Source organism: Poeciliopsis prolifica, unplaced genomic scaffold, assembly GCF_027474105.1.
Source record: "Poeciliopsis prolifica strain line A6 unplaced genomic scaffold, Auburn_PproV2 SCAFFOLD013, whole genome shotgun sequence".
Classification (NCBI taxonomy): domain Eukaryota; kingdom Metazoa; phylum Chordata; class Actinopteri; order Cyprinodontiformes; family Poeciliidae; genus Poeciliopsis; species Poeciliopsis prolifica.
Window position 1 is genome coordinate 13,032,761 of NW_026562388.1, and position 144,179 is coordinate 13,176,939.

At 39.0% G+C, this 144,179-nt stretch overlaps 4 protein-coding genes across 7 annotated transcripts; 3 read left to right on the forward strand and 1 right to left on the reverse strand.

Moving 5' to 3' along the window:
• Positions 1 to 42,169: 42,169 nt before the first annotated feature.
• On the forward strand, positions 42,170 to 43,852 carry LOC129365630 (retinol dehydrogenase 14-like). The gene is made up of 2 exons (XM_055038965.1): positions 42,170 to 42,520; positions 42,987 to 43,852. The coding sequence occupies exons 1-2, from the start codon at positions 42,278 to 42,280 to the stop codon at positions 43,602 to 43,604; spliced, it is 861 nt and encodes a 286-aa protein (XP_054894940.1). The 5' UTR covers positions 42,170 to 42,277; the 3' UTR covers positions 43,605 to 43,852.
• A 4,673-nt stretch (positions 43,853 to 48,525) lies between these two features.
• LOC129365632 (protein YIPF7-like) lies at positions 48,526 to 54,182 on the reverse strand. Its single transcript, XM_055038967.1, has 6 exons — positions 53,987 to 54,182; positions 53,672 to 53,784; positions 53,219 to 53,343; positions 52,445 to 52,590; positions 52,184 to 52,365; positions 48,526 to 52,081 (listed from the first exon to the last, which is right to left on the reverse strand). The coding sequence occupies exons 2-6, from the start codon at positions 53,761 to 53,763 to the stop codon at positions 51,919 to 51,921; spliced, it is 708 nt and encodes a 235-aa protein (XP_054894942.1). The 5' UTR covers positions 53,764 to 53,784; positions 53,987 to 54,182; the 3' UTR covers positions 48,526 to 51,918.
• Positions 54,183 to 54,785: 603 nt separating this feature from the next.
• On the forward strand, positions 54,786 to 68,738 carry setd3 (SET domain containing 3, actin histidine methyltransferase). 4 transcript variants are annotated; one of them, XM_055038961.1, is made up of 14 exons: positions 54,906 to 54,944; positions 56,743 to 56,950; positions 57,822 to 57,960; positions 58,042 to 58,134; positions 58,216 to 58,364; positions 58,467 to 58,539; positions 59,019 to 59,275; positions 62,651 to 62,709; positions 62,826 to 62,940; positions 63,762 to 63,836; positions 64,059 to 64,225; positions 65,376 to 65,461; positions 66,238 to 66,398; positions 67,431 to 68,738. In XM_055038961.1, the coding sequence occupies exons 3-14, from the start codon at positions 57,858 to 57,860 to the stop codon at positions 67,857 to 67,859; spliced, it is 1,767 nt and encodes a 588-aa protein (XP_054894936.1). In that variant the 5' UTR covers positions 54,906 to 54,944; positions 56,743 to 56,950; positions 57,822 to 57,857; the 3' UTR covers positions 67,860 to 68,738. The 4 variants fall into 4 exon arrangements, with proteins under 4 accessions (XP_054894935.1, XP_054894936.1, XP_054894937.1 ...); XM_055038960.1 differs by lacking the exon at positions 56,743 to 56,950 and having other exon boundaries at positions 54,786 to 54,944; XM_055038962.1 differs by lacking the exons at positions 54,906 to 54,944; positions 56,743 to 56,950 and adding an exon at positions 54,953 to 55,237.
• An 11,680-nt stretch (positions 68,739 to 80,418) lies between these two features.
• bcl11ba (BCL11 transcription factor B a) lies at positions 80,419 to 119,498 on the forward strand. The gene is made up of 3 exons (XM_055038959.1): positions 80,419 to 81,347; positions 87,322 to 87,810; positions 114,556 to 119,498. The coding sequence occupies exons 1-3, from the start codon at positions 81,293 to 81,295 to the stop codon at positions 116,556 to 116,558; spliced, it is 2,547 nt and encodes an 848-aa protein (XP_054894934.1). The 5' UTR covers positions 80,419 to 81,292; the 3' UTR covers positions 116,559 to 119,498.
• The last annotated feature ends 24,681 nt before the right edge of the window (positions 119,499 to 144,179 follow it).

Sequence of the window (144,179 nt, forward strand, 5' to 3'; positions counted from 1 at the left end):
CTGAAGTGGTCCCACAATTCAGCTATTCAACTATTTGGGGATTTTTCTATGGAATGTGACTCCAAATTGTTCATGGAAAATTTGAGTAATCATTGATTATTTCATAGAACATATTTAGAATTTGCAAAAGAAAATGCAGATTGAGAAGTTGAAAGCTACTTGACATGTTACTGACTGGTATTTGTAAAGCAACCAATCCAGGAGAGCCACTTATTTTGCTTGGTGCTGACTGGTTGTATTCCCAACAGCTGAGATAAAGAAAACCACAGATTGTATATTTTACAGGGCTAAGATGTTACACTTTATGTAATAATCCATGTTAAAATATGTTATATGTTTGAGCTTTTTAAATATGCTGCCTTAAGTATTTTTAGAACAGGTCTCAAGTATTCAAGAGGATATTGGCTATTGGAAACTTGCAATGGGCCGTAACCATGAAGACCAAAGACTCATTGCAAAAAACCCCTCTTCCGTTCAGTTGTATTTTTCTGCAGTTTGCTATTAATGTTCGGCTCTCTAAAAGTTTGTGTCTCAACATCTTCTATTTGTCACTGTTTATAAATCATGAAGCTTTCTTAACCATTGTTGGAAGAAATTAGGTGTGGCCCCCAAGCTAATGATGTTGGACAGAATCATAACGTAATGGTGAGCACTGTTCATGGCTTCTGATGCCAGTTAAACTCTCAGCACATTTCTCAGGAATCAAAGTTTGCTTTAATTGGTCTGTGAGTCACTTTTTAGGATTAAATCGAACCTGCAACCAAAAGGAGTCGAATGACTGATTGCATAAACCCGTGACTAATGATATGACATCATGTTTATGGTTATTGTAGCTGACTGATGTTTGGCAGATGTTTCTTCAGGATTATGTTGTGCTCATGCAGACCTGTTTTCATGGCCTGTGGGTGTCAACAGAAACACATGGACTTTTATGTGCCCAATTTGTGTCCGTACCCGCTGTTTAAGGCTTAAAATTGAGCTGCACGCCACGGGACTTTATTTGCAGAGTTTGCCTCAGTGCACTGGCAAATAATCATATGGCTTTGTGGGCAACAAAACCCCAAAAAACTATAGTGGATGAAGCAGCTGCTCATAAATTTTACCTCACAAATTTAAGATTATGATGTTTGAGTTGGTCGCCCTATTTTTGTCCACCAATTGTAAACTTTTAGTATGAAAAGCTTTTCGTAATATACACATCATTTTGAACATATGTACATATATAGTCATGTTGCAACTATATGCAGAGAGCTTTGCCATTAAGCAGGTAAAGTCAGGTGGATCACACTGGAAACATCTGGATTTGCAGAGAAGAGAAAGATGGCATTGGTTTGAGCTGACTCAGTAAAACAGGTTTTGCTCCTGTAGTCGAGAATACATGAGTCTAGAAGTTGGCAGGTAAATGAAACCTGGACTGATTATTTTAAGCTGCAGGTAGCTAAAGGGAAGTTTGAATCCCTGGACCTCCGTGGGATGATGAGCTGAGTTTTTGGACCGACTCTTGGCCCTGAACGATCAGTAAATATCCACCTTTAGCTACACTCTCTGCAGCATTCTGGGTCAGCCAGCTCAGTCATTGCTGGGGCTTCCAGATGTCTACAGATGACTGATGTTTTTTTTTCATTCAGACATTTTGGTACAATTTATTTTTTCCCATGGTAGTTATGAGACACAATAATCAAGGAATATGCTGAGCAATTCCAAAATATGAACATCCATGTTCAAGCAATCCCGTATCCGAATTGGTCAACTTCTTAGAATGTGGTCTGTTAATCTAATTGTGCAGATCTTTACCTACTATTCTGCCTCACTGTTGTACATTCCTACAACTGCTGAATGCCACTTTGTCTGCCCTCTACTGGCCACTGTCATTTTTACTGTTCTACATGCAGATGAAGTCCAATTTGGACCATTTAAACAGCCTTCGGTCACTAAATTTAGTTCAAAGCAAACTCTTCTTTTCCAAAGAAGGAAAAATCAAAGTACAAAATGTGTTGTTTAAAGTCAGTAAAGCATTCATAATCTGCTTTCTGAGGAAGAATCAGCTCTCAACTGTCCCTAGTTGAATTTTAATCAAGCTGTTTCTTAAAGGAAAATCAACCCCAGCATCTGGCAGGCTGACCAGATTGTTTTCTTTACAACTGTTACGGAGATAGTGTAACAAAGAGCCATTTGGAGATTTTTAGCATTCCCTCGCTCTGTTAGAGCACATGAACAAGCCCCGCTCACAACACTGAGCCTATTATAAAGTATCCTATCCGTTTTTCTTGGATGCTGTCCAGCTGGCAGCTCATCCAGCCACATTTTTCCTTTGTGTCTACATCCATCTGTTTAGATGTGTTTACTACTGCCTTCTCTTGGTTTTCTGTGGCAACTTTCTGTGTGGTTAGTTTGTTGTCAACATGCAGTAAAAGAAATAAATGTGGAATGTTAAAATCAATTGAAAAAAGCAGTGTTGATTTTTAATTGGAAAGATTAAAATCCAAGAGACATGTCTCACACTTTATATTTTTGTAAATACTTTTTACTTATTATTTCTATTTTAAACTACGGACCAAACTGTTTAACAAAACTTGAGGTTCTCATGGTATCTGTCCTGTCCCTTTGGTCCCTTGAAGATAGAAAGTCAATTTATTTTATTTCTTAAGAAAGAAAATGTAAATATATATAGCTTTGTATCAACTCTAGGTTATTGTTTCAGTCTAGGGATAGTCAGGGAAATCTTTCTGGAACTCTCTATTCCAGTCAGAGACATGTTATGTTTAAAAAACAGATTCTCTAAGGTCATTGGTCAATGTCTCTCAGTCTTTGTCTTGTTCTAAAACACACTTTCAAGCTCTTGTGAAGAAACTTGATAAAATCCCTGCTTCTAGAGGGGTGGTCAAACAGATGATAATCAGTTAATGAGCAAAATGGACCAGCGGCACCTGGTTACTTTCTCTCTTAAATTCTGTAGGACCAGCAAAAGAAAACTGTGCCAAAATTCTTTTCCAACAATGTCAGAGACAGATAAAGTTGTACAGAAGCCTACTAAGAGTTATTACTGTTAAAAGTGGCTCTATAAGCAGTTGGATGGGTCAGACCTTTGGCTTCATCTTTACTTGGTAAGTAATGACAGTGTGAAATCTGTTGTGTGTCATTGTAAATGTGTACACTTTATTAATTTTACAACCTGGTAAAGACCAGATGCTTTTTTCTTTATCTTGATCAGTTAAAATGTCTGCTTTCTTTTTAAATATAGTTGTAAATCCTTCTCTTTCTATTGCAGGTTTAGTGCAGCTTGAATCCTCGTAGGATGTGAATATCTAAGGGTTGCAGGGTAAAAATAAAACGAAAAGCTTTGCATCTGACCAACCTGAGTCCATAAACATGTAGACAACTATTGACAATGTTGATCAAGTTTGAGGATTACAAAAAACAGGCATGACAAGATACAGAAGGAAGTGAGACATATAAAGCTGGCTCTAGAAATATGATCATAAATCAGCAGATTAGAAATCTGCTGATTTATTTCCTCTTCCTGATCAGGGAATGCACCTCACCAACCGTGCTGGCATCATAAATCTTCCGTATGAAGCTTGACAGTCAGTAGAAAAACTATATATATAAATTCCCTTCTCACCCACCGCGGGTGGTTCTTATCCTCTGAGCTCGGGTCCTCTACCAGAGGCCTGGGAGCTTGAGGGTCCTGCAGTATCTTGGCTGTGCCAAGGACTGCACATTTCTGGACTGAGATGTCTGATGTTGTTCCTGGGATCTGTTGTAGCCACTGCTCCAGTTTGGGGGTTACTGCCCCGAGGGCCCCGATGACCACAGGCACCACTGTGGTCTTCACCTTCCAGGCCCTCTCCAGTTCTTCCCTGAGGCCCTGGTATTTCTCCAGTTTCTCGTGCTCCTTTTTCCTGATGTTGCAATCACTTGGTATTGCTACATCTACCACAACGGCTTTCCTCTGTTGTTTATCCACTACGACAATGTCTGGTTGGTTCGCCATTCCCATTCTGTCTGTCTGGATCTGGAAGTCCCACAGGATCTTAGCTCTGGCGTTCTCCACCACCTTTGGGGGTGTTTCCCACTTTGATCTCGGGGTTTCCAGTCCATATTCTGCACAGATGTTTCTGTACACTATGCCTGCCACTTGGTTATGTCGTTCCATGTACGCTTTCCCTGCCAGTATCTTGCACCTGCTGTGATGTGCTGGACTGTCTCAGGGGCCTCCTTACACAACCTACACCTTGGGTCTTGTCTGGTGTGGTAGATCTGGGCCTCTATTGCTCTGGTGTTTAGGGCCTGTTCCTGGGCGGCCAGGATGAGGGCCTCTGTGCTGTCCTTGAGTCCAGCTTTTTCCAGCCATTGGTAGGATTTACTGATATCAGCCACTTGGGTTATTTGCTGGTGGTACATCCCATGTAGAGGCTTGTCCTCCCATGATGGACAAGCCCCTACATGGAGCTTGTCCATGTATATATATATATATATATATATATATATATATATATATATATATATATATATATATATATATATATATATATATATATATATATATATATATATCTATATATATATATATATATATATATATATATTTATATAGATATATATATATATATATACGTACAATTACCCAAATTAGATGTTTATAGTTTAAGTCAGAGGAAGTATGAAAAGTTTGAAGAGTTTCAGGGTACGCACATCAGCTGTTCATTCAGACTGCAAAAACGAAATGTCAGACAGTGAAAGGTGTTTCACCACTTTGACAATCCCATTTCTATTTGTCTTAAAATGTTCTGGATTATAGAATGTTGGGAGTCTTTTGGACATTTAAGTAAAGGGTTTACTAACTCACCAACACTGATCCTTTGAGTTTTGCCCTTGTGTTTTTATGATGTTGAAATGCTGATCGACTCACTCTTGGTCACTCTATGAGATCACATTTTTCTTTAGTATACGAATAACATTAATCACATTCAAGTTTGTGTTGCCAAAGTGGACAGCACAACCAGTCCTCAGCAGTTCAAGGTAGTAACTGCTTTTTTATATCAGGCCGGGTAAGTTTGAGCGTTTCCCCACTTAACAAATTAAATCATCATTTTAAATTTGGATATCTTTCCTTTTTGTTTGTTTCTAAATGAGCTAAAGTATGTGCAGCTCAATCGCTCCAGATTTGAACGTTTCACAGAATCAAAGCCACGTTGTGAAGCTGATAGTCACACTGGCAGCCCCAGCAGTAATCATGTAGGAGATGAAATCTCGCCAGGCTAAACAAAAAGACTCAATCCAGCTTTATTAAACACACTTGTTACTCTACACATCTGCCTGTTCGGCTCTGAAAGCTTTGAGAATGAAGACTAAGTTATTTTATAAACCCCTCTGCATGTTTTCATCTGTGAAGAGCTGTCATCATCAGAAAGCTGCAATGAGTCGCAGGCCATTTTTCAGGTGCTCACCTCAAACACAAAACCTCTTCATTTTCCTGTGACATCTTTCTCCTCCCTATGGAAAGGTTCTGAGCTCCAGCTCATGTCATCTTACAGGCTCTCAGTGATAAATGAGAGAGATAATGTGTATTAAGAATATCCAGTTCCTCAGAAAGCTCTCCGCGAGGAACTTTATGGGATAAAACAAAGTTCTGCTCTTCATCAAAGTTATTCCCCTTAGCCCTGTCAGAGAGGCCTTTGCATACTGTCTCTGTCCGACTGCTCCTTCCTTCTTTTCAACATCTAAAATGCATTTTCTTTCAGCAACATGCCAAAATGGAGGATTTGCTTGAATCGGATTAAGTTACTAAATTTGTTGACGGGGAATAAATGTGATCCAGGCATGTCTTTTGGGAGCATTTATCTCTTTAATTCTTAAATTCAAAGATCAATGTAATTACACATGGAAAAAAGGGACCAAATCCTGGATTGCCAAAAAGACTTTGTTTCATCCAGCAGTGCATTATATTTCTCCGCCCTTCTGGGAAAGGTTACTTTCGAGTTTCAGAAAGGAGACTTCAATCAACTGAGGCACCTTAAATTCAGCAACAGCAGTGTCTTTTTTGTCAGCAGAAGAGTGAACTCATCTTTACCATGACAGAGTTGCTATAAAGGAGTTCAAGGGGATTTGATTATCCAGTGCACGTGCTTGGTGAATTTAGAGAAGGCTTATAAATATGTCTTTGGAGGCTTTCTTTGGTGGGTGCTGCAGGAATACAGCACTTACTGGGTTGCACTTATTGGCTCTCTCGTCTCAACAAAGCAAGAGCAGTATTGCCCTTCATGATCTCATTTTTGCTTCTTGGAGACGATGTGGTTTTATTGGTGTTTTGTAGCCATGAACTTCAGTGTGGACTGCAGTTGTTGACAGCCAGGATGAAAGTCAGCCCCTTTAAGTCTGAGGTTATGGTTCTTCATGGAAAAAAAAAAAGAATTGCTTCTTCAGATTAGAAATGAGACACTGACTCAAGAGGAGGAGTTCAACTTAATGTTTGGCAGGATGGTGTTGGGGACAGATAGACAAATCAGAGCTTTATCTGCAGAAAATTAGGCTGCTGCTATGGGAACTGGTGTCGGACAAAGAGCTGAACAGAAAGCCGGAGCTATGGATTTATTGATTTGTCGTCTTTACAACTGTCACCTATTTTTCTGATACATGGGAACAAAATCTTGGATACAACAGCTAATCTTTATGTGTAGAACTGCTGAGTTTTGTGTTTCTAAAATAAGGAAAGAGGTGCCATAATCCAGGGAAAGAGATGCTGTTATTCTGCATTGTAGGAGCCAGGTAAGGTGGTTCATCTCATCAGGATTTTTCCATTTGAATGTTCTCCATTTATTGAGAAGAAGCATCAGCAAATAGGGTAGGAAAGTACATATTAAAGTATTACAAATAACCCTCTTCTAAACAAGAAAAATTGAGGGAGACATTTACTACTGCAGGATTCAGTTGAAATAACTGGTTTAAGGTGAAGGTTAAAGAACAGGCAGAGACATGGTGATCCAGGGACAAGGTAACTGAGGAGATTCGAAGAATATGATGAGAAACAGAAAAAATGAACAGAATATTAATATAAACAGAAACTAAAACTTGATTATAAAGTCAAAAACAAAATTTTAGCTAAACAAAAAAACTGAATCAGAACTTCGGCGAGTGAAAATACATAAATATAAAAACTATGACATGTTTCCAGCTTAATGGATGTTTTTAAACTGTATCAGTGTACAAGTAGAATCATTTTCTTCTAATCAAAGTAAACATTGGATAGAGAAACTGTGTTTCCTTATGCAGCAAGTATGTGCACTAAAAAAATCCTTTAATCTATCCTAATTTGTTGGCTGAGTATTCCAGAATGAACACAGCTGGAATCTGTCTGAAAGAAAAGTCACCAACATGGAATGTAAAAGTCCTTCCAGGCTACAAAAAGCCCTAAATTTTAATAAAACATTGATGACATGATGTCAGAGCTCCTCCTGAGCTTGTTCTCTCCAGGTCCAAACGGGATCTTAAGACCTCCCCACCTAAAGGTCACACAGCGGAAACTTAGCACAATTTTAGTCTTTATGGGCAGAGTGTGTGGACAAGAAAACAGAATTAATGACAAGTCTGGTAAAACAGAAAAGCTTGAGTTTGAGTAGAGATCTCCGCACAGTGAGGACGGTTTACTAGTTTAGTAAGGTGATTTCAATTTCAAAAAGTTGCTTGAAGTTTCATTGCATTTTTACTGTTTGTTTTCGATAAACAGCCTGCATAAGTCAAGGTCATCTTGGCAAAACTGTAGGCTGAGAATGGAGAGCAGCTTCCATGTTTCTTTCCCAGCTACGATATTTTACAGACTTGGTCACGGATGATTGTGAAGTTGTTTCGTAAGTTCATCTGCGTAGTTTTAACAGACATAATATAAGAGAGGAAGCAGTGCACTGTTTATTAGCGCACAGAGATTTTAGTCGGAACAATAGCACTGTGGTAAAACAGCCGATGCATAGCTTGCACAACTATGTAATCTAAAGACACATTGTGATGCATAAAGGTGACAGAGTATTCCATATAGATTTAATAACATGGAAGCCACAGTGGGTTCATTATATAAATAAAATTGTAAAAATTTATTTATATCCGACAGAAAAATGCCTCTTCCAAATAGTATCGTCATTTCAGGTGATCATAAAATCCGGGTAGGTAAAAGTTGGCCAGGTGCTGCTTAAAGGGGGAGTCAGGTCAGGTCACTGGGTGGTCCCTGAGTCCCAGGACAGATATCTCTCAGACTTCAAACTAATGTGGACACAGGCGTCCCGGACCATCTCTGAATGTCATGTTCACAAACGTCTCCTACAAAGCGTGGGCCAGCTTCCTTTGTACTTTTAATTAAAAGCACACATCACCTCTGCATGAAGGTCAACTTTGGAGTGAAGCTTGCAGTGAGAGAGTAGTTGTGGGCAGTCAGAATTAAGACACTGTGACCGTTGTTGCCGATATCCATTTACTTTTAAGCAACAAGTGGAAAATATGTTTTGGCTCAGTGAGTTGCATATTCAGTTATGCTTGGTTTTCTTTTAAGAGACTAATACTGTTGATTAGGAGCATATCTAACAAAGGAAGGTGCCCTGGGATGCCTTGAGGTACAATGTGTTCCCTGAGCTCTTAACTGTTCTCACATGCACAACCTACTCCTCACATCAACTGTGTGAAAGCAACAGTCATTCTAATACAGAGGACTCAAAATGCAATCCTCCAGGTCCGGAGTCCTGCCACTTTTAGATGTCCCTTGTCCTTTGAATTACATGGTGAAACTGCCTCACTAGCATGCAGTCAAGCTCTACAAAGCTCTGCTAATGAGTTCATATTGGACCCAGGTGTGTTGAAACAGAGAGACATTTAAAAGTTGCAGGACTCTGACCCTTCAGGAATGCAGTTTGACACCACTGTTCTAATAAAAATAAAAAAAAACATTGATGAAGACAAAGACATAATTTTGGACAGAAGGACACAACAATAACACTAACTAAGAAGAGTTTACATTATTATACAGGCGAACTGCCTCAGTGTGCAGTACTGAGGCAGCACCTCCAAAGTCCAAAAGTATGTTCAGAGGGTGTTTTCAAAAATGGTGTAGATACTTTCTGAATTTGGAGTGTAAAGGGAGTGTGTAACTATTTAATCAGGAATGGAATATAAAATAATGTGATTTTACAAAAGAGTAACCTTCATTCCCAACAATTAACACTGACCAAAAGTCAACTTGCAGTCACAAGTTAAAAAATAAATCTAAATCCTAATTCTCATTACAGAAGAGTGAACATTTGAAACACTTCCCATTTATTAAAAATGGTGCATTAAAGGTATTTAATGCACTGATTACATGTCTAGGGCCAACATAAGGCTATTATAAAGCTGCTAATTGGAGTGATGCAAAAGAGACAATATATTGGAAATGTTTTCACTAACATACAATGTATTTTATGAACCATGTTCATCCTGCCATGCCAGCAGGAAGTGTATTCCTATGGATGGTTTTGTGTAGCCTTAATTCCACAAAAAAATTATTCTTTGCTGAAAATTTTAACATTTTTAAATCATGTATCCAAGTCACAAAAGTGTGTGCACTTTGAAGGTGAAGAAAGAAAACAGATGGGTTTGAAAAATAATTGCTGAAAACACTTTATATTTTCTTTAGGGAACAAACAGAAAATGTCATCTGTCAAAGTTGAAGCATTGCTCATTAAAGCCCAGCTCCTTAAAACAAACCATGAACACCCCTTGCAGATTTAAAATGTTTTTCAGTGTGTTTCATCAAAGAAATTCCAGTGCATGCTTCAGTCAGAAATTAAACTAACAGAAAATTAATTTTCTTCTCTCTTCACTGTTCTGAGAAACATCCAGAATATGCATCTAGTCTTTTCTTGTTTGTGTTCTTCATGGAGGTGTTACACCACAAGTGTTTCCATTAAAGCAGTTTGCATTTTTTTTTTTTTTGTCCAAGGGAAAGAAGATGAAATCATAAAAGTTGTGATCAACAACGACTACCTAACTTGAGGTGTGGGCCTAAACGTGATGTTCTGCTTCTCACAGATAAAAAGAGCCAGATTTCCCAGATGGAGACCTCCTATTACTGGATTTATTAGAAGAGCATGTGTGTTGCTAACGTTGTTAATGTTGCTAATTAGCAAATCAAATCTACACACACACATCTTCAGTTCAGATAAACGGGTTGCCTTCGTGTATTACGTATAACAGGAGAATATGTTGACAGAGAGCAATTTTGTTTTTGGTGGGAAGAAAAAAGAAAAACTTCTGGAGCTTCTTCAGGTGACGTAAAACGGGCGCGGTCCTGATGCTGCGACATGTTTGGACTTCTTCCTGCCAATCACGTGTTCAGAAGAAGCTTACTTGAGGTGATTAAACAAAAGGAAAATTAATGTGCTATGCTGGAGATCTTCCAGCACACCTGTGTTTTCATGGGACCTAAATGTACTCCCTGTGAGCACATCACTGTAGATTGAGCTGCTCTTTAAATACACAAAACCATTGTTTCATTAATCTAAGATAATATCGTCGGCCATATCTGTGAATGGTTGTACAGATTAGCTCAGTGTAGATTTTGTCACCTAATTTATAAACCGCTTCTCTCATGTTTTAGTTGAGTTTATGGTGACTGCAAAGATATCCAATAAAGATTCTGAAATATTAAAACTTTCCATTATGGTACGTTGTGAAAACATACAAATTTGATAATGACTTAAACAGTTTACCAGTGGATACCAACATTAGACCCTGGCTTCAGCCATTAGATGGCCAGAGGATAATTACATGTCTACATGTCTGGATGTTTTCTAGGAGCTTTGAGACATGATGTTAAGAAAATTCTGAAATATCATATTCTGTCGTATCATATTTTAGTCACTCAGACTGAAGTACGAATTCAACACAGAAACTGTTTCCATAAAGACAGAGTCTCCTTAATGTTTGCACAAACAGAACCTGGTCCACAGAAGTCTGTGTTGCTCAGTGAGCTGTACTTTTCCACAGGTTTGATAAGAAAACCTCCAGGAACGGTTTGTTGATTTCTCTAATTTAACTTGTTTGCACCTTCAAAAGGGAGCACAATTGCTCTACATGAATTAAAACTGCATGTTTGATATGCAAACAGAATAAAAATGTGTCATTAATTTAGTTTGAAAGCTCTGAAGAGCTTCAGAGCATTCCAGTTAATCAGTAATAAGATCTGAAGAGATAAGAAACCTTTTAGGCAGCTTCAGTCTGAGTAAATGTTTGGTTTCTCACCTTTATTGTTAGCCACTTTTACACATGTTGATCAGGTGACTCCATAGAAAGTGCGTTTTATACAGGTGAAAGTTCGGCAACAAGTCAAATAAGTATAACATGCTATTGGAGAACAAAATGTGGAACCAGAATTCAAAAGATAACATACTTGAAGCCAAATTTTATAGCAGACTGAACCACTTGAGAGTGTAGGCAACAAAGGTGAGAGGTACCATGACACAAAATCAAAAAGATCTCTCTTGAAACTGATGAAACCATGTAGACAGAATACTGGAAGGAGTCACTGCAAACTAGACACAAGTGGGAAAATTTAGGATGTACATAAATGTTTTGATCCAGATGATCAAAGGGAAATAATCAATAAATTAGTTCATCCATCCATCCTTTCAAAGCCACTCCTCCTTGCAGGCTCACTGGGAGTCTAGTAAGATAATTATTTAGTTAATTAATGTATCAATTAATCTGTAATTGATTTAACTGAACCTACCCATGTTTTATTTAATGTCAGCATAAATAAATAAAAATAAATAAATAAATAATAAATAAAAAATAAAATAGTATTTTTTTAATATTTAAATATTTTTCTAAGAACTATTACATTGTATATACATAAGTTGTGAGTAAAATAGTTTCGAAAATGCCAAATGCTCAAACCACAAGCGAGAGGTTTCCAAATGAGCAAACCCCTGATTAGTTCCAGTAGGTTATATAACCAGATCTTGGTGAAAAATGTTCTTGTTCGAGCAAAATAATTTGGCACAACTAAAGACTGGGGGCAGGAATGTGGCCTTGTACAAAGCCTTGGCTTTAGAAAGCATCTGGATTGATTTCTCAGCAGGAATAAGTCATTGAGGATACATTTTAGAAGAGAACGCAGATCGATTACAATATGTTTGGACAAAATGCATTCTCAGTACTCAGCGCAGCTCGTCTGGAAACCACCGTCACGTCACGCTCAAACGTTATGAGATCATATTCTGTTGCCATTCAGATGTTTAATATGAACTTGAACTGAAGCTCCTGAACCATATCTGCATGATTTCATGCATTGCACATGATCGGCTGATTGGATAATTGCATGGATAAGTCGAGCTGCAGGTGTTCCTAATAAAATCTCTGGTTTGTGTGAGAAAGATTATTAACCTTCCCATCACAGGGTTGTTTAGAGGACCCCTGAGGAGTAAATATCACCTGGAGGTGATTGAGGGTTAATACCTCTATAAGTAAACACAGGTTAAAGTCGTTGCTGTTGCTGGGGTTAAGCCAGCCTGTGAGGCCTTATCTCTGCTGCGGACCGTCACCCCGACCCACGAGCTCGGCCCAACATTTCAACATGTGCTCCATCACTGTCTCTATGTTTGCTTTCCTGAGAAGAACGGCCGACCAGAGATGATGACATGGCTTATTTGTGTCCACAGTGGTGTGGCTTGGCTGACACGCAGAGGTACGCTGATGGATTTTGAATACTGTGAATTTTTAACCGTCCTTAAGACCCACTTGGAAGATCTGCAGTTTAAGACTTCAATTACCGTCTGTGGATTCTCGAGGATCGATGTTTTTTATGGTTCAAATCTCCACTCAAATAGTTGGATGTAAGTCAGTTGCCGGGAGGAAACAAGCACAAAGCCATTCAGGACACTGATTAAAGCAATGTTTTCTTCAGTTTTAAACTCACCGACAAGGCTTTGCTTTCCCATCCCAGTCACATTTTCTAAAAAATGCCAGTTTCTTTGCCATTTTGTTGTAATTTAGCTGGATAAAACATCATATCGCCACAAATCAGCTTTCACACACGTGTGCCACTCAGACATTGTGTTAGTATGTGTTAGCAATAATGAGATCTGTAGCAAACTGTAAAAGAATAACGCCCTTGAAGTATGGCCTTGTGTTTTGCTTTGTGTTTTTATTAATAGTTGTTCAGCTTTAATCATGTGCACTGCATGGGCTGACTAGAACACTGCACAGGTTTCCAGATAATGTGGCAACAAGAAACACGCGGATGGGGTTCAAAAAGAGGAGTGGGGTAGAGTGGGATAGTCAGTTATTGTATTGCCATTTGCTTTAAATAAATCAACTAGGTTGAGACCTAAAGATGTTAGTTAAGTTATTTGTTACTTTACTCCTTGAAGTTACATGTGAAATACACTCATTGGGAAAAATGCTTTGATTTGGTTGTAATTTGGTCCACATGCAGACCTACAATGGGTAAGAGTCCTTTTTTATTTCTTCACTGATCTGGAGTAAAATCACCTTATTTTGTTCTGGGATTCTGTAGAGATGAGTTCATTCAAACAGTGGGATCTTTAGAAAACTTCTTAAAATGTTCAAGAAGCAGCTGCCATTAAGGCATGACCTCAGGAAACATCCAGATAAATGCTATTTGACCACATGTTTCCTGGCAGCAAACTACAGAATAATAAAGTTATCCATGTCACTGAATGTTTGGTAAGAACGATCATCCATGTCTCAACGCTGAGTTTAAGACTGAAATTTGTCTCCCACAGGGGACATTACGGCTTATTTCCTGTTTATGACCAATGTTTCCATTGTTATTATTGGTTTGGTTTTCGTAATTTAATAGTTTATTATATAAAATTATCACATTGTTTAGCAAGATTAAAACAGATTGGTTTCTGAGTTTCAAACATAAAGAACATATTTTTTAAAAATAGCTATCTTATGTGCTAAAAAAAATACCCCAACAATCTACAGGGATAGATTTTCTCTGCAGTATTTTTCAACAATAGTGATGTTATAAGTAACCAATAAATGGGAGCAGGAACTACTTGGTGATTTTGCTTCAGTTTAAATCCTGAAAAACCCGATGAAGGATTTGGTTTATTTACTCAGTCGATCCAGGTCAAAAGTCTGTGGAAGACCAATCACCTTAAGTGTTAATGTCACAAGAATCATGCCCAAATCTGCACACAAGTGGACAAGAAAGCAACGGCTCAGTGACTAATGACAGCTCTGTGGGACTATTGGAAGTTCAGTCCTGCAGCTACCACTCCCAAATGGGACTGCTGGATTTCTGTGCACACACGGCAAAGCTTATCGTATCCAACATATACTGACTTCTGCCCGGGGACACAGCTTTTCACATCAACAAGGTGAATAATTTCTCTCATTTAGACCACAGTAACTATGAGTCAAATGATAAGAAGTAGTTTATTTTCTCTTATCAGTACATCACTCTTTCAGATAATAACTGTTAAAACATAGGATTTTTTTTTTTGTCTTCTGAACAAGGAATAATCAAAAACTCCCAGAGACATGAGCAATTTTAAGAACACTATTAATTTGTGGAATTCTTTTTGAGATCCAGTAAAAGACAAATTGAACAAAGAACACAAATAAATCTGTACTTAAAAATAAATATAGGAAGTACAAACCAAGGGGAAAATGAACAACACTTAAAACAAAATGCACTGAAGAAAGAACCTGGGCAATAACTAAAAATCTCAACCCAAAGGAATAATATGGAAATGAGAATAACAAGCCAGTGAATTGTGACAACTTTTGTGCCGATGATCACATTACAGTTATTTAACAATATTTAAACATTTCTCTCTGCATTAGTTAAGTAATGTTTTTATGGTACAGTCAGAACTAAACTGATATTTAAAAAAACAAAAATAGTTCCAACCAGAATGATGGAAAATGGTGCATTGCTTGTACTACTTCACAAAAGTCACAAGTTATTATTGCAATTTAAACAAATCAAATTGTCAGATGCCGAACGGAACATGAGGCCTACTGAGCAACAGAGCGAAGTTAGTTCGCCAAATGCTCTTCGCACATCACATTAAAGCAATATAAACTAAATACATATAAATTTGCACATCCACATATCATTCTCCTGAGAGTTAGATCCCATTTCTTATCTTATAAAAGGACAAATGTAAGAGAAGAAATGATCACAAGATTAAATCAGTGCGCTTTCACTTATTCTTGTATTGAGTGTAGAGAAGAGCCCACTAGTCCCCCTGGTGGACTCTATTGATTATGGCGCCAACCCACCCCTCTTCCAGACAAAGGACCCAACTACATTCCTTGCACACCCCAAACCAAACTAAATTAATGCAGATAATCAAAACAATTAGATCTGATATCTCACTCTCTTGTACTTTTGAAGATATGTGCCTACATCTTTTAAATTACTTTGTTTTAGATGGGTTTCTGAAAAACTTGATAAGGTGAGAAATTAGTCCAAGACCACTTTAAAGGACTTCAAAAAATGCTTGATCAAAAAAATTCCAAAAGGACCAGAATATTATAATTACTTATTCATAAAAGGATACATGTGAATAACCTTTAGAGAATCAAAATTCTGTTTCTCTCTGAGAGCCATATCTATGGGAGCATTCAATTGTTGCTGGGGTAATTCTAATTAAATTAAATGTCCAGCTCCCATTTTTCAATAACATTGGTCTCTGCACTTTTAAAATCAAGGATTTCATCTTTGTAATTGTTTTTGAAATTCTAAGCTTTTCATTTTGCCTAAGAAACTTTTGTTACTTCATTCGTAACTTACACTAGGGCTTTTAGGGTCCAAGTTTGAAATCATTTAACTTTTGCATCTTAATGTAAGGAGGGAGCCACACCGCTTTCACATACACCATTCAGTTTTATTGTCATAAACTGAATGGATTGTCAATTTTTGAAAATTTTTGCTTTAAGTTTCAAACGAGAAGCCCTCCAAATAAGTTAAATTGTTCATACTGATCACCTAAAGATACAACCAGGGAGTGTGGATTTTAATTTGTGTTTTTCAAAACTAAGCATTTATATTTACCTGAAGCTCTGCTCAAATTACCCAGAATCTGCTGGAAACAGATTGTTGTTTTCTTGCAGGCAGCCTCTGGAGGTGTTTAATGGTCTTATGATGACCTCCTGACCAGGCTAATTGTGTGCGGCAAAGGTTTGGTCTAAGACAAACATCATCCCCTGAGGAGTTTCCAGCTTTGACAAGCACAACTGGCCACATGTGCGGTATTTATTTCAATTTTCACTTATTGTTAATTCAGCCAAGAAATGTGAACAATTTGAAGAGCAACATTCCCAAGCTCCGATTTGGCAGAGACCTTGAAAGTGTGGAAATCAGCCTCCCTGAACATGTGGGATCAGACTCACCAGAAAAGTGTTTTTGTAACAATTTCTTCACTTAGCAACGTCTCGGACTTGGCCAGTCCATCTTGAAGCACACTCACAGATGCAGAAAGAGAAGCTTCTTGCTCCATCATCAATCATGCTGCTCTACAAAAACAATTATGAGCAAGCGTGCATGGTTCAAACATGAAACAACAGTGAGAAGAACATATGCATTGACCGTTGGCCCTGTGGATGTTATCAGATCCTTTCACAAGAAACTAAAACAAAAGATGACAAGTCAGGGATCAAAAAGAACTTGTTTAAAGATCAAACACAATTACTGATAATTACTGACTTTTTTCAGATTTTTCCAGTTCCATTACCTTCCTGTGCCATTAGTAATGCAAACATTCGTCTCTGAGGAATCACCGACATTTAAGCTAAATTAAACATGCAAAAGTGAACAACGTTTGTAGAAAAAGAAAATACATCACCAGTAAAACACCGTTTTCCCAAAGTTTGAGGCATTATATGTGCATCAGCTAACCAGAAATCTATTAACTCTTGCAATAATCACTACTGGATTATTGCAAAGAGACTGCACATGTCTCTTTGTGGACATGTGCAGTACTTGTTGAGAATATTCAGCATTGGAGAATCAAAACTGTGACATTTGGTTTAGACTGTGAAGAATCCAAGGTAGGGTCTGTTTAATCTGTCTGTATAATGGGGAAAAACTTTGCAACTAAACTTGTCACAGCCTGTGTTGATCAAATGGGAAAAACATCTGAAGATAAACATCAAACTTGCAACTTGAACAGCAATAAATGGAATGCCAATCAGGACACCAAAGAGAACAATGCACACTTTCATTTCCATTTCAGATATAAATCACATCATATCGACATTCTCTTTCCTTCTTTGGAAAATACACAGCAGGAAATTTTATTAGTGACTTATTTGTTTGTATATTGTGTGGTAAGAATGAGTATTTGTCTTACTGGTAAAAAGTAATGAGTACAGGTTTGAAATTCTGACATGAGAATGTTGTCACACCCAAAGATTAATGCATTCATTAATCTGTGAGTAGGCCAACTGCTCTTACCAAAAACTATATTTTCTGTTTTTCTTTATTTGCAGTCAAACATTGTAACACTGTTTTCCGGTGTTTACAGTACTTTGTGCGTAAACACATTGAATAAACTTTTTGTTTATTTAATGAAACAAGAAGTCAGAAATCCTAATAAATAGACTTTGACTGCAGCTACCTTTACATGTACATAAAAAGCAGCCATATCATATTTCAAAGTCGAAGTTGGTGAGATAAACATTTTCAAAACTACATCAAATGGGAACTTACAATTGGAATTAGGAGTACAGTGTGGTACAATATTTCAAGCTGATGGTAGTCCCGATTCAACTGCAGTAGGTCTCCACTTGTATGAGCAAATGAAGGCTACTGTGGTCTGTATACAGGTTCTGATGAGAAGCTCACATTACATTCCCTCATCATGGGCATGAATCCGTAACCATGCTTTGAACTGACTACATTTCGTTGCTTTGTACATGTGACAGTGCAATGAAAATAAAGTTTAATTCTATTTTATTCTATTCTATTCTATTCTATTCTATTCTATTCTATTCTATCTGAACCTTTTTTTTAGGATGGAATGATACAACAGACAACTGCAACATGTTTCCAACAATTGAACAAGTTACTCTGGATTTTATTTTAATGGCTCAAACAAATGCTCCTCCATAAATGTTTGGGTAAATGCCCCTTAGCAATTTTAGCACCCATCAGCAATCTGAATATAATTCAGGCTGGATATTTGAACACTTGTTGTCAGGATTGGAAACAATTCCAATTGGTTGATTTTCTTGCAATAATCCCCAGATGAAAAGGAACTGGAAAGATGCTCACCCAGAATAAGAAACTGTTTTAAAAAAATCTAAATATTAACACGTTTGAGTTTTTTTTTATCAAAATGCTCTTTCAATTCCATGATAATGGTTTTCCTGGGAGTGCTCATAATCTCCTCAGGACTAAACCTCTAAAAGATTTGCAGGATCAACTGCTTCTGGTTTTCTTCTTGCTGGCATGTTGAAAAGTCCAGCATTGATCTTTGTTCACATCTTGTGACCTACGTGTCAGCTTACTAAAGAATAACTGAAACAATATTTGCAACAACAGACAAAAAATTATACAGGGTACAACAGCAGTCAACCATCTGTGTCTGCTATCTTATAAAATTTTATGGAGTGAAGCTTATATGCCCTTAAAACTTCAGGACATCATCGTAATCTTTCCCACATCCATTCTGAATGCATAATTTAAAGAAAACTTAACTCTAACTAAAATCTAAATCTTACATGATTTGAATATTTGTCACAGTCAACACATAATTATTGTCTCATTATGTGAATAAACTTATCAGAGAGAGATATTTACAATTTACTAAACATGTATGGAACATGTCTCCATTTAAGCATCAAAATGTGAACACACAACTTATGGAGTCCTTCTTCTATTTGGGCGTTGTAACATGGCAATTCTTTCAATAAGACAATGGAGAATGTCTTTTAGAATAACATAAAATGCCTCAAAGCAGGTTTGAGGCAATGTAGTGGCTGGCCAGCTACAAAAAAATGTGTACGTGTGCGTGTGCGTGTGTGTGTGTGTGTGTGTGTGTGTGTGTGTGTGTGTGTGTGTGTGTGTGTAAAGAGCTTGGCACCAGTACATAAATAGTGATGGTAATGAGACAAAACATGCTGTTTATATTACCTATGCAGTGTCTGATTCTAGTTTCCATACCTATTCCACCATCTAAAGAAATTCCCCCGCCCCACCCAGGCTCAAACGCTCTGGTTCTGTCGCACGTAGGAGGTGGGAGGGTGGATGATGCAGAGCTCACATCCCATCTACGACTGTAATAAATCACAGACTACAAACTTTCTAAGTATCCCGAATCATGTTGGGGCGTGTCCAGTTTGGATTCTTCTCTACTGGCTCTGGCACTTTTTATTGATAAGTTACAAACTACAACCCAGACGTGCACATCTAAATGAAACCAAGCTGTCACCTTCCTTCCTCGATTATCCAGCGTGAGGGAAATATTTTGAGGGGGCTTCCATTTGTGTCCCCCAGGAGATGCTACCAGCCTAATAGATCACAGCATCTTGCAATCCTGGCCTGTAACTCACTGTTTGACAGTTTTTACTAATTCCGTACATGTGGGAAGTACAAAGAAAACAAGATGTCATTGATGTTGCCTGCCTTTCATTAGAAATCTGTTCCAGCAGCAGAAGCAAACGGTTCTGCTCTAAAGAAAACCGTCTAAATTACAAACATCCGTCAAAGTGTCATTTACGCCGTTAATGTCAGCTAATGACGGGAGCTGTGTGCTAAGAAAAGCTCTCCTTGTCTGCTCAGCTAAGACTCTGCTGAGTAATGACAAGTTATGCAGCCGTGCTCCAGTGTGTGTGCTCAACAAGCTCAACGAGCTCAACGACGAATAAAACGCTCGACAATTAGGGGGACTGATTGCAGCCGCAGACCTTGCCAAGCAGTAATTTCCATTGTTAATAACCAAAAGAAAACATTTATGTCTGATGCTGAAAATTGTTTTGCTTTTAGCTGCAGTGGCTGTCAGCCCATGTGAGGCATTTCATCATAATTAGCTGGAAAAACATCATATTTACAGAGCAGAGGTATGCACAACTGCAGTGACATATTTTTTCAATTAGGTAGCGTTTTATGACCCCCTTAGAAAAATAAAAATCCTTGTAGCAAACCCAAACACATTCCACGTCAAACTGCAAACATATAGAACCAAATTCCAACTGTTGACATATTAGTGCACATAGAGCCAGTCACACAGAACACCAGAACACTGAACCTCATCGTTTCTTAATGTTTTTGAGAAACTACAGACGTTGTGGTGTTTTTGTTTAATTAGTCTTAGTCCGAATCTTTTCCATCCAAGCGCTGGTTCCCAGAGTTTCAAAGATTTACAGTTAAGCCCAAAAGTATTCATATGTTCATTAAAGCAAGACATTTGTCTATGATAAGAAGTGATACCAGTACAAGTTTGAAATCATTTAACTTTTGCATCTTAATTTAAGAAGGGAGCTGCAGCGCTTTTACAAAGATTCTCAGAAGAAAGTAGGGTACCTGGTCCATGCAAGAATGATTTTACTTGTCATTGGAGACATGGAAACTTGCAAGCATGGAAGGATCTGCAAGGACAATAACAAACTTTGGGGTTAACTGTGAGACACATAAATTCTTCAGTCATACTATGAAATGGTGGATGAGTTTGGGAGCCTGTGGGCAAAAGAAAGAGGTGAGCAATTCACAAGACAGAATACAAAGAGGATGTAGGTGCAGGCAGTGGGAAGAGGGGATATCTCACTGAAAGGCAAGATGTATTTTACAAGAGGGAAAAGATGGGTTTCCAAGTAAGATCAGCTACTACTAAATTGGAATGATGGTATCTCACTAAATAAATTGTGACGAGTCTCTGAAAACCTCACTGAAACCAGGCAGGTCAATTTATGTTTTAGGTAATTTTCATTTTCCTTTCACGTTTACATAACTTATGCTAAGGCCCCCTCTGAAAGACTGACTCTGGTTAGTCTTTAAGTTTTAGTCTTTGATTCTGGTTCCTAACAGTCATAGTATTATTAAGAAGGACTTAGCATGTAAATGTGGTGGGGTGAGCCTTTGGGAAAGTATGTGAACAGGCTGATAGAGACGTCCTCCAGATCTTTCCTTGCTAATTCAGGTGCAGTTTTACTTTTCATGCTGAACTCTGACTTTTCCATTTTCAGATAGCTCAAAACTCAGTGTAGTCAACTGAACTAATTTTAATGTGGCACCAAATGACAGAAGTGCTAAGAGGTTAAGCTTGCACGTGACCGACAAATTACACTGACCTAATCTGCCACCTTTGAACTTTGTTCAAATAGTTACAGGTTCAGGAAGTCAGGGCCCAGTCGAGGTTCCCCACCTGTACACAAGGACAGGATATCCATTAGCTGCGGCAGCCATCATCACACGACCAACATGACAGATGGTTTACTGAAACATTATAAGTACCAATAACACAGAGTTTTGGGCTACAAAACTTACACTGGTATGTTATTTTCCATGTACTGGTATTCTTTCTTATCTTAACCTCTTCAGAAGCTTAATTTGAAGCCTGATAAGGCTTTTGCAACCTGGAGTGAAATGACTTCAATAACTTGTGCAAACAACTTGTAAAGAATTGTATCCTTCTTTTTCACTTACTTGAATAATCTGCTTTAATGGGAAAAATACATCTTCAATGTCACCTAACAGCTATAGCTTCCCACCAAAAAGCAGCTCTGTACATTATAATGACTATCAGGATGTGTTGAGAGCAACTGTTTTTTATGATGATGAATACTTGGAAATAAATATCACTGGAGGTGTTTTTTTCCATATGAAAATAAATAAACAGTACATTTTGTATAGGCTTTTGAATGTCATTCATTTTTCCTGATCATTACCTTTGAATATGACATTTCTCCTTAACCCGTTTATAAATAATCAGTCTATTTTTACTTATATTAACTTCCACAATTTTAATTAACAGAAATTCAGTCTTTAATTCTCCAAACTTCTTCTTTGTCCCTCCTGCACCACACCTTCAACAAACGAAATAAATAAAAATTGTGTTAAGCGAGAGGAAAACACGCCACTGATGTGGTTCCATTTGAAGTTGCTTTTTATCCTTCTTCTGAGTCGCTCAGAACATTCCTGATGCTAAGTCTTTTTGGCCTCAATTACTAGCAGCTGCCTTCTCCCTGTATCTCCCACAGGATCTGCAGCTTTCTTATTTCTATGAAATCATTCCAACAGGGTAGCTTTTAAAATATGTCATTTCACATTTTCCCTGTCGTCTGGGGGCAGATTGCACTCAGATGTTGATAATGGGTAAAAGAAGAGGGGATGTTAATATGCTGCCCCCTGCTGTTTGAGTTTAAAACTATTCAGTAGATAAAACTTGTTAAACCACACAGAACTGGTAGCAAAGCTGTCTAGTTGTTGATGCTGACATTTTCTGATAAAGATGATCAGCTAAAATGAGACTTTAGTGGTTTTTCTCTTAAATTCCTATTTCTTAAGAATTTGATGGTAAAGAAAGTCAAAGATTGAAGGTGTGGGTGAAGCTTTAACATTTTACTCAAGAAGTGCACAGTAGAAACATTGAGTTTGGTCTCTGAAGTTCTTCAATCTTTCCACCATGATAGCCTTCAGTCTGTGGTAAAGGCTGCCCTCAGCTGTTGAATTTGCACTTTCTGGATTTTCCTCAGTCATTTATCATCTATCTGCAAAAATAGATGATAGAAGGGTGTATTTTTAGAGTAACTTTAATAGAATCAGTCAATAATTTTGTGTGTACATAAGATATAATAAATGTATTACAAATAAACATCTTCCTTTTTACCTTGACGTCGCCCTGATCAAAGCCATTTTCATTCTCATCACATCAAAAATGGAGTTTCTTTCCATCACTGATGAAAATGTTAGATTTTGATAGTTTGACAATAGAACCTAAAATTTGTTGCAAACCAAATTAAAGCTTTTTATGGAAATAACATAAAGCTCTTTATGTTATTTCCAGAGGTAGAGGACTCTTTCAGCAGCTACTCCCTTCCATACTTCAGAAATGACCTTAAGTCTACTTTCCTTGGACCTCAATCATCTCTAGCATCTGTGGAAAACTGGGAAAATAGCTAAAATAACAGAAATAATGTAAAGACGACAATTCAGCATGGGAAATAACTGGCTCACTTGTCGAATTTGGGGGGAAAAATAAGACAGCATAATGATGGACACCTTAAGAGTTTAATTTTCCATTTTAACTTTTTGAAAGTACGTATAGGATTAATGCCAGAGGCCCAAGGGTTTTTATAAAATAGAACATGAATAATTTTGACTTATTTAAAGACAATGCTGCATTTTAAAAATAAGATTTCTTGGATGCCAGCAGCATTAACGCTCTTCAAATTACACAGTTTTTTCATTTAAACATAAATCTTAATGCACTGACAACAAACTGTAGCAGTGAATGAAGCATAAACGTCTAGGCTCTCAGCAGCTTGTACGTGTATATACAGTGCAACATAGCATCTGAGGAGAGATGTTGGTTACTGAAACCTCTCCATGGAGCCTTCAGGAACAAACAGAGTTAAAACACAGCTGTGGATGTTCACCCCTTCGACAGGCCACATCTCCACGACAGAGGCTGCAGCATCCGTCTGCCTGAGGGGTCCAAACCCCGCGCCGTGTCCCCGCCACATGCCGTGCACTTTATTTACTCTCTGGTCACATGTTCCCTGCGCAGACGGAGGCTCTGGCAGAAGCAGTTGGCTTCCCTCCGCGTCCTCTCTATCCATGTGCAGATGTTGCAGATGTTTATTTGTATTTAGAGGGCCTTTGTTTTCCTCAGTTGCATCAGTAAGCTGCTCCTTGACCAGCAGGGTCACATGCCTTTGTGCCGGTCTCTTTCCAGCAGTCAGACAGCTGAGGCTTCATATGCTCAGTCTCTGAACTCATCAGCAAACTTTTTTATATGTCTACTCTATGTCTTTCTGAAATGAAGTTGAACCATTGCATGACTTTAAATGCTTTAATACCTGTGTTCTTTTCTAACATGTTATTTGACTTAAGTCTTTGGTTACCATAGTATAAACCAGGACTTTTCATAATAAGCTTGACAGAATGACCTATACTGTTATTTACTATTTAATTCTCATCTCTTGATAAGAGAGACAATATAGTTAAAACATATGTGGAAGCTTCAAAATATTGTAACTGGCCTAATTTTGTGAAAATATTTCCTACAAACACAACTTGATGTCCCTCGTGGGTTTTCTAGACAAGCTGAATAAAAAACAGAAACATGGCAAAGATAACCATGCACTGATGAGATAATTAAGATTAAGGCTCCGAATGTGAAATGAGAAAAAACGTAGACCTTGAGTCCTGAAGAGGGTAATTACTGAGTGTGAACAGGTGTTTTGATCGGAGATGAGAGACATGTTTGGAAAGGTAAAAGTTGACTACATAAGGAGATGGCTAACTTTATGACTGAAAATGCTTAAAATACACAGAAAAGAAGCTGAAATTTTAAAATGAATGTATTAATCAAAATGTCAATTTTTTCCCAGCTGAACAAAAGTCACAAACCAGCTGCAATCTAATATCGGCAACATAGCCTGTAGAATAAATGATAGAAGTGTTGCTGTGGATTTTAGAGTAATGTCTTGTACCTTATTCAAATTATTGAGATGGACTAAATATGTTACATTTCAATGCTTCTTAAAAGTAGAAATATACAAGATCATTGTCTAATTCACAGAATATGATATTCCAACTCAGTAAGTTTGTGGTTTCTCACCAATTCCACCTAAAAAATATCCAATATGCCTCAAGCATAACATAGATTCAGAAATAAACCTTACTGTCCTCTGAGTGTTTGAGAGGACACTCAGTCCTCTCAATAACCATCAATAATAAGAAAAACATGCTACTCTAGTCTGTAAATGCATGAAGACATACATGCATCAGTTTGTGATGCCACAGTAGTTAGCCTCTCTGCACAACATCCAGTTATTTTTTCTATTTTCAGGCCTGATATTGGTGCCAATAATGTTAATTACTGACCCCAAATGAAGAACTGTTAAATGCAAGATACGTTTTTATTTTTAGACTGTTCAAAATCTGCTAGGGTGGTATCTTGAGCTTTTCATTTGGAACCGCATCGCCTCTCACTGGTTTGGAATGGTCCTTGCGGAATTTCTTCGTGCTGTTAAAGCCAGCGTTGTTTTTCCTTCTGTGACTCTTCAGAAAAAATGCCTGTTTTAAAACTTTAGATTTATTGTGAGGTTTGATATTTACTGTGTTGTTTGTGCATATGCTGGTTTTCCTTAAAGAAAAATTATAATGAAGTTGAAATTTCTACTTTCAGAGTCAAAGAAAATTCCATGAGTTGCTTTCTCTCACCCTGCTTTCTGTTTTCAGCAGCTTAAAAATTATTTTTGTAAAAACTTGACAACTCAGAAAATCTCTCAGTGACTATAGAATGTACTAGAGACATTTTTATACCTCATCAAAGACCCAAGAGACCATAAGCATTGTATCTAACAGGGAACATACACAAATACTGAGGTCTCCCTTCCCCCATACCTCTGTGGGGTACCATGTCACTTCCTCCTGGGAGCTGGAAATCGTTGAATCTGTATAAGTTATTCCACCTGCTCCTCTGCCTCTGGTGTAAAGACGGCCGCAGCACACCGACGGGAGTCAAAAGCCTGCTTGTTGTTTCAGCTTCCTCTCATCCAAAGCATTCCCGATGGAGCAGATCCTGTGAGAGACAGGAGGTGGGAGGGGTGGACGTGTCCTGGAGTGATCCACATGACGTGGAAGATATGGTTAAGAAAAAGGTTGAGAGGAAATCGTTCAGGAAAACACACACAAACTTTGAAGTCTGCAATTTCCTGGGCTATAAACAACCATTTACAAATTAAGAAAATAAAAAACATACTAACTAAATCTTCAGAATCCTAAAATCTGTCGGTGGTGTGGTATTAGGCAACTTTAGTCACGTAATTAGTAAAAATCACAGACCATGTCTCTCAAATCTGAGCCAATTCTTTAAGCGTTCCACACTGTAAGCAGACTCCAGATTTTTGTGCATTTTCCACTTGGCAGAGAAATGATTGTGCAAAAAATTGTGTGAAATAGTTTAAAAAAATAATGCAGACAATTGTATCTGTCTTTTTCTAAGATAATATAACTATAAAGGACGCTGGGTGGTTAAGTCAAAATGCTGAAGTCAGTTCTTACGGTTACCGTCTCATGACGAAAATTGTGTTATTTTCTTTGCAGCCTCATGTCTACCACCCAGTCTTGTTGCAGTCCCACTGGTGGATTTTTTGACCTTCAGCATCTCAACTCTCTGCACCCCCAGCTGTCTCCTATGTCCCCATTAACTCACCTGTGTGGCACTTCAGTGAAAACTGTGACCGGTGTAAATACTCCTTGGTTTTTCCTGACTCATCCAGAGTCAGATCATCCCTTTACTCCTACCAGCCTGGTGGAAATATTTGTGACCTTATTTTGTTCAATTTTGAATTCCACTTTTTGTAAGTAAAATTGTTTATTTTCCTTTGCCTGTCTCTTCCCTGCATGGGGGTCCTGTTCTTTGCCATTTCAGGACACCCAGAGAGTGCTGCAGTGTTAAAGGAGACACTTTTTATTTTGCCAACTGCTTTTGGAAGACAGAAAAGCAAAAGTCCTTGGAAGTGTCTATCTGCCTGCAATCATATGTATATCACTTCAGTGTGTGGAAATCTGATTGCTTTAACAAAGTCAGTATGTGATTTTGGAAAAGAAAAAGCCTTTAAGAAGAAGCATGTTGTGACCTGGAGGTCATATGCTGAAGGTGATATGTTGACAAATTACCTGCTCCTCTGCTGAAGATGAGCAAAAGTCCTATTCTTGAGACTGGCTATAGAAAATATTGGTTTTATCTGTTGTGTGTGCATTTGTTTTTATAAATTCTTGTTTATGACCTGGAGTCCAGGTAAACATTCACCTCATTGGGCATTAAGGATATCAGTTGAGAACTTGCCTCATCCATATGAAAGCATTCATATTAGAAATATATGCCTTGGTGCCTCCATCTGAAACCAAACCCGACTCAGCATGTAGTGCCTCTCATATATTAAGCCCCCTCTCTCATCTCACTGATGTTGACTCAAAGCTACTGAGTTCTCATGTTTGGACAGTCACCAACGGATCACATTAAAGCTGCAAAAGGAAATCAGTCACCCAGCAGGCTTGCATGAGCTTCATTTCGTCTTACCCCCTCTCATCTGACTGGTTTCAATAATCCACGGTGGATCTAAGGGGGGTCTTTAACAAGCCAAACTCTGAATATCTAATAGCATCCACTGCATGAAGCAGCAACAGCCTCTCAGCTAAGTGTTACACATCAGATTCTCTGAACGCTCACTCTGCAGATTGCAAATTAAATTCAGCTGCTGCATCTTTTTTCCCCTTTTTCCTCTGGATTCTTGGATTGCTCTCTTGAAAGCAAGACCCCTCAGATCAGATGATTGTGTTCTTCTGATGATGATGTCAGCTCGTGTCATGATATTCTTATAACTGCACACAGAGTGCCAATTTGGGATGCTCTAAAAGCATGAGAACACGGACATTAAAATCAGGCTGAAGTGCTTGCCTGTCAGCTCGTTTCAGTGAGCTCTGACATTTTCTTTTTTTTTTTTTTTGCAAAAATGAAAAACAGCCTGTCATGTGTCACTGGAATTCAGACAGGTACATTTGTCCACCAAATTTAATGTTTTTATAAGAAAGATGACTAAATACATAAATTTCTGGTGTCAGATAACAATGTTGTCTTTTTGTCATGCACTTCTCAGCATTATCATGAAAGGTTCTTGCATTCTAATTTTAGAAATTTTTCAGAGGTGAAGCAAAAACATCTGGACATGTGTAGCCTGTTGGCTAAGCTCAAATCTTGCGCAAGGGAAAAGCCGAATAAATAAGGTTCAATAAGATAAATTGGAAAAATAATAGTTTTGCAGATTTACTTTTCATTATAGTTAAAGGAACAGAGTGCAACAGAAGCCTCAAGTCTGGAAACATGAATTTCAAAATATGACATTGGATGTAGGAAAAAACTAAATTGTTTCACCAATAGTTTGAAACTTGATAATCTAACCCTGCTTTAAACCGCTCTGAAAATTTATTCTGAACATAACTGCTGCATTATTTTAGTCTTTATTATGTTGTTTGTTCACTAATGGTTGCTAATAAACCTCTAAATCTTTCAGAGAACAGTTTATGTTTTCCTGAAATTTGATTACACACAGGTGGACTCTCATAAGTTGATTTGTTTGCAATGGATGCCATTTAGTTGATTTAGAGTAAATGAATAGCCTGCTTTTCTGAGTTTATTTGGAAAAACTTTGAAAATCAGATGTCATTTTCCATTCAATTCACAATTATGCAGTACTTTGTGTTGTTCTACCACATAAAATCTAAGTAAAATACATGGGTATTTGTAGTTGAAATGTGACCAAATGTAGAAATGTCAATGGCAATAAAATATTTTGCAAGGCACTGTAGTTTCTCTGGAGAAAGCTGTGTTTCTCTTTGCAGCATGAAGGCATTTGCTGAATAATGAAAGTATATAAAATTTTATATAAGTATATAACTTAAAATAACAATTCAATGGATTATTATGTCAAGCCTCTAGAACTTGAGAAATATTTTCAGAAACTTTCTTTGGTTCATAATTCCAGCTGTTCCTGTTCTTCACTCGCTTCTCCTTATCTTGAACAAAACATTTAATTAACAAGGAGGACAGCCAAGGCCATCAGTTTCACAAGAAAATATCAGGCAACAGTTTATGTTAGCGCTTTGCTTCTCTCATAAATCTCCTACTATATTTTTGGGGTTGCTCCACACTCCATATCAGGCTGCCATTTTGTCATCCTCCACTTGTTTTTACATCAGATATGTAAGTGCAAATGCCTGGCACGGTAACATGGGAAACAAGAACACTGCGAAATGGTGCGTTCCAGTTCTTTTAGGCTGAAGGAGACCTCCATCTTAGAATCTGATAGGACTTATCTGTCAGAAATTATTTAACTGGTTCATTTTGAAGGGTTGTTTTCGTTATGAATGCTTTTCTGAAAAGTGGACAGTGTTCTGAAGGTTTTTAGGAAATTAACTCAAAATGTCTAGATGGTGAAATCAGCAGAATCTAAACTCAGTATATGTGAAGAACCACAAAGTTTACATCACTAATTATATTCCGTTTCCCTCCTATGAGGTTTTTTTCTGGTTTTGCTTTTTTTCTCACACTTAAATGTTTCAGGTCAACAACTTGAGTGAAAACAAAAAAGCTGCTTTAAAAACCATGCTGTGCCAAGTTGAAAAAAAACAACCAATTACCCTCTTAACTTAAAACTGATTGTGCCACTCTTGGTGACAAAATCTGCCTTTAAGCATTTGCAATAACTAAAATTGCCTTTAAAATTAAAATGAATTTACTCCACTCAATGAAATTCATTGTAATTCATCCACCTTGGAGGTCTTCAGAGCATGAATGGCCAGTTTAAGGTCACGTCACACCATCCAAGTAGGATTTAAGTTCAGACATTGATTAGGCTTATACAAATTCTTGCAATGCAAATTCTTCACTTGATGGGATGATGTACATTTTGGATCATTGTGCTGCTGCTTTGAATTGAAGGACACAAATTGATGCTCACATCACCTCAAACTAATCACAATGTCCTTACTATATTCCAGTTAACCTACTTACCAGGTCTGAATCTAGTAAACACCTCTGGGGAATGGAGAAAAAGGGAATGTTACAGTGTTAACGTGCAGCAAAAGGATTAACATAGTAGGATAGTAGGATAGCATAGTACTATTAACAGGTTAGATCAACACATCAGCAGAAAACCAAAAAATTCCAATTAAAAATAGATATTTTTTCTTTTAATCTGTTTTACAGGATCTATGAAGAAACAGGTCCACCCCATGGCTTTGTCAGGTTGTTCTTGTTATCTCTTCTGAAACCAGTGAAGAAAAACAGGAGGGCTTACTTCTATGAAACATGATCATCCGCTCTGTGTGCATCATTTATCATTTATCAAAGTTGCAAAAACACACATTGTTGATGTTGGAATTTAAGCCAACAGTGAAATTTCAGGTTCACCATGATGTCATTGTGACGTGTTGAAAGCTGGTGAGGAGGCGTTATGGTAACAATAATCTATACAGCGGCATGGCCACATACTGGTTGGATTGGTTTTCCCCAACAGGTCATGGTTTGGTTTCTAGTGACTGAGGCTTTATTGGCCCACAGCTCTGAATGAGCATCATATATCTGCTCAGGCCAATAGGGTTGTAAATCAGTAATGATGACTCACTGATTTTTTGGCTCTCCATCGCTCCCTAGCCACTGGAATTTCAACACACTCCCATTCCCCACGACCTCGTGGTATTTTCAGCTGGAAGGCCGTGGAGGACGGCGCGCTGAGTGAAGCAGCTGAATTGCACCACTTTTAAAGCTGGAAATGCCTTTTTCTTCAGCCAAAGAATGGTGCTCTGTTTCATGCATACATCTTGCTATGAAAGCTATGTGCTTAAATATTTTAGCGTCTTTTTATGAAATATGACCCCTGCCCTTAAATCTTAATTGTTTGAGGTGTTTTACAATTGTTTGCAACTTTTATTTAATAATAATGCATTTCTCACTCTACAAAGTTGACTAATCTAGAAAATAGTTTTTACTATAAAAAAATATTCTTTATATATTTTTTTATTTGTTTGTTTTGTCTTTATATCCAACATTTAAGAAATATTCACTTTAGTTAACTCAGTTCTCTCATTTGCAATGTAGAGCTGGGTTTGGTGAAGCTGAGTCACATATTTTCTCCACTTTTTATATCTGACAGGTTCTTAAATCTAAAATAGCAAATACTTAGTTAGTAATGTACTTGTAACCTTGCTATAGGGCAAACTTGTCATTAATCTTGGGAGCAACAATAAACTAGAGATCCTCTTGAGCTTGGAATGTCATCACCAGGGTCGTCTCACATTTGACAGAAATTATTTGGTATGCAGAAGGGGTTGGTCCACTTAGACATTGCATGGTACTCAGGTAAAAAAATCCCAAAGCAAAATGATTCCCTCTCTGTGTTTGAGAGTTCAAATCAATGGTATGAGCTAATACAGCATGTTAGGTTTTATTATTTAGATGCAGCTTTGCCAAAAGTAAGTCTCCCTTCCATACTTTTTTCATTAAAAGCAGCTTTCCCATACAATGCTTTGATTACTGTGAGCAGTCAATGGTAAAAACTGCTGGTGGATTTGATTGGATGTCGACACATATGCTCCAAGTCTGCTTTAATCTGCCAAATATGTCCTGCTTTTATAGAGGTTTCCAGACTGATGATGATTACCAAATAAATTCTTTGTGATGATAACAAAACCAGGATGAAATCAAATTTGACTCAGTCTCTAACCAGGATTTTGTCAATGTAAAACTACAACAAATTCATAATTTCATATTCAAATCAGGAATACAAATAAAAAAACAAAGATGGCAACAAATATGGCAAAGTGAGTCTGGCTGCTGCTTTCCCTGTTTAATCCTGTGGCAGATTAAAGACGCACTTCTGGCTTCTTTGTTTCCTTTTTGAGTAATGATGAGGATATGTAAAACCTTTGAATAGAAAACTTTGAGTAATTCCTTCTCACACAACAATAACCTCGACAGATGACATCAGACGTTATCTCTCCTCCTCAAGCTAGAAGGAGCTTCAGTCTTGGTGGAGGAGCAGTTGCAACCTGGTTGCCATTTCTCTTCCAACAGATGTGGAATGTCAGAGTTTGACAGCCACAAAGTGCACTGATTACATGACACAGTTTAAAATGGAGTGAGTGAGGTCCAGAGAGAAAATGTAGAAACCTATAATTCATGGCGTGTGAGGCTCTGGCTGTGCCAAAACAACCAAGCTTTGAGGGGTTATAAACAGAGCTGGTTAGAGCAGCGCCAAGGGAGTCAATACACAGTTCAGGGGAGTCAGCCAGTATTACGATATTTCATCCTTCAATGCCTCATCTAACCACAGAGTTGTGAATCATGATGAAATCTTCTTTCTAAGTGGCTGAGTAGACCTCCATGAAGTACTGTGGAGTCTGGACTTCTACAAGGAGAAGCTGTTTACCTCCTTCCCCAGTCGTCTCTGCGGCTTGTAAACCTGATTAACATCAGAACCAACAGTGAGCGTGGGGGTCAGAGTGTTAATGCGGAAAATGGCTACCACACTTTGCAGTGTGCTGATCACAGGTTCCACCGGAGCAGGAGGGAGCTGCAAGCGGACCGTGGCTCTGTGCGATGCATGGAACTCAGCCGAGCACAATCAGTCATCCCTCGCCGTACAGGAACATGCCTGCTGTTAAGCTGTTTACATATCCCCAAAATGACTCTGGAGTGGGTAATAAGTGCAAATCAATGAGCAGAGAAGGAGGGATGTGGGTGAATGGAGCTGCCCCTGACGTAGCACAGGCTGACAGTACAGACTCATATGATGGATTAGCACAGCTGGCAAATTACATCCTTCTAATTGTACTTTGCAAAGTGCATTGCAATGTATCACTCCTGCTTTAATCTTAGCTAAACACAGAGCTTACAGGAGGGAAATAAGTTCTGAAGAAATTATGGGTTGAAAACCTCCTTTTTTACAAACATGAGAATTAGAATTACTTCCTGTTATGTCACATCTCAGGCATCATCATTAGGGTGAATGAAATGGGAATCAATGCGGCAAACATGGTGCAACAGACAGTTAGAGACCTCATAATGTAAACAATGTGTTTTTTAGTTATTTTGCACGAACTATCAATACACTGTGTGCCATATTATTATGCAAATTGGATTTAAGTGTCATAAAGATTACATTTCTTGTGCTATTAAATTTATAGGTGGTATTGTGTGTCAGGGCTCTTTGAATCACTATAATTAATTTCAGAGCACTGGGTTGATTAGTTTGTCTGGTGAGCTCAATGAAAGTAAATCAACTTAAGAAGGATGTTCCACATTAAGCAGGCCACAGGTTTCAAGCAATATGGGAAAACGAAAATCATCAGATAGTGTAGTGCCATATGACAAAGTATGAAAACATTAGATAATTAATGAAAACTTCAGCGTTATTGTACTGTGAAGAGATTTGTGGCTGATTCAGAACAAAGATGGGTTTGTACAGATAAAGGCATAATGAGGAAAGTTTCTGTTAGACAAATTCATTGGATTAAGAGAGCGGCTGTTAAAATGCCCCTACAAAGCAGCAAACACTTATTTGAAGCTGCTGGTGCCTCTGGGACCTCATGGTGGAGGATCCTCCAGAGGCTTGCAGTGCATGAACCTACTATTGGGCCACCCCTAACCAGAGCTCACAAGCAGAAACGGTCGCAGTTCGCCCAAACGTACAAAAATATTAATTTTCAAACAGACTTGTTTACTGATGACTGCTGTGAAACCCTGGATGGTCCAGATGGACACAGTAGTGGATTGCTGTGGTGGATGGCCACCACATCCAAACACAACTGTGACGTCAGGAAGGAGGTGGTAGTCATTTCTTTTGGGCTAAATCATGGGGAGAGATCTGGTCGGCCCCTTCAGAGTCCCCGAAGGTGTAAAAATGACCTCAGCAAAGTATATGGACTTTCTGACTGATCACTTTCTTTCATGGCTCAAAAAGAAGAGCCGTACCTTCTGTAGCAAAATCATCTTCATGCATGACATTACACCATCTCATGCTGCAAGGAATAACACTGTGTCACTGGCTGCTATGGGCATAAAAGGGAAGAAACTCATGGTGTGGTCACCATCCTCCTCTGACCTCTGACCCTATTGAGAACCTTTGGAGTTTCCTCAAGCAGAAGCTCTGAGGGTGAAATGCAGTTTGTATCAAAACAGCAACTCTGGGAAGGTATTCTCTCATCCCGCATTTACATTTCTATATAATCCATAAAATGTTTAGAAAATCTGCTGTACATAATGATTTGGAACAGTGCATTTTGAGTTTTTTTATTTTTTAAATAAATGCTGTTCCCATGGGGAGCTTTGTTCAGTAAAATTAGATGTCTAATAGTTCATGACTTGAAAATTATACTGACCATCATTTCCATTGAATATTTAAGAAAATCTGAGAAAATATCACTTGCAAAATAATTTGAAACATGGTGTACTATCACAGAATTGCCTGTTCTTTTATGTCACTTTAATTGTTCAATTGTGCAATTGTTCAATGTCTTGTTCACACAAATAGTGAATCACTCAATCACAAGGAGACAACTGATTGCATTTAGCCGTTTAGATGTGGTGAAGATGACTTTGAAATTTTAACCAAGAATCAATGTGATTTTAATACATGAGTTTACTAGCAGTACCAGACAGGCCGGTCTGTGTATTAATTTGGCAGGACTTTGAAACATATAAAGGTTTACGGAGGTGGGGCAAAAAAAAAAAAGATCCAGTTGTGTGGCAAAATATCTCCTTTTGTTGTCCCAGGTCAGAGGAGAATGTGCAGACTGGTTTGGTTGATAGAAAGGCAATAGTAGCTCAAATTACCACTTGCTACAGGCAAGGTCATGTATGTCAAATCTTGCTGAGTGTTGATTTCAGATGAAAGGGTCAGAATTTGGCATAAGTAACATAAATCCATCAAGAGCATCAACAATTTAGGATAGTGAGTAGGTAACGGTGTAGATATTGGTTAGTTCATCTATAAACAAAAAAACTGGGTTGTTTTCACCAACAATTTATATTTTCATTCTCAAAACCTTTTGGTATTTTGAAATGTATTCAGTTTGGTTGCAACGCATAACTTGAACCACTGGATTCCAGACAGTGAAACAGCAAGGAGCTAAAAGTTAAAATAATGTGACTGTAAAACTTAATTGCTGACAGTAGACTGACCTCAGAGTTTCATATAGGAACTTTCAAAACAAAGTTTAAAAACTGTTATTCTTTTTTCCCCCCAGTTGATCCAGACAGACCACAATAAAGTGCAATGAATAAAGGCGTGATTAACGTTAAGCTCCACTTCAGAGCAAGAGAGAAATTGAATTTTTTCCCCCCGCTGATGGTTTACTCTGAGGACTTATCTTTCTCTGTCTTGTTCTGTTCAATTGAAATAAATCAAAACACATGTTGCATTCAACAAATCCAAATGCTGATCTTTTTTGTTGTTGTTCCTGTTATGGTTATCCATAAGATAGGGTCAACTCTGAGGTCTGTGAGGCCTCATCCTACTGGATGGTAATCACCAGCAGGGGTAGCTGAGGTCAGGCCTGTCAGTGCGTATCCCTGGAGAAACTCTGATGGCTAAAAATCTGAACTATTTTTTAACTCTTCTAAAGGGCCGGGGTCAAACTGGGAATGAGTGTAACACAGGAAACTAATCAGCAAAATGCATGTAGGTGGAGTTGGTGCTTTCTCAGAAGTGGCTGTAAGTGCCTCACATTGAGAGGTTTACCTGACATTAAAGAAGTGTGTACCTCTGATGTGGGGAAGTGAAGACAAACAGGGCTGGAAAAGTGTGTCGGGGTGTCGGAAAACCGCTGGTGCCTGCAGGTGAACTGTGCATACAAATGTCTGTATATGTTCAGCAGGAACTGGCTGCAGTGCAGATTTTAATCTCCTTACAGCTGCTGTGAGCTCTTCTGAGTTCACACACAGAGACAGGAAAAAAGTCTTTGCTTCAAAGAGGAATGATAATAAAAGAGCTTTCTGACATTTCGTGAAACATTTCTTTGGCTACAGAAGGAGTTTTTTTTTTGTTTTTTTGCTGATTTCCATGTTCCCATGGCGCTGACTGCAGACCAGATGTGGAGGAGTGTTGTTGTTTATGAATGAAACAGTGATACTGAAATATAAGCCCCATGATATTACATGATAATCATTTGCCCATTTTCTTAAAGGCAATTCATTTTGCAATAATGAAGAATGCAGAGCAGCTCTCAATAACATCACAGCAGACATAACAACTTTGAGCAATCATCTGGGAAACTCTGCCTGTTTCACACGAGACGATCAGCCTGCAACTGAAAGATACTTTTGACACAGGAATTCTTCCGTGCCTCTCAAACTTTAGAAGTGTGCAGATGCTAAATTTTTTGAAGCACAAATAGATTATTTTTCTTTTGAGAACCTGATTCACTATTTTTCTGCTAAAGGTGGTGTTGGCTTGAATTTTGGGGAGCTGGAGGCTTCAGTTGTCCGCTATGTGCTTCATCCTAATATTTAATTCACAAAGCACAACTTATATACTGTATTGGCACAAACACAAACATAAAGTTCAGAAGAAGCTCTCCTCACTTATTGATATAAATATGACTTTTTGCCACAAACAAGAAGGTTCTTTCCAAGAAATTATTTAAAATGTAAATCTTAGTCACCAAAATGTCACTAGTTTTCAGAAGATGGTGAATATTTGGTATTACAAACAGAACTGGACTTTTCTAATAAGGCATATTTTTCCTTAATAGGAATTTACATGATTTTACATAACTGTAAAATCGTGTAAATGATTTTACAATCTTGACATGTCAAGGATGGTTTTCTAATCCATCCTTAACAATTTATTGATATGTGAGCAAACTTATCCAGCTCTTTATGGTGTCCAAGTGAAGGTGAGCTGCAGTTGTAAATATGCAATGTACATACATGAATGTATATTTCCATGTAATGAATGGAGAAGCAGTCCTATAGTCAATCAGTTCCTCTGGGTGAAAATTAAGATTTATTCACTTCTGTCTTTCATGCGCTACTTCAGATATCCTGAACATAAAAAACACACCCTTTTCAAAATAAAAATGAGAAATTACTAACAAATATTGGGTGTATCTATGCTTAGAGCAATTTTCTGATGCTCAGATATGTTTATCCAAAAAGTCAACTCAGTAAATCAGAGCAGAGCAAGTCTGATGTCATAAAAATGTGTCTGATGTAAATTTTGTACTTATAAATTTAGAAAAGAGGCAGTATGCTTAGTCAGAGATCTTCTATAGATCTTCTCCAGCTCTAATGCGATTAATTTTTTTCATTTCCAGAGAGGTGATAAAACAAACTGGTTGATACATTTGTTACTTCTAAACCTGACTGCTGTAATTCTTTAATATAGGCAAGGACATAAATTCAATGAAATAACTTTTGATAATCAAAAATACAGATACTGATAAGGAAGTGGATGCAGGAAAATAAATACAAATGTGAGATTAAAATGTCTAATTTTAGCTCCTCTTCACAAGGTCCCTGTCACATAATATATTATAAAATGACTTTTGCTTAGATATAAATTTCTGAATAAATAAGCTCCATCTCAAATCGAAGAACTGATTGTTCCCCATGATCCCAACAGAACACTTGGCTCTCAGAGTAAAAATGTGCTGGTTGTTTATAGGTATCAGGCTCCTCTCCAGTGGAACCAGCGCCAAGAATTTGTCCATCGACTAGGCTTTAAACTTTTCTTTTTAGTAGCGCTTAAAGTTATAGTGGCTCAGTTTTTCTTTTGCTATCCTATAGTTAAGCTTCCTGGAATGCTGGAGGATATGCAGGCCAACTCTGGAATTTTCTCAAATTAAATAAAAGTTTTCTTTTGTGAAGATCTGTGTTTTTCAAAGTAAGTTAAACAGTGAAGAAAACTTTCACCAAGTGATATTCCTACTCCGGGATCCTTTTGTTTACTTGTGTAAGTCATCAAGCATAGCCAAATATTAGCTGCAGTGTCTCATGCTGAACTTCAACAAGGCTTTAAAGAAACATGACAGCTGAGATTTTGTAGCTTACAATAACAATGGAAATATGTAATTTTGACACATTTCTGTCTCTGACACCTTGGAGACGTGTGTCGGACACCTGAAGGGGCACAGCGGGTTCAGAGTTGCCTGCAGATGGAGGTATATAGGGAGCACTGGGCTGTATATGTTGAGCTTCACCACTGAGTTGGACCTGGCCCCGTTTCTTCACCTCCACATTGAGCACCAGCCTCCATTTATCAAAGCATAGTCTTGGCTTAGCCGAGTGACACACTGGGACTGCTGCTGTCGTCCAGGCTATACATTATATCAGTTAAAGCTGTTTTTTATTAGCTGGATGATAGATAGTTCTTTAATTGTTTAGTTATTTTTTTCTCCTTGTGTGAAAACATGGATTTGAACGTGGGAATGTGAGGACTCGGCTGTTGCTGTTTGGAAAGAAAAAAAGGGTTTTGACGGCGGGAGAATGAGACTTGTTGCTGATGTGCTGGAAGCTCAAGAGCATTGTTTCTGATAAATAAACATGTTAACCTGAGCGAGGAGGTAAATGAGTCACTGCTGAAGAGCTTCATGTGATGACGAAACTCAAAATATAAAGATTTATTTAAAATGTCATCTTCTGGCCTGAAATCTCCAGTTATCATTATGACAATCTGCTCATTTGTCAAGAAAAGATAATAAACACTGCCTGCCGTATTCTTCAACTTAATGTTAGAACAACCCATTCTGAAAGCTCTTACATGAGTTCATCTCTTTTTTTCTTGCTGGTGAAATTGAAAATAAAGACAGAGTAAAACATACTCTGGACAGATAGTTGCGTCACATTTTCAAGTAGAAAATGTTAGTTGGACAGAGCTTTAACTGTCAGCTGGGATAAAGACTTCTTCGAGCCACACAGAAATCTTACTTTGAAAACAAATTTAGTGCAAATTAATTATATTTATATAAGACTGCTGTTTCAGTTTTTGGTGAGGGTTTGGTGTTTAAGATAAAATATACCTTCATCAGAACAGCAAAACTAGGACCCTGTATCATAACCACGTGAACACCAGCAGGACCTTGTATGGAACATCCTGAAATTTAATTTGACTGTCCTCCAGTAGACTGACCTTTTCCAGAAGTCATTAGGGACAATAGTCAGAGGTGGCCATGTTGTCAGACCAGTACTTTGTTGCTGAAAATCGTATTAATGTGTTAAAAACGTTTACAAAAACTCTATTTGGCTTTGTAAAACTTTAAAAGAGAGGGAAAAAAACTGTCTTTTTTGGGAAAAAATGTGCATTATAAGTCTGATCATTTTTTTAAATTATACAAAGTAATCGATAACCACACCATGGACCAACAGTTTTAGTGTGAACAGAGTTCTGAATTAAAAATGTGAAGCTTTCAGTGAATCAGTCTACATTCAACCCTCTCTTATGGTCAGGAGCTGGAGATCTTGCCATTAGCAATTGCTATCTGGAAATAGCAGAGTATGGATAGACAGAAAAGTAAAATTAGCCTACTTAGCCTCAAAATTGCCACTAATAACCTCCTGTACAGTTAATCAGAATTAATTAGCATGCCATATGGTTGCAGAATAAAGCAAATAAAGCATAGGAAGACTCATTGAGGGATGGAATGCTTTCTCTTCAGCACCTGTAAAGGACTGCTTTGATCAGAGGCATTAAGACTGGGCTAAAATGGGATTTTACCAGATCATCTCAGATTTGTTCAGGAAATGGTAGAGAATCGGTGTAAACAGACCACTTACTGTTAATGCTGGAGGCTGAACTTAAACTGTTCTATTTATTAACAACTAAGACATATTCTTATCCTATTTGTTAAGTGTAACTATACCCTTTAAACCATTTCCCTTAATAAGATCCCCCTTTGCACTGTTGTTTTGTTTAGTTCCTCTGTGCACTCATGAATATGCTCATTTTCTCCCAATAGTTTGTCCAAGCATCCAGCAGTTATTTTTCTCCATAGGCAGCTGTGCAGCAGCTACTGGAGTGATGGGAATCTGCAGAGCAGAGCTGCTTTCCCTCTCAGCTGCTGGAACCAGGCTCATTTGTCTGCTACAAGCTCGGCTTTTGCTCCAATGCTTTCCAGATGTTACAGATGTTATTACCACATTATTGCTGCTGGTGGAGCCCCAACTGTGAAACCAACCACGACAGGCTCGGTCTCGGTACCAGCGGTGGAAGTGGAGGGGTTTGAATCCATGTTTTTCTTGGCATGAGGCCACTGGGGTCTCTAAAGGTTTTCATTGATTTATTTAGGAAATCTGAGAATCCAGTGAGAATAATATGAGGTTTTTCAGTAGCATGTCAATGTGGTGAGTCTCTCATATTCTGTGAATATGGATCCTCAGTGCAGCATAAATGTGGGGCATTCAACATGGTTTGTAGACAGACAGTAATCTTTAACCCAACATACTCATATTCTCATCTGTCTAGGAACATCACCACGTCTTAGACTTCCTCATCTAAGTTCATTTATAAGGAGCCAACTCATAACACAGGTCACCATAGTGCTTTTTAAGGTCTGTCAGTACAACAATCAATAATGTGAGACACTAGAGACCATCTGACCAGAGTCAGACTGATTCACACCCTCTTACAGCTTGTAAATGAAACTATGTATTCATGACACATAGTGACAACTGAACAGTTTGATGACAGAATTTATGAGATTAAGTTAAAAGTTCACAAAAAGCTGTTCGAAGCTGCATACAGCTTTCATTTTATATGTAATGGGGTTTGGTTGCTATTTGAGATGGTCAAGCATAAACATTTAGCCACAAAGGAAATGAAACTACATTTAAAAATAACTATGAGGATCAATACTAATTTCTTAACAGTTCATACCCTTTAAGGACATGCAATTTACATGAATTCCAAAAAAAGCCTGCTTAAAACCTTAAGTCATTACATTTTTTGTTTTCATTTTAATTTTGTTATCCTCTTTAGTTCACTTTCCAAAGAAATATGGATAAAACTTCTCCACTGACCTGGACTGTTGGTGACATGACTGCATAAAAGAAAACATTCAAACTGGTTCTTGTTTTTGGGAGAATATCTCCTGGTTTGGAGAAGATTCAGCACCACAGTCTGATTAAAGGAGTCTAAAACTATATTCAAAGAAATTAACATATCTTAAAAAAATGTATTGTTTCTGCTAAATCAGTTCAGGCCATCTGTAACTCACAGATGTATGTCTAATGTCAAATGTCTAATGTCTATGTATGTCACTGTCATGCTCTTAAATTATGAAAGGGACAGTATTGCATTTTCAAGGCACATTTAGTACAAATTTAAAGCCAAATTGAGTAACTATATCACCTTCACTTGTTGTAAAAACGCTGTATATATCAAACATAACTCTAAGAAATCTGACTCCACAATTTGGCGCCTCTCTCTCTTTAAGGAGATCCTGATTTTCCTGACACTCTGCCTTCAGCACATCATCACAACCATGCCTTTTCATCATGCCATTTACAAGTGTTTTTACACAGGTATATATGTCAAGCTCAGAAGACTTGCAGTTATCCCAGATGCTTGCTAATTACTCCTACCACTAGTCTGGAGGAACTGAGTGGGGAAGGTGTTGTGGAGGGAGGTTCTGTGAGGCAGAAGCTCAGCTGGAGATGGCAGCTCCAAAGAGGAACTTTGTGGAAATAGGTAGTGTTTAAAATGAGCGAGTGCTTAGGCACCCCTAAATGACTGCCATGGAAGCTTCAAGAATTTCTCAAACATGCATGAATTAATCTAATAAACACTACAGGTAAGTTTTAATGAGGGATTACAATGTGATATAACACTCCCCACCATAAGATTATTGTTTCTATTCCAAAACATTAAGTGGTCTGGGACAGGAAATAAAATAAAGTTACTTACCAATACTGTGCACCTGTGCCAGAGTAACCACTTAATGCTGATTGCTCCAACAAATAAATAAAAATAACAAATGACAGTAGGATTAATGTTTTTATCTGACAGGTTTATATATGAAGGGAGAAATATAAGCAGGCATCTTAGTTATTGTCATTAACCTTATAAATATATTTTCCTTGCCATTTCTTGGATCTGGATCTGGTCAGTGGATCTGACTACTTCAGATCCAAGTTTAAGTCTTTGCAGTAATTAGCAACATGTGCAGTTATACGTCATTGCACTTTTTCAATAGTTTTGTGTCTGTTTGTCTAGAAGAAATACAAATAGTTTAAACTGATTTTGAATAATGATTGTAAAACGGCTGTATTAAATATCACGTCCAAGTGATTTAAATGTTATCTTCAAAAACAAACAGATTTTATTCCCGGCTTCTTAATGGCCAACTGTCCATCATTACGTAGCCTCCAGGGGACATGAGAATTGTTTTTTTCTTTTGCGAGAGGACGCAAAAGAAATGTTTTTCCACATGTCCCCTAGGGGGCTCCATACATCCTGAGAATTCTGGGTAGTGAAGTCTTTCTTCCTTGTTATTGTCACGTGATGCTAGCTGTGGCAGCAGGTCTGTAAACAGGCTGTACCAGCTAACATGATGCGGGGAAAGACTGTGATAGTGACGGGAGCGAACAGCGGAATCGGGAAAGCTACAGCAGCGGCGATTGTGAAGCTCCAGGGCCGGGTGATAATGGCCTGTCGGGACCAAACCAGAGCCGAGGAGGCTGCCCAGGCCATCCGCCAGGAGACCGGCGCAGACTGCACACAGGTCATGGTCAAACAGCTGGACCTGGCCTCCTTGAGGTCTGTGCGCTCCTTCTGTGAAGACATTATAAAGGTAAACAGATTGTTGATCTTTAAACTGGTTTCATCACGCACATCTTTATACGTTTCTGTGCAGGATAATAGTTTAGGTTGCACTAAAAACGGAGGTTTAATTTTTAAATTTGTTGAATACATGTTTCAAATGTCCACAGTCCACAAAACATGAGTCTAAAATAAATTGCAATTCAACAAGTAATTTATTCTACCCAAAGGCAATATTAAAAATAAACTTGCATTGCATAGTTACACACCAGATTCTCATCATGTATTCATATATTCATGCATTGATATAGCTATTTGTCTTCAGGATTTACTGAAGCTGTAAGGTAAATCTTAAAACAAATCAATTGCTGTAGTTCTCAAAACACCTGATATTCATTCTGTGGAACCTCACTGAGCTTTGAGGCTCTATGTTTGTGGAGTTCATTAGTTTTGGAAAGCATGGATGTGCTGAGTTTCTCCTTTGCGCTTTTAAACAGGAGGAACCTCGGTTACATGTTCTGATCAACAACGCTGGAGTCTACCAGTGTCCTTACACCAAAACAGAGGATGGCTTCGAGATGCAGTTTGGGGTCAACCACCTTGGTCACTTCCTACTTACCCACCTGTTAATGGACCTTCTGAAACAGTCAGCGCCCAGCCGCATCGTGGTGGTCTCCTCCAAGCTTTACAAACATGGTGACATTAACTTCGAAGACCTGAACAGTGAGCAGTTCTACGACAAGGCCTTTGCCTACAGTCGCAGCAAACTGGCCAACCTGTTGTTCACCTGCGAGCTGGCCCGCCGCCTGGAGGGCAGTGGAGTAACAGTGAATGCTCTAACTCCAGGCATCGTGAGGACTAACCTGGGGCGGCATGTGCACATTCCGGTTTTAGCAAAGCCCCTTTTCAACCTGATCTCCCGGGGCTTGTTTAAAAGCCCGGAGGAAGGAGCTCAGACTTCAGTGTATTTGGCCTCCAGCCCGGATGTTGACGGTGTGCTGGGAAGGTGCTTTGCAGATTGTAAGCCTCTGGAACTTCTGGATAAGGCCACAGATCAGGAAGTGGCATCGAAACTGTGGGACATCAGTGAAGTCATGGTGGGCATAACGACTTGAGAACTGTCTGAGACGTGCAGGTTTTTCTTTGCAGGGTAATGACTGAAGCTGAAGGATATGCAATGCCTTGGTTACATTTCCTTAACTTTTAGTTGTGGTGTTGAAATATCAAAATGCTTTCTGTTTATGGAAATGTTTGGATCCATTTACATGGTGATTTGTTTGCAGCATCTTGTTTCAGGTGCAAGAATCTTTGTTTAAGTTTGTTTTTAATAAATTCCTAAGTCAAATACTTCTAATGTAACCTTTCTAACAGAGCTGTAGTAATGAGTGCCTGGAGTTTCACTAGAAGTTGGAGTTCTGTAGATTTTTTAAAATACTTTTTCTGCATTTTATGTGTAAATCTTGAGATAACATTGCTGGGATGTCCATTCCTGAGAAGACTGACAGTTTTCTTGAATATTTTAAAATCTGTCTTTCTGTAAAAAATCTACTTCAAGGTCATATCCAATACTTCTCTTATCAATCAACAGCAACAGCTGATTCTCTGTTCAAATTCCTCTTTTGTAGAGATGGCCACATAGATGATGGATGGCCAATCAATATATTTGATCAGGAGCACCTGGCTGGTTTGCAATCTCTTAAATCCTCGAGAAGCAGTCAGGGTGGATTGGCCTATGATTTTTATGCAGGTGCACAGAGCATAATAATTCTTATTTTCTTGCTTCATTAGCAGCATCCCTCATTTATACACACCTCTAGAGGTTTGGAGAGGTTTTGCCTGTGGAGGGTCGCATTTCAGATATCACTTTTCCCCCAGCAGGTTAGTTGGGCTTCATTCACCCATACTGGTTGCTCTAAAAAACGGTCATTAGCTGGGAATGTTTGCTCTCCAAGTCACCCGAAAACAGCAGTTTTCCTTTTTCACCAAATGGTAGCGGGACCTCCAGGATTCATGACTTTCCCACCTGTATTGTTCATTAGGGCATTTTCTGGATCATTTATGGTGAGCTGGAAAACGAAGTAGAAACACAAAGGCAGCCACTTTATCAACTTCATCTCACACACAATGCTCCTGGGCCACTTTTTAAGCAGCTCCAGTCTATTTGTTTTACAAATGACTCCAATTAGTGTAATTACAGAATCTGATGTTCTTAATGGTCACTGTAATATTGATAGGACCTTGAATGCTACTTTAGATCTGAGTATTTCAGTCAGGCTCCTTATCCAACACATAATGGATCAGTTAAAGGAGCGCTATGTCCTTTAATTGATCCATTCTGAGCTTCTGTTGGAAGGCCTTGCTCATTAATTCATACACTTAGTTTTATGAAAAAAAAAAAGTTTTTTGCATATTTTGGATTTTGCCAATTTTGTCTCGTGTCAAATCTGACCAAGAACTCAGTCCTATTATTATTCTATTAAATGCTAAGTTAACTGGAAAACATGAAATAGTCCCTTCAGCTTTAAGGCAAATCTCTTCCTCAGTTAGATGAATTTAAGTATATTGAAAATAGCAGACGGATCAACAGTTTGTCTGCAGTAAAGAGGGAGTTGCTCAAAAGAATGACAGATGAAAGGAGGGGTTCTGAATTATTGTTCCAGATCTAGTTCTTCGATGTCAATGCCAAAAAATAGCTTCCTCTGGAATACAAGTATGAAACTCCACTCCTGTAACTTTTAGGTCATGAGCACGACTCCGGAACTTGAGTACATGATGGTGAGGTGATTGTCATTTCAGTCAAGAGTGTTGGACTTACGATACATCCTAAAGTGACTGAACACTGTCCCTCGAGGATTTGTGTTTGCCACTCCTTGGCCAAGGTCTCAGATATATTGAAGACCGCTCTCTTCTGCGGGGACAACGGCGAAAAGCTCCTGATTTTCCAAGGTGAAAGCCGACCAGTGAGATGAAATGTGACTTCCAGACCTACATTCTTGCATGTAAACAACAACTTATTGTGGAGCAAATCCTGATAACAATATACGTGAAAATTAACTTTTATATTTCAAAATGGATAAAAATATCACGGTTGTACCTTCTTTCGTTGTCTGGGATTTTTAACAGTAGACTGATTAAATATATCAACCTTACTAAAAGCATCTGAGATATATCAGTACTGACAGTAATAAGGCTTGTAGTCAGATGTAGTTACAACCTCATTCACCTCAAAGAAGATGTAAGGTCAAGGTGCCTTGTCAGCACCTATAGGGCATGCATTACCAGGCCTGGGTTTTGACGCCATTATGCAGACAACTGTCTGCTCAGGTGTGGAAGGAGCAGCACTATCTCAGATATGTTCAAGTTCATTTGCGAAGCGGAGCCGCAATATGACAAAAATCTAATTTGTCAATAATATTCTTTTGTAAGCTTTGAAGCCTGCAGTCAATTGATTCCACATGTACTTTAGAAATTGTAATGCAGAGGTCATTCATTTTTAATAGACCACATAAAGTAGACTTAAATGTATGTATTTATTGAGTAAATATGCAATATTTATGTGTGGCACTTGGAATGGTCAGGTATACTTCATAGATATACTTCATCTTGGCTTTAATAAACTAAAGGGATTTCAGGTGAGCTTGAGACAATAGAGTACAAGGGCTTAAGGGGCTGTTTTCTATTTTATGTTGAGAATGCGATCAAGGATAGAAATCCTGGGACATCATGAATTACGGTGTACATGTTCAAGAGACCTGCTGAAGTCATCCATACATTTGAGCTCAATTGTCGGCACTGCTGGATACTTAGAACCCTGGTCATACAGGATTTGAATACTGTCAATGTTTTCTAATGTTCAAGTTCAAGTTGCATTACTGATGAGTAAATTGCATTCTTGTGGAGATTTTTGATCAATCAATCAAATTTTATTTGTATAGCACATTTCAGCAGCAAGGCATTTCAAAGTGCTTTACATCATAAACAAGCAAAGTCTGACTTTCAGCGCTGTTCAAAATGTCAACTGAACCAGTTTTCTCATTGTTATTTTAGAGATTTTAAATATAGGAATCTTCAAAGTGAATTTAGACTCACTGTACTGCTCTAAATGGAGGAATTCTGCATACAAATGAGAATAGGTAATAAAAATTTTGGAAGAATGTCAGGGAAGATCATAGTTTTAAATCAAGATGTCAGGGTTGAGTGTCTGGAAGAAATAGGCCTCAGGCGAGTAGTTGTTTGTGATTTAAGGAGTTTTATGTTTCTGCAGTCTTGTCTCTTTGAAACATGTAATACTCCCTCTTACTTATTGGAGCTCCAAGCCAGAACAATTTGCAAGATTATCCGGGGAAGAAATGGTTTAAATTTCTTTATCCTTATGCTCCACGTTGCTGCTGCTGCACATTTTCATGACCTCTCATGTTTGGATCTAGACACATTAAACCAAAAAAGATTTTTGGACCCTGGAAGTAAAATCATCTGAGTCGGCAGCCTTATTTTAAACTTTCTCCAGCTGCATTTTCACCTGACAGCCTGAGATTTACAGGAGACAGAGGAGGTTTCAATGTTTCTGTGTCCAGGCTTCCGCCAGTATGATCCCCTAAATCTCAAACTTTCACTGAATGATTTGAAGCACTAATAGGTCTTGATTCTGACACTTTCAGCAGCAGCATGCCAGGTTTTTCCTTTTTTATCAGTTTCTTTCATCTTCTTTCCTAACACCAGCTGGACCATGACCAATGCTGCAGCAAGAGGGAGGAAAACAACCGAGGTGTTTAGTTTGGCTCCTCAGTTCACCAAAATGAACTTTTCAACCTTCCCTCGAAGTCTACCTTTTTATGATGTACCTAGGTTTGTTTTCCTAGCACCTCTAAAATTAGCTTCATAACTCTCTAACAAGTGATGTGGAAATGTGTTTTTCTTTTCTTTTTGCCTCATGCCATAATTCACTTTACAGCTGACAGCCATCAGCCAACATACATCAGTTTGACAACCAAAGTCAGATTCCATCATCTCCAAAACTAAAGAAAATGAATGTTATCCATTTTCAGGCTTGTTGTCAAAATATGCTCCACTACATTTAGAAAATTCAAACCATATATGCCACATGAAATTCTTTACAGATGTGTTTTGCTAGGGTTTAATTGTTTTAATTATACCTTAGCAAGAAGTTTTGAGAAAAACTGATACAAAAAATTCATTGTCTATGTACCCAAGTGTCTGTAAAGGTTTACGATGGCTGTAGATTCTGGTAGGGAGGAGAGGTACATAGTTTTCCAGTCTGTTACAGGACAACACAGAGACAAACAACCACACACACTCATACCTAAGGGCAATTTAGAAATTTCAATTAACCTAACAGTGATGTTTTTGGACTGTGGGAGGAAGCTGGGGTCCCTGGAGAAAACCCACAAATGCAAAGGCAAAGGGAGAACAGATAAACTCTAAGACCACAAGCTGAGATTTGAACCAATACCTTTTTGCTGCAAGATAATTGTTATATACACTAGACACTTATATTATAATTATTTTATATTTTATCTTTTAAAAGAACTAGACTGACCAATGTGTTGAAACTAAACTCTGTAGTTCCTGACAATTTATCTGGTTTTGGAACCCACAGTACAATGTTGAAAAGCGTTGATAAAACTTAGTTATGAAGAAAGAAGATGACTACTTAGCAACAGTTTGGCTTTATGTAAGAAAATATTGCTAGAGTTGGTGGATCTGAAGAAGGTAACTGCACTGAAGACACCACTAAAAGAAACAGAAAAGAGATACAAGATGAAGAGAACTTAACCACAGCTCTAAAGTGAGGCTGAGGCTGAGACTGATCTCAGGGCCAGCCAGGCAGTTAATAATCCTTCACTAGCAAGGACCAAGACACAATAAAACAATTTTGAAGGTTTATTGAAGAAAGGGGTCGAGTGGATGGGTCATACAGGGAGGCTTATTGATGAAGACTTGGGAGAGGAATCTCAGTGTCGGGATGGTGTCTTCAGGAAGTAGCTTTTACTTCAGACTGCAGACGGAATCTTGAACAAGGAGGAATGGATGAAGAATGAAAATATGAAGTAGGGATGAGCAAGATGGGATGAATAGGGATAAGGGAGAGTTGGTTTGAACGAACATAATGGAAAGTGAAGGATGGTTGAACTTAGTACGGGTAGATTGCTAATTAGAAATGTGGTTAAGGTGTGGCCCTTTTCCCAAAACTATGTTCAAACTACATGTGGTTCAAACCATGCTATGGCTTTCCTCTTCTATAGCATCATGTGAATTGTGGTCCCGGGTTCGTGTTAAAATGTGTCCTTGATTCAGCCCAGCAGATTCAAATGAATGAATTCCCTACTCAGCTGGTCAGTTGTCAGCAAGTTCTGCAAAGGTCTTGTAGCAACCCATCCACTTAAATCAGTTATACCAGAGTTACAATAAAGAAATATTTAAGAAAAAAGAAAAAAAATGATCAATGTTTGAGGACTGGCTTTGGACAGCACTGATGCGGAGAGTCGAGTTCATCATCTCATCCAGAGACACCTCTTTTCTTTGTAGACATATAGATCATTTTACAGTGGCACACCAAAAAAATTGCACCTTCCAATAATTTATTTCAGTAATTAAACTTATTATCTAGGGTGGTAGTAAAACAGGCTTAGGAAATTGGATCTCTAGTGTGACAGCATAAATGTAGTGAATGTCTGTCAGGAATAAGCAAAGAAATTGAAACAGGTTAGTAATCCTTATGATGATAATGGAATATGGGGATCCAACAAAGACAGGACTAATGAGAACAAAACACAAAAAAGTAACATCACAGAGGTAGTACAGTGCAAATCTTCTCTAACTTGATAATTCACCTTAAAATAAAGATAATGTCTGCGTTCAAACAGTGAAGTAAAAATCCTTATAAATAAAGGACATGGCTTTTGGTTGCATCTGTGATCATTCATGGACCTGAATGTGTGGCCATTCACAGGGAAACACAAGACCGATGAAACTTCTTATGAAACCTTCAAGTTTCATCTCAACCTACAGACAACAGACTGTACAAGCAGGAAGTACAGCAAACATTGCTAATCCATATTACATCCTTAAACACTATAAAGTGCTGCAGGGAGGACGCGAGTTAAAACAGATCTCCCTGGTTAATGACGGCTTCCAGCGCGCCAAGTAAACTTACAGATCCCCGTCAGCCGAGCTTTGCCGAATGAAAGGTGAGCAGCAAAGAGCCTCTAAGAAGAGAGAGCTCATAAATCATCTGGAAGAGTTTAGTGTAAAGTAGCGAGAGGACTGTGCGGGGCCCGGGGAGTGCTTGTCTTGAGCCTACCGCTTGGCCGGAGGGATTTGTTTGCTTTAACCAATCCAAACAGTTAGGAGAAGAAAGAGCGGGCTTGCTCCTCACAGTCCCACCGTGGGATTGTCCTCTCTTTTCCCTCTGTTTTCTGTCAAACATGCACACATGTTCCCTCACATATATCGCCTCCGTAAGGAAGGGAGGTTGTTCTCACTAATATAAACACAATCCGTGGCTGTTGTTTATGCCATCACTTCAGCTAACTGTGTGCTTTTCCTCAGTTCAGATTGAGGATATAGAATCAAGTATTTTGACAACAGGTCAGCAGAGGAATTCATCAATTGAAGGGTTGAGTTAGGGCTCAGGTTAAAACCACACTTTAGGTCATGGCGCACGGGAGGAAACTCTCTTAATAATCCAATGGAATAGCCTGATGGAAATAAGATTTACCTTTAAAGCCCCCTCTAAGTAAATTTAAGTCAAGAATACACAGGCTTAAAACATCTAAACATCCTAACTTATCCCAGGCAAATCCCAACCTGGGGTGTTCATACATTATCCCTATGCATACATTGGTTATCTCTGGGTAGTCTGGCCTCCTCCCACATCCAAAAACATGACTGTTAGGAGTGACTCAGTCTAAATTGCCATTAGGAATGAGAGTGTGCTAGCATCATCGTTTATCTGTCAGCTCCATGACATGGTCATGTAAGTATAAGTGTTCATAAATAGGAACAAATTGTTCGATCTTTGGTTGTGGCTGAAAAGGACAGCAGCTGAAGTTCAGAGTTTATTGTCAATGCTGATTTTGTTTCATTTGTTTGTGTTGTGGACTCAGGCCTCTCAAGCTGCAGAATTGACTTTAATGCAAACATTTCTCTCTGTTCTCCCACCCAACCCATTTGGTTGACCTTGTGCATGGATAGAGAGCTGCCTGACTGGGGACCCTTTAGAAGTTAGTCACTGTTAATATCACAGCAAACTATATGAAGCTCCACATCTTGCCTCCCCTTGTTTCTCTCTATTCCCTCTAACCCTCAACTGAGTTGTCTGCAGAATATCACAGAGTCTGAAGCCATCAGAGTCAAATTATGTCTCCATACAACTTTGATATGATGTGAGAATGATTTATTTTAATAGTTCAGTAAATGTCTAATTTTTGATGGTTTTCCAGAAAATATGGGAACTTTTAGTTTAAACCTATAAGATGAATTCATACTTTACAGCAGATTTGATAAACTTGCAGCATTTTAAGTCACATTTCTACTTTTTTCAACTGTTGTCCAGTCAATGGCACTTTTAAGCGATTTGGTAACTGGTGATACTCACTGTTGCATTTATTTTTTGAATCTCATATTTTAAGAAACTCAATAGTCAATGTTTGTGATCAATACATTTTCTTGTTGATCATACCAGGTTTTCTTTACACACCTCAATATCAGTGGTATCTTCATCCAGCTGTATGTCAACAACAGATACTCTTGCTCTATCACCAACAACAGCATGGGTAGTATTTTTCATCTTTTGTGCCATTTTGTCCCAAAGAAAGCTAAAGTATTTCTCATTTTTGACTGATTCACACCTGTAAGATCATGCAACACATACACTTGCGCAACAAAGTGAATGCGACAAGAAGAGTATTCTAATTAGAGATATTTCTGAAGCAAACTTGATTAAGCTGGAACGTCTTCACAAAAAACAACGGAAAACCTTAAATTCGACCTGTTTCCATACACTTTCTAAACACTGCTGCACATGATAAGGGCGAAGAAAAAGCACGTTCTCTGTACACTCAACAGCATAACTTCATCAATATGTGGAAGCTTAGCGCCCCCTGCTGCAACAAAGAAGAATGACTGCTTTGGTGCTTGCTGAATGTTTGTACTGGGATTAATAGATTCTCGTATTTGTATTGCCCTTTAATAGCCTCTCTCTTAACTGTGCAGACATTTTGAAAAAAAAATACTGACTTTCTTGTTTTGGGGCAAAAACAAAACAAAAATCTCCACATTCATTTACTCCTGTATTTGAGGGCAAATATCTAATGGCATTCACACTTCCAAAGATATTTGTAAAATGCAGGAATCACAGACAGTAGACCTCTGTATGGAAATTAGAAGTTGGATTTGATCAACTGGATGTTAAAAGATAGTGAGCAGTGTGAAAAGTCCATACAACAGAGCACAAGGGTAAAACACCAACAGTTGCTGCTCCTGCATTGCCAGGGTGGAGATAAAGATCTTGGAGGCTGAGAAACTGCACCAACAAATGGCCATCAGAGCCAGGACTGTTCCCACAATACCTCTGTGAAAACAAAAAATATGAAAGTTAAAATACAAAAGTTCAGCTTTCATTCTCAAATACCTAAATAAATGAAGTCTAAACAAAATTACTAGACTGCCTTACTGCAAGGAGTAGAAAACAGCAAACGCAGAGAGGGCCACAATGGGTAGGAGGCAATATCCCAGGACACTAGCCACACAACCATAAGAAACTCCCAGGGGGCTCATCAGACTCAGCAGGGTGTACATGCCAATGCAGGCAATGGCACTGATCCCATACACATAACCAAAGTGAACTTTACCTGCCTATGTTAAAAATAGTTTAGATGTTAGAACTACAACTCTCCAAGTGCAGAGACCTTTGCATCACAAGAATCACACTCACCATCATTAAAGTGATGCCCAGAGCGATGGAGAAGAGGATGGGACCTGTCAGATCTGTCTCATTCATAATGCTGCCATCTGCAGGCTTCAAGGGGTTTAGAACTGTGAGGGTCTTCTGCCACATATGATCAAAATCAATTCCCAGTTCTGGAGAAATGCACACCGATTTCAGAAAATGTTGACCATAACACAGATATGGTTATAGTTATTTAGCAATTTGTCACTAGTTCCTGCCATAACATAGGATTTATTTAGAGAATTAGGAATATTGTTTTAAGTTGGGGTCACTCTCATCCAAATGAACCATTTTGAACTGTCTTTACAACTATCCATCCATCCATCCATCCATCCATTTTCTTACACCCTTGTTCCTAGTGGAATCTGGAGGTGCTGGTGACCATCTCCAGCTAACATTCTGGGCAAGATACCCTGTACAGGTCACCAGTCTGTTGCAGGGCAACACAAAGACAGACAGGACAAACAACCATGCACACACACCTAGGGAGAGTTTTATGTTTTTGGACTGTGGGAGGGAGCTGTAGTACCCAGAGAGAACCCATGCATGCACAGGGAGAAAATGCAAACTCTGTGCAGAAAGACCCCGGGCCAGGAATCGAACCCAGGACCTTCTTGCTGTAAGGCAACAGTACTACCCACTGCACCACTCTTTACAACTATTACAACAACAATATATACAACAATTTACTATAAATAAATCTGTTCAATCAACTAGATTTTTGTTCATATAATCTAGATGCAAAACAATGCCTATTACCAACAAGAAGTGGAGGTTCCTCCTCTAGATACTCAGTTCCAGTGGAATGCATGGTGGGCTGGTAGATCTCTCCAGGATACTGCTGCTCCATGTAAAGATCCATACTGTTTGCATTTTGTGCACTACTGGATAGTCATCATCATAAAAACATCAGTTATTATATTTAAAGTATGTTTTGAAGTAGAACAAAAATCCAAAATTGATGTAACCTCTTTGAGTGTTGCACAAGGTTTCTTTTTTCAGGTTATTTTGGTCCAATAAATTATGTTGTTTTTTACATATTTAACTAGACTATATACATTTTAACAATGTGAGGCCAAAATTTATAAAGCTGTTAGTATTAAGTATCGAAGAACGTGACTGAAGCATTAACCTATGAATATCTTGGTTCTTATGTGACTTTGGGTTAGATTAGCTCCAATAACCACCCAGATCGCCAACTGATGCACTTACTCAGTGTCGTAATAAGCCACAGCACGGCCCTGGTCATCTATGTAATATCCCGTTTGGTAGAAGTCCTGCTCAACCTGCTGGAAGTCATCCATGCTGCAAAAGGCTGAGATAAACTACAAAAGAAATAAATATTAGGCATTAATTGATTTTGTTATTGTTTCTCTTTCCTCAATATGTTTACAATTCTCAGTAAACAAATAGTCTCTTAAGTTCAACTCTGTCAGATCTTATTGTGGCTGCATTAAGGTTGCTAAATATCAGAAAAGGTTAATGTCCTCAGAACACAATTATTTTCTTTTCCTGTGAAAAACTCACCTAGAGGTCTATAAACAATCAAGTCCAGCACTCGTTCTCCTCTCAGCTTCTCTGCAGAGATTCAGGGCAGAAAACATGAAGGCCTGTGAGGTTAGACTATTAATAGCAGACTATATTTGGACAGTGTAACAACAGACAACTGGTCAGTTTGCTCCCAGAACCATTTTGTAAAAGCTTGATTGGAGTGTTTGTAGAATAAAATATGCATCATTTGAATATAAATCAGTAAAAAAAAATACATTCCATATATTTGCATTCAGCAAGTCTCAATACTGGCCCCTATGGACTGCACAAAAATGACTAAGCATTCTAACTGAAAACCATACAATTTTTATTATTATTATTATTATATGTATGTGTACTTTCTTTTACTTTTTCCACACAGTAATAATATATATCTTCGTTGCAGTAAACACATCTTTTTTAGCTTGTTTGCCATTTAGCCAATCACATTAGTAGACAAATTACCATTTATGGTGCAGTTTATTCTACTAAAAGCGAGCATCCAATAGGAACGAGTAACAGGCGGGACTTTTAAAACCTTCATGCACTGTTGCGTTTCATGTATTTTGGGAACGGGTATGTAGAAATAATTATATTCAGTTTCTTTCCGTTGAGTTTAGTTTATTGCTCTACAAAGACTAGTGAGCGAAGGAACACATATATAAACGCAAGAAAAGTTTTTTTTTTTTTTTTTTTTTTGAGTTGTTAGTCTGAGGAAAGGGGAAATATTCGAGTTTGTGCTCCAGCAAATGCATCTTTCCAAGCTAGTTCAGCGTAGTTGCTTTACTAACCAATCAGAAAGCTAGCAGCCCATTCTGTTTGACGTCGACCGTCTCAGTTGCTCCAATCAGAAGCTCAGCTTACTTTGGGCCCGAAACGCTGGTCCAATCAGAAGCTTGGCTCGTTCAACGTTGGATCCGGATCAGAAAAGGAGCTGCTGCTGTCACTTCCACAGGTAGGACCGAGCAGAGTTAGCCATAACGGTTGGTGTCACGAAGTATGTTTTCAGCTGTGCAGGACTGCTCCATGTGCGAGTTTGAAGGCGTCCTGTGGGTTGTATGGGCCACAATAAATCATTTAAAGCTACGTTTGAGCGGCTCCTAACATTTGGAAGCTAAGAGCTAGCTGGCTAACGGTCAGTGGATGAATGAGCTGCGGGCGTTTCCCCTGACCTGCTGCGGGTTAGGACTCTCCTCCGACGGCGCTAATGTTGCCATGGTGGCTGTACAAATCTGAAATCAACTGGAGGTTAGTTGGGGATTCCTTGTTGGCAGAAAACTGAAAACAATCAGCTAACAGCGCCATTAGCTTCTTGCCTCCATGCTGGAAACTTCCTGCAGCTTTAAACACTCACCCATACTCCATTTATTAGGGTTTACAATCAAATAATGGACTTTTGAAGAAAAAAGTCATTTTGAAATAGAGATCAGAAACTCAATTGATTTGCATTTTGCAAAATTACGAGGTGGTTTAAGGTTTTTGCACAGCTTTGAGACATAAGATCTCTTGCATAAGATTGCACAACTATTTCCAGTCAAGTTTTCTTGCAAGGCATTTTGTGTCAAGAAATTTACATAAGTTTACAATCGGTCAGAGTTCCAGAATGTTCCCCTAATTCACTTAGTTTACACACTAGAGGAATTTGAAGTAGTGTGAAAAAGTAGAAATTAAGAAATTAAACACAAGATGTTTCATGTATTTTATTAATAACTATCAATTGGATGATTCATTTCATTTGAGTTTATTTTCTCTCAACGTCTTCCTACTTAACAATGTTTTCATTCTTGCTCCAAAATCTTAAACTGACTATATCAATCCACACAAAGTTCCAGATACAATTTTCATTCAGATTCGCCAACTTTTTCTATTAGTGACTGAATCGCCCAATGACAGAAACCTCCTCATTATCAACAATCCTTTAGGAACTTGTGTAGGAAAGATGCTGAGTTTTCACAAGGGTGATGCAACCCAATATGTTCAGACAACCTGGCTGAAAGGACTTGTTGCTGTCAGTGGCGGAGCCAGAGGGGTGGCAACAGAACCCTGGCCACCCCTAGTGCCACCCCACTGGAAATGGTCATTTTAAAATATAATACTTATGAGATCGGCAAAGATTTGCCAGGAAAACTGTAATTTCCGACTGTCCCTGAAGGCAGCTCGATGCCCGACGCTGTTCATTGGTTAAACTGACATGTTGGTTCCTGCTTGTTCAAAAACACATCAACGGCTTTAGAGTTACACCGTGGAGGAGTTTTGCAGGTATTTACAACATTTTACCGCTCAGCGGTAACCGCTGTTACCTTCCTAATGAGAGGCGGCACTTGTCATACATTTCTAAAAAGAAAAAAAAAAAAATGGTTGTGTACCGCTGCTTGGTGCCTCGTTTATTATATTAGCCATGCTAGTGCTGGTAGGTCGTGTTTTAGACAGATTCTTTTAACATATGTTTTAGTGCACATGCTGCCCTGTAATGTTTTATATCTCCCAGCTCTTGCTTGAAATGTGTGTGGTAAGAATATGTGAAAAACCATTAAGTTTTATAATAACTGAAATGTAAGTAGGCTATGTCATATGAAAGCTTTGAATTATAACCTAACTAGTTATATTGATTAATTTTAATTAATGCATTTTTAATTTAGTATTTTAGCTAGCTACAGGAAACTAAAAACTATAGTTCAAATAATAGTTAAAATAGTGTTGTCTCTGCAAAACAGTCATGGAGTGTAAATACCAGGCTGTCTTATTTTGTGTAGAGCCCAAATGAAGAGAAAAGGGAATATCTCCCAGTTCTTCTTAAAGAGGCAAAAACCAGGACCAGACCAGGACCAGACAGAACCCTGCAGCAGTGACCAACCTGGAGAATCCAGCCAGGAGACTCCAGGCCCAAGTGTATCACCAGCGGGTTAGAGGCTGTGACAGAGAGTTATTAAGTATTACAATCCAATAAGCCTAATTCTAAAGGTTAGCATGATGCTTTTTGCATTTTTTTATTGTGTCTGTTTATGCATTTCCAATTAAGTTCCAGAGAGAGATGAGGGTGATACAGATTCAGAGTCAGACTCTGGGGAGGAAGACAGTGAAGCAGAAGGAAATGGCACTGAACTGCCCCCACCAGCACAACCTATTGCACACCAGAAGCACCAGTTTATTTATTTATTTTTGAGAATTTGTTTTTGGTCATATTCTGTATTTTTTTTCTATTTGTTTCCTTTCGTTCATCATTTGTATATGGACCCCTCTGATAAAGCCTTGCTCACCCTTTGGCCACCCCTTGAAAAAAAGTCTAGCTCTGCCACTGGTTGCTGTAACAGATCAGATGCACCTTTTCTGCTTTGCTCCTGGTTTTCCAACAAAGATCTGTAATGGGATTGCAGTGATGATTATTTTAGGTGCTGTGCTGTCTGAGGAAACGGATGTTATGGATATTCATCTTAGGCTTACTGTCTGAATGTTCTGCACCGTACAGGGTTGGATATAATATATCAATTGCCCTGAGTTGCCCTTTTCCTTACTTCTTATGACTGCATCATAGCTCGAAATTCAATTAATTTCAAAAATACTTTATTTATCCTAAAATGAAATTAAATATTGTTACTCTTATCATCCAAGCATCATCAAAGAATTGTTATGCATGGTGACACTGGGCAGGAAGATCTGTGGTAGCAGTCAGTCTTGCAAAGAATCTGAAGAAACCCTGTCTCCTTCCCCTTTTTTCAGTTATACAATAATTACTGGTTTAACTGTCCTTACTTTTTATTCTCTCAACAGTTTTTCTTGAACATAGTCTAAGATTTAAACAGACCTGTTAATGTGATCTTCTGCTGTGTGGCAGCGCCGTGTCCGGTTGTCCAGTTGTATATCCAGCACCATGGGAAAGAAGAGTCGGGTGAAGACTCAGAAGTCAGGCTCTGGAGCCAACACTGTAGTTTCCCCGAAGGAGTTGATGAACCTCATCTCTGAACTGCTGCAGAGTATGTTAACCCTTTGACCTTTCACTCCTTTGCTCATTAACAAACTGTTTAATCATAACAGTTTGAAACTTGTTTTCCCAGAATGCAGTAGTGCAGCAACCTCTGCTGGTAAAGAGTGGGAGGAGTACATCCAGATCAGAGGTTTGGTGGAGAAGATCAGAAAGAAACAGAAGGGTCAGACTGGACTCAACATCTCCTAAACACATTTCTTTCCAGGTGATAAATGTGACTCATTTTCTGTTTTTGTGTGTTCAGGTTTGTCAACGGTATTTGATGGCAACAGGGAGGACTACTTCCCTGATCTGATGTGCTGGGCTCAGGAGAACGGGGCATCCTGTGACGGCTTCACAGTGACAAATTTTGGTTCTGAAGGGTACGGCCTGCGAGCCACCAGAGACATTAAGGTGTGAATTCAAAATCAATTTGTCAGCTAAATGTTTAATCAATAAAATAAAGGCAGAAGTTTCCTTTTTTACTCTTTCTGGTGTGTTTGTGTGTGTCTAAAGGCAGAAGAGCTGTTCCTCTGGATTCCAAGGAAGATGTTGATGACGGTGGAATCAGCCCAAAACTCTCTGCTTGGTAAGAGTTAGAAGTACAGTAGAGTAAACCTGCCTCAATATGCAATTCATCAATTAATTTAATAATTAGTGAGCTTGATCTTCTTTACACACATCAGGGATCATTTATGAAATGCAGTTACAAAGATGTTTCACTGCATTTTATAATCAACTGATTACAAAATGCAGTGAAACATCTTTGTTATTAAAATGACTGCACTGCAGTTATTTTCAATGTGCAGTGCATAGCTGGGATAAAACATTACTTGAGGCCTGGGGGAATCTGCTCTTTTGTTTCCTTTTTTTGCAAATAGGAAATATTCTGCATTTATCTATTTCAATATGAACACTGCAGACATTAAAAAATGTCCATTGTAGCTGAGTTCAACAATTGAATTGTTTGTTCATGTTTTAAAAAATAAAAAACCTGATTCTGCTAGCATTTCCTAAATGTTTACCCCAGGCTGTTGATCTTATTGTTGACCTTACTGTGTGTCTCAGGTCCTCTGTATGGTCAGGACCGGATCATGCAGGCCATGGGCAACGTGACGCTGGCCCTGCACCTGCTGTGCGAGCGTGCCAGCCCCTCTTCGTTCTGGCTGCCATACATCCGCAGTCTGCCCCAGGAGTATGACACGCCGCTGTACTACCAGCAGGATGATGTTCAACTGCTGCTGGGAACGCAGGCGGTGCAGGATGTCCTGAGCCAGTACAAGAACACTGCACGGCAGTATGCCTACTTCTACAAACTAGTGCAGGTATCCAGACAGCATTGCTTCATCTATACACAGCTGAAGATTTATTTTGCTTTTCTTGTTTAGAACTGGTTGTTTTAAATTTGGCTGTATGAAACACATTCAGTTGATTTATCAGAAAACAAATAACATCATCCTGAAAGAAGGAAAACTATAAGCCATTTGTTAGAGACTCAGTAAACAACTGCTGAATTAAACTGATTTGAATGACTTGGAAATGTAGTTGGACAAAAAACAAAACAAAAGCATTGGTTTTTTTTTTACATAGTTTGTGTTAGGAAACAAAACTAGTCAATAATGTTGGACATGAATAAAGCGATGGGCTGGTGTGAAGACTGAGACCAAGAACTTGGTCTCAAATACCTTTGGTCTGAGGATGACATTTATTTTATTCCTATAATACTCAACAGCCAGCAGGGGGAACCATAGGGCTTGTATTGAGCCACACACTTCATATTGAGGCGACTACGTTCGACTGATCTGTCGACAGGGTTGAAGATAAATTATGTTGGAATATTTTTAATTTGTGTCTAAACTCCTCATAATCATCCTCTTTAACATCCTGAAACTGAGCTCATCTTATTCTTTCATGCAGCCTTAAGACACATATGCGGTGAATTTCTGATGAAATATCAGTTCACAGGCCATGATAACAGATAGTGGAATATTAATAGAAAATTATGCTGTTGTTTTTTTTTTTTTTTTTTCATTAATCTAAATTGGCTTTCATCAGAATTCTCCACAGCTTCTCTCTTTGAAGCTGTCCGCTTTGTCTTGTCGCAACAAAAAGAGTTTCTGGCGTTTTCTGTCTGCTGAAAACTAAAACTTAAGTGGCAGCTATAAGATTTGTTTTTGAATACATTGTTCCTGATTTCAGGTAGAGAATTTGCTTCCTGGTCTTTGTCTTCAGAATGTTTTTTTTTTTTTTTTTTTTTTTTTTTTTTTTTTTTTTCAGGAAAGTTAGCTGCTTCTATCATTTTTCTTTCCACCAGAGGGCAGTATTATGTTCTGAACTAGTCTTGATGTTTACCTACATTGAATCCACAATGATTTGTGTTCAAGCCACCACCTTTATGGAACCATCTTCTCTAATCTCATCTCTATGATAACAAAGTGATAAGAGTTGTATTCAGTTCAATAAAATTACTTCCAATTTTATTGAAAGTAATAAAATGAAATCAAATAACTTTAAATCAAAATGTTGATTTAAAGAGTTATTCAGCTCCTTTTATCTGAACTTAGTTGTTGCATGTTTAGCTGCCCATACATCCTCCAGTCTTTTTGAGGACACTTGAGGAGCAGTACATCTGAACGTTCTTTTGCCCCATGTTCTTTGCGGGACATCCTGAGCTCAGTCGAAATGGATGGGGATTGCTGAAGGATAGTCATTTTCAGATCACTTTAGAGAAATTCAGTACGGTTTAAGTTGAGGATCTTTCTCAGGCTTGGAAAAAACACCCCCAGAGCATCTAACCACCATACTTCTCTGTCAGGAATGTAATTAGCTGAGGATGAGTGTTGTGCATTGTTCTCCATGCATTTGAAATTGCTAATCATTTTAACTTTGGCGTCAGACTTAGCAAGTTTCCACTCTCGCACAAGATGTATGAATTCGGTTGCACTTCTCTCTCAAGAGTTTTCTTTTAAGGGAAACATTTATATATACAATATTAGACTAGGAAGAAGATTAGGTTGAATTAGTGCAAATGTGTATGGTGTTTATTGCAAGCTCAGTATCTGGGCACTTTGACCGTTAAAGTCCTTTGGAAAAAACCTGCTTATGTTGCAGCATGGTTTTGAAAATAGTATTCTGTGGTAATGACTTGAAGACAAAGGTCAGAACTGTTTGTATCCAGGATGTGTGGGGTCTGCAGAGATTTTTGGCTGGCCATTTCCTAATCCTAGACTTGTACAGAGATGGCCCTGTCCTGTTTTATGGCTGAGCCAAACCACACAGTGCTGGATGAACACAGGACAGACTGAATCATGGTCTCGTAGAAAATTTCCAGCTGCCCATGTGGTGCTGAGTTTTGACTTTGTTTGAGTATTTAGACGATCAAAGCCACATGTTTCTGCAGTTAGTGGGATATCAGCGATGGTCGTTCTGTCTGCACATTAACATGCATCAGTTTGTTCAGCCAGTCATTCACAGATCCACAACGGTGGGCAGATACAGAGCAAGGAGAAGGTGGGGTGGGGGAGCAAAAGAACGAGGTACATTCAGGTCAGTTCAATTCAAAGCCAAAGTGACAAGCTAATTTTCCAGCCCGGTCATCTGAGGAGGAGGAGGAAGAAGGGGATGAGAAAGGAGGAGCTGGGGACAAAACGGGGAGGGCAGAAACTGGAGACTGTGTGTAAGAGTATGTGTGATGTTCATGTTAACAGTAAAGTGTAGAAATACACTTTACAAAGCAATTAAAGGAGACCTTACTAATTCAAACAAATAACAAGAAATTCTCAGTTATATGACAAAAGTTTTCACTAAATATGTCAGAGAATACATATTTAGAAAATATGTATTAGAAAACCAATTCACAAAGCACTTTGACTTGAATTAAAATCCAGTTTTTCTCCCACATTTACTGTCAATTATCCTTAAGGAAAGATTGAAAGCAACTTGCATATGTCTACCCAGCCAGTGCAGAATATTACTGAACTGTTCTAGAATGGTAGAGGAATTTAAGGGAGCAACACTAAGATAGACACCCGTCATTCTCAAATTCCCTAGTTTATATCTGGAGTTCTAAAAGGTTCCACTTTTGGCCCTATTATATTTTCTTTACATCCTTTAGGTTCCACCTCATGGAGATATGATGTATATCACTTCCACTGCTCTGCTACTGGACCATTCTGCATGCAGTCCTGACCTCTTTGCTGAAGAGAATTTTACAGCTTTAAGAAAACACCTTATTGGATGCTTTTCACTTTTATCCTGACCTTTATAAAAATCAAAACCATTTAGCAGCAGAATCTACATTTTCATTTTCTGCATCAAACTAGGACAGTGTAAGTGTGTCTGTTGGCCGGTGGTGCCTGTGGCTTTAAACGGAGAAACCAGTGACATTGGTGGACACACACTCTCTTCCAAAAACACGCACACACATATTCATCCCCAAATTGATGAGGCAGATTTATGACGGCTGCTGGCCACAACAAATTAAGTTGACAGTGATGTATGTGGGGGGTCGAGTGTCACGCTGCACCAACAGACCACACACACACTTTCACACACACACCAGTGGTGGCCCCCTACTCCCAGTTCTTCTTGTTAGGCTTCCCTGTCAGGCAGCCCCCCTCCAGCATGCCTGCATAATGAAATTCCTTGGACTGATTTGTGTTTTTTTTTTTTTTCCCCTTTTTCCTTTTCTGCATCCCCAGACTCATCCCGCCGCCAGCAAGCTGCCCCTGAAGGACAGCTTCACATTTGATGACTACAGGTCAGTGTGTGTTGTTAATGTAAACTGGAGCAAAGCCACTTTTTAGATTCCTCACTGATCACTTCCTACTCTAAATGAGCAACATTTAATTCTTCCACATCTGTGTTATACCACAGGTGGGCGGTGTCGTCGGTGATGACACGCCAGAACCAGATCCCCACCGAGGACGGAAGCCGGGTCACCCTGGCACTTATCCCCCTGTGGGACATGTGTAACCACACAAATGGACTGGTATTTAAAACACACTTATATTATTTTAACTGTAAAAAAATATTACAAATCCTTTTAATCCTTTTATACTTACTGTGTGCCACTTTTTTGCCTGTGAGCTGCTGGTAACTTTAATTTCCTGAGGGAGTCTTCCCAAGGGATCAATAAAGTACAAGTCTAAGTCTAGTCTAAGTCTAAGTCTAATAGCACCGCAAAAAAAACCCCCCACAAAATCCTACAAATTTTTTTGGTCTAGTTCTTGGTCTTGATCTTGATCTTAATCTCATTTTAGTCTGTCAATTGCCACAAGTTAATATTTTCCCCAGTTATTTCTAGGATTGGATGGATGGACAGACAAACGGATGCATGGTGGATAAATAGATTTACAACATGAAGAAGACATGGACCAGTGAATAGATCAATGTATTTGTAGATAGATCGATTTAGCCAATTCACAAAGCAAATCTAATCAAGTTATATTTAGAAATGAGGATAGGATCCAGTTCTTGCACTTCTTTGCTCGTGTAAAGTCTTGAATCAACATTAAAGCGAAAAAACATTTGTATTTTATACTTAAGGAAACAACTGACTGTAATAAGTCAAACACTGAACTCAGTAGAAGCCTTGGGCTTAGATACTTCTTATTCACATCAAAACATCCAAGTTCTAGCTCCATGGATTAAATCCAGCTGGAGATGCAGGCTAAAATTACTAGTTCAGAGATACTGCTATTCCCATAACAGTACAAATACATTAGAGGAATGGGGAATTTGTGTGTCAGTTGAATTTAGTAAATGCTGAATTGACTGGATGGATAAGTGGAAGTTGTTGTTCTCTTCTAGATTACTACAGGCTACAACCTGGAGGATGATCGCTGTGAATGTGTGGCTCTGCAAGACTACAAGGAGAATGAGCAGGTAAGGAGACTCATGCCAGCCTTCGGTTTCTGTCCTGGTAATGAATCTAGAAAAATACACCATAATGACAAAGCTGGACGTTGAAGAAATTGACATTTTTTCCCAGCAATTTCTCAGACATTTTTCTCTTTAATTATTAATGCAATTCAAGGATCCTTTGGATTGGGATGAAAGTGGCTGATGGATGTCGCTGAATCTGAATCTTCCCTTCTCTTCTTGTAGATTTATATCTTCTACGGCACGCGGTCCAATGCGGAGTTCGTCATCCACAACGGCTTCTTCTTCCAAGACAATGCTCACGATAGAGTGAAGATCAAACTAGGCGTCAGCAAGAGTGAACGTCTGTACGCCATGAAAGCTGAAGTCCTGGCACGAGCCGGCATCCCAGCGTAAGTTCTCCCCTTCTAGACCTGGAAAACCTGGAATATGGGTCACAGAGGGCTTCAGGCTCCCCGCCAACTTCTTGTCAAACGGTTGATATTTCATCCAATTAGACCCCACTTTGCCATAACTTAAATGTTGCAGCAGATCCACTTTATTTCTCTCCTCCCACCCCAACGAGTGAAAAATTAGTCATCCGCCCCGATACTTTCATCACTGAGAAGCTTAATCATTTTATCATTAGCTCCATAATTTTATGCAGCATTCTCTACTCTGCATTTTTAATCAGAAGCCTTTAATCTCTTATTGATGACGCTCTTAATCTGAACAGTAGAAATTAAGTGAAACAATTCCCCTTGTTGCACCAGCACTTTATTAAGCTGGTAGATTTGCTCGCAGATCATTTTTAAATTCAGTGTTGAGTAGCTGCTATCATCAGACTCCTCTTTCAACAAATCCTCCCTCGTAGGATATTGTGGGAAGAAAAATAAGGTGCTTTGGTGAGCTGGAGGATGGAGCTGAGGGATCATTTTAAAAAAAATAGTGGGAATTGGCCAGGATCTGTTTGGTCTGTGTATAATCATTTAACTCTACCCTTTTCCTACTCAAGTCAAGACCATTGTCTCGAACTTGGAGATGGAGGCAACCCTACATTTTAAAATTATTTCACCCACTGTTGCTTTTCTGTGTTCTCAGAGCAATCTGTCCACTAGATTGTCAGAGCAGTCGCTCCAACTAACCATGATAGCCGCTTCTTCACCTCTTAAGGCTCACTTTGAACTTCATTCACTTATCTTTACCCTGTTTAGATGTTTTAAACCTTTGAGCTGGCATGTCATTTTCTGCCATGTGAGGGTGGTGTTCTACTAAACTGATATCTCTAATGAAGTGGCCACTCAGTAATGTTTTTAGACATATCAAAGTAACCCAACATGTTTTAAGCATTAGTTAGAGGAAGCAAAAAGTTTGATCCACCGTAATCCTTCGGGATTATTGTTGACAGACCTTCTGAGCTGCAGGCAGTTGAAGGAGAGGACGACTCCGGACGTTCTGTTCATAATCACTGGTGTGAAGTGAAATCTTTCTCCTTTAGGGCCCTGGTGCTGTTTTGTGCTCATCCCAGGCTTATGTTTTTGACTGATGTCATTTTATTTTCAGCTCCTGTGTCTTTGCTCTACACTGTAACGAGCCCCCCATATCAGCTCAGCTCCTGGCCTTCCTGAGAGTCTTCTGTATGACAGAAGGTAAGAAAAACAGACACGTGCACAAACATGTGGTGAAATAACAGCTGCAGGCCGTCACCCATCTAACTGACTGCCGCAAATCTGCTCGCAACCAATAAAACGTGCCTCATATTCAGCTGTTTCCTGGAGATCGTCTCCGAGCGACCGTTTCCTCTTCGAGAGACAGAGACGGGGCTGAAGAACAGTCGCAGGGGACGAGCAGCGGCAGTCCGTTCCCGGGTTGGTTAATTGATCAAGGCAGGCCACCAGATGTGTGGCAGGAGCAATCCACTGTGGGGTTTGCAATATTCATTGGCATGTATGCAGAAAGGCAGAGATGTCATAAATCCCCTGTCGCACAAGGCCGCAGCCGCCTCCTTCATTGCAGAACTCATACTCCAGACCCTGGATGATATATTATTCACATTTCTGCTTCATGTTAATTTAAAAAAAAAAAAAAAGTTCTGCGTTTGGAGCTGTCTGTGAGAGAGTATCATCCTCTGCATGGATATAAGCGTGCCAACACATCTTAGCAGATGTGACGTGACAAAGAAGTGTGTTCGCACAACTGGGACACTGCTGTTTTCGTCTTTCATCTTCCACCAGCAGTTACCCAGCATTCAGGTCCAGAGGAATGAGCCCAGTGAGACAGATTTAAACTGGGATTAGGAAGGAGTCAGTTTGCAAGATAGATTTATTGTATCTTGCAATACAATATCTTGCTGCCTTCTGAGTTAGAGTGGATTGGGTTGTTTTCTTGAATTAACAGGAAGTTGTGTCTTTTCTCCTACTTCCAGAGGAACTAAAGGACTACCTGCTTGGAGACGGAGCTATAAACAAGATCTTCACCCTGGGAAACAGTGAGTTCCCTGTCAGCTGGGAGAATGAGATCAAACTGTGGACTTTCCTGGAAAACAGAGCTGCTCTCCTGTTGAAAACCTACAAGTCCACATCAGAGGTCAGTCAGCATGAGCTATTCACCAGTATAAAAATTTTAGATCCATAAATAGTGATGCATACAAATTGGGTGAAATGTAGGCCAAAAGCTAAGTTCTGAGAATTAGGAGGTTTTAAAGGATGAAAGAGAACAGATATAGTTAATCAGTACAGAAGCTCAGACAATAGCTTTGTTTAAGAGAGAGATGGGATTAAACACTGAAAGACAGGGCCAAGTATATTTCTTTGGAAGAACAATGTTAAGTTGTTAGCAGCAGGAGCTCAGCCTCTGGGAAGGTGTCACATCTAAACAGGCCAGACTAGGTGAATGACATAAACTTAAAAGTTGAAATAACAGCAAATAATGCAAAATTGGGGAGAAGGATAAGAATGCAGCAGAGCAAGGAGAAGCACTCAGTCTGACCTCCACAAGCCTAAAATGCTGGCAGCATAACTAGAGACAACTCACTATGGACATGGTGTCTACAGTCATGGTTTTCCAAATAGTGTTTTGCAGACAAGCCAAAAAATGTCATTATGTAACCTTCAATAGAAAGTAACTGCAACTCTTACATACAACAAAGTCAAATGTCTCACAAGTAAAGTGAATTACATCTTTGCATATTGTTCTTTTTCCTCTGTGTGACCTGAGAGACAAGTTGTAAATTAACTTAGACAATTCTGTCACCACCTGCTGCGTTTGGCCTTAAGCTCGCCCGCCTGCAGCTCTTTAAAACTTTGCAGTAGAGCATACTGCCTGCAGGTTCTAAAGAAGTCTTAAAGAAGTTAAAACTTTACTTCAGTTATACAGAAACAAACCAAAACTAAATTCTACTTCAGCCTTAGCCAGGAACTCAAAGTGTTGGAACAAATGATGAGTTCATCCAGTCAGGTTTACTTGTTGATTTACCCATAAAGTTCAGAAGTTCTCCTCTGAAGTTCCTAAAGTTCTCCTCATGTGGAGAAGGTTGGTCATTCAGATCAGTTTTCATGAGTTGAATATGTGAAGTTGAATTGATGATTGAGTTAATCCTGTTCCTATTCGGTCTTCCAGGATGACCGGTCTTTTTTGGAGAAACCAGATCTCTCTCTCCACTCCCGTTTGGCTGTCCAGCTCCGCCTGACTGAGAAGGAGATCCTGGAGAAAGTGTCAGCAAGCGGTCGGGACAAACGACTCAACTTCCAAAAGAAGCTGGAGGAAGGCGCTCCATTGCCACACTTTGAGGAGAGCGACATCGCTCTGTTGGAAAACAGTGACACCGATGCAAAGCTTCCCATTATCCTGCGCAAGTTGGAGGAGGTGGAGGAAGGAGATGGGCTCCAGGAGGGGGAGCCCCTTCTTAATGGGGAAAAAGTGAGCTTTGGAACGGAGAAGATTCAGCAGGTCAACAGAGATGTTGCTTCAGAGCGGATGGGTCAGACACAAGCACCTGAACTGAGTGCCAATCGAACTGAAGACATCCCCAAAGAGAACAGTGAATAACTCGGTCCCTTCACTGCCATAGCTCATCCCATTTATTTATTTTGAGCCTCTAAATGGATAAGAAATGTAGAAGCTGTCAAGAAAAACAAAAAAGAACTTTATGTTCATCCAGCGTGACTTCCTGCTGAACTCTCTCGGCCTTGTTTCAGGAGAGGTTCGGATTGAAATCCACTTTGATTTCAGTTTGAAACATTAAGAAAGTCATGAAAAGACTGTTAGAGATGAAAAAAAACAGGTGGCTTGTTATCTTATGTGGATGTTATTTTTACAGAACAAGAACCTCTCCTGTTTAGCGATTTAGCTGCTTTATCACAGCGGTTTGGCTCTGTGTGTATGTGTTTTTTGTTTTCAGTTGACAATCATTGCCTGGTTGTTTATGAGCAACCACCATCACTGCCCTTCCTAGTTTTGGTTTAACCAACTCATTTGTTGACAGTTGTTTCGGACTGAAATGGAAGATATACTTCATGTGACATCTGTTATAAAGCTTTTTGAATGTATCAAGTGTAAAGTTGCAGTGGTGATCCAGTAGGAATTATCACTGTATTATCTTTTTCATGAAGCCATAAACAGCACTGAGGATTCAGTGAGAAACAAAAATGTGTTGTTTTCCCTGTTGGAAGTTTCCTTTTTTTCATTTCAGCATGATGGTTAAAAAACCCAAGGAAACACTTGTTCTGTTTATCTTACGCTTTGTGTTCATTGTTAAAGTGAGCAAGATATTCCTCTGTTTGAAGACCTGATAGGCCACAATAATAATCTGAAGGAAAAGGTAAAGAGACTGAGGTGGTTTACCATGTTCTTAAAATTGTGTGGATTTATACACAGCGGGGTCTGTTCGACACATTACACTATTAAAGAGCAAAAATGCCAAAGATACTGTATACTTGTGGTAAATAGTGTATAAAAAAAATCTAACCTCAAATTTCCTGCAACATCAGAAAAAAGGAGCATGAGAAATACCAGGGCCTCAGGGAGGAACTGGAGAGGGCCTGGAAGGTGAAGACCACAGTGGTGCCTGTGGTCATCGGGGCCCTCGGGGCAGTAACCCCCAAACTGGAGCAGTGGCTACAACAGATCCCAGGAACAACATCAGACATCTCAGTCCAGATACTGCGCAGGACCCTCAAGCTCCCAGGCCTCTGGTAGAGGACCCGAGCTCAGAGGATAAGAACCACCCGCGGTTGTTTGAAATACTCGGAAAGACCGAGAAAAAGTAGTGCAGTGCTTTGCCTCACCTAAAGGGGCGCAGTATCACACGTGAATGAAGCAGGCAATTAGCGCATGCCCAGTGCTGTGTCTTTATGTTGTCAATGTACTTATTTAATTACACATTTTCTATGTGTGTTCGCGTTCCACGGTCTGCTTTATATATTAAATGAATGAGTGTAACATATTTAGTCTTTCTGATCACCATTATGCGCATGATAAGGAAAGTACCGTGCCTCACTGACAGGAGGCAGTGCTGAGCCCCATAGACAAAACGAGCAACAGGTGTTCCATGCATTGAAAAAGTTTGAAAACAGTCGGGGGGGATACATAAGGAACAGAATCTTTTTAGGCCATTCTGGCAGATTTTATGTAAATGAAGAAAACTAGAAACAAACTTTTTTTTTTTTAAACAGAATGACAAGACATTCGTGTAGAAGGTGATTGGACGTCGTATGAAATAAAGGTAAGATACTCGACTTTCAATTTTAATCTGGAAAAGGAGGTCACCCAAAGAAAACATCCATATGATTTAAAAAAAAGAGTGACTTTGTTAAATATTCTTTTATATTTCTTGGTGTTTGGTGTTAAGCTTTATGTGAGGGTTCTTATGTTTTATGACAATGCCCAGAGCACTTCAACAATAAATCAACACTCTTTTTCATTCAATTTTAAAACTTATTTAGAGGGCTATGAAATTTTCGTGTAACGTAATTTCAGCGGATGATGCTATTATTATTTTTTTTTTTAATCAGATCCTATCTCTCTTTATTATTCCAAAAGAGCAATACCAGTCCAGAAATCAAAAGATTTAACAGTCATATTTTTTTATTCCTCAAGTGTTGTTTTTACCTTTTCTTCTATGATACAAAGTCTTCATCCATCTATTGTTCTTTTTCACCTTCTGCTGGGCAAAAAAAATGGTTTGAGTGTATTTTCCCATCTCCTGCCCTCTGGCCCTATTAGAAATTTATAAAAGAAACATTATCTTGAATCATTTAATTCAGAGCAATTAAATTTTGAAGTGCATTATTTATAATTCATGGCTGCCAAAGATAAAAGCCCTTTAATCCTTGAATATATTATTATAATGGGCACTATGATGGGCAGCAGAGAGCAAGGCTTGTCCACTATTGTTAGTGCTCACTGTGTCAGTGGAACGAACAGACCTGGGAACAGCAATCCCAACAAATCCTTGGGTATGAATTATAAACTGCCAATCAGCAGCCTCAGCCAGGTCGGTCCAGCTCGCTGTGGGAGCACACTGCAGGGATGGTGGGTATTTACAGGTCAAATTATGGACAGAGCTGTGTTCCCATCTTTGTTTTTGTGTTATTTTGCCTCCTAAGCTTCATTTCTAAGCTGGTTCCTGTTTGTTGGTAGAAAATCAGGGTGACCATGAGTTTTTTGATAAAATACGGTTTGGTCATCTGGACACAATTGGTAATTTCTTTGCCTCCTAAGTACCTCAAACTAATAGATATGTTGTGGATTTACATATAAGTTTTTAAAATGATTTATCACTACCCAGATAGATAAGCATTTTTGCTCCCCATGCTTATAAAAAAATGTCCCAGATCTTCCTCTCCTCTGTGGAAAATGACTGACTGTGATGTAACGCTACAGGGGTCTCATAATGGAAACATCTTTTTATTATTCAGAAGGTGAATGGATGGGAGAGCTGGCCTGGCTTAAGGGATGGAGAGTGTGACAAATGAAGACTTAAAGACAACTGACAGATAAAGTTTCCATGTCAGAATGATGGTGATGAAGTGGGTTGGCTTCTCAGTGCCATGTAAGAATGGTGGTCTTTTACCTCATTTACTAAAACCTGTGGTGCAATGTTTTTTTTGTCCTTTGGGACAATCATACCATGTAAATTAGACAATGTCCCCATTTGATCCATCCATCCATGGAAGCTCATCCAAGTTAATGTATTTTCAACCTTATTTGTTCAGTCGTAACCTAAAGCTCATGATCCACGACTTTATCTTTACTAAAATAAGGAAATGTTACATTTTACCATTTCTGTTTCTGCCCTTTTCTATTGATCCATCAGTCTATCCTACTATATGCCTTAACTGCCCCACTTTAGAGTGCAAGTCATTTATACCTTCAGGTGGAAATGACACTTTTCTGTTAAAAATTATTTATTTACCTGCTTTTCGCTTTTCTCAGAACTACCTGCTGGAGAATCTCGTTCTATGAGGCTTATTGTTTACATATACCTTAATTTTACCCAGCTTCAACTGTTCTGTAAAGGTTCTCAGGGTTGAGGATTGTTTCTGGGAATGTTTGCTTATTTAATATTTGCTTTGGTTTGCTTAAAATCAGATTCAGGTAGGCTGCCATTTCACAAAACTTTGCGACAGAGTTCATTCTTCAACAAAGAGTCCATATAAATGGAGCTTTTACTTTCACAAGGTTCCATTTAAGACACAAACATTCTACATACTTTGAAATCCTTCTGATTTAAATTTGGATAACCTCTTTGCAGCTCCAACTTTATTTTTTGAACTACCTGTATCATAGATGATGTCTGAAGAGGCTAAATGTCGCTGGTACTTTGAAAAATGAGACACTGCCCGAAAGGGAATAAAATGGGTTATTTACCGTTTTTTTTGTTTGTTTTGTTTTGTTTTTTTCAGTCAGCTGGATTAAAGTTAATGTAAAGTTACTAAATATTGAGCTATAACTGGACAGTACAAACAGAATGAAGACGAGGACATGCAATGACGGAAAGAACATAAGGAAAAGGGAAACTGGACGATGACAGCCATAAATCCTGCATGCATAAGTATGTTCTTCTGATGCGACCTAGAAACAGAAAAATGAAGACTGACCATGATTTTTTTTTCTTTCTTGCATTTTTCTTTCCTTCTTTCTTTCTCCTCTCATGGAGCAGAAACATCACTCTCTATTCTGCAGGTCAGAGAGGGAACAATTAAGTGTGGAGGGCGCTGGGAGTCGCTGACAGGTGATGAATGGCCAGGCCGGCTGCAAGTGACAATATGCAGACAAGCCGGATCATTTGCAAATGGATGTGGGGAGATGGAGGATGGGTGGGGTGGATTGGGGTGGTGGATGGAGGCGAGGAAAGTCAGGGGCAGGCGGAGGGGGAGAGAGAGCTGGAAGGGGGAGAGGGGGTTAACCCTTCCAGAATCATTTCTCAGCAGCAGCAGGAGGAGGTGGTGGAGGCGCAGCCACCTGCCCAGCAGAGAGGCTCATTTGTTAGAGCTGATGGAGGCCTGAGGACAACTGGCGGCCATGGGGAATACACTGCAGGTAGCATCAGCACATCACTATGTTGACCAACAGCCACAAAATCAGCTCAGCTTGATTGAAAACAGCTTCCCTGTGAACCAGAGATTTCTATGTCTTATTACCAGTTCTCATAGTAAGGCGTCATTAGGGTTTCATTTATATATAAACAAACTAGCACAAATGTTTGCACTTCTACAGTTTTGACTAGTGGAAATAAACCAATAGCTCAACTGGTATCTTTGCTCCTGCTACCCAATTTACACCTTCATTTAGCCTCTTTCTTTCAGTCTCACGCAGTTGAACTAAGATGTGGGCAGAGGCCTTATTTAGTCACCTGACATGTAGATCAATCACTTACTTGATCCCTAATGCCCTCAGCAAGATCAGTCTGCAGTAGAGGACATACGAGTTACTCATAAATGTGCTGTCCTTGATATATCTATTGGCACTTGTAGTAAAACCTCAGGTAGCTTCAGTTTAAAGGTTTTACATATTAGAGAACAAATGATCTTCTGATTATTTGTATTTTTGTAAGAACAAAAAGTCAAATCTGATCTGTCTCTCACCTGATTGTGGAGGAATTTATGATCACTCTCCATTTACATTTTTGCTTCAGCTTCAACTAATCATAAAACATTTTCCAGATTGATGATGAAAATGTTATTTTAAGGTCCTCGTGGATGTCTTTCAGTGTTGTGCTATACTGTCATTCAGATGAAACTTTGCAAAGCCCAGTCCTAAGCATCTGAACTTATATTGACATGACTTCACGAAAGTCTATGATGACTTTTGGTAGAGGCAAACATTTTACACAGTGGGAAATTATTTGAGGTTGTTATTGGCATGTCCAATCAAAAGAGTGACAAGCATTGTGTAAATCTCTGGCTTTTATGTTACTCATATATTATTGTCAAGGTCCCTTGTTCTGCACCTTCTTGCATATGGACTGACCATCTGCAACAACACACAGCAAAAAAAACCCAAAAACCCCCGATATGCTAAGTTGACTCACTCTCCACACATCTTTACTATCACATCTGCAAACAGTTTGTACTCTTTTATTAGGTTTGAACCTTTGGTGATGCATCTATATTCAGCACAAAGTGTGGGCCAATCATGTAAGGATGTAAAGAGAACACTCTGAGGAGGCTTCAATCAAACTCAAACATTTACCGACTCTAATGCTGCTTATTTTACACCCCAGAGTTGGGAGTAGAGCTCAGAGGTGCACGCAGTGGCTTCCTCTCTGGTGTTTGTCCTGGTTATGGTGTGACGGCGTGTCGGGAGACGCAGCTGAGAGGACAGAGTCGACTAAATCAACTCAGATCAGACCTGATCTCCTCACACACAACCGGCCGGGCATGACGGTGTGCTGACCAGCGAGCGGCGAAGAGGCCCAGAGTCGGTGTCCCACCTAATCTTCATCAGGCCTCAGCAGCTCTGACCCAGAATCCCCCTTCTCCCCCACGACCTGCCATCCACCGCTCTCTCTGACCACAGCTCGGTCGCTCAGGTGGACACACACTCTGTGACATGATGGCTTTGGCACCATGGGCTCCTGTGCCCAGTAGCCTGACTGTCAGCCCAAATATATGAAAAGAGGAAAAGAAGCAAGGGACGGGGAGGATGATAGATGGATGAGGAAGAGAGGAAAAATCATCCTTAAACAATTCACTGAATAAAAAAATTCTGTCATCGTGGTGCAGGTTTGGAAAAGACTAATGAGTTAAGCTGAGATCAAATCTCCAACCTGAATTTATCCGCCAGGAGAGGGCAGTGGAAGACAGTAAACCGCATTTCAACAACACCAGAGTAAAAACTGGAATCTGACCTCAGACCAGCTGACTATGAACTTCAGGATCTCAATCAGAGCTGCTAAACACTCAGGCTAGTAATCACCATGACAACTTACATTTTATGCCCTGCACCACTCTATAAAACCTGCTGTTTTCATTTTCTGCTGGTCGACAGAAGACGACACAATATGGTGGTAGTGTGCCCAAGGCGGCTTGATAAATAAAAAAGAGCTAATGTCGCTGCCTCTTCTGTCTCAGTGAAGGCCACGAGAGCAAAGCATTACGTTCACATTGGTGGGTCCTCAGGAAGTACTTGTGACAAACTGTAAAGCACTGTGAAATATTGTATCCAGACAATGGAGAGCTGAGGCAGCTGTATTCATGTTAATCATGTCTCTGTTGTCCAGCAGCTTCAGGAAAGTTATTTTTACATGCTTTTTTCTTATGTCAGGCTTCAAACAGGATTGACATCTACATAGGAAGCCAAGGACAGCTTTGAGCTTTTTCAACAGATGTTCCACATGGATTGAAAAACATGATTTGTCATTGATCCATGTGCTTAAATATTTGTAAGCTCAGGATCACAGCACAGCCCATCAAGCATGTAGACGTGAAGACAACATACAGAAGTTGAACCTGAGTATCAGAACCAGGAAAAAAAGGAAATTTGAATAATGTAGAACATGGCAGCATGGTTCTTGTTGGTTGACAAGAAGATTTGAATTTTTCAGAGGCTTAAAGAGTTCTGAAAAGCAGAAAATATGAAATGAGCAGCAGCTGTGTGTTCTATTGATGTCGGAGGATAATGGTCAGAGTGGTACAAAATGAAAAGAGGCAACAGAAATTCAAACAAAAAAAATATGGTGGAGATTTTGATGGTCTCTGCCACTTGATGTTCACTATTCAGCATCCTAATGAATGAGTTATTAGTGAGTTGGACCCAAAATCTCCATGCTTGTGTACAGAATGTTTGACATTGTTCAACATTTCTCTCTGAATACCATAAAACAACAAAGTTAAAACAAAAAATATGGACTCTTATATGTAATTGATAATTTAGGAAGTTGATCCAATTTCCCCTCTGGACAGGAATCTTGGTGTGCTGCTCTTTTCCAGGTTTTGTGCCTGTTTGAGAGTTTTATGTGGAACAAGACATTGTTATACATAACTCCTCCATTCAGTCTAAAATTGTTAGTTTCCTTCAAACTGAGATTTCAGCTTTCAGGACAAACAGATGTCAGATAAACATACTGGCTACTACAAAAGAAGTGGTTCAAATCTCCAGACTTCAGATTCTTATCCTGATCGGTGCTGTACTAGATCAGCCATCTTCTCCTAATTAACCTCACTGCTGCTCCTGTTTAACTGAAGCCGCTGTAGATTTGTGACTTGGCTACCATGTTTGTGTGTTTTCTTGATTTTTATTTCTTTTCCCTGCCCACAGCAAGTGAAAGAGGCAGGTTACGGAGCCAAAAGTCGTGTCAGTGCTGGAGGATGAAAAAGACACAAGAGGTCCTTTAACACAAAAGCAAGGATTTGGCTCTGCAGCGTTTGGGACGAGTGTCAAAGGATGGAGCTAATTGTGGTGAATGCAAAGCTTTGGCAGTGCCTCGTTCTCCTATCAGATGCCAACATTATTCTGTGTGTGGATGTCTGTGTGCGTGTGTGTGTAGTCAAGCATTCCCTCACTCTTTTGTTTGTGTATTTCTCTGCTTCCTCCAGAGGCTCTGGTGGAAAATGGTCTGCAGTCGGACTGCCAAAAAGGAGCTGATTTAGTTGCTTTCCTTCTGCTGAGGTCAGTTAGCTTCAGATCGTCATTAAATCCTTGATTTGTTATTCACATGCAGGACTCCTTCACCTGTGAGAGAAGTGTTTAAAGTTTAGCACTTAATCAGCTGAGTGTGTGTCGATTTTGTTCTGCCAAGATCTTTGAATACTGATCCATTGGTATTTAAAACCAATTGTTCTGTCAATACCTCAGGTTGTGACAAGCAGGTAAACATTAAGGATTCTGACCCACAAATAACAGTGACAGAGAATTATGACCCTACAAAGTCATGATCACCTGCTAACCTTGGTTGATTGAAAAGAAAAAATAAACCAAATGCTAAATTTCTTTTTCTGTTTCAGCCTGAAATAAAAGTATTTGATTGGTCAATTTAAACTAAATGAGACACAGGATGTATGGTCAATATTGGTAATAAAATCCATGGTCAGTAAATGCTTTTTTTTAATTATTATTAAATTTTCCACAACTTTTCCAAAAACTTTTTCACTTCCTTTTATCTGGGTATTTTCCAAAGTAGCCACTACACCACCCATCACCCTCAAAACTCAAGTTTGAAAACCAAATATTTTTTTAATATTGTGAACGTTTGAAGCCCTGGAGATCTGACTTGCTCATTTATAGCCTCTAATTGAAGGCAAACCTAATTAGGACGCTACGTATCCCTTTTTCTCATTTCCTCTCTCGGCATCATTATATGAAAATTAATACCGACCAACACATGCATTACCCGCTGCTTTAATTCTGCTGGAATTAATGAAGGTGAAAATAATTCTCTTTGAAAACAGAGGAGGGGAGGATAAAAGGTCCTGAAGTGGGAGCGCACACTTGTTTGTGTCATGAGACTTCTGCTAACTTGCTCTAAATAAATCAGTGATTAGCATTTTTCCCTTTAAACGGAATAATTCCAACTTTGATATCTGTAATTGTGCTTAAGGGCTTCTGCGCTCCTCCGCTGGCCCTCAAACGCTCTCTGCTCAGTGCAGAGATGATCACAGCTGCTTTTTATTCACTTCACACTCATTCACAGGCCCTTCGCTGCTTCCACAAGGGTTGAGAGGTAAAGTTAGCCAGGTGCTGTAAAAATGAGAATATCATAGAGCAGTAAGTGCTGAAAACGGTTGGTTAAAAGTTGATTTGGAAAATGGGTTGACTCTCAATGTTCAGAGTGAGTCTTAGAGAATAACACATGGCGTTCCACAAGGTTTAATACCGGGAGCCAAACTTTTAAGATATTTGAACTGGATTTAGTGATGTGTGAGCAGTTATAAAAAACGTTTAATATTAACTTGTCGAGTGGCAGTGAGGTGCTGCTAATTAAATGCAAATTTTAAGTGATTATAAGAGTGAACACCTCAATAAAAGCAAACATTTAAGTAATGTGCTAGATGTTGGAGCTGCTTATTCTGTAATAGGCCATTCTAACTTGTTTTTTTTTTTCTCTGGAAGGAAAATATTACTCAAAAATGAAAAAAAAAAAAAAACACTGAGACAACTGCCTGTCATTGTAGGTTTGAAGGTTCCCCAAAAATCAAATTGGGGTATACTCAGAAATTACAAACATCTTACACGCTATCTCAGACTCCACAGTGTTCAGTTAGCATAATGCTAAAGTTGATGACCGAACACAAAGACTGAACTAATGTTTTTTGTTACAAAGCACTGCCGGAGAAACCATTTTCTCCTGAAAAATAGTATGGCAGCATGATTTAGGTTTGCAAGGCTTGAGCTTTAGTCAAGCCTTGCAGTCATCGAGCAAACGATGAACTTTGATGGATACTGACACGATTTAGAGTCAAATATGAGGTAATGTGTCTGTACAGATGAAGCTTGTCCCCAACTGGACCATCATCCCAAACCCTATGTATAATAGGATGGCTCTATAAGAAAAAAAAAAAAAACTGTTTCAATGATCCAGACTTGTGATAAAGGCGATGCAGAAACAACTGAATCAATTGTTAAAATATTACAATGCTTCATGGCCCCAAAATCCTCTACAACAAAATAAGGGCCTTGTAAAGTCAAGAAGAAGACAACTGAGACTATAACATGTTAGATGAACGTGAGTTGGACATGGTTTTCACATATTGCTTGATTCAATTTAAGAAGTTTTGTGAAGGTAATCAGAGTGTTCAGTTATTAATGCGGCGTACATAGAAACACTCCAGCTGAATCAGAGGGACTCAGTGTCTGTTTATGGCAGCAGATCACCAACAGAGGGGGGTGTTGCACCGCTGGTCGGAGCTCCAAGGGTCATCATTCGGAGCTCATCACTTCACCTCTGCCTTTTCTTTTCTGCTTTTCATCACAGGAGACAGGATCAGAGAAGCGAATCGTCCCTTTAATGGACGAAGCTGACACTAAGACTTGATGGCTGCTGTTAAGAAGGACGCCTTCTTACAGAATGTGTCGTTTTTAAAATATAATTTAAGTTTCTAGCTACATTAAATTATTATAAATTATATTTTTGTGTGATTTTATGTGTTTAATATTTTAGCGGAAAAATACACTAATCACTTATTTTTATATCAGTTTCCTTATGAAAAGAAAGCGAACACATATAAAGGATGTTTATTAGGCTATTGTTCAGATGGATCTTTGTAATAAACAAAGAGCTGCTGATTGGCTGGAAAAGTGGAAGAAGAAGAAAGAGTGAAGGCACACATCAAACATTCCTCTCACAGCTCAGATCCTCTTAAAGTGCACATTTGTTTCTCCCCGCATCAAGTTTAATCTGCCAGCCTGCATCTCCACTCGTAAACATCAATATTAGCAGTTTAGCGGTGAACAGTTGCCGGCGAAGTGATCTTAAAACTCCAAAGGACACCTCCACGTCCCTCTAATTAAAATTTAACCGCGCCAAACGATGCGATGGAGTAAAACAAAAAAAAAGAAGAGGAAGAAAAGAAGCGGAGGAAGGAATTATTTAGAATTAACATAAAAACAAACACGCACATACATATATATGCAAATGAAGGGACGGATGGAAGCAGGACGCCATAACTCACACTGATGGCCTTTAAGTGAGAAATCACCTCTGGAAAAACGTCCAGTAAGGAAGCGGAATGATGCACCTGTCGCCCATCTGACTAATGAGCCAATCAGGTTGCAAGGACATGAAGCCCATGATGCTGATGCTGATGCTGGCCGCAGTGAAGAAAGACTCATTCTCTGCTCCAAAAAGTTGATTGCAATTTGTTTTTTAAATCGCAGAGAAGACAGATCTATTAATTCAATTTAATTGCTAAAAGACGTTGAATGTTTTAAGTCTTCTGTGTGGCCTGATGGTGGGGAGACGGGGCTGCAGGGATTCTTTCACCCGTTAAAATGGCTGATCTGCAGGATACACCTGCCATCGCCCCAACTAAGTACGGAAATCAGGAATCAAGACGATAAGCGCAGGTTTGTCTGGGTTGGAGGCTGTGATGGATGAGAAGAAACCTCGGGCCTGCTGCAACCTCCACGCTCTGCAGAGAGGAAGCTAAACGAAAAGTGAGAGGAGCGATTTCATTTCTCTGGTCAGTTTGAACCACCTCAGCTTCAAAAAAAAAAAAATCCGCTCCCTCTGACACTGGCGCGTTCCCATCAAATGCAAAAGAAAAAAAAAACATCCTAAATGTTCCTTTGGGTTTGGCGTCTCCCCTGGAGGGAGGTGTGTGAGGATGGGAGCCAGAGTGAAGGTGGTGCCAGGGAGGAGTGCGGAAATGCAGTTTCCAGCCGCCTTTAAAGCCCTCAATGCTATCCAAACCCCATTTAAATAAAAAAGTAAAATTAAATTAATCCAGTTCAACGTGTGAATAACAGGGTCTCACTCTTAAATTCACACCTCTAGATGTTCATTTCTCTCCGAAGCTGATTTGACATTATGAGGTCACAAAGCTGCCACGTTAACGCACATCGCCACCTAAATTATTTTTTTAACTCTTCGACGCCCGTATGTTCTTATTACAATCGAATAAACAATAATTAAATTAAGAAACTGTTTTTTTCCCTTTTATTATTAGAATCTGATTGAGATCAATACTTGCGTGTGATCAGTGTCTGTGTGCGTGTAGCAAGGGCCACAACTGAAGAGCAAGACATGGTGTCTCCATCTCAAATGTATCAATTATACAGTTGATAAAAGAATTAAGGATCAATTCTAATTTTTGTAAAATACTCGCTTCGAGGGTGAATTTGTTTTCTCTCTGTGCACGTGGAACACAAAAAGGTCATTTTTGTAAAGTCCGAATAAATCTAACAATCAGTTACATTTAAAGCTTTACAGAGAATTTAAACGGCGGATAATTACAGAAAAAAAAGAACAGAAAATGGGAAAAAAGACTGCCCTGCAAATGTAATGCAAACCGAGTGCTCGTGCACACTGTCCGAGGAGGTGTGCACGCGCTTCGGGTCACATCTCCAACAGAAAACACCAATCCCGCTTACGCAGCGACGCTTCCGCGGCGCGGAGATGACTTGAGCGACTGTGGCCACTGCTGCCGTGCGCGACACATGCCCGAGTGTGAGTGTGAGTGTGTGAGAGTGTGTGTGAAAGCTACCACTAGTCGCCCCCAGTGCTCTTCAGTCTCCACTCTCCCTTCTCACCGCAGACTGAACGTCACGTCCGCACTTGAACTTGAGTTTTCTCCCACCGTAGAAGCCAGAGAGCCGCACAGAGCCACGCGCGCGCGCCGTGGGGATGCGAGACTTTTCCGCGAGCACAAAGAGAAAAAGAGGGTGACAGACCGTCCTCGGACCAGTGCCGGGCTCTGACTGCAAGAGTTAAAGTCTGAGAGGCCGGCGCTGAGAGCAGCGCTGGAGGTGCCCACCACTTGGCGAGAAGAAATCTGGATTCCTGTTTTACAAGCGTCAACTTACGTCCAGCCACCCGCGCCACTCCTCCACACAGGACCGGACAGTGTCCAGTGTCCGGAGAGTGGACACAGAGACGGACAGACCATCAGGAGGTGACCCCACCGCCTCTCCGCTCCGCTCTTTTTTCCCTCCGCGCTCCTTTGAGGGGATGGTGTGAAAGCGACGGAGGAACGAGCCCGGCTGTCCCCCCCCTCCCTCCGCGCTCCAAGAAGGGAGGCGCGCAACCACTTTGGCACCGAGCTCCAAGCGAGCGCCCCGGCGCCCAGCGCTGCGCCACGGCCGGTGACCGCAGAGCGCAGCACCCGCTGCCCACCGAGGACAGATCCGCCGCGCAGGGGCCAGTCCGCGGGCCGCACCTGGGGCCGGTGCGAAGCGGTCAGCTGGGGGTGACCAGTGAATTCTGGGGCCAGTTTGGCCGCGTGCAGGAGCAGCAGCCACAGGAGGAGAAGAGGGAGAAGGAGGAGGAGAGCCGACCTTTCCTGCGCAGCTCTCCGGGCGATGCCAGTGTAAATGCCAGGGCGATGTCCCGACGAAAGCAGGGGAACCCGCAGCACCTGTCCCAGAGAGAAATCACGCGTAAGTTTCCCTGCATCACTTCTCTCACGCTCACAATCCGATGTTGTTTTTTCTTCTTTTTTTTCCCTCGTCTTTTCTGAGTTCATAGAAAGAAAAATCTACATTTTCAGATTTGGCACGGAAAGTTTTGTGGCATGTCCCCCGAGGGATTGTTCTCTAATTTTTCATAATTAATTGGTAGGAATTAGTCGAATTCTTTAAAGCGCTTCTCTGATCTGCTCCGTGCAAAGTAACACGATGTCACTGGAGCTCAGTATTTACAGTCCGAACTCAGGAGGGAGAGGAACTGTGCGCAGCTGAAGGAGCCGCGCACGGAGGAGCCGGAGGTCCGTCCCGAGACGAGATCGGTGCTCCCCTGAAGCTGCGATTTATTCAACAGAGAAATTGATATTTAAGATTAAGAAAGGGAGTTTTAAGTGCCAGATTCCTGACTTATTTTTCTACACAAAACCACACTTTTGTACAATTTATCCATGCTTAATTTCTGAGACTGAATGTTTGTTTTTATTTTATTTAAAAAATAAATGACCAACATAACTTTTCAATAAAACTGTTAAAGAAAAATGGCTTCAATTAAACAGACGCCTTTACGTAAATATGGGATTTTTCCCATCACTTTGTTTGTCCCGTTCAGGCTGTTATGAAGCTCATTTTCCACCATGTAACCTGTTCACAACGTTTGGATTATTTGACAACAAACTAAAATGGGCTTCCTTAATAAGTGACAAACACAATCTATAGGTCAAAAGTTATCTTCTAAATCAGAAATGATCTATTAAATTTGATTAATGTACTTTTTCTTCAAAAGAAAAGACAAACAAACATCGTTGACATTTAATCTTGTGTGACATTTGACTCCCTCATATTAATCCTTAGACTTCAAAGAGTTTTCATCTGTGAAGCTTTTAGGTTTCTTTTTTGGCACTTTTTACTCTCAAACATCTAGGCATGAAGATATTTATTTTGCTTATGGCCTCGGATCACTTTTCGGGCTGATTTGTCCTGGCAGCAGGGAGTCAACACGCACTGAATTACCTTAAATGTTTTTTTACAAACTTTTTTACTCCGGATGTGATTTTAATTCCACAGCCTGGTTGTGCACAAATTCCGCCTTGCAGTAAGGCCGACCTGCATGCACGGAAAAAAGGAATGCTTGATCTTAAACTCACTCTCTTTCTCCTTCTCTGTCTCTCTCTCCCTCTACCTCTCACTCTCTCTCTCTCTCTTTCTCTCGCTAAAGAAAAGTGCCGCAACTTTGCGCAGCAGCTCCCCGGGAGGCCTGCCGAGTGTCACTTGGTGCGCTCTGCAAGTTTATCAGAAAGCTGAAAATGGGGATGTAGGAAGTCAGTTGGAACGAAAGATTGCAAGTTAATAAGCGAGCTTCCTGTTTGCGTAGTTGTTCTGTGTGCAGGTCGGTCGGACGCGTCTGAATTATCCGCGTTCAGGCTCCTTGTACATTACCACGTTCTGTAATTTATGTGCAAGCGAAGGTCTTGGATTTACTCTGCTTGACAACTCGCACGTGCACACACAGATGCACATATTTATGTGAGAAGTAAAACATGTAAATGTACACACCTCCCCCAACATCTACATAATTCCTCTTGCGCTGCCATGCGCTAAAAATCCATCAGATTTAGGTTTGAATGCGCAGGTTTTTATTTATTTATTTTTTTGCGAAACACTCAAAGAAATTGCACTCTAAAATCTCAATTCTACATTAACAGAGAGTGTGGAGATGGTGAAGCGAAACTTTTTAAATAAAGTTTGGCCATGAAGCGCTCAGATGTTTTTTTTTTTGTTTTGCTCTTTTTTTTAGGGGATTCTCTGTTTATGGATACTTTTTCCATCTGAAAGTGTGACAGCCTTTTCTTTCTAGATTCAGTAATGAATTGGTCCTGGAACCAACTGGTGAATGAATCTGAGGAATGATCTGCATGTTTATCGTCTCCAGTAGCCTAAACCAAGCTCTGCACATTTTTCGCATCAAGCACTTAAAAGAGGAGGAAGAAAAAAAAAAAAGAAGAAGAAGAAATCAATCCAGAGTGAGAAATCTCCTGATCATGTGCAGAGTTTGTCCCTCAGACAATAAGAATCAAGACAGTTTCGGGTTTTGTCTGATTTGATGCACGGTGAATTAAAAAAGAAAAGAAAAAGAAAGAAAGAGAAAGCCCGACTCTCCTCCAAGGAGGGTGATGGAGTGTGAAGAGACACAAACAGGACTAGAGCTTTCATTACGCACGCGCGCGCGCACGTGCTCCGTGTAAATTGCAGTCGCCCACTTGAGATGCATGTTTCCCTTCGGCTTGTCAAATAGCCGTGCACCCCGCTGGGGTTGAAGTCTTTGTTAGAGGCGGAGAGGAGCCTTTAAAATGCCACAAATGAAACTGCTCTCCTGCTCAGCGGATTCTGATAAACGCACCGGTTCAGTTTAGGGTCACTAAAACAGCAGCTGATCGCGTGAGATGTGCGTGCTGATTTACTTAAACCAGAACGTGAAGGGATATTTGTTGCCCTCCTCCCCCGCGAATTTTTGTAAACCGGTGCAGTTTCCTATTGCCTTTGTAGCATTTAAATCCTGCATGGAAGTCCACGAATGCGCAAGAGCATGTCTGAACTCATGGCTGCACACACGCTTACACACACTTCTGCATACCAGAGTACTAGCGTGCTCAGCTGAGGTTTACTGTTTGCTTGCACTTCAGCACCTCCTCCTGTTGGTGTTCACGCTGCTTAAGCTAGGGGGAGCTAGCAGGCTGGGAGCGCTGCAGCAGTGTGTGTGGTGTGCGTGAGTGTGTGTTTAATCAGATGACATCAGTGCTGGAAGACCACATTCACCTCTTTAACTGTCAGCAACTGCACACTGTGTACTTCTGGGTCTTATTTACAGTGACAACTTCACAGGGACTCACTCACTGTGCATTTAGTGCACGAATTTAAGCAAATTTTCTGAACTTTTTCTTTAGTTTAAAACACTGAATAATTCTGGTAACAACCCTATAGGATCAGTCTTTCATCTCCACACATTTTTCAGGGTGGTAATGATTAGTTTGGGGTAATTTATGCTGAACCAAATATTTTGTAGTAGATATGGGTTGGCTAATGGTATCAAAAAAGTATTTAAAAAAAAGACATTTAAAACTTGGTAAAATTTTCCACCACAGCGTTCCTGAAAAATGCAGGAACACTGCTTTTTTTTCTGACTACATAAAGCACAGTGCTCCAAACCTATGGCTGTGAACTGCCAGTCAGCTGTTTGACAAATACTTTCTTCCTGCTTACAAAATCAACACACTTTGATTTGTGAAAATATTTCTTGTCGCAAAAATGAAGACATTCATTGTGTCATAATGCATCATCCAACACTGGTTGAGGTAATGCTGTTTCAAAACTACTAGCTCTCTTTTCACTCGAGTCTGTTTATCAAAATCAAAATAACTCTAAATGTTACAGATTTTTGTGTAACTAAAACAATATGCTTCATTCATTTAGCAAACTTAACAACGAAAGAGAAAGAAGCAAAAATAAAAATGTCATATTGTGTGGATTAAAATTAGTGTAATTCAGAACAAGGAGGATTTGTCCATAGAATAAGGGAACAGATATCCCATTCCTGTTGTTGTCCTGGAATCATTTGCTACTCAATATGAGTGCTTTTGCATGTATTTCTTGCTCTGGTTTTGATGGTTGACAGCAGACAGGAAACGACAGAAGAGCGAGAAGGTGATGGTTTGATCCTGAAACACCTGCAAACTGAAAAACACATCGTACACTCTGCAGAAACACAGTCAGATTCATCTCCAGTTGCTCTGTCAAAACAAGTTGCAAAGTAAAAATAGTTGATGCACAGTAAGTTTGTGTCTGCAGAGCTTCTGTATCCAGCTGCAGCTGCATGCAGCAGCAAAATGAGCTTAGAGGAAATTGACTTAAATCAAATTTTGATATCTCAATGCCATCCTGGATGAAAGTGTGTGTTTGTGTGTGATAGTGCGTAACCTGACTAAAATTTTTATCTTGATGTCAGAGCTCACTGCTCACCAAAAAAAAGAAAACACACATTGGCATTTTAATTTTTTTTTTTGTCAGCTTAAGTCGCTCAAAATAAAAGGAAACATTTTATGGCATTTGCTGGTATCTCAAGATGCCCACCAAATGAAGCCAAACCACAGGTACGGTAGGCGGGTTGGGCCAAATTTGCAAATAGAATATTTTTAACTCTGCATTTCATCGGAGCTCCGCATCTCTATTGACTTTTAAAAATTCTGCCCATTTCTGTTTTTTTCCCCTTCTTCATCCTATTAGCGCTATCAGCTGGCTCACATAAACCTTATTAGGTAAATCAGGCTTTAGTGTCGCTTCCTCCTCCACGCCATCATTTGCATACAAACTGTCGGCCGTGCCGGCGTGCAAAAAAGAAGAGAAAATACTCAAAACCAAATCTACGGTTTTGTTTTCATGCAGAGCGTCTCCTCAGACAGACTGAATGTAACGTTACACAGCGATTTATCAGGACGACTAACAAACATCTGAGTAAATTTGATAATTTTTTTGTGGTTGTAAGAGAATCATTCTGTTCCAGTTGATCAACCCACAGGAAGGCAGCTGCCTATTTCACATCTGTCGGTGTTTATCGCATTACTACAATAACTGACATGTCAAATGAAATCGAGTCTGCGGTGTGTGTGCATGCTTTGGTTTTGTTCCAGGTCAGCTAACTGGCTTTATTCTCTCAAATGTTTATTAGGAAACACACTCCGTACTGTACATGGCTGATCATTTCAGAGGACAGATGGCTGCAGCCTGCAGGCCACAAACACAATAACGCATGCATGTGTGCGTGTGAGTATGGGTGTGTGTGCTGCACACAAACATGTTATGATGCAAAAGAAGCAGGGTTGTGGGCTGATGGAGCTCTGATGCTGTACACCTGCTCTCACACACACACACACACACGCACACACACACCCCCCACACACACACCTCCCCCCCCCACACACACATACACACACACCCACACACACACGCACACACACACTCTCACACACTTCCTGCAGCCGTAGAAAACAGATAAGCATGCCTGCATCTGACTTCAGTCTGTCTACTGATATTCTGAGGATCAAATCTAGAATATATCTCTAATTGAAAGTTGATCAGCTCTGTTAAAAAGCAGCAGGTCTATCGAGTTTGACAACTGCAGCTAAATTCTTCGTCCGTTAGAAACGGAAGATCAGGAAAAACATTTATAGTCTGGTTGGACACCAATTTCATGAACTGGAGAATCAGGAATCACAGACATGATCCTGTAAGAAAAATGAAGTTTTTCTCTCTTAGAAGGTTGTTTATGTCCTCATCAAAGTTTTTCTTAGAAAAACTAAACGAATCTTACAGGCATGATGAGGAATCAAACCCAGATTTTTATCTGGTGCCACTGAGCCTCTTCTTTTTCATATACCAACAACAAATTTGCAGAGTAAACCGAGTGCAGAATTTGAGATAAAAGTGTCGTCGGCTTATATTAACCCTTTGTGATCAAAACAGACATCAATAAGCTTAAAGAGGCCATGTCAGTAAAAATAAGAGGAAGTGGAAGCCTGCTTGATTTGATTTTGTGTTTGGATTTGAAAATGTGTTACTCTGGCTTCCTTACCATCAGATTTCACAGACAGCTGCTATGTCTGAAGCCTTTGTGAGTTTATGATAAAATCCTGCTGAGTTCATCAGAGTTTGCAGAGTGGATGAATGGAGAGCAAAGGTCACGATTCAAGGTCAATAATAACCTCCACTGTTTGGATCTGTGTCATTCGTCCGCTTCTTCCTGCTCTTGGCATTTCTCTCTTCTTTCTGACTCTGTTCTTTGAGGAGAAGACTCAAAGATGTGTGTCTGTGAAAAAAGACACTTCTTTTCACATCTCCTGCTGATGTTAATCCAGACTGATGTTGACTCGTATTGCCTGTTTTCTTCTCTTAACTGTAGCGGAAGTTGAGCATCCAGATGGCGCTCTGCTCTCTGGCCCGTCGCCCCCCCACCCGCTCGGCCTTCCTGGCCACGCTGTGGAGCCCAGCTTGGCCCACACACTGCCGCCCGGCCTCCACGTCGATCACGACCTGCTGACCTGTGGCCAGTGCCAACTCACCTTCCCGCTGGGCGACATCCTCCTCTTCATCGAGCACAAGAAGAAGCAGTGCCAAACGCCACTGCTGCCCAACGGTTGCTACGACAAGTTGAATGACCGAGGAGGAGGAGCAGGAGCGGGAGCAGGAGCAGGAGGGGGTCTGCAAAGTCTTCATCATTACGCCCAGCGGGGGGAGCTGAGGAAGGTGGTGGAGCCGGTGGAGATCGGCATCCAGGTGACACCAGAGGAGGAGGAGGCAGTGGGAGGGAGAGGACGAGGAGAAGGAGTGGAGAGAGGAGAGAAGACGCCCACCAAAGGAATTTGCCCGAAGCAGGAGAGCACTCCAGCAGGTAGGCAGGACAGAGACACACTATCACTTTCAGGAAGCTCACATTTTCTCTGACACGCATGCAAAAAACCCCACCAAAAAAACACACCTTTATACAGATAAAATCTGAAAAACAAAATTAATTTAAGTGAAATTTGTAGAATTTAATCGAAATCATTTTAGTTAGCAAGTGTATTTTCTCAACATTGCATAACTTTCCCACTATTCTAAACTGGGAATTTTCCTAACTTTTAGAGTTGGAGACAGAATCCGATAGGTCTGCTTAGGCTCAGTTTTAATTTTTTTTATTAAATCAAACTCTCTAAATGAGCAGTACAATATTGAACAGGGCTGATTTTTTTCACATTTTTTCCACCTGAAAACTGCTAATTTTTATGTAGTCACAATTTTAATTGATAGAACAAACCGAATGTTAAGAAGTATTATAATACATTGATGTTATGCCTTTTTTTTTGCAAACAAATCATGCATTTATTTTCAACCCATATAACTTCTTTTGAAATCAAAATGCTTTCAAAAACCACCTTATTAGTTAATTTGCTTCAATCTTGTATAAACCCAGATTTTTCTGGGACCGCCTTGGAGGTTTATTGGTAAATAATCAGCATCATGGAGACTAAGGAACAAGGCAGATCAGTGATGAAGTCATGGAGAAGCTTAAAGCAGGGTTAGGCCTTGAAAAAATATCCCAAGCTTTGAACTTCTCAGAGATCTTTTTGTAGTTCATTGGTAGAAAATGGAAAAAGTAGCGGTAAATCTATAAAAATGTGGTTTTCCAGCTAATGAGAGAGGTCTGGCAATGAACGCAATTATCAGGGAAGCAGCCTAGAAGGCTCATTGTTTCTCTGGAGGAGCTAAAGCGGTCTGCAGCTCAGGAGGGATATTATGTTACCATGGTAACTGTTAGTCATATTTTACACCAATATTGCTTCAATAGCAGAGTGGTTAAATTTCTGAATTGTTGAAAGAAAACCAAAATAATTTCTTTCAGCGACTTGCTGACAAGCCATGTAGGAGGCACAACAAACATGTGGAAACAGGTGCTCTGCTCAGTTGAGGAATAGTTTCTGGCATTCCATTAGAATAATGTGTGGCATGCAGTACAATTTTCAGCTTTTTATTTGCAGGTAAATTTTGAAAATTATATTTCATATTAGATATTCTTCCACTTTCTAGATAGACAGACAGCAGGGGGGAAAAAAGCTCAGCTGCTTTTGTGCAGAAGATTATGTACAGAACATGCAACTGCTTCAAATCAGCTCTTATTTTCAGATGCAACAGTTAGACTGGATGCAATTTGCTTGCAAAAGCTCCATTATACTAATATACTTTGCATTTGGAAAAGAGGTGCATCTGTACTCAGAAGCAGCTGAAAATGTCAGTTTGTGCAAAATGAGATGATAACCAGAAACGATTGAGTTTTGATCCAAATTGCAAACCTAATATTACCACAAGGAAATTAGAATGCAAAATGACTGGAAGACATGCCAGAACACCTTCACCTTAATCATGAGATCCTTGAGGGTTTAACCGATCTGGAAAACACCATTTTCAGATTCTGACCTCCAACTCTCAGGTCTGTCTGCTACAAAGAGAGTGTTTGGGTTTGCATATCTTTGAGCACACATGTTTTCAGTTTTTGTGGATCAGACCCATCATGTTGCTGCTGCAGAAAGAAAGAGAGAGAAGTTCATTTCATTAGAGAGGGAGGACAACAGAGAGAGGACAGACGCCTTCCACACTCGGCGCTCTAAACCCCCTCAAGGACTCGGCTCGTTGAAACAAACTGTGCAAAAACATGACAGAGAGGCTCACCCCGACTCGCGTGGAGAAATCCAGCCTAAGCCATCTGCTTAAAAAGGTGAAAAGCTCATTAAAATTCAAATAAGCAAAGCCAGGAAAAGAAAGAAAGGGGAAAAACACAGTGGAAGGAGAAGGCATAGAGGGGGATTAAAAGGAGGCAAGTTTCTTCCATTTTTTTTCAGTTATCTCTCAAACCAGTCAATATAATTACTCCACAGGAGAAAGGATGAATATTCCCAGAGAACTTTGGAAGTCAGAAATCCACAGGAATTCACCAAAATCCAGATTTAGCTAACAATCACCAACAAACCAGCGGTTAAGCAAGGGTCAGGACTCAGAAAGCATTCACGTATGTCTTAAAGATAAAAGTTTCCAAATGTGTCTGGTTAACTATGTGAGTATGGCCTTGCTTAAATTTTGACCAGTTCAGATTTGTATTCATACCAGCAACAAAACATTTTCTCTAAGTTGACTTTGTATTTTTTTTTAATGATATAAAACACTTTGAAATGCAATGTTGCTGAAAGGTGCTATGCAAATAAAATTTGATTGATTGATTGATTGTTTAATAGAGACACCTACTTTGGATGAAAGCATTTGTCCCTAACCTTAATCAGATTTTTGTTAAGTTTGAAAACAGTCCTCCAAAGTCTTGTTGTGTTTATAGATGATGATTGGTGTTTTTTTTATTATGACTTTTATTAAATACCAAAAGGGAATACTGTTCGATTCCAAACTGTAGTTAACTGATCAGTGAATCTCAAATGAAAGTAGATATTCTGTTTAGTTTGAGGCCTTAGTGGTCAACATGAAAAATGTCGCTACACTTTTCTGTTTCCTGTTCTGATTTAGATACAGTCGCAAACGCTTGTTCAAAGCCACCTGGAGGTAACACCTGAGACTTCGTTTTAAAGATCTCATGAGAAAATGTCAGTCTGCGGTCTGACCTCTGGTGGAAATGGTGTTTGGACCTGAACTTCATTATTATTTCATCAGGCCCTAACATCTCTGCAAGGCGGAGTTTCACTGCTGTGGACACGACAGAAAAAAAACAAGAAAAAAAAAGCTCTCTGGCTCAGTGCTAATTGAGTTCATGTCATTAGTTTTTCATATTTATGCGCAGAAATATATTTTCCCTTTGCTTCAAATGCTTGCAATATATCCGACTGCAATTCTCCAGTGGAATCAGCCCCACATGCTGGAAACCGTAATTGCACAATATTTCTTTATAACAGAAAGCGTAATAATAATTTTCATATTAAAAGCAAAAACATTAGTGGCTCAATTGGACGTGCACTGCGGCGGCAGCTGTAAACTATATTGCTCCAATAAGATTTTATGTTGCAAAATTACCCTCGGTATTTCACAGTTTCCACATGATGCATACGTCCAAGCTGTACCTTATTAACACAAGCAAAGGACAGAGCGCTTTGTTAATCAACACGGGCTTTAATTTGCAGAAAACGCACGACTCACAGCCACTGGGGGGAAGGGTAGCGACAAGCTGGGAAATAAGTTTTCTTTCTGACTTAGATGGAGTTTTTCCCTTCACACCTTTTATTACCTGGTGTTGTAGGTGGGGACAGAGATGGAGCAGAGGGAAAACTGATCAGGATGGTGTAATTGGCACCCTGCAGGTTGATACAGTCCTCTGTTTTATTTCAAACTTTTAAATTAGAAAAGGTGTTCCTGCTCTGGAACTGATACCTTGTTTTTAACCAGTTATGTTACATGAGACATGAGAGAGAAATATGGAGCATGAAGTGTCCCCCCTCCTGAGCAGGAAAAACATGTTTCTCTATCAGAGTGAGACTTTCTGTGACCAATTTTAGCAGTAATGGTTCACCTTCAGAATGATTTACGATCCCTAAGGCAAGAATAGATATATTAGACATTTGATTTGAAAAGATTTAAAGAGATAATTATTGTATGCAATGAAACTAAATTTTTAAGCAGTTGAAGAAGAAAACAAGTTTCAGTAGGTGTAATCTCACTTCTCAGACAAATTTCCTTGTTGTAGTATTTTTTTTTTCATTTTAATTATAAATGTGAAACATATACATTAATGTCATTTATAATAAAAAAACATATATGTGCATTATTATAAGTTATCCACAATGTGAAGGTCCTTCTAGTTCATTTCTTATCTTCAACATATTAAGCATGTTTAAAATGATATCCTTTTTAAGAAACTTTTTTCTTTTTGTGGGAGGATTTATATTTTTTACAACAAAGATGAATCACATTTAAATGAAGAAAATCTACTGATAATATGAAGTTTCCAAAACAAAATGAAGCAATGAGATTGAAAAATAATAAACGTGTGGTATAGTGATAAGGTATAGTGAGAAGCAATATATAATACTTTCGGGTGCTCACAGGATACAATGTTATTAGTTTGTATAAAAAGTTATGTTAATTTATATTTTATAAATGTTAAAATGCCTTTGATAAATATTGTATTTTTTCATTGAATAGATAAAAATAGGTAGAAACAGAATGGTTTATTGTGATTTAAACCATGAGAGGCATTTCAGTTGTAGTGGGGCCATAATGAATGCTGCTTGCATCAACTTTTATCTCAATACTTTGTGAAGAAAGTGCAGGTTGATGCGATTGGTTGTGAAGTTGTACGGATGTTGAGGAGATCAACAGGATGAGGCAAGGCAAATTTAACCTTCTAAAGTTAGCTGTAACTTTAAAAAAAAATCAATATGACAAACAGGAAACCAAAGAAGATGTAGAAAAAAAAACTGGTGAGAAAACCTCAAAAATTACAAAATTGCATTGAATAAAATAGAAATGGCCTATATTGTCCGACTCGGGGAAAATCCATGTATAGCAGCAGCTTAAAAGTTCATGAAGCTGCTAAAACAGGCCGGAAGCAGTCGAAGCCCAGGTATGAAATATTTGACCGACTAATAGCATACAGCAATTCCTACTCAGACTCAAGGTTGTGTTGGTCACAAAGCCTCTGAATTAGTCAAAATAAATGATAAAGCAGACAATGACTATTTCTTATCAGTGCCGACAACACAGATAACCAAACATCATTGGAGGCAGTTTGAAGAAACATATTGCAGCCAATCTGCTGAAGTTTTACTGGCGACAGTCAGGTCAAACACCGTCATAGTCTCAGGTGAGCATTGGCATGGTTAGCAGGCACCCCACAGTGACAGCAGATTAAAATAAAGAAACGTCAGTTTTTCTTTAAGACTTGCACACTGTGAGTGCTTCTTACTGAGGAATGTTTAACAGTACCTGACACGATGCTGTGCAGCCCTTAAAGCCCCGTCAGCCAGGGTTTAATTCAGACGTTTAACCAAGTCCACTTACACACACACACACACACACACACACACAGAAGAGCAGCAGAGGGGTAAGTTCTGACAAACTCTGAGACGATGACACCTTTCTTCAATCTGACGGGTTGTACGTGTGCTGCGTTCACAACCTTTTTGCTTCTGTTTGTTGTACTTCATTTATTCTTACACCACCAGCGGTAATTCCAATATTAAAACGCGGCAATGACGAAAACGCTTCAAACATTCACACACGTTTTTCATAAATAATGACAGAACTCAGTGGTGGGTCGTGAAAATATTTACCATATGCTTATTTATCTTCCAAATTAAACTCCACAAAGAGCTTCAACCTAGAGTGTGTGTGTGTGTGTGTGTGTGTTTGATATAGCAGTCTGTACTTTAGAGGCATTATGGAGCCCCACTGCTCTTGTTTTTTTTTGTGCGTGTGTGTGTGTGCGTTGTTTCAATAAAGCTGGTAGGCCTCTCGGATGGAGCGATGGCCTGTTTGAAGTGGTAATTACTCTGGTTTGTATCGCTCTCTCTCTCCCTCTGCAAGTATTGGTTTGCCTCTCTCACCCCAGCCTGGGTGTTTGTATCTTTAGACAGTACAGCCGTGAATCATTTTATAGGTTCTGAAAGCTGCATGCACATATCAGGTCAAGATTTAACCACAAAGTTTGCTTAAAAAAGGACTTCCTGTTTACTCAGACAAGAACTTACAGAAATGTCATCTGGGTCTGGAAAACTGGATTCCTTATTTATTTATTTTTTATTCTGAACTTGTTTAAGTGGGAAGGTAGAGCAGCGATCCCTGAAGTCTGCTACCTGGAGGATTACCAATCAAACACCCATGCCATTTCATACGTCACTCCTGTCGCCATAATGATAGGGTTGTGAGAACTGTTGTGTGGTTCTGCAGGAAATTTTCCAGTTTTGAGTGCAGAATTTGATCAGATTTTATGTTGATGGTCTTGTATAAACAGGACTATACAAGACCATTTTTCTCTCCATTGTTAAATCATATTTGTAATAAAAATGCCGTAACAGAATTAATGTGTTTAATGTTAGCTAATTTTACAAATACATCAAGAGTTTGTAAAAAGAGTTAAGATCACCTTATGTAAAACACTGTGCACAATAAATCTATTTTATATTTCACATCAGTGTTTTAATTAACAAAACACTTCTGTTACATACACTGGCTTTACTTAATTTTACCTATAAAAAGAGTGTTTTGGAAGTATTTTTGAGGTTATTGGTTCACCACTCAACCACAGCTAATTTAAATTACAGCATGATAATAAATATGTAATTTTTAAAATTAAGGGGTTCATAAAATGCAAAACAAACATGAACCAGTTGGAATTGCATGTCTTTAAATTCAGACAACTTCCCTACTAATTTAGCACCAGACTGAAAATGATGAAGCAGCCCTTTATCAACAAAAAGGATTATTGACTCAGAGACCACTGTGCAAAAATATGTATATTTACTCAGAATTGAACAGTAACACTGCCTTTATGCATTAGCCTGTTGATGGTGATCTTGTTGATGGTTGATGTTCCCTATTTGGTCTATAAATCATGACAGGAATGAACAGGGCTAGTAGAAAATTTTGGGATCATTGTGAATATTCCTATGTGTCGTTCATTCTTCACTATGAAGAGAACCATCAAATATGTTGGAATTCAATTGTTTGCACATTCCAGGCACTCAATAAATAACTTGTCTAATCAGGTTGGTTTCTTCTTACAAAGAATATTTTTTGTTATTGGTTAAAATGATCGTGTTTAACCGTTGGCTCTTTCCGTGTATTCCTCGTCAAGCCTTAGAAATGCATCACAGGATGAGATGTTGCGTGTCCGTGTGAGCATACTTTTCCCCCTCTTGTCTTCCCTCCATCCTCCTCTTCCATCTTTCTTCTGTAAAATCCAACATCCTGGACACAAACCAGGCACCCAGAGCGAAATGAGACACATGACGGCAGAGAAAGACGGTGACTGATTGAGACAGAGAGGAAACACAGAGGCTGGAGGTGGGTAGGGGGTTGGGGGGAAATTTCACCATCAGTACAACATCTCATGTGCTTCTTTGCATTTTCTAAATCCCTTTTTGCCATTTTTGCCCTGTCTTCTCCCTCTCTGTCTCTGCAGCGGTAATCACTTTGCATGCACTCATTTAAATATTAAAATTTTCTTTAATCATCAAAGCCAGCGAGCATCATGCATATTCATATCATCTCACCCCCCAAATGCCTCCATCCCCTGCATCTCAGGTTCATTACTCTGCCACACACCCATTAGCCACTTTCCTAATCACACAGTTTACACGCACAGACTGGCCACGTATGCACGGACATGCACACGCACGCACACACAGCTAGCCAGCAGCAATAGCCGGTGCTAATCCACTAACTAGACTAAAATACACAGGCATCCCTCCAGTCCGAAGTGAGTGAGCAGACTTGTCATCCATCTCGATGGCTGGAGCTGCGAGTATTTGTCAAGAGGCTCGGCGAAGCCCTCATTTGCATAATGACTTTGTAGTTCTGCATTAATAAAATTTGCATATGAAGCCGTGTTAATTACTCCTGATCAGCCTTTTTTGCATTCATGCATGGTAATTTTCGGCGACTTGCAAAATTGATGTCCTGGCTTCAGTGATGAGATTGGTGGAGGAGGCAGTGGTGTGTGTGTGTGTGTGTGTGCGCCTGGGAGCGTGTGTGTGAGGGAGGATGAAGGTGAGGCCTGGAGGAGGAAGAAGAGGAGGTGAAAGGAATGTTGGACCTTTATCAAAGATGACAGATCTACTCTCTTTTTGCCCGTAACTTTCTTGAAATCTGCTTTATTTGTCGAGAAACTGAAGGCTTTTCAGTAAATTCCCATCCTAAATTTATCTCACCCCCCCCCCTCCCCCCCCCCCACACACACACACACACCACACACACACACACACACAAACACCCCTACACACGCGCAAGCACATGCACACACTGAGTCGAGCACTGGCTGGCAGCCATTTGTAAATCTATTGTTTACTCACAGTTCTTCATTTCAAAATAGAAAAGACTTCGCAGACAGTGCCGGGTTTAATGAAGATGAAAACATTCACAGAATTTTGGAGATTACAACTTAATTTCAGTGATGTAGATGCCTGCGATTTCATACATGTGATACTTCTAATAATCATGAAAAAAGTGAATAGACACTGATTTTAAAAGATGTGCCTTTATTTTAAATTGTCTTCTGCGAGAAGAAGGTTATTTTAATTTCTTGGGGGGTAGTTTGATCCACAGAGCATTTCTGTGCTATTTTGCGTTAGTGGAGTTCAATTTATATCAAAAGGGAATGAAGACAAAGAAGGAAAGCTATGTTATTTTGTGGTTTGATTTATTAAAACACAGTCAGAGGTTGTTGGGACCATGGAGAGTCTCCAGCTGCGGCCAATAAAACCATCAACAGGATGGGAATAAATCACAGGGCAGCTTTGGATAATACCGAGGAATCGTGGTTTCATTCTTCAACACTTAGAGTTCATGTTTGTGTGTTTTTGCACCAAAACAGATGGTTTGATATAGTGATTTTAGGTGACACTGTAATAATTTATTTAGCAAATAGTTAGTGTGAATAACTTATTTTCTATGAGAGATATATGTGAAGATGACCTGGATCATATGCTTCTTTTCAGATAATCAAGAAATATTAATCCAAATATTTGGACCTTTTTGTATGGTATTTTTTTTCTCTTTGACAGGAGGAATAAATTTTGTCAAAATCTTGACAAATGGTTGCCTTTTTTATCTGTAACTTTAATGTGTGAAAACTTGGGCAATGATTAGCAGAAATGTGTGAATGAAACTTACATTAATGGAAGCTATCACCTCATTCATAAAATAACAGATTGAAAAATTATTTTTACTTTGTGTTGTCGACAAATTGCAAAGAGGAGTAACACATTATATACCTTTGATGGGTTGACACAGACAGGGTCTTCCACAATACCAGTTTCTGGACTTAAAATAGGCCCAGTGCTAGATCCAGCAGGCATTTGAAGAAAAAACTGGTTTGCCACCATCTGACAATCAACTTGCAACTATGTTATTGGCTGGATTGAGAAACTATTAATAGTTTAGCTTCAAATACATTGTTTATACAGTATCCCTCTAACAGATGCCCTGATATCAGAATTTTATATATCATTGTTGCTTTTAACAACATGAAGTGTTTATGAACGCTTCACAATGCAGCCCAGTTCTTCACTGATCTAATTGGGACCAGAAGCTCTGGAAAAGGAGATAAACACATCATTCAGAGCAAGATTTATTCACCAACAGTGTTAAAGAACTCAGTTGGAAATGGTGTTTATAGATTCAGCTGAACCACAGCTTTGTGCATTGCATTGATCTACAAGTAGCAGCATGACAGAGTCAGCATTTTTGATACCAGTCAGATTTTCTTGTGAAAAGTTAAGCTGTGTTCTTTTTAGGTTTTTGTCAGATTAAAAATGTGATTTGGTGGTGGTTTCCATGAGCTCACCTAATAAAGCTAATAAAGAATCAACTTATTTGATCCAGGGCCAGACACACAAAGAAGCATTAGCAACAGTTTAGCAAAGTGGCTAGCTTTCTGGGAGAAACAAAAAACAATGGAACATTTTCAACAAATCTAATAAAATAAAATTAATTGGGCCTTGTAAAGCTTAGGGAAGAGGCTGAGATTTGTTATATTAAAAAGTTCCATTTTTGATTTTATTCCTTTTGGCGTTAGATGTATTGCAGTTAGGTTTAGACAACAACAATTACTTGTTTACGGTTAGAAAAACAATACTCATCATTCCTTCAGACTGTAGGGATATGCCATAAACTTGTTTTCTTTTCTGTACTTCAAGACTTTCAGCAGCTCCAATTAAAATACGAAAACCCTGCAAACCTGTACTGGTTTGAGTCCCTTTCATGCTGTGAGGCAACACCACTAAACACCTTTCCAGCAGCCTCAGGAAACATTTCTCACTGCAGATACAGAAAACTGAAGGGAAACAAGAACTGTCAATTTATGTAAAATTCAAAGTCAGTTTTAATGCCCATTTCATGTTTCTGTTTATTATTATGTTTTCATTTTCAGTTTATATTATTTGCCGTTGAAGTCCCTAAACTACATGCCATAGCCTAGAATCACAAAACACATGGTCTTGACTGAAGACAGATTCTTCTTTGAATTATTTGTCTTCTCAGGAACTAAAGACTGACTTGCATAAATCAAATGAATACTTTGTGTAGTGCCGGGTGAGACAAGCTGCACATACATAGAAAACTTATCGTGTGTTTAATCCTTGAAACTGAGCTTATCCATGCCACATCAACACATTTTAAATAGCATTTTGCAAACTGGTGAAATGTCATCTACATTTTTGCAGAAAGCAATTTATTAAAACTACTTTGTGTTATCATGTCAATGTGCAATGATCTCTCATTAAGAAAAGATATCTTCTAGATTTTAAACAAAACCATAAAGTATCATCGTTGTATTTCTTTCATTGTTGTGTTTCTTCACATAAAACAAAAGGTATTACCTTTTGTTCTACATTTTTTGTTAAGCATGACTGTGGACAGAGAGAAAAAAGCGAATTGGGAAGCTATGTGGAGCTTCCCTTCCGTCTTAATTCACTTTCACTGCTACTGATATTTAAGGATGCAGGCTCTGCAAAAGCTGCAACAGCATTCCCTCCGAATGCTATGTAGCTGCACTGAGACGTTGCGTGTATGTGTGTGTTCACAGAAATTATGCATGCGCAGACTCTCCTTAGTGTGTGCTTAATGTTAACACAAGTATGTTCACACATTTAGGCTGCAATTTTTCTTAGTGACACTGTTTATGTTGAATTGTTTAATGAGTGTAGATGTTTCGGTCATAGATATAGCAGCTGGTCATATGTAGAAATATCTTTCCAGGATCAGATTTTTAAAAAGATGGATTCGACTTATCTCCATATGATCCAGTCTTGAGGGGCTGTGAAAGTTTTCCAACAATCGTCGGCTAAGTGACAGAATGAAGGTGGGTGTTTCATCCTGGCATTCTTGGTGACTGCTCATTAATTTATAGAACATTAAATTAGGGTCATTTCAGATTAATTAAGTCATGTTTTCATGATTATCACAGCAATATGTAAGTCAAAATTGATCTAAAAACAGAACATTTATTTAGTTGTGCATATAATTATGAGTTGGTTCAACAGTAAGGGGAAATGTGGTAATAATTTCATGCCAAATGTGCACCAGAAGAGTCTGAACTTAAACTTTAAAGTTGTTTCTGAACCTGTGAGCTGGTCCTCATTAAATGTGAGTGAAATAGAGCGATGGTTCCCAGCCTGATGGTCAGGACCCCCACAGTGCGCAGCAAGATCAATTTTGGGCAGCTGGCAAATGAATAACAGAAGAGGAAAACATATTTGTGCTCCACAAAGTTGTTTAGTCACGTTTTTACTCGTATCCCCCTCGATAATTCATTGGGTGGTGTCTCAAACAGAAAGAAAAAACTTTAATAAAACAAAAACAGGGTTTTGATGGTACATACAAAGGAATGATGTGTTCCTGAATGGAGTAGCCATTATTTCCTTAAAGCTCAGTACAACTGATGGAAAATTATGAATTAGGAAATTTCATTTTATTGATTTTTTTTTACTAAATGTTTTTAAGCATAACTTGGAGCTCTTAATTTTTGGAACATAAATGAAACATTAAAGCTTTTATGTTCCCCAATAAAATGCCTAAAGCTACATTTAAAGTGATATAATTGGTGCATCAGATTTGAGGAAAGGACAAACTTCAGAAAGTTACAGGAAAAGTAGAATGAAAGGCATTTCACTAAAGAGTGTGAACAGGAACTGACTGAGTGACAAAAGCAAATTCATATTGGTGTCGTTGTGCACTGTGAGCATGCTTTTTCTCTGAGGTGTCCTCTAAGTTCTAAAAAGACACAAAAAATGCTAATGAAGGTTAGGAATCTAAAAATATAAAATGCAAGAACTAAATTCCAAAGAGTACAGGAAAGACAGCAGATGAGCAGGGCAGAGATGCATGAAACACAACTAAAAAACAGAAAAAGTAAATTAGGGTCTTTATTAAGTAAGGAAATAAACGAATGGATCCAAAGCGGGTGTAAAGATTAGGAATGAGGTGTGATGGGAAAGCAGGAAGCAATCACAGCAATGAGAGATCAATAACTAATGAAATTTGAAATAGAGAACTTGGACCTGAAATAATAATAAAAAAAATACAGAGAGCAAAAGTAAAGGAACAAATCCAATGATGTGGTAAAGATTGTAATGTTGGATTGGTCATCGAAAACAGAAAGTTTGTCATTTTCCTTTCTCCCTTGTAGATGTATCACAGCAGCTCTGATGAACTCCTGAAGTCTCTGAGCCGGTCTGTGGCAGATTTCGCCCTGCTGAGTCTCAGATAGACGCCGGGCTTTGTCTCATCTCCTCCTGCTGCAACAGCCGGCTCTTTCTCTGCAGCTTTGAGGATCTGAATCCTTGTGTCGTCTATCAACCTGACACTAGTGGCTTTTTGCAGCAGCTTTGAGTACATGTTTTCGTTTTATAAAGGCAGAAAAACTGGGAGGAATTTAGAGGCAAGGGAACAGACACAATACCTCAGAGAAACATTGGAGATACAGGCCTTTCTTCAAGGTTTTCTTGAACCAAACGGTGGGGGATGGAAATCTCGGCTAAAACAATTTGACAGCTTTGTTGCAGTAGTTCAATCCGGGCTGCACGGACAGTTTTTTCTCTGAGTGTTTGCAACTCATGGCTGCCCCTCTCCTCTACAATAGTCTGTTGGCGTTTAGCACTGGCCAAATCACCACTTAACAAAAGCTAATTTCTCACTTGGTTAAACTGGGAGGGATTAGGGGCTCTGTGTTGGCCCAATCCATGTTTGGTGAAGAGTGAGGGATGGAAGGATGTTAGGAAAGGATTTAAACCTCAATTACAAGGGACTGAGGGTTTTGTGTGTCCGTGGTGAAGGTGGGACGCAGAGGTTTAGTGACTTCTCTGTGTGTTTGCCTCCTCGTCGTATGTGTGCATGTCTGTTTATGTGTGTGGAGGAGTGTGTGCATTTATGTTCCTGCAGCTAAGGGTGACATAGCCTGACAAATACGTGTTGATCTCCTTGTTTGTAAGGGTTTAAATCTCTCCAGTTACTGTTCAGCTATACAACACAGAACCACAGCTTATGGCAAAACAGTAATTTAAACCAATCCTGTTAGGTTTTTCTGTAAGGAAGTGGTTTGCTCTTAGTATTCATAATTTTCTCACCCGGACTTAAACACTTTCTACTAAATTTGTTATTCTATATTTGTATTCCAGAAAAGCAGCCTAACTTGTAAGGCAACCTCCTCAGTGGATGGGCATTTCAAAACTATTCGAGACCTATTAGATTGGACTGGGATGAGGGCAAATTTAGAAAACCTCCCACAGTGATTCAAAAGTCCTGGCACAATTCTGTCAAAGTGTGTCTGGATGCAGAAATCTATGCCATCTTTAGTTCAGTTGTAATGATGGGGCTGTACCTCTGGCATGGCTCCATCAGGGCTTTAAATTTCCAGGCCACACCTCATGTATAAGTTGCTACCACTATCACTTGCTACAGCTCGAGAGATTGCTTTAAACGTTACCTTCAGTGCAAAATGTTTTCAATTTTCTGCTTTTGTTTCGTACCTAAATGACCTCAACAAATATAAAACCACAGGAGTCATGGAGTCTATGAATCTCTTCCTGGTCTCTGCTAAAGCAACAAGCAAACAGACCCCCACTGAGACATTGCCAATCACAACCAGTACCAAAAACAGGGATGTAATAAAGGCTGGAAATGCTGCAGTGCTTTCATTGGATTACCATAAATGCAAGAAAACATAGCCATTAAAAACAGTGTTCTGTTTGAAACCACTTAAGCGCAGACATGCTATATTCGGGTCTGGATCTGAATTGTGGCTTGTGATTTAAGAATCTTTGAGCTAGGTCTTTTAAAACAAATAAAATCCCTGGATTTTTATTTGTATGCTGACTAACTAATTTGGTTTATTTACTTTATTTGGTGGTGGTTATTTAATTTTTTATATGTACCACCCCAGAAAATTCAAAGTTTTCCAAGTACCTCCATCTTGAAAACCATTAGTATCAGATGATTTATGTGACAAAAACTCATCCCAAAAAACAGAAAAACATAATTTTTTTTGAATGTTGCAGTTTGATTATGTTTCTCATTCTTCCATCTGTGTTGAAATTTGCCAGCCTGGAGTTTGAAAAAATAAATTAAATTACAGAAAAGACCTCTACAATACCTTACGTTTGGTATATTATTTCCACCTCAATCAGCTCCTACAGAAACTCTGAAACCTTCAAATTAAAATCTTCATATACTCTCACTTCTCCCAAAACTGTTTGCCACACTTTTTTCCTCATCTTTTCTTCCTATGATTTTCAGTTTTATACCAGAGGGATTGTAGTTGATGTTGGTGAACCAAAGAAGGAGTTTTTGCAGCTTCTCCTCGTGACTTTCTGGGGAAGAAGAGTGGGATAAAGAGGAAGATAGAACCCCCCTGAACACAAAACTCTTTGGTTTATATCAAAGCTTCGCCTCACCCCTGCTGACACCCCTGAATTATTCACTTAGAGGAAAAGATAAACAAAGCTCACCAGCTACAGTTGTTCTATTGATTTCTCTGGGCAACATCACAGATAACAAAAAGAAGGCTGGAGGAAAGGAGTTGGGATGCTGCCGTCTCTGCCTTTCTTTTCTTTTTTTAAAATCTTTAAATAAATCGATAACATGTGTAGTTTTTCTCCTGAGAAAGCAGCCCGTGTCCTGTTTGTTTCCCAGCACAACAAGTAATGAATTTATATGATAGTTTTTATTTGATGTTGTTTAGCCTGTGAGAGCTGTTTGTGTACGAGGGCCCTCCCATGTGGGAACGGTTTGTTTTCTACCTGTTGGAGGGGCTAAAATTGCCCCCGTTGCAGGATAATTTACAATGCAGAGCGAGGCTGGGGGCTGGCCAAGTAAACAATACTGGCTGAGGGCCAAAAACTGGCAGCAGCCGCCTGATTAAAGACAGGCAGACCACTCCCCATTCCTTCTTCTGCTTCTTGCCTTTATTCAGACAGAAATCTGGGAAGAGTTTAAGAATAAAAACGCTGCTTAAGAAACATACTCAAGCACACAGTTATTGATAATTTCAGACATGGTTTACAGCTTTGACCATGAGGATTTTATGTGATGTGTAAAGATGCTGTCTGCCCATGTTTTTCCCCTGCTGGACCCCCTAAGTGCCCTGTGGTGCCATTTCTAGATCTACAAACAAAAGGCAGACCTGCATGGAGAAAATTGCAGGTAAAATGTTCTCAATCGTTGTGGCTGCCAGATCACCACAGGGTTCTGCTCTGTTTCCTCTCACTGCCCTACAGCGGATTGTTCTCTCAATTCATTGGTACTTTGCAGTAGATTACAACCACCCATTCAGCCATTTACAGCAACTGCAGGGTCCAAGCCATTGTCATGCAGCTGTGATTGGTCAGTGGATAAAGTGTGACCAACTGCTGGCAGGGCTTAGCCTCTCAAGGTTTGTTTGAGCTCCGTGGTGCCATCTGCCTGGCCACGGTGAAGGGAAATCATATCAGTGCATCCGTCATGACAGCTGAATGAAGCAGGCACATGCAGAGAAAGCAGCTCTTGCAGTAAATGTTATGACCTAAATGGTCAGTTCTTGGATAAAAGCAGCATCTGACTGACCCATGCTCTCTGTCACATTCTGTGGGGTTTACAAGAGACTGAGCTCTATCATGTGTGAAACAGCAGGTATCTGGCATAATCTGCAGACAATCATGAAATGGTTGAAGGTTCCTTGGAATAAAACAGAGACCTTTCAAGAGCTCCTTCAAAATTAGATTTTGTAAGGACAAATTCTTTTTTTGGTTGTTGCTTTATTATAAATATGTGATACCAATGCATTCTTGTCATTTCTGCTCTAAAACATGAAGGCTACTGTTTTGTTTTGCTCATGTTTTTATTTGTAAAAACTAAAAGACAAAATAAAGGGCTGCAGAACAGTTTGGTATATTATTTCCACCTCAATCAGCTCCTACAGAAACTCTGAAGGAGTTTTACCTATTACCTGTTGCAATAAAAGATCAAACTCTGCAAGGTTCAAATATAATTTTGTCATATTTTCTTGTCTGCTAAGCTAGAGACATAGAAATTGAGTTGGGGATGAAGTCCCTTAGACTTAAATTTGAGCTGTTTTCCAAACTGATGTGCTGACAGTTTTCACCTGAAGCTGTGTTCAGTTTCTCCCATATTCTGCCTAATTTGACAAGTTTGCAAGAAAACAAGTCTTGACGCCATAATTTGCTCAATATTATGAGCATCCTTAACCTTTTATTACCCATACTTAAGTTAGCACATTACTTTCACTATGTCGTCATGGTGGTGGGGTTAGTCTTGATTAGCTTAAAACCAAAGCTGTTGTTTTCCAATGGTAAATTGACTTATGGCACAATTCATTATCTATGGAGACAATTTCAAGATTGTTGGACCTGGTTATACCTCCCATACAGGGAGTAGTTGGGTTAGGGTTAGGGTTAGGAGACTCATTGGTGAATCTTACCCACTAGGATCTGTTCAAGTGTAGGCCAGATAAGTTTTAGAGATCCACCATCTGGTCACTTCACCAATGCAGGAAGAGATTCAAGGATCCGGTACATTGTTGATTTGGAAACAATCACAGATGAAGACATTGGCAGTACAATTTCAGTTTCCTTAAACTGATATTCAGTCAAAAAACATTAGCTGACTGATGGGAAGTCAAGATCATCAGGGTTTATGGGAAAAGCGGTCTCAAACTTCTACCTCAGGAGGTAATTCAGTCATTTGATTCAGGTGGACCAGTGATGCTTTTAAAAGTTGCAGGACACTGGTCCTTGAGGACTGTAATTTGACAAATCTAGTGTTGAACTTGGAAGCAGATTTCACAAAGGCCCCTTTCTCATTGACTAAATCTTGTATTTATGTGGTTTCCATGCATTCTCTTACTACGACCATTGTTGAACATATGGCTCACAGTGTTGTAGTTTGCTCTGCCATGTTTGAATCCTTGGGAACGAAAAATGGAAGGTCTTATTGAGGGACACCCATGTAGGTGAAGGACATATGTAGCAAGAACTACAGCTGTGATTTTGGAGATTTTGCGCAAGCAGCCAGGTTTCTACAAACCTATTTGAACCGAGCTTACCACAGGGTATGTATGTGTATATATATATATATATTATATATATATATATATATATATATATATATATATATATATATATATATATATATATATATATATATATATATATATATATAGTTGAGTTATGTGCTGTGTACAGAGGGCTTTTAAAGTAGAAGAAATTGAGGATAAATGAGAGCAAAGGTATAATTAACACAAATGAGTCTTTAGATTAACTTTAATTTAACTCTTGACATTTATGTAGTCCACTTTAAAACTGCATGAGTCAGCCAGAGTGACTGCTCTCTGTTTAGTTCACTATATGTACCATTGCTGCGACTCTGTTAATTTCACTGCACTCATCCAGCCCTTATAAGGTCTTGCAGCACAGACCTGTCCCCTCATCCCTCTTGCATCCCATCCATACCCTCCCTCACAATTTCTGGTCTGGATTTCCTCTACTTGTCCCCCTTTCTCTCCCTGCTCCCTCATCTCGGTGTTATTTCTGGATAAACAAGTCCACTCAGACCCCAGAGTTCTGTTCCTGATTGTCTTTCTCTCCTCTCAAACTAAAGTCAAATCTGCATCAGCACTTTCCCTGCCTCACATCCATGATAAATGTAAAATTAAAAAAAAAATATATATATATATATATATATATATATATATATATATATATATATATTATATATATATAATATATATATATATATATATATATATATATATATATATATATATATATATATAAAAGGCTGCAGTCACCTGAAAGATCTCTGTTCGCTTTGAGAGTTGAAAAGGTGAAACTGATCAGAGGGCGTAATGTTGAATTTATAAACCTGTCTGCTACAGTAAGGAAGAGCAGGCGAGCAGTGAAGGACCAACGCAGACAGAGAGAGATTTTCCTTTTGATGCTGCTGTCAGACAAAGCTGTAATATGTCTTATTCAGACAGGAGAGGCACTGCTACATCACAGTCTTGGATGATTCTCCGGCTTGTGCGTGTTCCAGGAGACTCCCACTTGGCCGAGCTCAGCTTGGACGAGTCTTGCATTCGGGAAGGAGGGGGATGGAATTTGGACGGGACGGGAGATGGGAAGAGGAGGGAGGGATCCAAAAATGTGCTGGACCGCTGTCCCTGTCACATCAACCTCATGGCAGAGTTTCTCTATTGTGGCTATGCCAACTCTCCACCTGACAGCATGTCAGTGACTTAACTGTACAGACAAAAACACAGTTTTCTCCATAGAGATGTCTGTGAGAACTGAGAATCTACTTCAAATTTAAATGTTAACAATTATGTTTAAAGGTAGAAAATCAAGCACCAGAACAAATAAATTCACAAATAAAATTGCGGTCTTCTCCTTAATGGCAATTCAATTCTATTTCAGTACAAATTCAATATTGTGATGTAGTTAATAAAAAACAATTCTTTGATGTCAGGTTAAATGCATTTTTGTCGTATTTAACTAATTCAGCATGCTATTTTAGGTCAAAGTACTTACTGAGATTACTTATTGTGTCCTTGACACCCCTGTGGGGGTTTATTTTCAGCCTTTAAATATTTGTTGCAGGTTTTTCCCTTTATTTCTTTACTCATTTCCTGTCTAATTAATGTGACTGAAGGTCACTGGCTGCACTAAAAAAAATAGAACTAAAACTGAAGAAACTGAAGTCTCTTTAATCCCCATAATAAAAAAACTGCACATGCATGAAATATTTAAGTGTGGATCCTCAAGATCCACACCGGTGGTACTACTACCAGTGTACCACCAGAACTACCAGTTCTGCTACTGGACCTGACGGTTCTGCTACTGACGGTTCAAATATTTATTTGATGCAATAATTGTGTTTCACACAATGCTTAACTGAGATATTTAAAATTTAAATTTTTGTTTCAATTTGATGAAAATAGTCATGCTGTGGGCCATCTCCTGCTCCCTGGGAAATAATGGAATGACTCAGCATTTTGTGAGCGTCCAGTGTTGGCATTATTCAGCAGCTTCTTCTTTCTTTTATTTAATTACATAAAAATGACAGAATACCTGAACTAAGTTAGTTGTAAGGCAGAAAAATCTACTTTTCTGCTATATTTTATCATCTCTCCAGACATTAAATGCAGATTGTTTTGGACATATGCAAAGTATCATAAAAGTGTCATTGGTTTTACTGTATTTAAATGGCAACTACTGAATAAAGACATTCAGAGAGAAATCTGATGCTTTACAAGAGACGGCAACAAATATGTCAGCTACTTTGGAAGTCACCTGAGAGGCAACGAAGCGCAACAAATCTGTCACATCGCTGTCTTCCATCGACATACACATTCGGAGTGACATGTATCAGGTGTCGTGTGTTCGCGTGTGCATTGTGCAGGATTATAAAGGTGGCTGTAGAGGCTCCTGCCGCTCCTCACAGTTTCTCGCAGGCTCCCCAGGTGCAGTGGTGCAGGCCAGTGTGTGGGATTAGCTGGTATGCTCTGGCGCTCTCCTCTTCTAATCCCTCTAATTTGTTAACAGGGCACAGAGGCAGCAACACACACAAACGCACAGCAGTTTGTTTTGGATTGGCCTTGTTCTGACTGCGGGACTCGTTGCACTGCGTGAGGGACCGCGGATCTCTCCCTCTGCCTTCCTCTTCCTCTAATGAGCTAAATTCAATCTAATTTGGTTCTGATCTGTTCAGCTTTCCTTTCAAAGCCACACCAATAGGACCCGTTTTTTCTTGCCAGGAATGCGTACAGACCTTGTTCAGTGATAATCCTTTGTTGGCTGGGTAACATGAGGAGAAGATGGGATGAAACTAAAGTTCAACACACATCCCTGGAGGAAGAAGGACAGAGGAAAATTACACAAAAATAGAGAAAATTAGACATAAAAACAGAGCTCATGTTGATTATCTTAAATCTGGTTAATTATGGTTGTACCAGAATGGCATGCTGGATACAAACACTTCTTTGTTTCCACCACTTGTACATTTGAATTCAGAAGTTCAGCATCATTGCATTCAAATTGTTTGACCAGACATTCAAATCCATATTTTTTTCATATTCACCCAGATTTTTGTCAGTTAACATCCCTTTCAGAAAAAATAAAATTTCAAGCAAAACATATTTGTAAATTATTAAAACATAAGATGTTTCTAATATGTTCAGATTGCTCGTTCAGATAGTATTTATTTTATAATGTTGAGTTTCTTTTAGGTGGGACGACATGACTATTTTGAATACTCGATCTTCAAACATAGTTTGCAAGAGAGAAAAAAGATCAAATCCACATATTGGTTCCCAATTTAAACTCCATTCATTTTGAATACTTTGCATACTTTTTTTTAGCTGAAAAACAAGAAAGTCTGTTAGATGGCAGCTCGTTTTGCTGCTTGCAATCTGACAGCAAGAGCCTAAAAACCAGAAGGACTTTGGGGTTTGCCTCTTGGTTTTTGGCCAACAGCATCTGCGGTGATCTGAGCTCGGAGATGACTCACATTTCCCACCGGAGCTTCAACAAGACTTCTGGCCGGCCGGTGCGTCGTGCAGCAGATAAATTCGGCTGTTGGAGCAAAAGATCTTGATGAGATTTAATTAAAGCTGCTGCTGGTACTGTATGTGGTCTCGTAATGATTCTAGTTGTGAGCTATTAAAACCAATTTAAAGTGCGTGTCGGGCTGCACTCAAACCACTTCATTCAGAGCTAACAGACTATTTAAAGAATACTGGCAAAGCGGCGCCGAGTGAGCTCCGTTTTTGAAATGAGCTCAGAGACACATGAAATAAACACCTCCTAATTCCCCACAAGCAGCAACTAGCTTTGGTGCTGCTCGGATGTGTGCTACATGACATGACTGGAGAAAATGCTGCCATGCGCTGATAGTGATGGACAGCAATGCAAGGTGAGGAGTTAAATGAGGCTCAGCAGCTGTAGGACAGGAGGAAGAATCTATCTGGAATTCATAAATTTCTCATACTAGCTAATTTTTCTCAGTTTTTTTTTTTGTTGGGTTTAATGTTCAAGCTTTAATGACCAAAGTGCAAGACAATAAATCACATTAGATAAAAGTGATACATCAGCCTGCTGCAGGGATCTGCGTAATAACTGGACGCAATAATCCCACAGCGTTCTGCCGACACTCGCTGCCTTAATCGCACTCTTTGCAGCAATGCACCCCCCCCTCTGTAATTGTACATATTTAACTCTCTCTCTCCCACTCTTCCTCCCTCCTTCATCTGTAATAGCTGTGATTTAATTTAGCTATTTAACCTGTAATTCCAGCAATATTTATTGAGGGCCGAGGGGGAGAAAATTGGACCATTAGCCGCCCCAGATGAATACACTGTGATGAAAATGAACGCCGCTAACTGCCAGTTGACCTCTGCACCTTTGCTTTTCTACTCTCTCTTCCTCCTTTTTTATTAGCAGCAGCAGCAGTAATTACAGCAAATTGAATCATAGTGAAAACTGGAATCAGTGTGTAATGAGAGTTTGATTCTGTGTGGAAAAAGTGGGAGGTGGAGTTTCATCTGAAGGAAAGATAGGAAGATGCGGTATGGAGAATTGGATTTGGGTAAATATTATGGTTACTTTTATAAGGGTTCAATAAACCATAGCACACATAAAAGATTAGTTCTTTACCAGATTCTAAACTCTTATAAATTATCCTCAAATGTACAAGAAAAATGTAAAATTACACAGTGAAAGTATTCACCACACAAAGAGGAACCAAGAACGGAAACATAATGAGTAAAAAACTAATTACACTCTATGGTTCAGCAGCTCATGGGAGAAACTTTAGCAGCCATAAATCTTGACTTGTTCTTTCCATAGTTGCCTCAAATGAACCAGTTATGACCAAGCCTTGAACAAATGGCCTCAAACTTAAACTTTGGTGTGCAGAGAAATTCACAGAATGGTTAAATCACTACAAGGTTTGGAAGTCATTAAAAAAAATATTTGGTCTTTAGTCTTGCAATAGGTCCATTAGATGAAGTTTTTCAGACCTTAAGAGAGAAAAACGTTCTCTTTCAACTTCTCTAAACAAGCTCCTTCTTCAGTTTTTATTTTAATTGTGCTGCCATGAAGTTTACCATTCAACATTCTAATTCAAGCCTGTGGAGTCAGTTTTTTTAATCACTTGTCTAAGCATTGCTCAGTCTAAATTTTAGTTGAACTTGCTAGCAACTAGCTGGAATATTTTATGGTTGCAGAATGATGCAGAATGATGGTGATGATTCAAAGAGTTTGAAAATAAACTCATAATTTTTCCCATAGTGATGTAGAGAAATAGTTGCACCTCTAAAATCAATTCTTATGTTATTCTGCCTTGGCATCATGTTAAGACGCACCTCTATCCCACTGACCAGGAAAGCAGTAAGTGTGTAATTATTCACTCATGTCTTTTTCTTTTTCATTCTGTTATCATTGTTAACAGAGAACAATATCCTCTGTGCTTTTTAAGAACTCTAAGATGGTCACAATATATATAAATTAAGAGACATTTATGAGCACTTTTGAAATTTTTCTTTTAGTTTAAAGTACTGGCAACAAGTAATAATGGAAACAATAGAAAACATTAGAGCTTTTCCTCCAATGTTGCCCTCTCTCTATCATAAAAGTCCTGTTTGAACACCATTAACTTGAGATAATTACAAAATATATTTATGTGCAACATGTATGCAGCCTGTTGACTCGATAACTGAGAGGTCTTTTGTTTAATGTTTTGTCTGATCTCCAGCTGATCATATTTTTTTTTTCATCCGTTCACAAACTGATGCTCAAGTTTCATTCATTTTGTGGAGAGTCACAAATATTTTTTCTCACATTTAGTCACGCGTTTTGGAGAAGTTTGGAGACAAATTGACATTGACAGAAGGACAGAGGATATATACTGGACAAAAGATGTTGAATATGGCGATGTCAGAGAGAAAAAAAAGAGGAAGATCACAAGTAAAGTTTGTCCATAGGACATGGGTCAGAGGAGGATGCTGGAGATATAAAAGCAGATGATCCGCTTTGGAGACTACTGAATGGAACATGAAGAAGATGACAACACTCCCTTTTATTAATCATCGGCCCACAGAAACAACAACACAGAGACGAGGAATGAGAGAAAGTGTAAAGAATAAGCCAATTTTTTCTGAATGTGAAACTGAGACTCAATCAGTGAGGTAGAGAAAAAGAAATCAGATTTATTTAGTGTCTCGGTTCTGAAATTGAACAAAAACAGAAGACTTGAACTATTAAAGCTCAGATTAAAGAGTTCTGCAGAAAAATGATGAGATTACAAGCTAGAAAGCTGCTGTGAACCAGATCCAGAAAATATGAAGCTGCTTCTTTCTATTCTGCTTTTAAAAGTGGGCTGACATGTCTAAAATTAAGATCAATTATACACAATTTTGTTCTCCAAATATGATGAAGTCATCATCTTTCTACTTTAAAATACTGTAGCAATATGTTAAGCTCAACTTTAGCAATCCATGTGTGAGCAAACCTAAATTTAAGCAAAGTGTCTCTTTTTCAATTTTGACCACCACTTTTTTCTTTTCTCCACAACATCTGGTGTAAATTATTATTTGATTGTTTGAAATACTCTAAAAATGATTTGAAGACTTCACTTTATTCACATAATGAGTACACTTTGTTCACCAAAATCATGTAGCTGCAAAAGGTGTATAAATAGCTATTGGATTAAATTGTGCTTCGGACACAATGATGTTCATAATTTTTTAATGAGTGTTTTTATTACACAAAGACCTTAAATAATTTTATATTGGATGAAACTTTACAGATTTTAATGAATACCTAACAGACTCCAATCAGACTGGGGGAGGTGAAGAGCTAAAGATGATTCAGAGTTCACATGTCCTCTCTGTGTATCTGAGAGGAAACCCCCGTTTTCTAAGGGTTTCCTATATCCGTCCAAATGTCAAACACATTGAATTTGAGACTCTAAATTGGCCTTAAGTTTATATATATATGCACTTTTTATTTTTTTATTGATAAGCTATTTATTGAATTATTTAGTTTCATTCTGTGCATGCATGTTAATTGCAATCAATTGAATTTTTGCTTATTCTTCTTCTGTTTACTCTAGAAGTAAACACTAATACTAGTGAATTTCCAAATTAGATTTTTTTTTAAATATTAAAAACAAATGTTCAAAACTGCATTATGTTTTATTTACTCTCATGCAACAATATATTTATTTTATGGAAATTAATTACTGAAATACACACTTATGGTCATGTTTTTTAAACAAAGTCTTGAATATGTAAGGCTATGCATTTCCAAAAGGATTGCTTATCTTTTTTATTCCTTAATTTAAAAAAAAAATTACATCAAATATTTTGACTTCAGAATATTTAATAAAACCATTTATTGTGTATAATTGTTATTCCATAAAAAATTTCCAACAGATTACTTAGACGCGTGAATATTTGACGTCACTCTTGGTAGAATCTTAATCACTTCCCTGACTGCTTGCAGAGCATCAGAGTCTGATCTACTGTTTGTCACTAAAATCAGATGCATGCTAAAAGTTGGAATAAACTGTTTTGACTTCCAGGATGCTGCAAGCATAAGATGGTTTATCTCTCTGTGAATGTTCAGCCTGTGACCATTGAAACCTTCTATAAAAAGATGTCAGTGAACTTGTGTAACCTTTACAGACATAGTCAGTGTAAATACTCATACAGGAGATCATAATTCAAAGAGTTGGTGTGTGCACTTGTGTGTGTGTGCGTGTGTGTGTACAGTAACGCTCAGAGAGGAAAGAAGTATCTGTGCAGTGTTTTCTCCTTCACTCCATAAAGCATAGCACTCAGCATTCGACCAAATAAAGTGATGAGCAGCTCATTCGCTCTCCCTGCTTTTTCATATGGAAATAGAAAATAATGGGGTGATTAAATAGAGTCGTATATTAAAGTACAGCTGACATTAGAATTAGCATAATGTGCTCTCGCCTCAGGCTGCATACTTTATTTGCCATCTGCGTTAGACTCCCTTCCCCCGGGAGGGCGCTCTCTTTCCCTCTCTCTCTCCCTCGCACTCTGTCTCTCACTCACACACTCGTACACTTCCCCAAGACAAAAACCATGGCCCTCTGTTTCCACTGTGACCGGAGACAAATAGCGTCTCGGTGCATTATTTCACTCTCCAAAACACACTCACACACACTCCTAAATGACTTCACTGATCAAATGAGAAGTTTGCAGAAAGATGGAGGAAGGGGCAGAGGGAGTGAATGTTTCTTTCTTTGGAGTGTTAAGATTCGACACTAAAACAGCTTGTGAGAAGCATGCAGACAAAAGCTGAGACATGGGGAGCTGTTATTTTCACTGTACAAGTGAGAGTGTGTGAGTGTGTGTGAACGTCCTGTCTGCTATAATTAAGTCAAAAGGCCTTACAGGACTGTAGAGGAGAACAGCTGTTCCACCTCCACGCTGCTCCTCCTTAATGCAAACACACTCACAGAGTGAGACAAATTCATGAATAATTCAAGTTTTATTTATTATTTTTATGACTAATATCATTGTAAAAAAATATCCTTTGTGTTTTCTTTTTTTTTGAATATTTAGTTTACATTTAAATGTCTTAAATTTCAATTATTGCGAATTGGAGACACAATTCTATTTATTTGCTATTTGTTTTAAATAAATAAATGTTCCTCGTAAAGCAAATGCATTTCAGCCTTACTCCCAGTGAGCCAACACACCCCCCCACACACACACCCCCACACGCACACACACTTGCATGCAAACAAGGGCAACAATTAGAGCAGCATATGTTTTCCAAGCGATGTGAAATTAGTGCAGTAGGTCAAGAAAACAAGGTTTCATTAAATAAATACACTAGAATAAAAAAGCACAATTAGTATCATCTCTGTTTTTGGTGTGTGTGTCTACGGTATCTTTAAATCAGTCAGAAAAACAAATAGATTAGTTTCTGTTAAAGAAAATAAAGACTGTATAAATAATTTCAAGGTTGGAGTTACAGTGCATATGTCTGCAGTAAGGGGAATCCCTGGTTGACTAAACTGAAGTGAAAGGAAAGATATTTCCCTTAGTGAAAGATTAAGCACCTCTTTAAACACATATTCGTTGTAGGCCGACTGTGAAAGTTCACTTGTCAAAAGCGTGATGAGTACATCACATATCTGCGACAGATGAGAAAAAGGTCTTCCCAGCTACTGAGAGTATTAAATAGAATAATAAGTATTTACCACATCTCATTGTCTCAGTTGAAAAGTTTATACACTGCAAATGAGCTCTTAATAATAAAACATCTATTGTTAATGTTTCAAGATAGGATAGAGTTACGTTTAGGGTTAATATCTCTGAGAATATTAACTGTAAAATCTTTATTCTGTTTTTGTGTGTCTGCAGGTGGCAGAGATGAGCCCTCCAACTACATATGTACCACCTGTAAGCAGCCTTTCCCCAGCGCCTGGTTCCTGCTGCAGCATGCCCAGAACACTCACGGCATTCGCATCTATCTGGAATCCAACCCCTCCAGCACAGCCCTCACCCCTCGACTCACCATGCCGCCGCCCATGGGCAATGACTCCATCCCACAGTCCCCACTCACCAGCTTCCTGGGGGAAAACAATCCCTTCCACCTGCTGAGGATGACAGGGCCTTTACTCAGAGAACCACCCCCAGGCTTTGTGGAGAACCGTCTCCCTAACACCCCACCGTTTGTCAGCCCACCTCCCCGTCATCACCTGGACCCCCATCGGCTGGAACGCCTTAGCGCCGAGGAAATGGGCCTCATCTCACAGCACCCCAGTGCCTTTGAGAGGGTGATGCGGCTTACGCCGATGGCCATGGAGTCCCAGTCCATGGATTTTTCCCGGCGGTTACGTGAACTGGCAGGGAACACAAACAGCACTACGCCACCACTTTCCCCCAGTAGGCCCAACCCTATGCATCGACTGCTAAACCCCAATCCCTTTCAACAAGGCCCTAAATCTCCCTTTCTGAGCACCCCTCCTTTGCCACCCATGCCCCCAAACAGCACCACCCCTCCCCAGACGCAGAACAAGATCAAGTCCTGTGAGTTTTGTGGTAAGACGTTCAAGTTCCAGAGCAACTTGGTGGTGCACCGGCGGAGCCATACTGGAGAAAAACCATACAAGTGCCAGCTGTGTGACCATGCCTGCTCTCAGGCGAGCAAGCTGAAACGCCACATGAAGACGCACATGCACAAGGCTGGATCCATGACGGGACGCTCAGACGATGGCCTTTCAACCACGAGCTCCCCAGAACCAGGCACCAGTGATATCACTGGGGAGGGCATTAAAAATCGTGATGGAGATTTCCAGGGGGAGGGTAATGAGGAAGAGGAGGAGGAAGAGGAAGAAGAGGAACTGGAGAATGAGAGTCGACCAGAATCAAACTTCAGTATGGAGTCTGAGTTCTACAGGAACAGGGAAAATGGTTCTAAGCCTCCTTCGGAAGAAAAGACATCTCTCTCCCTTGACAAAATGGTAGATGGTGGAGCGCTCAATTCCATTCAGCAGTATAATAATTTGATAGTTGACAATCGTAAAAGGATGCCCTTCTCCAAAAGGGGATCTGATGGCCAGCGGGACACTGGGGACGAGGATTCTGTGGCTGGAGAGATGGACCACCACCAGCAGGAAGAGCGGACAACCATTAATGGCCGGAATTGTGGCTCCGGTGACTCTTTCTCAGGCTTGTTCCCTCGAAAGCCCACCCCCATCACCAGCCCCGCTCTCTCCAACTCCTCAAACAAGAGGATCAAGATTGAGAAGGACTTGGACATTCCCCAGGCACCACATATCCCTTCTGAGAATGTGTACTCCCAGTGGTTGGTGGGCTATGCTGCTTCTCGCCACTTCATCAAAGACCCTTTCTTAGGCTTCACTGACTCCAGACAATCGCCCTTTGCCACCTCCTCAGAGCACTCATCGGAAAACGGCAGCCTGCGCTTCTCGACACCTCCAGGAGACCTGCTGGACGGCGGTCTATCCGGCCGCAGCGGCACCGCCAGCGGGGGCAGCACACCTCATTTAGGTGGAGGCCCTGGTCCGGGTCGACCGAGCTCCAAGGATGGGAGGAGATGCGACACCTGTGAATACTGTGGCAAGGTGTTCAAGAACTGCAGCAACCTGACGGTGCACCGGCGTAGTCACACCGGAGAAAGGCCCTACAAGTGTGAGCTGTGCAACTATGCATGCGCCCAGAGCTCCAAGCTCACCCGCCACATGAAGACACACGGCCAGCTTGGTAAGGAGGTCTACCGCTGTGACATTTGCCAAATGCCCTTCAGTGTGTACAGCACTCTGGAGAAACACATGAAAAAGTGGCATGGAGAACATTTGATGACCAGTGAGGTCAAAATCGAACAAGCAGAGAGAGTCTAAAACACGTTTTCATGCTCTGCACCATTCTCCTTGGACTCTAAAAAAAGGACAACAAATTAAGGGGGTAGCTGGATACTTTTGTATTGATTTTAGTTTAACTTTGTGTTTTTGATTAAAAAACTGCCAACTGAGAAAAAAAAAAAAAAAACGAGATCTTAACAACTGAAGCTGTCTAAACTGCCTCATTTGGCATTCATTTTTAAACAATCAGTCTGATGAGTTTTAAATATGTGGAGCCTTTAACTGTGCAATAATTTCTGTATTTATTGGATTTTGTATTTTGGCACGTACAGGTACATTTTTTTTTTTTTTTTACTGTTGTTTAAGTTTGCATTTTTTTTATCCCACATGACATCCTGAGAGTCTCTTCAGCAAACCAAACAGAAAATTAAAAAAAAAATAAAAATTAGGCTCTTTGTTTTTCGGACACAGCTTGTAGGAAATTGTACATTAAAATAATTGTTTTAATATCTTGAAAAGAAGCAAAATTCAATCTTCAATTTCAGAGTCAACTGCGGATGCGAGATTTAATTTATTTTGCGTGACGATGATATGCGGACAACAATCCTTTTTGGCATTGTAGCATGAAATGACTGTAAACCATTTCAATATAATTGGATATGTAGCACTGAGTGTCATAACAAATAGTAAATGTCAAACGAAAGAAGATCCCAAGATTCATAAACCCTTAACCTAACCAGCCTGAGGAAACAGGTTCTCGACATGACAGCTGCTGAATCCTACAATTCTACAACTTACTAGTTTCCCCTCGAACCTCTTTTTATCACATTAAACACCTCTGCATTATATTTTTCACCAAGCCTCATGATTTGTAGGTGTTATCATTAGTTGTCGAGCATGAAGCCATGATGAGTCTGCAGAGAGAGAGAGATACATAGGGCAGAGAAACAGAAAGAGCACATAGACATCTCAGGGTAAAATATAACGACTCAATTATTATTTTTATTTTTTACCCGCTTGTTCTTATGCTGCCTTTCAAACCATTTCATCTACATCATATTAGAAATTTCGACATTTAAAATTTTTTGGCTAACATAGTCAAATTTAATTTATTCTAAGGGATTAGGTATGTAAAGAAAATTAAGTAGATGTCTGTAATGAAACTATTTAAAGCTGACAAATATTGAGAATCAACAACATTTTACTAGAAGTTTGCAGAGCAACATTTTACTAAAATTAAAATGATTTAAATGTTCTTCATCACATTGGGATGTTTTGAATTTCCAGTCCATTTGTTTGCTTTAAGCCAACTTCATAGTTGCACTTTTATGAAAAATAAACAAATCGCATTTATTTCAAATGCTGACCGTTCTCAGAAACAAACCGGCACTTTATGATTTATCCATCCAATGCACACGAACAAAACAGCTAAGTGGGAAAAAGGGTGTGGAGCTTGGGATCTCCTGATGCTGGAGTGCCACAATTGTTAGGCTTAGCTTTCCCAAAGCTGGCACTATAAAAATGTAATAACTGAATAATGGGAGTAATTAGAATATTAATTTATTCTGGATATTTTATGTACTGCCATTCAATTTGACTTGAGTGTGCCTTGAATTGTGATCTTCCTATTTATTGTCTGAGACAAATGTAACGCTTTCCCTGAAGCATCAAATTTGAACCAAGACAAATTTACTGTAAAGTGAAATCTGACACTCAAACAGATAAAAAATAAATAAATAAATCAGCAGGAAATTATGAGTTTAAGTTTAGCATTAGCAAATTACCCAGCACAATAATAATAATGTGTCTGTGTGTATATATATATGTATGCATATGTACATATAAATGCACAACCTTTATGAATATATATAGATCTATATCAAATTCCACACAGACAAGGACACAAGTCTGTCCCGAAACCGGATCGTCAGGAAGTGAATAAAAACCTCACAAAAACTGGAGAAAAATCAGGAAAAACAGAAACTAGAACAGAATTTAGTGCACTCTGTCTGGAAGAAGTTTACAGTATTGATACAAGGGTTAAAATACATTTTTTGTGTATGTAAATCTCTTTTTCTTTATTAGTTTTGCTTCAAAACTTTTGAGTTTTACTTCTTCATTGCTTCTCATTTTTCTTGACGGGTTTTGGTATATATATAAATATATATGAATATATATGACATTTTTCTGGTTTACTGTAAAAGTATAACAGTATTTGTAAAATTGGAGAATGCTGGGGCATTTTACAGAACTATAAAAAAAATGCTGTTTTTTTTTTAAATCTTTTATTTTACAGTCCAATTTAAATTGTGGGTCTCTGAAACTGTTTTTTGTCAATGTAACTGTAAAAGTCCTGAGTTTTAGTAGCTTTTTTTCTGGCTTGGGTGTAAAGAAATAAAAAATAAATGAGCGAAAAACAAGCCTGGGCTAAGATGAACTCGGTGATGGAAGTTTTTGGGAGCGTCGGTTCTGGTTTTCAGGAAGAATCACAGAGAATCCTGACCTGTATCTATTTTTATTCTTCTGGAATGGATTATTCTTCATGGATGGTTTGAATTACATGTGTAGGCGCTTGCTGTCGTTCCTAAAGAGCTTGTCTTTTTTTAACCTGTAGGCTGTGTGCATCCTTTGTGAATGAATAGGGGTGACTTTCTGACCAATCCGAATCACGGGCTGCCACAATCTGTTTGTCCAAACAGAACCTGATCAATTTGTACTGTTGTACTGAATCATGTTGTACAGAATGGGATCAAATAAAGGTTGTTAAACAGCCTTTTAGTGACAAAAAACACACCTTGATGTTTTGGTTGTACATAGTTTTTTCTATGACTACTCTGTTTTTCTTTGGTTTGTCCTTTCTGTTTGTGATTTCTGACCGGCACTGGCAGTGGCCTGGATGTGGAAGGCTGGGGGTTCTCCATGTCAGTTTCCAGGCCTCAGCATGAGAACAGAGCACAAATACAAGATGTTACAAACGTCCATCTCACTTGTCTGCTTCATTTTTTAAATTCTTCAAGATGATTTGACAGAAGATAGTAAGAATATTACTTTTGCAAGGAAATATTTACTGCTGAACAACTGGGAGACGGAAACCACAGCAGCAAAAACACCTGCTAATGGAGGTGGGTAGGCTAGATTCATAACATCTCTCTAAAGAGATGTATTCATGCTGTCAATTCAAAATCAACCCCTCATACTTTCTATTTTGTCAAATTGCCCATGAGGTCTACATTTAATTGTATCAGCAGTTTTGTCTCTTCAATTTACATACAGATCTCAGATTTTAACAACAATAATTTTATTTATTGTTTCTGAAATGTCTTTGTAAACAACATCATGAAAACACAAAGTCATGTTGATTCAACATTGAATTAACAATCAAAACATTACATTATGTCAAGATGCCATCATTAAATTTATAATTGTTTATCTTTCAAAAGCAACTCTAAACAGGTGGGTTTTAGTCGAGATTCAAAGGAAGTCAGTGTTTCGGCTGTTTGACAGTTTTCTGGAACTTTGTTCCAGATTTGTGGAGCATAGAAGCTAAATGCAGCTTTTCCTAGTTTGGTTCTGGTTCTGGGAATGCAGAGCAGACCATAATATTGATGTCTGCCTTTAAATTTGGAACTTGTGAACAAGAAGGTTTGTGCAGAAAAATCTAACTTTTGTAAGTTTTTAAAAAGTCCGTACAGAATATTATAGTACACCACTACATGCAGCTGCCTCTGTGTCAATAAGATGAATCCAATTAGATGTGAAAGAGCACATTTTTAACAATTTATTGTGAATTTTGCAAGGATGTGCAGCTAGGACATTTTCTAGGCTTGCATTTAGAATTTTGCTTGGTACAAAGGAATTATTAAATTAGTGTAAACAAATTCAAATATCGCATTTGGTTACAGAGCAGCTACAGGGAAAAGCCTTGCAAATAATTTGTAACCTGGAGAAGTATTCACTGAGTGGTTTGCTACTAAAGAACCCAAAAAAAAAAGCAATTCAATTTAGTCACAAAATAACAGAAGCATCCTTCAGTTTGTTTATTTTTGTTTCAGCAATCAAAGTCCATGATGAAGAGCTGGTAACTAAGAAATGCTGAGGAAGTCCAGTTTAAAATGTTATGGAAATATCTGCTTGTATGCATGGATGCATGAATGCATGAAGTCCGATGAACTCACCAACTGCAGTCAGGTAGGCAGACACCTGTAACACGGCATCCTGCAGTTGCCTGTAAATAAATAGACCTACTTAATATTTCTTTAATAATGAAGTCATTGAATGTATAAAAAAATTCACTGAGTGGATTTACTCTACTTTGTATTCTACTTTTAGTAGACATTTAGTAGAATACATGATCTGAAATCATACCTTGTACAACCTAGAGTTAACAAGTCAGATGTTACTGTGATTGAAAGTGAATACTTTAACACAAACACTCATTGGCCTATGGGTGAGCATAATCTATCTAAATAGTTAATAATAGACTTGTAAGGCAAGATCATTCACTACGTTTCATTTCTTCCCGTATTTTGAATGAAATATATGCTTTAACCTCAAATAATTTCACCTGACACAGTCAACATTGACAAAAGCATATATTATGGGTGCCCTGGTGTCCCTAATCAAGACAGCGTGCCACCCAAAAGGTGGTGGTGCTGCTTATTAAGATGTTGAACCTTACTTTCACTCAGTTAGATTCCCAATGTAATGTAGTCGGATCTGATGTAAAGAAGCAGCACCATTGCTTTTCAGCTTGAATTCAGGCAAATTAGATGGGATAATTTACAATGTTCTTATTCCACAAAGCTCTGCAGCAGCATCACTTTGAATGACAGCCACAGACAACATGAAAATCTACATAGCACCAGTGTAGTATCCAAGGTAATGATTCCCCTGAAATAAGGCCATTATTACTTTCATCACCTCCTTAAACATTTTCACATCTTTCCCCATTTTTCCTTTTCTGATTTAATTTCATCGTTCCATTTTCACACAGTAGAAAAAGAAGCAGAGAGAGGAAGAGAGAAACAGAGAGAGAGAGAGAAAGAGAGAGAGAAGTGTAGGGGGAGATTCTGAAGCACAATTAGTCAAGGGAGGCATGAGTGTGGAGTCGGACAGACCCGGGCGAGTTGTGATTTGGCTTGAGTTTCAAGGCAAATGGGTAATTAAGGCTTTTCCCTGGCCGGCCCGCACTTTGAAGTCCCCTACAGGGGGGATTATCCCAGCCAAGAGAAAGACGGTAGAAGGGAAGTAATGAGACCCAAGAAGAGGGGGAGGAAATGAGCGAAGCAGGGAGTGAAGCCTCGATGAAGACGCAGATTAAAAAAATCAAAAATATGTTTTCTGAAATGGCAGATTTCTGTTGCAAAGACAGGCAGACTGCAACCACATCAAGGCATAAGAAATATAAGCTTATGGTAGAGATGGCACAATTCGAGCTAACTGGTTAATTAATACAAAATACAAAAAACAAATGATTAAACATCAGCAATATAGACGTGGAAAACATCTAGTTTGTTTTGTTTTTCTTAATCATAGATTAATATTTGTGTAGATCATGACAGGAGAATTTTTTTAATTATTATTTTTGAACTGAGAAAAACTTGACATTTATACCAGTGTTTTCTACAGATATATTATTTTGTGAAATCAGCTCTTTGGGGAGCAAATCAATATTGTAGTATGTACTGTGGATTAAATGCATTGATCATCAGAGCATCATCAAAGTAACCATTTCTATAAATAAAGTTTGTCCAGTTTGCTGCTCCAAAGTTTGTTTTTTCACAACCCTGGTCTTTAAAACACTCCAAAAACACATATTTTAGGCGTTTCTCTGCTTCAGCACACCTGATTTCAATTTATGGCTGATTAACAGAGTTATGCTGAGCTGCAGTCAGATGCATTAAAGGAGAGAAGCATCTAAGCCAAGCAGGGTTGTGTGCCTTGAGAACCAAGAACCACTGCTGCAGAGCCAATAACTGTGGTAATAAATTACCAACATGGAACATCAGTAATGACCCTAGAGATGCAGGTGTTGCTCTCCATCAATATAAGAGTATATATAGAGCATATGTATATGTGTCACAGTCTTCAGAAGCATAACAAAGAGGACTCAGTTATCCTCTTCATGGTCAGCTTCAAGACATGACGGTAAGAAATAGGTGGAAATTATTTGCATTCTAAAAAGAATATAGTAGGACAAATTATAAATTTACTTGTGAATAAACCAAAAGCCTTCTGGAACAATATCCTTAATTTCATGTGATCAAAGTAGAGATGTTTGGCCGCAAAGCAGAGGACAGTGATCGGAGAAATCAAAAACAGAATGTCAGTTCAAATACTTCATACTAATTGTCAAGCACAGCAGTAGAGGGTTAATGATGGGGGCTCATTATGCACTCGAGTGAAACAAACACTCCTTGTCAAATGATTAGCTTACTATAGTTGCAAGAAAAGAGATAAAGTTTAGTAATAATCCATACCTTTGTTCTGAGCTGTGCTTTTTGGGTTTAGTCATATCACTAAAATAATAAAATTTAAAACCTCACTCTGTTGTGCTGCGATAGATAGTCATTGTTGAGCCTTTAATATCATTGTGTTTTCTGCAACAAGTTCTGGGAAAACCTGTAATTTACTTTGATGGGTTTTATTGACTTTAATCAGTCAATAGAACTGAGTTGGACTTCAGGCTTCCCTTTCTGCCACTATCAGCCCCAAAACATGCTTTTATAGCCAAAGTGAGTGTGCGTGTGTGTGTGTTGGGGAGGATTAACTCAGACAGACACCTCTGGTTATTCAGAGGGATGGAATTATTTCAAGACCCTGACTGGCTGTCAGCGCTCGCTGTGCCTCCTCCCCTATTCGTTTAAAAAAAAAAGAAAAAAAACTTGAAATGACTTAAGCTGCTGGTCGTCAGTGCCAAAGCCACACTGTTGACAGGTACAGTAAGGTCTTAAGCCTTCCAGATCAACTCTACTATTCTCCCTGACAAAATCCACCCCTGGGGCTCCTTCACTACCAGAATCAAGTAGAAGGATTTGGAAGGAGACGGGGTTAGACTGGGAGGTACCGACCATTTAACTCACAGCCAATCAAGAAGGTGTCCATTGGCGGCGCTCCTAATTATTTCCGTTATCATTCAGCACTCTGGACACTGTCCAGTTGATTAAAATAGTTGTTTAATTGCTCTTTCTAAACAGAAATTAAAACATAAAATTTTCTCACCCACTTTGTCTTTATCTAGTAAATAAAACAATAAAAAGTAACTGGTTGTTAGTGAAATGCTCCAAACATGACGTGACGCCAGTGAGTCCTTTGTTTTGCATTCATACTGCATATTGTATTCATCACAAAACGTCACATTGCTCATTTTGTGATGAATACATCTCAGAAGCTATCGATTGATTCCAAATCCTAATTATACAAACACGGTTCGTCACTATCGAAGTAAATCAAAGCCTCGTATCCAACGTGAGGAGGATTTCTCAAGTCTGAGGCGTCTCGCATGTTTTTTATTCCCTCTTCTGAATGCAGGCGAGGTGACAAAGCAGGGCGAGTTCTTTAAAAGAGGCAGAGGAAGGAGGAGACAGAAGTGTGTTAGAGCTGGAAGTCCTGAAGGCGCCGCATAAGAGGTGTGCAGCATCTTTTTTGATATTCAGATTCGCCTGCCTACACACGGCATTATGACACATTTGGATGATCGCATTGTAGGATTAACGGGCCTGCCTTGTCATTTCCAACAACAATGCCACGATTTAGGGATGCTATTTCTCACAAGGCGCTCCGCATTAACGCTGGCCCAAAGATTTACATAAATCTTTGTCTTAAGATGAAAGCAGAGAGGGGCTTGAGACAATGAAGTTAAGCTTTGGAAATGAGAGGCGGAGACAAGGGAGAGCCGTTACCGGGCGTTGGTGGTGCAGGGATGAAGGGATGGGAGGGAGAGAGAGGAGGAAAGTTTTTGGATAAATCAACCGGTAGTCATGCTGATTCCAGGAAAGTAGCCTCCTCTCGTTTTCCCCTTCAGCGACCATGTGGTAGAAATAATTTAAAGTAAGAAAAAAAGAGCCAAAAATGTGCATTTCTGCAGTTGTGAGAAGCCTGGAAGGTTAGACAAATGGAAGGAAAGGTGATGAATGCATCTCTGAATTGAAAGGCCTTTTCTCCTACACACAGCACAGAAAGTGTGGCTTTCTAACCTCCATCACACTCTCCCTGTCCTCTAAACTCCTGGCCTCCAGCAGTCATTGGGAAAAGTGCCCCAGTTTGTCATGTGTCCCCTCTCCCTCCTTGATAGGATTCATCTTGGCTGATTGAGAATCTGCTTACATTAAAAGCCAGAGAGAAGAGATAAGATCTGACCACTGAAGGTAATTTTTATGTTTTGGGCTTTGAAATAGAGAAGTGAAAGAAACCAAGAGTTGATAGGCCAGGAGAGACAGCGCAAGAGAGGTGAAGCGTGATTGACACTATCAGCGTCATTATCACTTGGCTTCAGCCTTCACTTCACACAGTAATCACTTGATTACAAAGGAAACCTTTAAGAGAAAAAAAATAAAAGTAAACAATCCGGGTAAAAGCCAGCAGGTAAGGTGGAAGAGATTTCATGTTTTTCTGGAGCAATAAAAATAAATATCAGAATGTGTGGGCAAGAAGAAGAGCTGAACATGAACAGACTACTGAAGAAAGCAAAAAAAAAAAAAATCACGTTACAAAATGCAAAATTCAATTTCGGCTTTGATTTGGCTCTGCCAGGATAAAGTAGGCCAACAATATCATATGAATCCTTCACAAAAGCCAGCAATGCTGTCTGCATGACCAAAGGATGATAAATGAAGTTTAGCTCAGAGTACAGACATGACACTCATTTACAACTGAGAGCAAACAAATATCTGAAAGGAATGGTGTGTCGTTTGATTCAATTTCTCTGACTAAATACTGTTTATAACCACATTTTGTTACATTTAAGACTTTATGTCCACTGCTTGCAGGAAACCCAGAAATGACAGAAAAAATTAGCAATCTTTGCTCATTGTTTGCACAGAGTGGTGAAAGCAGAAGTGAGCTGTTGTCTTAACACTGCGGTGCAGTGGTAGAGTTTAGAGCAATATCCCAAACCCAACCTGTAATTTGGGCTGGGTCAAGCCAAAATTATGTACTTGGTGGTCGGGTCGGGGTTCTTGTGGTGTGTTTTCAAAAGCTCCACAATACTAAAAGAAAACTAAAGATTGACAAGATAGAGTTGTGTTCATTTACTTTTTATAGTCTAAAACAGTGGTTCCCAAAGAGTGGATGTGCCATTGCAGGGGGTTTTGGGGAGGCGGTATGGATGAATGAAAGAAAAAAACAAAAACAAAACAAAAAAAACAGTTACATAAAAGTGTTACACTATAAAGATGGTTTGTAGCCATGCAACGTCTATTTGCCACACACCATGGTCGCAGTTGTTTATATTTCTCAAGTTCTCGATCTGCAGACAATTTTCAGAAGCATTGAGCTTCTTGCAAATGCACCACTGGAGAAATTTAAGCCCACATCGCTAGCAGATCATCGGTATGAAAGGGATTTTTGTCCCAAGGTGGTGAAAGGTGAACACCAAACCAAAACAGCTGCATGTGGAGGACACTGGGAAACATTAAATGCCATAATAAAAAAAAAAACACTCAATCATGTGAAAGAATTGTAACATTAGCAGCAGGAAGAATATTTTCCTCTGGTTATGGTATGAAAAATATCCATATGTTATTTATATTTTCAAGAAACAAAGTCTCTGTGTCTTTATATGAAACTCAGGTCTAACAACCACACCATCTAACATCAACTGCCGCCATCCCTTTTGTTTTTTCAGGCCAGTCTGTCTCCTGCAGATTGCTTCTTTCTATCATCCTGCATTATTTCTCACTTGCTCTTCCTCTGTCTATCCTAATCTCTCTTGCCCATCTCCATCCTCACTGCCTCAGTCTTTGTGTAAGACACCCCCACACCCTTCCTTCTTCCTTCATACAAACGGTCCAAGTCCAGCCTTTCTGTGGTAATAAAATAAACTAATGGAGTCGAAGTGACGTCCCACCTTGAACCAGCAGGGAGGTTATTTACATCAGGTCGTGCAGGAGGAGGGGAGGGTTGGGGGTGGTGAAGCGGTGACTGGCTGCCTCAATCAGTCAGCCATGACAGGCTGAGCAAGACTCATCAGATAACGGAGAGCAAAAGAGGAAGCTCAGGAACAGAGAAGAGATGATGTTTACGAGTCTTTTCTTGTTGCAGTTCGCCTGCATCCTTCGTTTCAGTCTCTTTCTTTTCCTTTCATGCCATATCTTCTTTCATGGTTACTCCTTTCCAAAGTTCTGCCTTGAGAGCCTGTCCGCAAACACCGTGAACAGAATTAGTAACAAGGGGCAACCAAGTTGGAGTGTTTAAAACACTCAATAAAATGTCTTTCCATAATGACTTTATACATCTTAATGCCCATGAAGAATAACAAAATAAATAGATTTAGATTTTCAGCATCGAGACAGACAAACTCACTACAACACACTTAATTTCTTCACCGTCCATCTATTGGTGAGCAGATAAGATGCTCACATCAATTGGACTTGCTCTTTCTGCTTTTACAATTTCATGGAACACATTTTACTTTCCCAATTCACTCATTCAAGCTGAATGCCTAAGTTCCACTAAACCTTCAGGCTCCTTCCAACATCGTTCCAAGTTTGTGGATGGAAAACATGACAACCTCAAAACAACATATACTCAAAGAACAAATGTCACTGTATGCTAATCATTCCGTTTTCACCTAGCCAAAAAATAAACAAAGATACACAATGAAGATGTTCATTCAGCATATATGAGATTTATTTGGAGATATGTATGGAGTTAAAGCTTGTTTCTGCAAATGGTGCCTGGACAGAAATTTATCAATGTGACAATTTTTTGCACAGCAATTTAAAGTTAATCAAATTAGGTGTTGCTGGTCTGAGAGTATAAAGAAATCCCAACAATATTTTTTTTAGCATTTTTTCTACAAAAAAAATAAAAACACTAAAAAAAGATGATAGACCTAAAATAGCTTTGATTCTGGTGACTTGAAACAACTCTCAAACTGATTGACCCAACGAGGGCGCTCTGATTAAATGTCAATGTTTTTACGGGAAATGATCCCAGGTAGCAGTTTGAAAAAAAAAATGGATGAAAAAGACAAGAGTTAATGGTATATTATGCTGGTGTACTCTGACGCGTTGCAGATTTCTACTGATTGGCCTGGCAGGAGGTGTCTGAGCTAAAGGTCAACAATTTCAAACCTGAGGCCACAAATGTTAAGCCAAAAGTCCAACATGGAGACAAAAAACTTTAGAGCTGTATCCTGTCACTGATTGGCCTGCAGGGTGTCCGCATGATGGAGCTTAACGAGGCTGTTCAATTTATAAATGTGATAAACGGTTCAAAGATATATGGACTTATAAGAACAAATATCATTTGTCTTTTAACAAACTACAACATTTCTCTGTTCACAGTAAGACTAATGGCATGAAAAAAAGAGAAGGTGGAGGGGTTTTTTGATTATAATTATGAATTGACCTTGTGACATAGTGTAGTCAAAACAGGTTAACAAATAATTAGCATCAGCCACCAGGTCCAGGTTCTTCTGGTGATTTTATTATTTAGCATTTTTGTAGTCTCTGGAGAGCTGCCATCCTGCAACTTTCAGATGCTTCTTTGCTCCAACACACCTGAATCAAATGAAAGGCCCGTCAGCAGGTCAGTTCAGGGCTGATCCTGATCTGTTGGAGTAAAGACACATCTAAAAGTTGCAGGACGGTAGCTCTCCAGGACTGGACTAGAGCACCCCTGATCTAGAGGACTTGAAGTCTTCCTGGTCTTACACCAAACTGTCAACACACCTGCACTTCATTAGACCATACCATAATTGAGCAGGTTGAACCAAACAACAAAATCTAAACAGGAATAATATTATTAATCTAATTTACAAGCTCATCTAAAGAACTAAATGTTCTGCAAAATAAAGCATTTCATTCAGGGCAACTCAAAATGTTAGTTTAAGGGGAAAAAAAAAAAAAAAACAATGCAAAAAAAAAAGGAAAACCCTTTATTTAGTAGAACCCAGTGATGCAATCAGTGCTGAGCAGCCATGTAAGCAGAAAATGCTTGGCCGGCTCTTCCCATAAACCTGCTCAGAGTACAGCATCTAAAATGGACATGAAATGGTGAGTAAAAAAGAAAAAAAAAAGTAGCTTACCATAAACGAAACATTCATATTTATCCAATGGTCCAAAAGTGTTAACTTTTACCAAAACATAAACATAGATGTAAACTGTAAAGCAATTCTTCCACAAATAGAATAAATCCAGGATAGTGTGTGAAGCAAGTTGCAAGTGCAATGCTTCACCTAAAGCATTATGACCAACTATACAAAGATTAAATGAATCAGAAATATGAATAAGGGACAAGTGGTAAACACAAACTGAGCCACTTTGTCATAGGCCTGCAGGACAAAAAGGAATACTTATTCTTCTAGGAAGACAATAGAACTTGTGGATTACATTTCTGACTTGTAATCCATCTCACCTGCTCACCTACAAACACGAACAACAAGACACTGTCACTGGGTAATCCCTGTTGGCGGATAATTTATACACCGGATCTCAGCTTTTCCTTGGCAGCAGACGGTTTTCCAATTGAATGATCAGCAGAACAAAAAAAATAAAAACAGTAGCATATTCTGGTACTTCCGAATATGCTTCCAGTAATATGATCAATATGTTGAGGGAAACAAACATTTTCATGATCACTTCAACTTAACTAATACACAACTGATAAATATGGTTGTGTCAATCAAAAAGATGCCAAAATCTTTTTGAGACTTAGCAGAATCTCCAAATCAGTTGGAATCATGATCACAGACAGGAAAAAAAAATGGGTAAGGTACCCCAAGGATTGATTAACTTAGTGACTCGACCATCAGTTCTATATTTTTAAGGTACTTCTAAACATCCCATTTTGTATTTATTTAGCTCATTTTCTCAGTTGTCATACACCATTGATGATTAACTCAAATACATAATTGTGTAATGCCCATCTATGTCCTGTTCTTAAAACAGAGTCATGGATGCCACCCCCTTCATAATGGATTGAGAGAAGACATCCAGCCTGTACCAGTTTATTTGCTTAAACAACACATCTATTTATTGTATCATTCATGACCAGTATACTAACTATACTTCTTATCATTTCTCACTGGGAAAGAGACTGTGGCCAATTTTGCTTAAACTAAAAGTTAAAGTCCACTGTTGCTCTTTTGCATATTGTTATATCTATTGTAATTTATTGATCTTTTTTTCATCAGCAGCTTTTCTGTAAGATGACAAACACCTTCTAATTAGTTGCTAATTTACAGCCGAACGGATCTGCATCCAAGAGGTTAATGCTGTCTGATTCCACAGGAAATAACTGGCCCAACTCCAAATGGGAACGTTGGCCGAGGCGTCACATCTTCCCTCCCCAAGGAAGAGGCGGTAACACTGGTAATTACTTCCCAGACTACAAGGGCAGATATCTGTCCACCTTTGGATGAAGTCCACAAATTGAGGTCAGTCAGACAGGGAGAAAAGCGACAAGGTGCACGCCACCGATCGAGGGAGTTTTATTGATGAAAATGCAGATGCTCCCAGTAAATGTCCTCAATTAAGATATTGCATTTCAATCTCTTTCTCACTCTGTTTATAATCTTGTATAAATTTGTGGTGGAACTGCAGCAATTATGGAGAGGAGGCCTGAGGGTTGGAGCTATGTAGCAGGATCATTCGGTCAAATGGGAAAGACACTGTGAGAACAGTAAGAAACTAGAACCATGACAGGTTGAATCCCTGGTTTACTCCTGAAGAGACTGAATAGATCTGGCCTGTCTAAAACAGCTATTCAGATTTCATCGTCTTCATCAGAACACAGATATCAACATGGACAACTAAAAATAGAGTAGTGAATATCTGTGCTTAGTTTGGACTAGAAGATGTGACAAAAGCACTAGAAACAGTTTAAGAGACCGTTTATTCCTTAAAGTATGTTAGCAGTACATTACTGGACAGTTGTGATAACTTTTACACTCGTATCACCTTTCACTTTTTCTTTCAAACATCTTCTACTCTATTACACTGAAGTTATCTTTCATAAAACATCTGAAGAAATAATCATTTTGGTGCTTATTTTTAGCTGTCATTTTGGTTTTTAAATTATCTGATGTCTTCTATTTGGATGGCTTGAAGGCAGCCCAGCTTAGTAATTTATTCTCTTCATCCTCTGTGATGCCTTTGGAATGTGTGCAGAATATGATTTTTAATTGTTTTGGTAAAAACATGTGGATGTACCTGAGAAGGATATGGTCTTAAAGTCAGCCATGTTGCCCAAAAGTAAAAAAAAGAAACTTTGCTAAAGGCCTTAATTCAGCCTCAGCAAAAACAAAAAAAAAGAAGAAGAAAAGAAAAACCGCTTCAGGGTTTTTTTGCTGAGCAGACTGGGTGGCTCCACTTTGTCTTTGTTTTAAGATCATTTTTAGTAACACATTTGATCGCAATCCATATTTCCACTGTCTGAGGGTCCATACTAGAGCTGGGAAGGTACATCTTTTCAGTTTAAGCTTGGCATCTGAAATTTCTCCAGATTTGGCAAAGAAAGTAAGCGATAGATTTTATTCCATCTGGAGTCTTTCTTGAATAGCTAAAAATACTTCATTGCCTTTTTAAGTGGGACTTCAGAAACCTTTCTAACCTTAGAAAAGGTGCACAGAAGCATAAACGCCAACAGGGAAGAAATAAAGGTGAGCTTCATGCAGAGCGAACAAACAATTCTGCATACAGCTGTCATTATTTTAAATTTCAAAGGATCCTTCAGATCATTATTCAAACTCTGTCCAGCTCCCAGTTTGGCCTCATATTCTTCTCTCTAGTGTAGGCAGGGTTAAGATCTGGTGTCTCATATTGAAATTTGAGAAGGTCGCCCTGCAGTGGTCCATCTTATCTCAGAGCTGCTCTATTCAAAAGAGGCCAAGAGATGAGAGAGGTCAGAGCAACTCAGATATTGGAAAAGAGGTTTACTCACACCCACTATTAGTCTCTCTAATAAAATGCTTCCCCCTTCTCTCATCTTTCTATTAATATTCAGTGTGACTGGCTGGACTCTTTTCCCTGACTCAGACCATCCTGCTATGCGCTGGGGCCTCTGATCTGTCTCTCATAATTAGACTGATAAATAGGCCTTCTCCTTTTCTCATCCTTTTCCTTTCCGTCCTGTTCCCACTCCTTTGGTTTCTATTCTTTTCTCTTGCACTCACTTACAAAAGGTTTCATCTGAAGCCATGTGGATCTGCTCGATAAACCCAAGTATGTCAGGTGTCTGTTGCTGCTCATTCATCAGGGTAATTCACTCAGTTTAGCTTAATAATGCTGGCTCTGCAATGCATCGCTGAAGGTCTGTCTCATAAACACACAATGAGTATTAGTCACTTTCTCCCCTAAAACATGTCATGAACAAAAGTTTAATGTTATAGTTTAGCTTATTTTTTATTTAAATTGAATTGTCAGCTTCCTATTCAAGATCATTTCCATCATTGGGGCATTAAAATGAATGCTCTTCATGGAAATTCTATGCACAGCACATGTATGTCCATGTAACTGTCCATGTAAAAAGAATGAAAGGATACTTTCAGGTTTGTATGGTTCTATGTTTGTATTTTTAATGCAAATTGCTTCCCTGTTAGAATTTAGCTAATTAGCTAATGGGTCGTAACTGAAAAGTCATTTTGTAAGCTACACAACCCACTAGATTGCCTTCTCTAAAACTTTAGCAAAGGACTTCACACTTTAATTTGTTAATTTGGGGCTCCTCGCCGACTGAAGGGCCTTTGCTGCTGCGGCTTAAATTGTTTTTGCCTCGGGCACTTGGGCTCTTCCACTGTTCTTACAAGATTATCTGATACAATGTGATGGAATATGGTTTCCATCTAGTGCAAACTGGTTTGATCAGGTCTCCAAATCTCTGATGCCATATTGTTTGAACAAAATGTGTGTAATGAAGGGGTGGGGAATGGATGGGAAATCTTTGGTTCAAGCCATGGTGTCAGCCATGTAGATAAAGAGATGTGATCGCTAAAACCCACTTCTGTCCTAACAGTGAGCTGCATTTTAGAGATTTAAATGAAAAGAAAGCAGCACCTCAGAGTGCACTTTCAGCAACGTGTGCACAGTGTTGTCCATACCTGCTCTCTACATGGTTTCCTTCCACACTCTACTCCAGTGAACCCAGTTTGGGAAGTCACTTTCTCTGCAGCAGATCTGATAACCGCGAAACTGGATAAAATCTCGCCGCACCAATCTCTAAGAAGTCCTTCCCCAGGGGACGAGTGCCAGTGCCGATCTCAGCATTAAAATAAACTTTTGATGGTCATTATTAAGATAAGCATCATGTTCGGCTGGCAAAAGATTAGCATGATAGTGTCAAAGCTTATGGAACAACTGTCCTTTCAAGGAAGTCTCAAAAAGGACAGTAAAGATGAAACGATCCTTAGCCAATCACATGGTTTGTTAACGGGGTCGTGTATGTGCCCCGAGGAAGCTCAGTTATTAAGTAGTTGTAGAGGCTTTTTTGTCTTTTTTTTGTATTAATTTTGTATTTTAGTTTTTATTAAAACATGCTTTATTTTTTCGCACATTATTGATGGAGATTGCAGATTCTTTTGCTACTTTTTAAACTGGGAAAATAGCCAAATAGTACTTTTCCTTGAATGACTGAAAATAACTAATATATGGCATTTAATCAAGACAAAATACACGTTAAGACTAATCTTTCATGGTATAGTTTTCTAAACAGCAGTCATATTATGGATTTCATTTTAGGGTTATACACCATTTTTCAAACAAAATGGTATTATATAAATTGTTGCTGCACAAGATTTCCAATGATCAGGCTTAAAGACTTTGAGGATCTTTGATTTCCCAACTGAGTTTGCCATGTGATGGCGAACTCAATTGGGGAATCTAGCTAACCAATGAGGCCTCTCTCCACTCCTCTGCCCTTTGCATGAAGGATAGTTTACCTCCAACGTCCTTTTTGAAACATAGCCTCCTTCGCAGTTGCTATCATATAAGATGTGATTCTCATGTCTTAGAATTTTCAATATGTTGAAGAAATTTCTGACAGTTTTGATTAGTTGCTAGAGAGGCTTTGAATTCTTCTGTGCATAACAAGGCAATACTGAAGGTTTTTCTACCTAAAACAGTGTAATGCACTATGTTTTAATGCATTAAAGTGCATTGAATATAAAGAACCTATTGTGAGTGGCATTGCATATGACAGACTGTAAAAATTTAATAAAAACCATATCAATTGAAAGAAACATCTTGATCATTGTAAATCTTTTGACTTGGAACAAAAGTTGCAACCTGGAGTATGCCCTTTATTGTCTTTCCTAAAGTTTTAAACACCACCTTGTTGTCTACCCAAGAACTTGTAAATATGTTTAGGTTGGTTTGCCATATTTTTTTGTCCAACAAAAGTATAAGAAGGTGATTAAAATATGCAAAAACCAAAACAAATGTTCTCAAATATTTTAGAAATATCCACTTCATCACCCAATTACTTGGATGTCAGCTGAAACAATTTGGTATTTTCCTCTTATTGTGACATTTATCCAATTACCTGTAGAGCAGCTTAAACTTCTCAAAACTTAATGCACATTAGCAAACCATCTGAACTGTCTCTTTCAACTCTCATAATTGATTAGTAGCAGCTTTTACAAGGTTGTGCATTGTGCGGACATGCAGGGATTTCAAAGTCTTGCTCCTAAAGATCCGCATTAATGTTGCATGAGTGCGAACTGCATGAAATTTGCTCACACCATTTGCTCACTCAACCCTATTAACTCCAGTGGTAATTGACAGCCCCATTCCCTATGAATCCACATCTCATCAAATCACTCTTAATACATGTTAACACACCATAAGGGGACTAATAGTCAGAGGCAGCATTATCCAAATCGCTCTCATGAATAATGTAGATACATGTACGGGTGCTTGGTTACCATTCTAAAAGGTCCTTTTTTATGGCACGCAGAAGCGTTTGCTCTGATTAATCTAAGATGCATTTGAATGAATTCTCAATGCAAATTCACAGTGAGAAAAGGAATGAGACCAGGTCATTTGAATACCACTGACACTAGATGATGGTGATACACTGTTATGCTTTTTAAATTGCATGTAATTAATTATTCCCTCAGTTTTTTTTTCTTTCTGTACACATATCATTTGATGGACTTGAGCCATGTGATCAAGAAAGACAGAGTATGGTTGCAGATGAAATGACCTTGGAGGTATAGATCAGACAGAGACTAAACTTAATGTTTAGTTTATTGTGACTAAAAAAATTGTCCTTATGCATCTGAATAGAAAAAAAAAGAAATAAGACATTTTCACAACTGCAAGCAGTTGTATTCTGTCTGCTGTGTGTATGTGTTATGGGGGTCTAATTGGCCTTTTCCTAGTCCTCAGGTTTGCCCTAATTAAGGCCTTAAGAGCTGAGGTCTGGGCATCTGGACACCTGCGTTTTGCTGTCACTACCACCGCAGCGCAACAGAAAGACAATGATAGCCAATTATCCCTTTTTATCCAGCCAAAGGAGGCCAAAGCAGGTCATGATTAAGGCATACGGAAAGGGTGGTGGGATTATAGTGGAGGATGTTCTGTGAACAAGGGAATGCCAGACAATAAGGGTGAGGGGCCGGGGCTGTGCAGGTGTTAAAGACGTGCTGCAGTGTTTCAAGTCATTTAACACTTTTTCTTTTGTTTAGTTTATTCCTGGAAATATAATTCTGATGTTATATGATGAAACAGACTCAATTTCTGTGAAATGTTGTGCTACATAATAAATACTGTAACAATTATTGAACATTCTGGCTCTCAACTGTCATAATTGGTTAAACTCTAAAAATAACCTTTATCTTTTATGCCACATCAATATTCAAATGAACCAAAGTTGTTGTATCCAGACAAAAACTTTGGTTTTGACGTTCTAAATATCTCAGAAATGGAAAATTTTGCATATTATGTCTAAATGACACTGAGGAATGACACTTATTGCTCAGTGGGTCTATGGATACAAATAGAAACAGTTTGAGATTATAACAACAATAACTTCTGAAGTAAAATATTATTTGGGAATTGATATGCTTGAATCAAGGTAAAACGTTTCCAAAACTCACGAACTGATTTGAAATCTTCTGGTTTCCTTCTAGAGCAATTGTAGCGTTATTGTGCAGTGAGCTCTCATGGCCCTGGAGCTCGGAATGTGCACATCAAGGCACACTGGTCGCTCTCACCCAGACACAGGATGCGGCTTATCAACCCCTATCTGCATGTGTTTTGCTGGTAGACTGGATGCATGCACTCGTTTTGTCTTTTCATATGTCTGAATCGAACTTCCCGTGTCAGCAAACCACAGCTTATGGCAACAGGTTGACTGAGCAGCACCTGTGCTAACGGTTTAATAGCACAGCGTGCCTCAGAGTTTCACACCTTCTAGTGTTTTTATTGTTGAACCTATTCCCATATATATTAACCTATGTATTTACCAGTAGTAAACATGAATGTGCTCTAACGGCTGATTTTCCTAACCCTTGACATCCTATTTCATGTTGAAATGAAAACAAATCTGTGAAATGAGGCTGTTTCTAGACTCAGAAAACAATTGTAGATTGAAACATTTTGTCTCAGATAGGGTATGGAAATTTAGTAACAGGACCATGCACTGCAGATGAAGCTTGAACTGGTGCATGCATGAGTTTCAGAATTGCCACCTGTGTGTGTTTGTGCTTTGACCAAAGCCACAGCAATATCCTCATTGTTGTAGCAACAGTTTTGAGAAAACGCCTTTACAGACTGAGTGAAAAACCTTCTTCCTTTCTGCTTCACTGTTAGAAACATGTTCATCAGACTCTGTACAACACACTTTAGTGAAAAGTGAGAACATCCTCTTTCATTTATATAAAACCATATCCACTTCAATGGGCTGTAGATGAGATATATGTGAACTAAGACAAACAGAAATGCTAATTACAGCACCACATTAAATTGAACAAAAAATATACAATAAGTGGGTGTAGACAATGACAATGGATGGCTAAAAAAGTTTTGCTGTCAGGATAAATGGACTGCAACTAAATCTGTTATGTACAAGGCATATTTTTCATTGGCTGTGTTTTTCTATAGCATTCAACTTTGTGTGTTCAGTTTTTGTTCTTTAATAAAACTTTGCTCAAATGTTACTCAGAGAAAAAAAATCTTAACTGGCTGCTGAGGAGATTTGAATAAAATCTTGATAAAGCCTTGCTAATCTTCCATTCCAATCTGATTCTCAGTGGGATATATCCCTGATGTCTATACTTAGGTGACCCACGCACCTTCTTTTCAGTTCCACAGGATCAGCGGGAAATTGGAAAGAGATGTAGTGTGCTCGTGCCACCTCGAATTGGATTGCATGGTTTCTTAAATGAAAGCAAATAATTTCATGGCTAATGGGCTTAATTTCAGGAAATAATTCCACATTTCCACACTTTGCTATTTTGCATATGATTTCTGCCGAAGCCGTGCCACTTTTTGAAGGGATGCTGTTTTCCTTTCAGTGAGTGTTGTGGAACTGGAGAGCAGAACGGCGCTGTTTAGAAGATCACTTTTAACACATTCAAAATTGATCAAATGTGTCACAGTCTGCTTTGACGGTTCTGCTTTGAGCTTGCAGCAGTCGTGCTTGGAGCTGACAGGACCAGCACTGTTGTTCTCTGTGCTTTTATTCACTGGGGACAGAACAGAAGAACAAAGTTATTACCCAAAAAAACGATAAAAGAAGGAAGAAAAAAAAAACAGATATAAACAAGACGGAAAAATGTGATTGCCAACAAAGAAGTGATTAAGCCGCACAAAAAGTCTTCAGTTGTTAAATAAATAAAGAAAGTGTTGTAATTAAATAATGAATGAAGGAAGCGGTCCATAAAGCATTGATTGATGTCCAGGAAAGGGGGTCTCTCTAATGGAGGCTGGCTGACAGTGATTGCGAAGGCCCATTTACCAGCTGATGTTTTGTTATGATTGGACATGTCAGTCTTCCTCCTCTGATTAAAAAGAGAGAAGGGGGGGGGGGGGAGTCCAAATGCACCCCACGTCCTTTCCTTTATATTTTTTCAATCTGCTGGCATAAAGCGAGGGTGCATATTATTTTGTCAATCCAATGGAATGGGTGACATTCAGGGATTTGTAAGGATAGAAACTGGCCTTTACATGCTACCTGCAACTTGGTCATTGTCATGACGAGAGTAGCCATCAACAGTTGAAAAGCCGGGCTTGCTTTATTAGCACGAGTATTCCACTGACAACATGAACATACTCTTATTCGAACTCGTTTATCTCTGGATAGTTCCTTAGTGCGCCCCCAGTGGGCAGGAACCCAAACTGCTGTTACTATAGATAAACAATAGTATCTCACAACAGTCATGAAGTAGGTGTATTGATTGAGGTATACTGTATGTCTTGATCAATTGTTGGTTCAAAATGGACAAATTAGTTTCCCTCCTCATGAGATAATAAGCCCTTGGGTTAACTTCTAGGTTCTTAGTTTAGATTAAGTTAATTGAGATTTAATTTTTATTCTTATCAGAGTTTTCCTCTGTAAACAAATTGCCCCCTGAACATAAGGTCTTAGTTTTAGATAGCATAAACTTTACCCAAAACTATCCTGGGAGGTGGAATATTAAGTGGAAAAGTCTCACAAACCTTGATTTCAAATTTCAACATGACTTTGTGATGGCAACAGGTATTTTGTTTTCTTTGCTCATTGGATGATATCAGTCTCATTAAGCATTTCTTTCCAGTACTGTTTAGCCTCAATTAGAGAACATGTTGCTGAGAACAAAATACTGAAAACTACATTGTTGTTTATTTTTGCTTAATCCTAAACCTGACCAGCTAATTCTTTAGCATATAAAATAGCAAATCCTACACATTTCAAACTCCCATTAATTCTAAGTTACTGCCAATGCTTCTGAACATTTAATTTATATTTGATGCAGCTCTGATATTTCAGTTTTCCCATTTATAAAGCACAGATACATCTATAATTTTCTTTGCAGGTACAGAAAAACTCTGAAAAATCACAATGTATAATTTTTAAAGTTTATTGTCACTTTATTACATGAAAAATGTATGACACCATGGAGATATAAGACTTAATATTTGGGTACAGACATTGTTTATGATTGCAGATGTTAGACTTAAGTCGTTGGAGGATACAATTTGAAGCATTTTTAGGTCAGTCACAGCCTAATCAAAATACAGTACTCTCTGTATAAGAATGCAATATACTTGCATTTAAACATGATTAGACTTTTTTCTGCATGCTGAACCAATTTTAAAATATGCTACGTTTTGTCCCAATGCTCCCATCTTTGAATTCTCTGCAAGCTTCTTTTTGTGAACATACCAGCTTGTTAATACTGAGCATTACTGGCATAAAGTGTCTTGTCTCTACCAACTGCAGCCTTTTCAAACCTGCCATATGGAGCAGAGAAGGGTCTCTCTTTGTTGTCCGTCACCTTGGTGGCTCTCTGCTAGCTGGCCACACTCCCAGAAACTTAGTTTAGGCTACTTTAAGTTTAGTCATTTTGACTTGTTTGGTGTCTCGGCAGTTCAGCACATCAGATGGCACTGCAGCGATTGGAGCGAGTGTAGAGAGACCAGTCAGCAACAGATGGAAGTATCTGGAAGGTGACTTCAACTGGGTTTTACCTCAGCAATGCTCTTTGAAGGTTTCAGGGGACCAGAAGGCTTAGTTAAGTCAAAAAAGTAAATAATGCCTTTGAAAACCTTAAGTGTCCCATAACTATGGGGAAGGAACTTAACATAGTACAAAATGTTTAATCAAAAATTATTTCAAAAGTAAAGCAGAGTCCTTGAAAATGTGTTTGATTGAAATATATTGCCATCTTAGGTGATATTTCAGTAAGACTGTTGACTTTTTAAGGATTTGTGGAAACCAGCAAGGAGTCTTCAGTTGAAAAAGGCTGACCATTATGCAAAGAAGGATTCTCCAGCAGCTCGTTAAATCTCCTGCAAGTGATAGGATAATTGCAGCCAGGTGTGTAATATGTTGGCCACGCCCTCCAGCAGAAATGTTCTCTTCCAAAAAGGAGTTTAACAAGCACACAAACACACACATCGACCAGGATCCTGACAAAACCAAGATCAAACAATGACAACGTTTTAACTGAATGAACAAAATGATGAGCAACCCTAAACTGGTTAATGTATATATCTTTAAAACATTTTATAAAGCAAAATAAGTGATGACTGGCAAAGCAGGACAATTTAAAAAGCATGAGGATAGAGATGCTGTGGGTTTGTTGCGACAGCCTTCATGGTCTACTTCTTTTGGACAATGCTTCCTTATCATCGGACATCAAATACAGTACCATAAATTCACATGCTGCGCTGTAATTATGGGATGAGGTCACAAGAGTCCAGCGCCATTACAAATGGCTATGGCACTAAACACATCAAGAGCTGCAAAAGAGGAAAGAGCACATTAATTCAGGCCAGTCGATACTTGTTAGCAATGCCAGCTAATAAATAACCCAGAGTTTGGACCAGGGTATGGCCATGTTTTTCAGCTGCCCCTGGCATCTTAATGTGCTGCTTTAATCAGGGCCAGCGGCTGTTAAAGGGTTTACGTTTGCACATTGCCTGCTACATTCCCCGTAACATTCCGCTCCTTGTTCTAGGGATTTACATGGATCCAGTAAGCCACCACCAGAACCTCTTGTCTTTCCTTGTTACTTCAATTCTTATTGTTTGAAACAACCCTATCCGCCCTTTGTTAACCCGCTCCCGCCTTGTGTCTCTTTTTTTCATATCATAAGAGACGAATGGCAGGAGTAGGGTCAGGGAAAATAAGAAAGACTTTGGTAGGTAATGATGTTAGAACCCTGATTTTCCATCCATTTTCCTGTTAGAGGGAAAGACCCTCTTTGTGCTGGTCTAAGGCATGCAGGAGAACGAGCAACACTGACAGAAGCCGGATGTTAATACAGAGATTGTCCGATGATTATTGCAGGTTCACTGAGATTCAGATGGCAGATTTAAGTTGCCGTTCCGCACCGGTAGTCATGCCAACTGCACTGAGAAACTATTAAATGGCTCTGCATGGCAAAGTAGAGATGCCTCCAAGAAGGAAGAAAAACGTCAGTCTATTGGCCTCACAAACCCAGGATAAGCCTCTCATCAGTTTGGGAGCAGCAGGCTGCTTATGGTACAAACTACTTTTGACACTCTGACTCATTTTCATACATATTGTTTCCATAACTTTTTGGTCGGGATAAGCAGCACAGCTCCTGGAATAAGTCTCTCAGCAGCAGACTCTGAATTCCCATAAAAATGCACCATTACTTCAGTGAAACCTAAACTCATTCATGTGGGACATACAACAAAGAGAATCTATTTCTGGTAAAACAGAGTGAATCCAAATTTTATATTGTATAAAAAACTGACCAAACGTAATATTTACTGTTAGAAATACAGGCATTTATGCTTTATGGAAACTATTAGGCCTGAATACCCTTTTGATGAAGTTCTGAAAGCATCTACAAGGTTACCACCTTTTTATATTCTGTATTTTGTCAACTCCATTATATTTTGTAATAGGTTTTTCTTCTCACACAGAGTTTGAGAATTATTCATAATTATGGGGCACTATTCTGCAAATCAATGTTTGAAACTTGGTGACATGGCAAAATTGGTTCTCAGTTCTAAATAGTAATATTAAAATTTTAATATATACGTTACAAAATAATCACCAAGGCAAAGTGCATTTGGTAAATAAACTAGATCATTACATTTCTGAATAAATGGAACAGGAAGTGACTTTATTTTGAAATTTCTAGCCAGAAGTACCATTGTATTGATAAACTCTGTGCATTAGAAACTGAACATTATTCCTTCAAACATGAATGCCTGTAGTCATATAAGTTATCTTGGTGCTGTTTTCTTTTCAGTAGTATCTTTCAGGTGGATGTTCTCATCTCCAAAGTAAGACTGTACGGCTTTTGGCTCCAATGTGTCCATGTCTTGCTGCTGTGTTTTTGCTCCAAAGGAATTGATCTGATTGTTGTACTCTGGAGAATGTTTGCAGCTTGATGACAGTGTAAAGAATCCCTTTGCTTCTCTCATAGCATTTACCCTGACAGCAAAAGTTATCTTTGCCGTTCCTGACATAAATATAGGTGAGCATTTAACACAAACCTTTAAACTTGTGTTGGGATATTTCTCTCCAACAGCTCAGACCAGTGTATAAGTTGGGTGATGATTTGGTGATGAAAATTAGTTATGCATACCTTTTAAACTTACATCTTAATGGCTGAAAGCAATAGCAACAGTGTTTGTCTTGACAGTAAAGCCCAGTATTTTAATGACCGGACTCTGAAACAGCTCAGGATTTAAATACAAAGTTTACCATTTTAAAACCTTTGAAACTGATATTTGAAGCAAGGGCTAATTTAATTTCTTTATGAAATCAACAAGGGTATTTAGGAAAAAACTTTGTCCCTCTTTCTAGAAACCTTGTGATTTTTAATCTGTTTTCATGTTTGTGTTTTGGTGGCTTGTTTGTAGTTTTGCTGTGCTGCATCACAAATATTTAAGGACCTGACCTGAGATGGGAACTGTAAAGACTGGCCTCAAAGGTGAGCTGTTTTACAGTTTGCCCATGAGATTTCATAAAGACCCCTGTAAGCCATGGATTTTGGCAAAAAATGACTTTAATAAAAAGTTTTCTGTTGTCTGTTGGTCCCATCTTTTGAAACAACAGCTCCTATTTAATCTCTGCCCACTTTCTGTCTTTTTTTGTCTTTGTTAGTCAACAGTTGTGAGCAAAATAGTGGCTCGGGTGGTGTCAGGCTTTTACTTAAAAAGAAATCACAGACCTGTGTTGTTACTGACTGACAGGATGAAGATGAGGGGTGATGTTCAGTACAGACCATCACTCTGTTCTTTTGTTATCCCTGATCAAGAAGCAACACGTTAGGCTTTTGAAACGCCTCCTGGAGCATGACCTTAGAGGTCAACTGTCTAATGCTGACGAAGAAAAAAACAGGCTAAATTTTCTTCATGCATATGTTTAAACTCAGAGACACTGCCCTATTAAAAAAAAAAAAAAAAAAAAAAACTTTTTAAAATTTAGGGTATGCTGTTATAATTTTTGAAATTATTTTGAATATTTACTAATGTGGCATTCTCGCAAACTTTACATATGAGTACAGATTTCTGAAATTATTTCTTCTATTTGAGGTCAAAGATGACCTGGGCTATAAAACATGTTTCCAGGTCATTTATTTATTCTGATCTATTTCTTTCTTTAACTTTAGATGTTTTTAATATCTTCTTTCACAACCTATAAATCACACTACTGAAAATTGGACAGTTGCTGCTGAAAGAAAAAGTAAAATCAAGACAGACATGACTATGTATGCTGCATGGATGAAGCTGCCAGCACTCTCACCATGGGAACAGCAACATCAATAGAGCAGAGGGGATATTATCCTACCCCAGGCAGAGGTTACTCAGGAATTAATGAACTTTCAGTCGGACTTCTTATCCCATCGTATTGACGGGATGAAGTCAGAAACCTCACCGGTCCCATCTACGAGAACAGAGACGGAGAGTTTCCTGGAATGAAAAAGCGTTGCCTCTTATCTCTGAGACAGGTTGTAAGAAGGGCCAGTGAACAAGGCAGAGGGCACACACACATAATCACGCACACACACAAATCCCCAAGAGTGAGAGTGCTCGGCACGCCAGACCATGCTGAGTAAAACACTCGGCTCAGGTCAGATAAAACCAGTCGGAGATGAATTGCTCTAACTGCTGAATGGCTGCTGTGTGTTTGTGTGAAAAAAAAATGTTGTGACATGTTTTGAACTCAAAATTCACAACAGTTTTCTCAAGTTACACTAAAGGAAGATTTTCATACTTCAAAATCAGTTCGTCTTGTTTATTTTGAGAGTCACTCATTCAACTTAGCAAGTGAAGTACAAATTCAACTCTTCTTTTGTTAGACTTTGCTAGTGACAGAGCTAAAGAACCACCAGAAACCTGCTTAAGTTGAAATTGGGCAGATTTATGCTCTTTACTATCGATATGTTTTAGAAAGCTTTAGAAAAACATGTAATCCTGGATTCTTGGCAACTCTACAGACTCACTGTTTTTTGGTAGCTCACCATGTAAAATTTTGACATTTCTTTAATAAATGAGTCTTTGACCCTTCCAGAAAAAACTGAGCCCATCAGCCTGATCTACAGTCGGAAATTTGACTTTGGTGATTAACTGGGGTGGGTGACAAGAGAAAACACAACTAACTGAGGAAGAAGCGCCTGTTCATACTTTAAATACATGTCAATGTTGTATTTCAACTCTGTATTATGAGTTTCAAGAGAGAAAAGTTAAATGCCTCAAAATAGCTTACACAGACAAATGAGTAATATCTTCACTAATAAATAGTCTTTTTAAAATTTGATTCTTAAAAAAGGAGATGATTATAATAGTCCTGTCCAGGCCATTTGCAAAA

Bases quoted from the DNA above. Each gene is read 5' to 3' on its own strand.
- LOC129365632 (XM_055038967.1), bottom strand. From the start codon at position 53,763: ATGGATGACTTCCAGCAGGTTGAGCAGGACTTCTACCAAACGGGATAT. The intron at 53,344-53,671 runs GTAAGTGCATCA...ATGACTATCCAG, and splicing joins GTGGCTTATTACGACACTGA to TAGTGCACAAAATGCAAACA. The intron at 52,082-52,183 runs GTAAGGCAGTCT...TTGTTTTCACAG, and splicing joins GCTGTTTTCTACTCCTTGCA to AGGTATTGTGGGAACAGTCC.
- bcl11ba (XM_055038959.1), top strand. From the start codon at position 81,293: ATGTCCCGACGAAAGCAGGGGAACCCGCAGCACCTGTCCCAGAGAGAA. The intron at 81,348-87,321 runs GTAAGTTTCCCT...TCTTAACTGTAG, and splicing joins GTCCCAGAGAGAAATCACGC to CGGAAGTTGAGCATCCAGAT. The intron at 87,811-114,555 runs GTAGGCAGGACA...GTGTGTCTGCAG, and splicing joins GCAGGAGAGCACTCCAGCAG to GTGGCAGAGATGAGCCCTCC.
- setd3 (XM_055038960.1), top strand. From the start codon at position 57,858: ATGGGAAAGAAGAGTCGGGTGAAGACTCAGAAGTCAGGCTCTGGAGCC. The intron at 57,961-58,041 runs GTATGTTAACCC...TTGTTTTCCCAG, and splicing joins CATCTCTGAACTGCTGCAGA to AATGCAGTAGTGCAGCAACC. The intron at 58,135-58,215 runs GTCAGACTGGAC...TTGTGTGTTCAG, and splicing joins GATCAGAAAGAAACAGAAGG to GTTTGTCAACGGTATTTGAT.
- LOC129365630 (XM_055038965.1), top strand. From the start codon at position 42,278: ATGATGCGGGGAAAGACTGTGATAGTGACGGGAGCGAACAGCGGAATC. The intron at 42,521-42,986 runs GTAAACAGATTG...GCTTTTAAACAG, and splicing joins TCTGTGAAGACATTATAAAG to GAGGAACCTCGGTTACATGT.